Source organism: Adiantum capillus-veneris, chromosome 5 (genome assembly GCF_014529385.1).
Source record: "Adiantum capillus-veneris isolate H3 chromosome 5, ASM1452938v2, whole genome shotgun sequence".
Classification (NCBI taxonomy): domain Eukaryota; kingdom Viridiplantae; phylum Streptophyta; class Polypodiopsida; order Polypodiales; family Pteridaceae; genus Adiantum; species Adiantum capillus-veneris.
In genome coordinates, this window is record NC_140935.1 from 4050111 (window position 1) to 4194289 (window position 144179).

The 144179-nt window shown below is 43.5% G+C and overlaps 1 long non-coding RNA gene across 1 annotated transcript; it reads left to right on the forward strand.

The window, feature by feature from the left end:
• The first annotated feature begins 10434 nt into the window (after positions 1-10434).
• LOC147456803 (uncharacterized) lies at positions 10435-80926 on the forward strand. Its single transcript, XR_015188263.1, has 3 exons — positions 10435-10714; positions 10835-10886; positions 80474-80926. It is a non-coding gene; the product is annotated as an uncharacterized LOC147456803 (long non-coding RNA).
• The last annotated feature ends 63253 nt before the right edge of the window (positions 80927-144179 follow it).

Genomic DNA, 144179 nt, shown 5'->3' on the forward strand with positions numbered 1-144179 from the left:
GTTTCTGACCCAGAAATGCCTTGACTGTGAGCGATGAGGAGGATGCAAGACTGGTGGGAGAGGAGCCGCAAGGGCAAGGGGTGCCGAAGAAAATGAACCTGGCCATGCGAGAAAAGATCATGAAGTTCTGTATACTAAATTCAGCGCCGATGCAAAAATGGCTTGAAAGGTACGAAGAAGAGAAAGAGAGACGCAATCTAGAGCGACAGGATTTCAGGCGAAGTCGAACGACTAGAGGCTTACCCTTGCCAGACTATCTCGCTCCTCTACCTGAATTCCCTACAATGGCATGGTTGGACAAGACAGTGAGAGGAGCTCGACAGATCGGAGAACCCATATCTCTAGAAGAGGAAGAGCTGGCTATTGGATGTGACTGGAAGTATCATACATACATGGCACTGTGGTCGCATGGAAAGCATTTCAGAACACAACAAATTGACAACAGAAGAAACACGTTTGACAGTGGGGTAATGGTTAGTTTCATGCAAAAGAGCAGGGCCAGTGCTAGAGACACGAATGAGAGCACTAGCAACCTGGATTACTGTGGTCTGGTGTTAGATATCCTGAAAGTAAGCTTCAGGCGGTTTGAGATGTTTTTGTTGGATGTGAAGTGGTTCAAGGTGATTACTTCTGGTCGCAACGCAACGGTACGCAGAGATGGAAACAAACTTGTGCAAATAGATTCTACAAAGATTTGGATAGATGCGAGCGACACATTTGCTCTCCCCGAACATTGCGAGCAAGTGGTCTTTGTACCAGACCCTCGAGAGTGACAATGGTGGTTTGTGGTTCAGGTTGCTCCAAGAAATAAACAAGTATTTGAAGGGCAAGATCTCCTGGAGGAAAGTCAGACAGACGACGTCCATACTACTGTGACATTAGATGAGATGGACGAAGGTATGGCAGAGGAAGCTGACAGATATACGAGGGATGATGCAGACGAGCCAGAACTGACACTTGTAGATGAAGATGCAATGGATGAAGACAATCTGCCAGAACGAGTTGGGGCAGAGTTATGTTTGCAATTAGAGATAGACGATGATACGGTGCAAGATCTTATCGATGATGTCTCACTCGTCGAGGCCTAGGCCGGTAAGTGTTTGTGTGAAGACTTTGATTTAAAATTAATCTTAAAGTTAATTTAAACAACTGTGTTCTGACGCTTTATTTTACTTTATTTGAGCAGGACTTTAGTATGGCAGACGAGATTCCAGATCCCGCTTCCATGAGTGAAGATGCATTCATGGGCTTCGTTACACGGATGACGCCTGCTCAGATGGCAGAGGCTTCTCAATACTGGGTAGCCAGAGGCACGGGTACTACGCCTCCAGGCTTCACACCCGAGGGTCCGACGCCTAGGGGAGGGACGCCTACAGGGTTCAGGACGCCTATGGGTACGACGCCTTCTTCTCCCATCACGGCCGCTTCGACACCTAGGGGTGGGGCAGAGGCGGGTACGTCCTCATCTCCACAGCACAGGTGCACTCGCCGATCTCGCCGATCGTTAGGTGGAGGTGGTGGTTGCTGTGGCGGAGGGTCCACAGATGCTTCGATCCCTCCTCGCTCACGACCCCCGTCCTACCCAGGCACACCTCTCGACACACCTCTTGGCACACCTCGGACACCTTGGGGGGCACATGATCCTAGTGCCTCCAAGCTCTATACTGTACGGGGAGATGGTTCTGTTGACATGGATAGAGTCGGGACTGAGATGCGACAGCGGATTCGCCAGCTCGTGGAGCTGCAGTTTTCGACCAGCATTCTAACGTCTTGGGATCAGCAAGAAAAGGAAAAAGTCACTTACATAGTGGAGACCATCCTGAGAGAGTACCAGCCTACTCCGGGTTCTTCCGTTGTTCCGGTGCGGTGGATCAAGGGTGTTGTACGGGACACCTTGAAACGTCGACGAGATGCAACTCGGAAGGCTTTCAGGACCGGCTCGCCGAAGCCTTCGGGCATCCCACACGAGACGTAGCTGCAGATCAGGGAGGATGAGCGAACAGCGACCACGCGGTTCAGACAGCAGCGTGAGGCCGCGCAGGTACGACAGATGACTAGGGGGACATCTCATCTTGGCAGCGGAGGCTTCGACACCTTTCGCTATGAGTTTGTGAGTTTCTAATCCAATCTTAACTATGGCGTTTTTTAAAACGCAATGAATCATGTATTCTTATTACTTTAATTTTTGTATAAACGCAGAATCTTGCGATGCATCGAGATCCGACACGCGAGGAGGAGTCAGATGGATATCGCAGAGGTATCTATGAAGTACTGAATGATCTTGAAGCTTCAGGAGATCCTGTAGACTGGGAGGCCTTACAGTCTCGCTGATCGCTTGAGGTGAGACGTTAATATGTGTAAGTTGATTTAATTAAGTCAGTATATGTGAAGTAATATCAATACTAATTTTGCGAGTTGTCCTATGTGCAGGTTGCGACGCCTAGTCATTAGTGGACCAGATTTCATATATATGCTTTGTGAGACACAGACACGCTTCTGTGTCTCTTTTTTGTACAAACAGTTAGTGTTCAGACAGTTATTGTTTCCCTTATGGTTATGATTATTGTCATTGTCATTGTATAGACAATTATTGTTTCTCTTTCTAGTTATGCTTATGGTTATTGTTAATTTTGTTTATGGTTATGGTTATCTGCATTATGGTTTTGATCAAAGTGGTTATAGCCGGTTATGGTTCTTAAGTTATGCTTTTAAGTTATGGTTATGGTTCGTTATGGTTATGATTTTCAGTTGGTACGATTGTCTTTCATTGGCCTTAAGTCTCATGTGAGATCCTACATGGATAGCATGTAGGAGGCGTATACATGATATGGTTTTTTAATGAAAAGTTTATGTAAAAACAAAGGGAACTCTGCCGAAATTTCTGCGCGCGGGAGCATGGTTGATATTTTGGTGCTGCTCGCTTTCTTGGGCAGAGGGCAGGAAGTCTGGCTGTGGCTGTGTCCATCTTTTAACTGGGCACAGGCCAGGCTACCTGCTCTCTGCCCAAGAAATTTTTTTCTGTTATGGTCGTCACTATGTGCGTGGCAATCTGCATCGCTATATGCATGGCAATCTGCGTCTCTATACACGTCTATACCTGCATCGCAAATAGCGACTGGTTCACAGCGACGCGGATAGCGACGCGCCGCGTCGATATCTGCGTCGATGACACCTTATTTTGTTGTAGTGATTTACACCAACTTTGGATGTGTCAAAGTTGGACGAGTAGCTAGAGTGCAAGCTGATTGCGAACATAGTTTGAAACTCAAAGTAAGACACATTGAGGGTACATCCACCAGTTATCAACATATGTGGCTCCTTAGTACTATGCTACACACTATTTGACTAGCTTTACTCAGTTATATCATGTGGGACCTAAATTTTATATGTAAGATAGGGGTGTGATAGTTTTCTTTATTGATTATCGTATAAGCGTAGAAAGGGGGGTCATCTTCCCTAATATGAGTCGTATATAGGGGTTTTATCAACGTTGTTCGCTCGCAGGTGGCATCCCGTTTTGTATATAGATTGAATCCCCCGGGGGTTTGAGGTCCATGGACACATTGCTTGACGGGTCGAATCGCATGATTAACCAGGTATGCAGTAGCTTTTGTTTTAGGTTTGATGACGTTTTCAAACATGCTATGTAGCCCTTGCATGCAGGCACAAGCACGGCTTGTGACAATTCCATACGCATTGAACTTTCGTTGACTGCTTTTGTTGAGAAATCAACATCAAGTACGGCTTGAGTACACAATACTTCGACATCTCATGTTCATCGGAGGTTGAATGTTGATACAAAGGGAACTCAAGAAAGGCCTGTCACATATGCGATTACGATATTCGGCAAGGCCAATTGGTAAGTATAATTTCAAGTAACTGTTTACCATCAAAACCATTTCAGGAGCAAGGCTCCCTATAGCGACACTCCAATAAACCAATTTGTGTCTTACATTGATTGTTGATTTTTGAACTCTCCTCATTGTACTATCTCGAGGCAAAGGAAAGCAAGATTTTTGGGAGCACGGATCCATGCATTGGATGCATACTTATTTCCAATGCATTGCAGCTTGCTAGGGAGCAGGCAATATAGGTACATGAAGCATCGTGGATAAAACATTTCCATCCACAACTAGGAGCTGATTGCAATATCAACCACCATATGAATTTTCACAATGCCAACTTGTCAAGCAAAGGTTGCTTTGAACAAGCAATATTGGACAACTGCTGACATTTGATAGCTCAGTTGTAGATGATATCTTTCTCACTATCGTGCACTGTTATGATTCTCAATCAGTAGCAAAATTTGGCAAGGCCGTTTCCTTATGACATTTTGACAAGGTCAATCTTTTTCTGCTCGGACATATGTGTGTCACCAAGAGCATTTGTTAGCTATGAGCACTCAGGTTACATTCTTGTCTCATCCATTTGATGAACTTATATGAAGCAAGGCTTCAATTTATACATCTTGCATTGAAGCTGGCCACGTTTGGCATATGCTATGAGCATACAAAATTGGGAAGGAATAGGCAATATGTTTGCAGGTTATTTCCTAATGCAGGTTATTTCATCACGTACCAGACGGGTGTATAGGATATACGAGGGCGTCTGTACAAATATAACCATGAGCCGTTTTGGACGACATCTCCAGGCAACTGTTTACAGCAGGATGACCAGGTTAGACCAAATTCAATTTTTGTTTATTTTTTCATGTTTACACATTTCATTTGGAAAAATATTGTCGATTGTGTAAAGCAAAGTGCTTTGACAATTTCGCATGAAGCAAGGCTTCTCACGCGTGCCACGCTACTGCCTATTGATTTGGTATCAAGGGCATTGGCACGCCAGTTTGGGAAACTGTTACGATTAGGAAATTTTTTCCCGTTTTTTGTGTGGTGACATCACGTTATGATGCATCACTACCAATGCAGACTGTGCAAGGCACTTATGGCTTCGGCTCTCACGCTTGAGGCCATCATAGTAGCCAAGGGCTTACAATTTCTCATGCACGGCATGTTGGTCAAGTGGACTCAACTCCACTGCCTCATAAATTACGCTTCCGCTATAACACCAGACACTCTGTCAAGGACGAGGAAACTTCTAGATTCTTTCAACATGCTTTTTGGTTGTTGTCAACACACAACAACACTACAAAGAATACAAATCTAAGACTTAAGACTTCATTCACAGGCAACAAGCCATTGTTAAGTCATTTTCGTACAGTCACGATCCCCTACACGATAGGTGAGGCAAGATGTGACTTGTGTTACCCCTCTCGATGCGAGCGTTATCCAGTCATATTGTTGCAAGCTTATAGGATACGCTTCATGCTACGCATAAGATGCACACAAGCATGGGCACAGTACATACAAGGCAGTAACTTAAGGAAAGTTCCTCAGCCCATCATGCTCTCTATCTCTCTCTCTTATTTCTCTCGAAGAATAATGCACCCTTTCTAAAAAGCTTTTGCTACATGTTTCGCTGGTGAGTCCTCCTAAGCCAAGGTGCTCTAACTCTCAGCTTGAAATTGGGCAAGATGCCATCCACATTAGTCTTCATCGGTTTGACGATTGAACACTAATTCCCATGAGGGCTATGAGCCACACACACTGGCTAAGAGCCATTGTTTAATCTAGGATAAGACCCAATTGTTGGTATTCCTTGGATGATTGTTCTCAAGATCGAACAGCTCTACCCAATGGAGTGCACATTGACGTTGATTGACAAGCAAGAGTCTTGTCATTATGGATGTTTAGTGTGTCATTTTGTACTACATGTTTTCAATGCGATGCTCGAGTTGAGTTTTTGATAACCTTAAACTCCCATCAGCTGATCTCTACCACGGAGTATAGATGCAGCAATAGGTTCAGACAGCATGGCTCTCCATAAGAGCTAGGCATTTCACTTGTGTGGATCTCTGGCTCCCTCTATAGCACTACGGATGTCTATGGACAAAGACCCGGTGGGTGATTGCGACATCTCCCCATAGGCATTGAGGATCATAGTTTGATCTATCCCAGTTCTACTTTCAAGGAAAGAAGCCAGTAATCTACCATGGGGTAGCGAACAAATTCAACTTTTTAAGTTGATTCCAATCATTCTGTACACGGTTAACTATGTTGGTTACCGTTACCTGCTAGTTGAGAAGTTTCTATAAAGGGTCTTACCAAAGGGTTCACTACGTAGATTCTACCCAATGAGTTTGGATTGCAAAGGCAACACCCAGGGTTTCCAGTACAATTTTGCTTGGTTTTTTCACACATGTGAAAAAACCAGGCATTTGAATACGGGTAACTGAACTTTCGGTTCAAAATCCTCAGGGCCATGCCAAGGGCATGTCGAAACAAGTATTTTGGGCCGTAGTGTCCAATGTACATTATGCTGTTATGAAACCACTTGTCGGATTCGATTTGGCACATGTTGTCACATGGGATACAACATGGTCTAGGAACTCAAGGAGTTCGGTTTAGCCAGTGTGGAGCAATGAATGAGGGTCCCTCTCACTCTTGTCGCAGAGCGTTTAGAGTTACCTCCACACACAAGTACATCTTGTACTTGAAGGATGTTCTTTTTTCGGACATCCTTAGTTGAAACATATTCCACATGTGGTGAATATGAGTCTCTGGGACTGACATTGGCGCCCCCTATTTCAAATATGTGTCACGACAAAGTCCCTAGGTGCTGGTCACATCTGTTTCCTAGACCATTTTCAACACGACGTATCAAGAGCAATTTCAGTGGCCAAAATTTGTCAGATACTTAGAATGACTTGTTCAGCTACAAGTATTGCTAAACAACATTACAGATGGTTGTTTATACGTATATCACGGCTATAAGTTGTTAATGAAAAAGTTTCATTGTCTGTACCTAGAAGTGATCAATGTTTCACCTTCTTTTGCGATTCAGACGTTTCAGCAAGGCTTGCAAAAGATTGCAACTGAAAGTATTTAGTTTCTTTTCAGAACTATTTACATTCCTTTTTAATGTGTGCCAAGCACATCACATTTGCCATAAGTATTGGCAAGGATCACCATGGATATACAGGTTCGGATCTGTTTCTTGCTAAATGCATGCACACTAGGTGTTATGGGCCCTAGTGTTTAGCAAAGGCTAATTTGGAACGGCATGCATATTCCTCAAGTTTTTGTTTATGAAGCATTTTGCACTCTATGTGCAGTAGCTCTATGAGATTACTTTTGGGTCTACTAATCCCCAATAGAGGTCATGGCTTAGTTTGGGTGTTTGTGGATTTCTCAAGTTAACCACGATGGTTATTCCGAACATTGTTGATTCCTTAACAATGTTATACGATCTTGTGATTCCTATTTACCAGTCATTTGGGACGACTGTCTATAAACCGTGAGGGAACACATCTCAGTACTGCCAGTTATCCAAGGGGATAGGCAGATTACAAAGCGAGAGGGAACACACCTCGGTATTGTCAATTATCCAAGGGGATACGCAGATTACAAAGTGTAATCTGGTGGTGAAGGATATGCAAAGTGCGTACGTTAGCACCAAGCGATCCAATTAGTAAGCATTTATTGCTCTACTTAGAGTTTGCTTACTATAAGTTAAAGCATGTTTGTGACTAGGTGTAGTCTCTTCATGTATAACTCAGGTTGTCAGCCTCGAACACTCGTTAGGATGGGGTTGTTTACTGATGATGAAATTTGCGAACAAGTCAAGGACTTAAACTTGGCTGATGAGTTATGACAGCAAGTTACTTTCATGGAAAGTGACAAGAGGTACTCTTTTTGTACATCTTTGTTGTGATAAACTCGTTCACCATGCTCATGAGCGTTCTAAATGGAGTCTACACACTATGTTTGGATAGGAACCGGTACCATCAGATGGTTACAAATGGACAACAATGTACAAAATCAAGATGTTACTTTTGGTTTCATTGAACCTCCTACTGAACTGGGTTCCGCTTAAATAAACCGTTGGATCTATGAGAGATGTTACGGTAGAAAACATTAGTGTTCTTATGAAGATACCATCACTTCTGTTTTCGCGGATGAAAACGCTTCTCCAAGGGGGGAGTAATGTCAGGACAATGGTAGGACCAGTCACGGCCAAGGGCCAGGACGGACATGCAATCAAGGGGGTCCCTATATTTAGAAGCCCAAGGGCCTATATAGGGCATGGCTGCGTGGTGATGAGCATGTTCCAGTCCCCTTGTCCTTTCAGTCCCTCCTTGTGCATGCTTTAAATGGAAGACCGTGGCGTGAGGACACTAAAGGCCCAAAAGAGGACGACGAAGCCCCTACCGTGGAGCACGATATATTTGAGTATCATTGTATAAAACCATCTCCACACTCTATACATGCATGGTAGTTGGGAGAACCTAGACATGACTGTGTGTGTGTGTGTGTGTGTGTGTGTGTGTGTGTGTGTGTGTGTGTGTAGGCCATGGGAGCTCAATAAATACAAGTTTTCACATTCACAAAAAAAAGTATGCCTGGGTTTACCTGTGTGTGTGTGTGTGTAGGCCATGGGAGCTCAAGAGATACAAATTCGCCCATCCACAAAAAAATAGTATGCTTGGGTTTACCTATGAGGCTACTGCTAGTGGAAAACCTCTCTCTCTCTCTTTGTGTGTGTGTGTAAACTGTGAGGTTATGTAGGTAGGATTTAAATTAACAATAGGGGGATATTACATAGAAACAATGGTACGTATGTCAGTGAAGACTAAAAAGTGGTATGTACACAAGAATCTGTGTGCAATTAGCTGTAATTGAGAGGAATATGTGGTTTGATTGATCCACATTTTTAATCACCATACATACTGGCTCCGACATATTCTACTTAACTATGTCCTTAGCACCTACTTGTAATGTATTAGTCATAGTAGAGACATCTATAACGGGGAAATACAAAGTAACAAACCACAATAATGAACTACATAATGACACTACATCATGAATATTTGTAAAGAATTTTTTCCTCCCCCTCCCCATATTAGATGGATTGTCACACAATAGAACATACTTGAACTCTTTTGAGGAACTTGAGAAAAGTCGAGAGAACCATACAATAAATGGAAATCAATGCTCAAAATCCTACCTACATAACCTTCCACTTCCACACAACATGGCCCTCAATGCCATAAAGGATTGCATGCTTTTTCATCGAAAGCCAAATTTATTAACTAGGCTACCCCTATTATCACACTACTTAGTCTAGACAATAGCATCATGAGTGTCATTTTTACACATGTCATACTTTCTTCATATTCTTTTAGTTGCGTGAACCACCCAATAGATCCCCAAACCATGAACAACATCAGGCTCAAAATTTTCCCTTGGTTTTCATCTTAGCTTGTTCGTCATAGTTGTACACAATGCATATAGCTTATGGTAGCTTTGCCTTTGGTGATGCCTATGTCTTATATCACTAGGCAAGGGATTTTTCCTATGCATGTCTTAATTCTAGTTGATCTCATAGGTAAACCAAGACTGCCATGCCTTCCTCTTCTTTATCCATGCTGAGTGTTTTGGCCCTTTTCTTGTTGGCCTATTAAATAACACTAGTAAGTAAACCCGAGCACAAGGAGACATTTCTTACAAAGCAAACACAACACATGCAAAGCCTTCATCATGCCTAGGTCTAGGGCTTTTGAATCTTGCATATTCAACGCAAAACATGACAAAGGGCACATGATCTTACATCACCAAGTAGGGCTTTGTCGTCCTCTTTTGGGCCTTTAGTGTCCTCACGCCACGGTCTTCCTTTGAAGCCTCCACAAGGAGGGACGGGATTGGAAGAGCAGGGAGAACCCATGGAGAGAACAGGGGAGGGAGCCAAGCATGTTGGGGAGGACGAAGCTTGGGAGAGGAGCTGCGAGAAATTTTGGGAAAAGAGGGAAGAGGGCGGAGCCAAGCATGTAGAGGAGAGAGTAGCCATGGAGAGGAGGGAGTAGCCATAGTTATGGTGAGGAGGGGGAGCTTGGGAGTGGAGAGAGGTGTGGCAATAGCCACACACATATTTCAGAATCTGCGCAGAGTGCCTGGGTTTACCTGTGTAGCCATGGCGAGGGGGGAGGTGAGGGAGGACGCACGCGGTGAATACAAATTTGAATTTCTCCCCCCTTAGCTTACCTCGTTAGTGGAGCCATGTGCCCTCTAAGCATTTAAGTTTGGCCACGTGTGTGCCTCGTCATCAACCCATCGCGGTGCCACAATGACAATTGCGAAGGTCCGTCTTTTGCCCGGGTTTATGTCATATGTCAACCCAGGCTCGCCAATGCCCGTGCCACATGGACAATCGAGATCGTCCCGCGACAGTGCCCAAGTTGCGCACCGTGGATCCCACCATCCGAACATTGTACCCCAAAAAAAAATTTATTTCTATGCGCAAACTTCAAAGTTAAACTTGAAGGGCAAAGCACGTGTTTAAATTAGGTGCAATAACTTCACGGGATCATGGCAGTGCATGCATGCTAGCTGCAGTGCAAGCCTCTCTCTCTCTCTCTCTCTCTCTCCCCCTCCCGCCTATGTGAGTTCCTCAGACGGTCAGACCACCCCCGCGTCTGCAGGCCCACTATTCCTTTCTCATTGCTTGCGTTGAGCGTTAGGAAGCTCAATGTCTCACTTGCAGCATAGCCTAAATTGAGATGCAAGTGTTCTCTTGTCGCAATGGTTTTGTTTGCATCCATTTTGACAGAGCTAGCTGCAGCGTAGACCAGCTGAGTCCGGGGCGGCGTGTCATGGTATGTCTCACTTTGCAAAGTTGTAAGCCACGTCTGTATATACAACCATTTATGCGCGTAGAAGTTTGGATTTCCAAATATGGGGTTGTTCTTTGAATGCCTTTCCTTTTGATTCATCAGCTTCCGCTTCAACTCTTGATCTCTCAAATCGGCAATGCTTCGTCATTCAAAGGTGAGGAATCTCTTTCCTCACTCAGGATTGGCCACCGAGGCATGGCTACCTTTTGCATTTATCTCTGTTAGTGAATCCTTGTAAATGATTGGACTTGGTAAAGTAATTGTTGGTCAATGGGGTTGCTCTTTGAACGTCTTTAGCGTGAGCAGTCAAAACAGGCTCTTGAGGGGAGCAAGAGGAGGAAAATATTCAACCTTAATTTCATTGAAACTAGTGTATATATGTAACATTATAGTTTGATTTGCAAAAGTAGAGTGATGGCTGCCACGTGTCTCCAGCATGTACAGCCCTCGGTTTTGGCATTTTCCTGCAATTGAACACCTTGGATGTCTCATTACCCCCATGCCATGTGGGCAACTTCTCTCCAAAAAGATATTCTGAAAAAATTACCAAAAAACCCCTCTAATTTGTGGAAATTCCCAAAATACCCCTCAAATTTCAAAAATTCCCAAAACATCCTTGGTTGTGAGATTAAAAATCTCCAAAAATAAATTTTTTCTGTAGCTCTTCATAAGAAGATTTATTGTCTATCAATACAAAATGCTAAAAACTAGAATTTGAGTTGGTTATGTAGGCTTTGGAGATGAATTGCTTCATTATTGTTAGACATCATTGCCTTTCTTTGCGATGTAATTTGTGAAAAATTACATGTTTAGCACTCAAAAATAGATCTCAATTGTCAAAAAGGAAAAATCTTGAACATTCCAACCAAAATAGATACAAGGGTATTTTGGGAATTTTTGAAATTTGAGGGGTATTTTGGGAGTTTCCACGAATTAGAGGAGAATTTTGGTAATTTTCCCAACATTTTTCCTAACCAAAGAAAATAAGGGTAGACTTATTATTGTGGTTTTTAGGTAAAATGTGAAGCATTTGTCGGTAACTACGCTAAAACTTGTTATATTTTGCCGGCCTTTTTCAAGGCAAGCTCGGATGATGCAACACTACACTCTGGTTTTTGGCGAATATTGCCTGCAACATGCTGTTGGGACTTCAGACATTGATGGCAGCTTTATAATTTTTAAACCTAGCCAATCTCTCTCTCTCTCTCTCTCTCTCTCTCTCTCTCTCTCTCTCTCGCGCGCAGCGCGCACACACACATTGTGCATGTGTTTGGTGTCGATGGCTAGCCGATTGAGGGTGAACGATCACCACCTATCGGGAGTATGCACACATGTTGTACTTTCAACTCTCTTGGAGAGTGTGATCATCTCCATTTGCCATGCTATCATGTGCAACCCAATAAGCCCTCTTTTCTCCATCGAAACGCCTCTCCAGCGAGGGTGATCGTTTAAGCTTTTATCTTGATGCTGCGGTCGCGTGTAGTGGTGTGGTGGGCCTGTGGTGCACTTTGCCACCACTGCATTGCATGTGCAGAGGCTATCTCTCTCTTGGATAGTTTCCTACGACATTAAAATTCTCTTCTTTTCGGGGTTGTGTGTGCTATTAAAAAAGAGAAAAATGGTATGACCTTTCTATCACCTAGTGTGGTAGATTGGTTTTTCCATTTTCCTCTTGGATAATAAATAGGTTTTGAGTTCAACTCTCCTCGTCAGATAGGTCTTTAATGTCTCTTGGGATATCTTCCTACGAGTTAAAATTCTCTTCTTCTCTCTTCCCCTATGGGTGCTAAAAATTCTTTTTTCAATGGAAAGCAACCATTTTTTTTTTCAAGAAAGAGATTCTTCTTATAGTTAATAAAACTGCCGCGTGAGCTGTGTCCCGACAAGAGGAGCCTACATCAGCATGAGGGGAGACTCCCAATGAAAAAAAAGAGATGTACAATGATAAAAAAGCATCGAGATCTTAAAAAATAAAATAAAATAGCAAAACTCACAATTGTGAGTGAATTATATTGAGCAACCAAAAAAACTACAAGGTCTTGTCATGCTCTTGTTAAGCCATGACATCATCCAGGGACCATACTTACATCGGCTATCAGGGCAGCCACACTTACCAACCCGCCCCCTCTTTATACACAAGGTCCATAATCTTGTCATTCTGAGATCTTTTATTTACCGATGACCAAGATTTGTCCCCATCCTAAGCATTCCATCTGCTGACAACAAGGCATAAGTAGTCCTAGACCAATCCTCCAAGTGTTGCTTGCGTCCGAGTGTTCATATTAGCACTTTGCTTTCTTGTATAATTTCTGCGAAGCTTGCCTCACCTCAAAACCTCCTTCAAACACACGGCGGTTTTTTGTCTGCCATACATTATGTAAGAAGAAGTATCTGACGATCCGAGTGCTGACGAGGAGTGTAGGACTATCTGAATTCTTACCTCCAAGGAATAGGTCAGTCTTGAAAAAACTAATTTTCCATGTTCTTTGGACCCACTTGCATATTTTCCGTGCGAGGCCTTTGATAGTTGGTCGGTCCATGAATAGGTTGACTAGATCTTCACTAGCCAACCTGCACCCCAAGCATCGAGCTGACCCAATCCCTCTCTCCCGAATCTTCTCCCCTGTCGGTAGAGCCCCCACAACCTTCCGTAAGAAAACCTTCATGTGCTGCAGGACCTTTGGCTTCCATATATTCTCCATTACATGCTTCCACCTTTCCTCCGGCCATTGCTTTTTCCATAGCTTGTTAAGAGGGCTAGACCAATTCTTCCTTTGCATCATTGTCTAATAAATGCTTTTAGTATGGGGTTTCCATAAGAGATTGCTTCCGGGCCATTTCCAGGCATTCAAGTCCAACTCCGAATCACAGATTGGCATCACTAGATTGTCAAGCTCTTTCATCACTTTGTGGACAAGCAAGACCTCCAAGCTATTAAGTTGGTACTGGGTAACCATAAGGTCAATGGTTTTCCAACTCTTGTTGCCACTGTCCCAGAAGTGTCCAAGTCGCTTCAGACCCTTATTATTCAGCTTCCTGGCTGTCTCAATCCAATAGGGAGTTTGTGGCGGATCTACAACTTTGGAAAGCAAGGGGGATCAATGCAGAATGGAGTTCTTGAAGTATCTGGCTTCTTCTTCCCACTTTAAGACTCCTGTTGCTCTTGCACTTTCTTACCAATTCTCCTGAGTTGCCCCCCAGTCTTAAGGTAGACCACGCCGGGGCTAGCAGTTTGTCATGAACCTCTACCCCTCTCCACTTTCCACCCTTCGAGCCAAGTTTAGCTGCTTATATTATATCTCTGATCATGACAACCCAAACTTGATCTTGTTTAGCCAAGGAAACAACAAATTTGGGACAACAAGCTTCTGCATGGGCCACAGGGTTGAGAATTCCGAGGCCTCCTTGATTCCTCGATCGAGCAACTGATTCCCAACGGGCTCATTGTCATGGCTTGGAAGATTCCGTGTTATTTTTTCATAAAAACCTTTTTATTGGTTTCAAGAACTCTTTCCAATGATACTTAGCCATCTTGAGAAGCGGGCTAGTGAAGGCAATATAAGGAATCATAAAGGCATTCATCACTTTTATCCGACTTGGGAATGGGAGAAGAGCATACTTTCATCTACTTATTTTTGTTTTGATTTTTTCAAGCACCCACTCAAATCTTTGCTTGTGAGTTACGTCCACCCCCAAGGGGGCTCCCAGATGTCTAAAGATATTCCCTTTTGTGACAATCTCCCCCGACCATACAGAAGGGTCAAATGAGTCATTTTCCGATATAGAGACAAGCCTTGACTTCTCTATATTACAATGGGACCCCGAAGCTACTGAGAATATTTGTACAATCTCCAAAGCTTTTCTAAGGACCTTGGGGCACGTCTTCAAGAAGAGAGAAGAAGAGAGAATCGTCTGTAAAAAGTTTCGCTAGGAGTTGACTATTTCTTGGTAAGGCAAGGCCTTGTAACTCCCCTCGTTTCGCACTAGCTTCGAGCGTCGTGATTAGAGGATGTGATCCTATGGCGAAAAGTAGGGGGGCCAGAGGGTATCCCTGCTTAATAGACCTTTTGAACTCAAAAGAGTCCACAATTTTATCGTTGAATAGGAGCTCTGACTGGCTTCCAGTCCCCATTACACGTACCAGCTGACATAGGCGAGGCCTAAAGCCCAGAGCTTCCATGATGGCTTTTATATATGTCCATGTTATTCTTTCATAAGTCTTGTCTAGGTCCAACTGCAGCAGAATGCGCTCCTGCTTTGTGATAGTTGCGTATTCAATGTCCACCATTGCTGCCAAGATGTTATGGTAAATGGACCTTCCTTTGATGAACCCATGTTGATGGGGTGAGATGATCTTGGTTAGTAAGGGGCTAATCTGAGGACTATTGCTTTAGCTATAATTTTGTAGACCACCGACATCATCGTTATAGGGCGCCAATGTTTCAGTTGAGAACACACTACAAGAGGTTGTGTGCTCTTGTGACGCTGTTAGTGACGGAAATACATTGGGTTTTTATAATCATCGGCCTCGCTAAGACCGTCACTAACAGCGTCGATACGGGAACGTCGCTATAAGCGTCGCTATAACGGTCACTATATGCGCCGCTATAACCGTCGCTATATAACGACACCTATAGTGACGATCATAGCGACGTTTACAGGCCATCTATAGCGACGCTTATAGCGATGCTGCAGAGCCTTACATAGCGACGATCATAGCGACGTCCGAGAGAATTTTTTTTTTGGTGGCAGGGCATTCATCCATCAATCATATTGAATGGTTCATTAATTGATTCACCTTTGAAAAAAAGTGCAAGGGTAGATATAGACCCAAAATAGTCACCTACAAGACAATATAACCATTAACTCCATCATCCATAGTATTGTTTGCAGAATAAAGATACAAAACTGACAAGCGTAAATTGATGAAAGTAAATCAATGACAATTGTACACATCATAGGCAAAATCACTTGATTGTTAAACTTTGCAAATGTAATAGTTACAACACCATTGTCATTATTGAAAAAATATACATGGTTTTCAAAAAGACGTATAAAAGTCGTCTCATGATACATATGCTATGGAAAAAAGAAACTAATGCTATCTAGCTACGGCTAGATTGACGTCGTCTAATCTGACGTCTCATCGCGTCCAAGCGGCGTATCCGTCGGATTTTGCAAAAAAAACAATAAGGCAACTTTCTGTAAGTATAAACATATAGCGACGTTTATAAAACAATACAACAAATAGAAAAGAGTAAACCCTAATACTAACCATGCAGTCGCGAGAACTCAGAATGTCCATCAGGGCGTTTAAGCCCTTTCTGTCTACGCACTCGCACTCGTACGGTGTGGGGTCATGTCCTGTCACATCGACCACTGTCAAAACATACAAAGAATCTATTATGTTAGAATTTAAAAACCTCTAAACTCTAAACTATCAAACATAAAGAGCAATGTGAAAACACTTACAAAATCGGCCTCAAATGATGCCCACCCGCCGCTCCCCAAGTGGTGCGAGCTCCCTGCCTCTACTCGCTCTCTGGCTGTCTCCTTTTGTTGCTTCCACTTGTCGGGATTCTCGCGCGCTGCTTTCTTCGTATTCTTCCAATCTTCTTTCGCCAGCCAATCTGGTCTGTTCCACCCATGCTTGATTGCTTTTTGCACTTCGGAACGCTTGTGCTTGTAGTATTCGCGCATTCGAACCTTCATCAGGTCTTCATTGAAGCGGTCATCCCGTGTTGGAACGAGAAACTCGTCATGAAGCATGCTGATGACTCTGTCTTTTAAATCACTCGGTACTGCACTCCAGGTGTTTAGTATGTAGTGTCTAAACACTTGAGAGCAAAGACCGCGCATGCGCGAAATCACCTTCTTACCTTCGTCATCCAAGATGATGCCGCCGCTGAAGTCGACGGAGTAAGGCAAGCCCTCTCGCCGGTGGCGCGTGAACCTGGGTGTCCCGGCAAGGGCCTCTAGCGACGTGTCGACGGAGGTACGGACGTCATGTGTCTCCACTGGAGTCTGGGCCCCGAAGCGAGGAGTGTCCACTGGAGTGACTCCTGGAGGAGTAGCTAGTGGTGTGTAGCCGCTAGGAACGGCCGTCAGCTGCGCAAAACCTGGTGTCGATGGCGATGCCGTGGCTAGTGTTGGGGCGCGCAAAGAAGGGGGGAGGGTAAAGAGCCTCGTTGAACACGAGGCGGTGTCGAAGCATGAACGGCGGCATTCCCACAACAACCGCCACCACCACCACTAGAGCGCCGGTGCTTAGACGAGCGTGAAGATCGTCTCGTCGACACAGAAGCTTCGGAGCGCGTTGAATGCTCCGAAACAGAGAGACGCGGCCGGAGTAAGAACGCGCGATGGTGCGCTAGAGTGATGACGCTCCACGTACCACTGTCTTTGCTCAGGTGACAAAGAAGAAAGAAACTGCTCATCATCTATACTTGCATTAAACACACGAACATTTAAACTTAATATTGAATGAATAGAGAAGAAAACATGGACAAGTAGAGAGAGAGAGAGAGAGAGAGAGAGAGAGAGAGAGAGAGAGAGAGAGAGAGAGAGAGAGAGAGAGAGAGGGAGGGATTCCTGTGTAGAGAGATTTCGTTGAATTTCTGTGAATTTGTAAAAGCACTGCGCTCCGGGTGCGATGGAGACTGAAGCTGCAATCATGAAGGAAGTCCGTCTCTGCTCATAGATGTTGCTTGTCCCACCACTAAATCTAGTTGATCGAGCGAAAGAGACGCTAAGAAGCAGTAGTAGTGTTTCTTAGCGTCTCTTTCACCCGATCAATTAGATCTAGCGGTGGGACGAGCTGCATCTATGAGCAGAGACAGATCACTCCCTTCGCGATTGCAGCTTCAGTCTCCTTCCCACTCGGAGCGTAGTGCTCGTCGTCCCTGCTTGTGAGAACATACCTAGAGCATACGTACCTGGAGTGGACGCAAAGACCATTAAATACAATGACTCAATGACACATATAAACAGAAATGGACAAAAAGCCACGTTTATACAAAGCTCAGCATAACTGATAAAGAAGGGGAGAATCCTACAAGAATCCCAACCATCTCTTTATTTTTTGATGTAGAACTTGAAGGTGCTTGTAGCTTTGGAATGTTCAAAGGCTAGCAGCAACAGAACGCGTTCTTCTTCTATTCAACTTGAGTGATGGAAGAGGCAAGTCGATAACTCAGAATTTTCAATCGAAAGAGAGAGAGAGAGAGAGCACGCACACAATCAAATCTTGCAGTTGAAAAACCAGGTGGTGGAGCTGCATGTGGCCATGGATTGCCCAGGATGTGAGCGCAAAATCAAAAGAGCGTTATACAACATGGAAGGTACCTAGAGAGCCAGAGCGAGCGTGTGTGTGTGTGAGAGAGAGAGAGGGGTCCAGAGTAGTTGATAAGGTAGCTTGCCTTCACGGGAATGGACAAAAAGCCACGTGAATACAATATATATTATAAAACGGAGCAAATACAATATTTATGGCTTTAAGAGGTCTCTCTCTCATCCTCGCATAGCTCAGCATAACTTCCTATATCTATATAGAGCTCTTCGTTTAGACAGATGTTCTCTGTTTCATTTTATAGATCCTCTGCATGCACCCCATAGAGAGTGGCAGCTTGATGCTCGTCTGACACCACCTCCGCGACTTCTGATTGAGCATCTTCTTTGATCTCCTCCATTGATGCCGTTGTGATTGGCACATGGTAGCCTTCATACGTCCATGCACTACGAGGGCCTACCTCTATGACGTACCACCAGTTTGATGCAGACTTTGTAGGATGAAATATCACCTGCCAGAGCCACATAACTTACATGAGAGCTTCCAAGCACATAACTTCTAAAATGGGATGTTAACTATTTACATACTTGTTCACAATGCTCGAGTAGTACGAAAGTGTCTCTTAGGTCAGTCCATTTCTTAGTTGAATCCACCTCAAGAAAACCAGACTCTCCTCTACGCACAGTAGCGTTGCGACCCTCCATGATTATCTTGAACCATTGCACGTCGAACAAGTCGACAAAAAAACCTCTATAATCGATCCTCAAAATCTCTTGTAGCGTGCCGAAGTAAGTGAGTTCCGCCACCACAGGATCTGCATCAGAGGACCGTCGTCGACTAGACTGTTCAAATTTTGCCATGATTCCACAATCTTGAGTAAAACGCTTTTTTGTCGATCCGTTCCACCTTAAAATGTCGACCTTTACACCATGCTGTTGTGTATGACTTATACTACAATGAACAAAGATTATGAGTGGCCTTTCAAACATCTAGAAAGTCACTAGTCGTACATTGCAAACTTACCTTGGTCGCGCAACCCCGAGAGTACTCCCACTCTTCCTTAGTCACTTCTTCACCGCACTGTTGTGCGCTTTTCAATTGGTTGTGCAACCATCTTAAGCTCATGAATGTTGGTAGGCTCTCCAGATCCGTCGAATAGTGCATCGATGGTCGTCTTCCCCGTCTCCACTCGATTCGTGCCCTTTGTCGCTCTTGCTTTGCATCCTCATATTGTGAAATCCACTTTTGCATCACTTGATTGTGAAGCATGCAAAATCGGTTGATTTTAGCCTCTAGATCTTCCGTCATCTTCTTCTCAACACTGAGATTGCACATGACAATCCCAGATATGCGCTCATCATCTATGATTCGCCATAGCGTGTCCCGGGCTTTATCAAATCCGTCTAGCCACTCTCCAATGTACACTAGGGACTCTGATACCAGCCAACCTTCTGCCATGCTACCCTCCGAACATGCCTTCTCATGCACATATCCCTTGAGCGTTTTCATGAAACGTTCTAAAAAGAACATCCATTTGGAATGTACTGTGCCAGTTATTTCCACCTCATCAACTATGTGAACAAGAAGATGCACCTGAATGGTTAGCATGGTAGTAGGAAAATGTTTTTCAAACATGCACACAACCTCCGCAGCGTTTAGTTTGGCGAATGGTATGGAGCCTATGTTGATCTCCTTTTGTGAGATCCATTGCACCAACTTCGCAAGTTTGTAGATTGTGTTATGGACGTCAAGAGACAAACATCTCTCAATGGCCACCGGTAAAATAAACTGCAAAACACGTGTAGCAATGATATTAAAGTCCACACACGAATTTGTTACACAATTCCCACTATGATATATTCCACTATGAACATACCTGACACATTTTATGCCAGTCGTGTGACTTCAAACCGGTAAGCTTTCTTTCTTTAGTAAAATACGTTCGGAGCGAGTGCATTACGCCAATGGGGGTCCGCAAAGATCGGATGGTCTCTTTAACTTTGCGTTCTTGGGCTCCTGTGAAAATCCATGGTGCTTTAGGGAGTTTTATCGATCCATTGGACGTTGTTTGCGGCCAATATTTCTCCATACGACCCATATTTCTAAGGTCAACCTTGGCTCCCAAAGTATCTTTCTTGCCGGTCAGATGGTCCCATAGTAGCTTACCCACATTCTTGAATATGTGCATTGGATCGAGCAAGTGATTGATCACGAGTCGGGTCCAGTATGGTAACTCGTACCATAGAGATAGTCTCTTCATCCCTGGGGGCAAACCGTTATCACACATCTCCTTTTGCTCTAACCATGCTTGTGCAGACATCCTCGGTGACTCTCTTCTCAAAAAGCGATCGCGTAACACATGATTCTCTGGAAGATACGCTTGATGACCTTCGTAGATTTGCTTCTTCAATGAGGGCGCCCTACGTGCATTCAGTTTAGGTCCACATGTGACACATGCTTTGTATCCGCTTGTTTGAAGCCCTGCATGTATACACATGAAAATAGATAAGCTTGAGAAAACCAAGATTTACAGTGTTTGAATGAGGAGTGTAAATCACTGAGCATTATGTTAGTCCAGGATAGTCATGCATGGTCCACATTAGAATGCCTCTGATCAAAGCATTCCGTCGACCTGTGTGTCGGCTCATATCCACCATTTCTATGCCAATCCACAATTGTTGTAGCTCTTCCAATAGTGGACGAAGATACACATCCATATTCTTCACTTTATATCGCTCGACACAATCAAGCTTAGCCATAGGTGCTCCTTCTTCGTAGTCAACCACAGGGGGAATGTTGTAGTTGATGATGACAACGGGCCATACACTATAAGATGTTGATCTTTGACCAAATGGATTTACGCCATCCATAGCTAGGCCTAAGCGCAAATTTCGAGCTTCACTGGCAAAATCCGACCATGTTTCATCTATATGTTTCCAGGTTGCGCAATCTGCAGGAATCCGTAGCACACCATTCGAAGATTTATTCTCCTCATGCCATGATGCTAGGGCGGCCATGGACTTACATTCGAAGAAATGCTTGATGCGAGGAATTAGAGGAAAATATCGCAAAACCTTTTGCGGAATTTTTGTTCCGTGGAGATCTACTCGATATCTCTCGGAATCACATTTCGGACACTTCTCCATGTCTATGTATTCCCCTCTGAAAAGAATGCAGTCGTTAGGACAAGCGTGGATCGAATTGTAATCCATCCTCAAGTTTCGCAAATTCTTTCTTGCTTCCTCTCGGGAATCTGGCATCACATTATCAGCTGGCAGTATGTGCTCTTTGAGCAATCTACACAACGAAAAAAATACGATACAATTGTGTAAAAATCTATCAGATCATTATACATCTAGAGTTTTTTATTAAAGTAAACTAATTGTAATAGATCACCTGAAAAGCGTTGTGACGCTAGTGTCACTCCATCCAAACTTTGCCTGCATGTTGAGAAGAACCAGGAGCCCCTTCAATCTAGACACACGTGCTCCATTATACAATGGCGTATCGACTTCACTTTTCATATCATCATAGATAAGCTTTTCTGAATCCATGATCGTCTCGACCATTCCATCGATCTCGGGCTCAAACATTGCTTCGTTGGGAATGTGGTCTGCATGATCACCTCCCGAGCTGTCAGAGGCTACATCTTGTGGCCTCACATATGTTGCTTGACCAAAGCGCCTACGAACACGTCTATTGGGTTGCAAGATTGCTGCGTGTTGGCCAGCGTCAGAGTCCGACGAGTTATAATTGGCAACAACTCGATCTATAATAGATGGATCGAACTCGCCAAATTCACGAACGTGTTGCAAAGAAACGCGTCTTGTCCATCGCACAGCATGCTTGCATTGATTACACGGACATAAGATCCTCGTTGAGAGATAGGTGTTTCGGTTGGACGGTCCCACATCCTCGTCACTACTCATAATGAGGGTAAAAACCTTATAACCTGGACAACAAATTTAATCTTCTATTGACATTCTTCGTCTTTCCTCTCTCTCTCTCTCTCTCTCTCTCTCTCTCTCTCTCTTTGTTCACACTGTAAACTACCTCACATTCTCTAGTCATGTCCAATCCCCGCACACCTCGGTCTAGAGGTGCACGGAGATCAAAACCACCGGGTTATAATCTCGTCTTTATTAGTCAATGCCTATATTTGTGGGTACAAGAAATCTACACACCCACGTCTACATGATAGTGCATGTAGTGGACAAAACCCCTTTGCCTCTTCTTTAGCTGTAGCATTTCACAGCATCTTAACATCTTTTCACAGTAGATCTTTGTCTCTAGCATGCAGGTACGCCATTCTTGCAATGTAGTTGATGCCTGCTCAAAGCACTTAATTCTTACTCTAGATTTGACGGGTTGTGGTGTGTGTGTATGTGAGAGAGAGAGAGAGAGACCCTTGGAATCGTCATCTTGCATCACTAATTTCTGTGTAGGCTCAATTTGCTCTTCCATTGGCTGATCATGACGGCTTATTGTATGGTAGCAGCAGTCTAACATGCAGGTGGAATTGCTAGTTTGCATGGACTGTCGAGGCTGTGAGCGCAGGAAATTTTCTCATGTAGGAAAACGGAGTCTTTTTCAATGTTTTTCATATGAGCAAGTGTTTTTCATACAATGCTTACCATCATGAGCGCACCTTCATTGACATGCACTAAAATCTAACCTAAATCTAAAAAAAGCTAGTCCATCGAACATAAATCTAGATCTAATTTAATCTTAAACTCAAAATAAACTTAAATCTAATCTAATTTAACGTAAATCTAAATCTAACGTAAATAAACTTAAATCTTACTAAAAGTAAACCTAAATCTAATCTAATCTAACTTAAATAAACTTAAATCTAATCTAACGTAAGTTTACATCTAACCTAATCTTTAACGTCTCTTGGGATAGTTTCCTACGACGTTAAAACTCTCTTCTTCTCGTGTGTGTGTGTGTGGGTGTGTGTGTGCGCCAATAAAAAGAGGAAAATGGTATAACCTTTCTATCACCCAAGTGTGGTAGATTGGTTATGCCATTTCTCTCTTGAATAACAGGTCTTGAGTTCAACTCCTCGTCGGCTAGATCTTTAAGGTCTCTTGAATTAGTTTCCTACGACGCTAAATTCTTCTCGGGTGTGTGTGTGTGGGTGTGTGTGCACGCCAATAAAAGGAGGAAAATGGTATAACCTTTCTATCACCAAAGTGTGATAGATTGGTTATGCCATTTCCCTCTTCAATAACAGGTCTTGAGTTCAACTCCTCGTCGACTAGATCTTTAAGGTCTCTTGGGATAGTTTCCTACGACGTTAAGACTCTTTTCTTCTTCTTCTCTCTCTCTCTCTTTGTTTTATATCTTTCTCTCTCTCTCTCTCTCTTTTCCTCTCTCAATGTGTGTATGCATTCTTTGTTTATGCATGTGTGCGTTTTTTGTTTACTCTCTCTCTCTCTCTCTCTCTCTCAAAAACACAATGTGTGTGTGTGAGAGAGAGAGAGAGAGAGAGAGAGAGAGAGAGAGAGAGAGGGGGAGAGAGAAAGAGGGGAAGGGAACATGAGAGTGAGGAGAGGGAAGGAGCATACCTGGCTCTCCTTTCTCTCCTCGTGTGTGTGTGTGTGTGTGTGTGTGTGGAGAAGAAAGAGAGAGAGAGGGAGAGCCCGGGTTACCTTTGCTTGCTTGAGCGCGCACCGAAAACTCAAATGTGAGATTTGAGTTTTCGGACGCTCTGGTTATTTTTTAACCCCTGTCGGCGTCGCTATGAGCGTCGCTAAGTTATAGTAACTTAGCGACGCCCAGAGCGACGCCGTGGATTTTCACATTTGAGCGTCGCTAGTATTACGTACCTCTTGTAGTGATAGTAACTTAGCGACGCCCAGAGCGACGCCGTGGATTTTCACATTTGAGCGTCGCTAGTATTACGTACCTCTTGTAGTGACAACAGATCTGTTTTGGGATGGGTTTGATAAGCCCTCTCTTTACACTTATCTCCAACGAGTAACGACCCTTCGACCATGGCTTTATTGGCCAATCTTGTGATTGGGGCCTTGAGATCATCCCAAAATTCTCTATAGAATTCCATCGTCGTCCCGTCCCAACCAGGGGACTTTTCCTTGCCAAGGGCTTGCAATGCTAGTGAACATTCGTCTTCGGAGAATGCCCGTTCCAAGCAATTAGCTTTTGAGTAGGGAATTTCCTTCTTGACACTTTGAAGTAAGGTCCCTCTGGCTTCTTCCACTTCTTGGGACTGGGTCTCTGGCCGTCCAATGATTTGACTAAGATAGCTCAACATCAAACCAGCCATTTCATCCTGGTTATGAACTTCTATCTCTTTCTCATCATCGAGTGAGCGGACGTGGCCCCGACTCCTCTTGATTTTTAAAGCCCTAAAAAATTGAGCTTGATTGGAGGCTTTAGGTTGAAGAAAAGTCTCCCTGGAGAGAAGCCTTGCCTTTCTGATATCTACTAACTGCTCATTAGCAAGGTTAGATTTGGCTTCGAGTCATTGTTTGTGCTTCTCCTCAGTAGCATGTCCATTGGCTTTTATGGAGGTAAGCAATTGTACCTCTGCTGTAAGATGCAGAAGGTATACCTCCCTAGCTTTCTTGATTCGGGGGCCCGAGGTTTTTATTGCTTTCTGGATGCTCCGAGCAAAGAGGTCCCACGCATTGTGTTTGTTGAGGTCGATATCTTTTTTGAGCTTACCTAGTGCTTTCTTGGTTAGATTCTTGAAAAGAGGGTCTTTGAATAGGTGTGTCCTTGTTACTAACAATTTTTTCTCACCTCTTGGGGTCTGCTCCTCCTCTTTATTCTTCTTAAAATGTATGTGCAGAGGAATGTGATACGAAAGGCTTTTTGTTGAGACTACCTTCATCTCCATCGACGACGGTATCCAGTCAGCTTGGTGCAAGCAATAGCATTTGTCCAGCCTAGGGGCAGTGCGGGCATATTGGAGGCTTGTGTAGGTGAAACCAGGCGTGCTGTTCCATGGGCCAACTTTCCATAAGTCGATCATTGTCCACTTTTCGCACAAACTTTGCCATTTAGACCTTTCTGAGACAGTCAGCATACTGGAGGATTCGGTTCTATCCTTGCTCTTTTCTACCATATTAAAGTCGCCAACCAACAACCACTCCCCTTCAATAGGGGTATCTCTAAGATGCATCCATAGTTTAGCTCTATCTTTTGCATTGCAAGGGCCCTACACATTCACAATGGTGAAGGTCTAATCCCCAGGATTCTGCCGGATGGGTGGTTAAGAACCAACTTCGACTCCAATTCTCTGTCCGCAATTCTGTCGGATGGGTGGTTAAGAACCAATTTCAACTCCAATTCTCTGTCCGCAATGCTGAGGACGCCACTGAAACGGTTACTTCCTTCTCCATAGAATACCAGTTTCTTTCCTAGCACCTGCTTTCTCTTGCTATGCGCATCTAAGTGGTGTTCTTGGATGGCCCAGCAGTTGACTGTCTTCTCCTTTTTTATTTCCTCCCCGAATAGGGTACTCTTCTTACGGGTTTTCAACCCCTTTACGTTCCAAGATTGGATAGCGAGAGACTCCATCATTAATGAGGGGTTCATTGGGATACAGGAACTAATTCTTCAGCATCCGAATCATCCCCCCCCCCCCCCTCTCCTTGGTCTTAGGAGAATCCGGGGGTTCCAAGTCAGGGGATTCCTTTTCTTGCAGTGCTGCAAATGGATTGTGCAGTGGGACAATGAACCCCCCTCCTTTCGAAGGGGTGGAGGATGAATTAGATCCTTTCACCTCAAGTGTTCTCACGACTTGCAGCACTTTGGAGTCTCTTGCCACTGCCTTCACTCTTTTGGCTCTTTTCAGACCAACTGCTAGAACCTAACATCATCCACAGAACCTATATCCATAGAACTTGGTTTTACATAGTAACCCTCCATAATGTTCCAAACGCCGTTTGCAACAAGGACATGTTGCATCATGTAAACTACTTATCCAATTTTTCCTCATCAAACAGCATGCAAAAAACACCATTGTTGTCAACCATAGCCGATGCCTACACCTCATGTAAGAGCCACTTGTATCAAAGAAAAATTGCATAACCCACTATAGACTACAAAGTGCTTGTTTTGAAAAAATTGACACTATCAAAACATACAAAAAAAGGAAGAAATAGCCTACTCAATAGTGCTAAGAATGAAAACCAAGGTCGAAGTGAGCACGGAGGTTATGTGGCCTTGCCAACACTAGCCAAAAATCACTTCAATCAACGAATGTGAGCCGGAGTACTAGCGACAGTGCCCTAGATGTCAAAGCTTGCCTTGATACCAATGTTTGAAAATAAGACTACATGATTGTACACAAAGATGGAGAAGATGAAGAAGCTCAAGAGCACACAGAAAGTAGTATTACTGAGTATGCCAATACAAAGATAGGACTCGCCCTAGAGTGATATATACAAGCCTAAGAAAAAAAACCTCCTAAAGTGCAAAAAAATTACCCCAAACTCTCCTACGTATGTTCGCACATATCACTATCATAATAAGTGTAATAGTTATTGCTTGATTGAGGCATGTTGAATTGTTACATGAGGAGGTCGTAGGTCCATAGCACAAAAACCATAAAGGAATGACTACAAGACACACTCAATCAAGTCCAACTCAAACAAACAAGGTTTGTTAGTTGAGTTACAAATTTTAAGCAATTATTCTTCAAACTATTATCATGCCCCTATCAAAAACAGCCATCTACTTCCTGCACCATACTTTAAACCAATTGAATATAATAAATTCCATATAATAATGCCACCATGGTTTCATTAATTTATAAGATCTCGATGCTTTGGAACATACTTTGGGGGCATGTTTTAAATGCAACAACTTTTGGGCACTTCGCCAAGGATTGCCCCTTGAAGTCTAATGACACTGCAGCTCCGGCAGCACAGGTCCCCAATAAAATGGAATCCCCGATGGAAGGGTTGGAGAAGCAAGGAGGCAGTAACGAAGGGACAAATGCAGGGAAGGATAAAGGAGATATGGTCTGTGAGAAAATAGATATTAAGATGCAGGAAAAGATTGTGGAGGAATCGATTCCCATACAACGAACTTCCGAAGGTGCAGGCAATAATAATAGGATCATTATTCCCGCTGCTACCCCCAAATTTATGACAGTGAAAACGACGACGGCTTAACAGGAACATTCGGATGCTAAGGATGCATAGGCTCATGCATTGATTGTGCTCTCCGTTAAGCGCTCCATTACTCCACACATTTTCCTACTGCTTAGCAGGAACATTGGGATGCTAAGGATGCATAGGCTCATGCATTGATTGTGCTCTCCGTTAAGCGCTCCATTACTCCACACATTTGCTCTGCAAGGACACAAGACAGGCATGGGATGGGCTAGCTTCCTTGTATACGGGTATTGGTTTTGCAAAATTTCACTTGCATACGGAAATAGAGTCCAAAGTTATGCATGAGGAGGACAATATACATGTATTTCTTATGTCCTATTAAGCATGGTGTGGATGTTGTGAGTGCGTGTGCGGAAGCGTGAGAGGAGAGACGAGAGACAGTAGACCACAAACGCAATATATGATGAAGAGGAGGGGGCGATGAGCCCTCCATGACTACCATGAGCAAAATACCCTCAGTACAATCAGTATGAGCAGTATCACTATGTTGGAGATCTTCATTTGGAGTATGTCCCTACAATGAACAATGCAGTAGACATCTTCATGAAGGCTGTACCTCAGCGGACTTCGGCTTCTCACCTTCGACTCATCTGTGTTTTCTCAACATCCGGTGTTGAGAGAGGGTGTTAAGAGTTACACCACCATTGCTTCACCATTTTGTATGGCTAGTGGTTGTCTCCCTCGGATTGGCCACCCATCACACATCACGTAGATTGCATGGGCGGACACTTTAGCATGTGTCCGGCGGGCCATTTTTGAGCCTGGTTGGGTGCACACACATTTTTAGCCATTTTTGGGCTTTTATGTTTTTTGCACGAGTTACACATTTTGCTCTACCTCAACCTAACATTCTAAAATAGAATGGTTAGGGTCCTGTAGTCATTCGTTGTGTATTGAGAGCATCATTTGCAGTTCTAGCATTTTCTCTCTCTCCCTTCCTCAAGCGTTTCCGACACACGTGGCTCACACCCTCTCCGCTACTCACTCTCACAAATGCTACTAATCATGGAGGTATGTGCAATTAAGCGTGGTGTGTATGGTACTGAATAATATGTACTCGATGGTGCTTAGCATAGCACAAATAGTATATCTATGTCTCATCAAATACATGGATAAGGTGTTTGATGTAGCTTTACCTCCCAAATATTTTTCTTGAAAAATCCTTTTTATTGGGTAAAATACGGGACTCGAATTTTCAAAATGAGTAAATTAGCTTCTTCAGTTTTCAGATATGGTACTGCTGCGTGTTGTTTCCAACATGTAGGCAATGATAATGAGTCAAAACCATGATGTAAAGTGTCTTGGATAGTAGACCTTTCCTTGGTACAAGGACGGTTTTGAAATGTGAAAAATCCTTGCGACCTTAGTCTCATGGACAGGTCTTCAAATAAGCTTATCAGCATTGCCAAATCACTTTTCTTAAGAAACAACTCACCTTTGTTCGTTGGTTGCTTAACTATTGCCAATGCGTAAATATTGACTAGTATAGTTGCTTTGCACTTGTGCTCCTCCCTCGATGTTAAATCCCATAGAACGAGCATAGATGGATGTTGAAAAATTTGATGAAGGATTTTGTACCACAGGTAGTGTCACTAAAGAGCTTTATCTAATCGACAATCAAGTACTTTGAAAGTTTGATGTTTCCTTGACATCCATCAGACTTGCATCATTCTTGTGCTTGCTATGCTCTTCGTATTATCTCTTCTTTATCACCTCGTACTCCTTGATCATAGCACGGAATTCAAGCTGCTTCTCACAATGGGCCTTATGGCTAGAGCTTATCCATTCAGCAAGTGACCTTGTAACTTTGAAAGTTAATTTATGCACGGTGGAATATCATTAAAAACCTGACCTTCTTTCATCAGGTATATAAACACACCCTGGTTATCCTTAATACAGCCGTATAGTGCGCGCGCAAGCGCAGAGAGAGAGAGAGAGAGAGAGAGAGAGAGAGAGAGAGAGAGAGAGAGAGAGAGAGAGAGAGAGAGAGAAATGAAATGGTATATTAACGTCTTCAAAAGGCCAAAGTGACCTATGAGACCAGAAAGTTACAATGTGGTGGATCTGATACAAAGTCGGAGTCAGAGTAACAAGATGACAACAATGACAAAAATGAAATGACAAATGTCACAATAAAATACTATGGAATCCTAAACTACTAGGTGTGAACTAAGCAGCTAGCTGGGATAGCTAGATCACAAGAGATCCAGCATCGGTCGCTGGTGGATCTCATCAATCTCCTCCATGGTTAGTAGTCTGACCGGATGCATGTCGAGCCAAAGTGATCCGAATCCTCTGATGCAGCCTCCGTCGATGCTGTGTAGTCCTTCGCAGTCGTGGGCGTCTGGATCTTCCCAGCTCGGTCGCTCGGTCGATCAGTGTGCCTCTGGGGAGAGAGAGAGAGAGAGAGAGAGAGAGAGAGAGAGAGAGAGAGAGAGAGAGAGCGCTTGTCCTTGGAGTTTTTCTTTGTCTATATTTTTTGTTGCTTTCGTTTGTTTTGTTTTCTTTCTTCTTTTTTTGATGAGCTTGGGTTGGTTGTTTGGGCTTTTGGTTATTGTTGTTGCTTGTTAGTGTTTGGTTTATTCGGGGTTGTTTAGCTGCTCTCATCTTTGCTCTCTCTACCAAGCTTCTTTAGCCTGTTTTCACTTGGATGTTGTGTCAAAGCCTCCTACATTGTCTCCCAGAAGTTCCCTCTCCAGTTATGGTCTTCAGAAGCCACCTTTAGTAAGTTGATTGCTCACCTCTCTGGATGAAAGCTCCTTGTCAGCTCCGGTGCAGTGCTTTGTTATCCACCTTGTGCCATCCTCTTGAAGTATCTTCGTGATTTCAGTTGTCTCTGCACCATTGTCTTTGTCACCAACTGATCTCCCTTCTATTCCTCTAGTATCTCTTGCTGTGCCATCTGTGCGACACTGTAGCAGGGCTACAATGTTACTTGCATTGGAGTGGCAGTTATAGTTGGTCTTGTGTTCACACTGGGTGGACTCTCGTTTGGACCGTGACGTAGGGGTGGCACGGGTGGTAAGTCTAGTGGACACCGTGGTCAATTCACCACCATCACAGCTCGGAGATAGACTTAGCTGGAGTGTCAGGAATATATTTTGCTAGCCGTTGGTGTCTCTTTATGATTGTATATATGTGTGGTTGGTTCTGGTCACCGTATGCTCCATCTATTTTCTACGGTCTAGCGTCTTGAGTTTCGTGTCGTGCGTCCAATACTGCACTTCAATACTCTCCTTGTTCATTGGCGTATCGACACCCCCATTGTACTTGAGAGTCCTTGGCTTGGAGCTAAATGTGCTGCCAGCTAGAGTCTCTATTGGTTTCATGAGTTGGTTGAGTTCCATGGTATTTTGAGTCTATTGGTGTGTCTTTGGATTGCTCGTTCCATTGCTGTGTTGTGTTTTCTTTCTGTTGGAGTGAGGGTTTTTCACATTGCGCTCAGGAGAATTCATAGTTGAGAGCACGATACAGTTTTCTTGTTACAAGTACTTATTTTTGGCATGCCGGTTGGGATCTCAATTGAAGCCTCTCTCTACTCCACTGAGCATATATGGTTGAGGAGCAAGCTCGTTCAGCCCTCTCCTGGTCTAGTCTGATGGTGTGGTCCTTCTTGGTCTAGACCAGCTTCGCCCTTGACCAGCTTGGTCTAGTCCATTGCCTCGTCCATCTCAGTCTATGTGGCCTAGTCTCTCTCATCCTGTCTAGCCGGGTTGTCTACCAAGTCTAGCTTAGTCTAGTTGGTTCTGGTCCAATGGGTATAGACTATCTAGTAAGCTCAAGGATATTCGCGCCTAGAGTTTGGATGGGTTTGTTGCGACTGCATGACACATACAAGGCTGAAACCGGCCCGTACGACGGTATACTTAAGCTTTCACTTGAATCCTTACTTGATAAACTTTACTTGAACTTTACAACACAGAGGGACTTCTCGAATAAACGTGTGATTGGAATTAACACTTCAAACAAAGCATGACTTGGCAGCTAGAGTGCTTAGCACGACTTGGCAGTGCTCCCAAGTAGACACTGACACCCTGTAGGCCCCAATGACTTGCGTCCCTTTGGTATTTCTTTATTCTTATTAAACTTGGGAGATAATTTGCAAATTCCTACAAGCTGTCCCGCTTTTACCGGCCTGAAAATGACATACTCTAGTAGCCCAATTTTGGCAACATAACCGCAGTAGGAGGCTTCACATGCAAAATCCCCGTGCAAAAGGTGCCTTTCCTTGCGCATTCGGGCACTTTCCCAAACCTGGCGAGAATTTGCAGCATGTTGAATTCTATGTTTTCTGCCTCGAAAATGCACTAGAACATTTATGCAGTGATCCCCTAGCTTTCCCAAAGCTCCTGGGTGTATTAGAAATCAATTAGGATCAAAACCCTAAACCTACAAAATACACAGTAGGTTGTACTTTACTGTTTCGGGCTCTGTTTTACGTGGTGTTCGCATCCATAGAAAGCCCTCAAGCTTCCACACGTGGTAGGGCTACTTGCCCTTTGAATTAGACGAGATTTCTTGGGTGAAATCTCCGAGTTCACTTGTACTTGCGAAGGATTAGCAACTAGCTAATCCAGTACCTATGCAAGAGGCTCTTACCTAGGCAACCGCGCATGAACCCACACAATTGTACATATAGATGAAAAGCCCTTGAGTGGGGCATCACGTTTTTGTATTCAAAGGAGGAGAGAGGTGCATGAGAGCGGAATTATCATGTTATATAAGACAAGGGAGAAGACAAGCTTTCCATTAAAGCTGTAAGACCTACATCCACTACTCACACACTGTGTAGTTCACAATGAAGAAGAAACAACCCAAATCAGCCTTATCTATCAAAATTTGGTGCCCCCTCTTCATGCTGAGTCTGGCCATTTAATTTGGAGCTACCAAGTGTTCCCTATGCCCTTTTGAGTTAAATTCCTAGTATCCACCAACTTATAAAGTGTAACACTTGGGCCTAAATGACCTTGAATTGAGTCTAGGCACCCTTTTAGTGCTCAGATTTCAGTGCCGATTGGCCCCACCAACTTGTGGTGACTTGACCTTCACTGTTACTTTTCATCCATAGGTCGATAGTTCTTAAACTTCACCAAATACCGTCGTACAACTTTTCCCTAAACTTTTCTTTATGTGTCAAAATCTTCTCAGGTACCAAGATTTCATCATGTTTCTCAACTTCTTGTTGATCCTCATTTGGCATATCTTCTGGCACATCTCCCACGATGGGTCTTAGAAGACTCACGTGAAACGCATTATGAACTTTCAGCAACATTTGATCTTGTCAAGTACTTAAAAAGGCCCATAGTAATGGATACTAAGCTTCATAAACAACCTTTCCTTGCCCTTTATCTTCTTTAACCTTGCCTTTTCAAACCGTAAAAGTATCCAATCACCAATTGAAAACAACAATTCACGTCGGTGACGATCAACAACCCTTTTCTGCTTTGCGTGAGGCAAGCTTGATCTTCTTATACATTTCATCCATGCTCTCAACATATTGATCTGCTTCAAAAAATCTTGTCCTTTGTGTGAAAAATGGGAGGAACCTTTTTGCCACCCTCAACAATCTCAAAAGGTGCCTTGGATGTTGACGAATGGACCGTATTGTTATTTGCGTAGATATTATTCCCACTTACCCTTATTATCTGACCCATAGCATTTCAACAAATCTAAGACAATAGAATTAGACTCTTCTGATTGTCCATCAGATTGTGGATGAAATGAGGAGGGAAACTTGAGCATGGTGCCTATGTTTTCAAACTAGCCTCTCCAAAATAGACTGGTCATACGAGGATCACGATCACTGACAATAGGCTGTGACATACCATGGTACTTAAATACAAATGGGCTTGCTTGTTGAACCTTCAAATAATGGTCCATATACCATCATTCCCTGTTGGGGTTCTTGAAGGATTAAAGATAAAATCCATAGCAATACTTTCCTATTCCTTATCTGAAATAGACAGTGGACGTAACAACCTTGGTGCCTTTTGCTTGTCAAACTTGACCTTTTGTCAAAGCACGCATGCTCACACAAAGGCATCCACATCTTTCCTTAGAGTAGGCCAATAAAAGAATATCTCGACCGCTTTCACTGTCACATCTATACCACGATGCCCTGCATATGATGGATATGATTTTTATCATAACTTTATGTTGCAATGGCGTAGCGACACATAGTCTACCATACATCATCATAAAACCGTCCTTGAGGAGGTAGTGCTAATGGTGTTGCCCATCTTGCAACTGTTTTCAAAGATCCTTGTAGAATCTTCATCAGTAGCATCATCAAGGTCAGGATGATAAGGAATTGACACAGCTGAAATTTGTGGCTTTCTTGATAACGCATCAGCCACAACATTCTTCTTGCCTTCCACATGCATAATTTGAAAGTGAAACATAGAGAGAATGTTCGTCCATTGCATAGGCTTTTCAGATAACTTTGTCTATGTCAAGAAGTATCGCAATGTCTGATGGTCTGTTTGGACAACAAAATCAGCACCTAATAGGTCACTAGAAAGCGCATGAATCACAACCACTAGCTCTTTCTTATAGATTTGCATAGTCTTTTCTGGCCCTTGCAAGATTCTTCTTTCGTAAGCTACTACCCGACCATCTTGCATTAACATTGTCCCAATAATATTGCCACATGCATCACATTGGACCACAAATGACTTCTTGTGGTCTGGTAAAACAATTACTCGATCCGAAGTCATGTTTTCCTTTAAGAGATCAAAAGCTGAAATCTCTTTTTGTGTCCATTTGAAAGTGACCTCTTTCTTTTGCAAAGTATGTAGGGGTGAAACAATCTTGGCAAAGTTCCTGATAAACCTTCTGTAGTAAGAGCATAAGCCCAAGAAGCTACGAACATCATGCACAATCTTTAAATCTGGCCATGTCTTGATTGCTTCAACCTTGGCAGGATCCATTCGAACACCATACTTTGACACTATGTGGCCAAGAAAGTGGATCTCTTCCAAGAAGAATTCACTTTTATTAGGATTGACAAAGAACCTGTGATTGCATAGCTCTTCGAACACAATGGTCAAGTGACGCCTATGCTCCTCTTCATTCTTCAAATAGACTATCATGTCATCAAAGAATGAACCAACAAACTTTTGATGTGGGCGAAAAATTCGGTCCATCATCCTATTAAACGTAGCAAGAGCATTTGTGAGACCAAATGACATCACTAAGAACTCATACAGACCAAATGTCTTCCTAAACGTAGTTTTGTGCACATCCTTTGGCCTGATAGGAATCTGATGGTACCCACTCTTAAGGTCTATGCTGTTGAAAATTGCAGCATCCTCTAGTCAGTCAAGAATATTATCAATCCTTGGAATAGAAAACCTGTTCTTGATGGTATTCTTATTCAACGCACGGTAATCAATACATATGCGCCAAGAGCCATCCTTCTTCTGCAATAGAAGCACTGGGGAGCAAAAGGGTGAAGAACTAGGTTCAATCAACCCTTGTCTAGCAGCTTCTCTACTTGGCCCATAATCTCTTTCTGTTGAGCCGCACTAACCCTGTAGGGAGGACGCACTAACCCTGTAGGGAGGCCTATTTGGTGGGCTACAACCTGGCACCAAATCTATCGCATGATCCTCAAGCCTCTCCAACAGTAACCGAGATGATAATGAATTAGAAAAACTATCACTAAATTGTCGCAAAAATGTTGACCTTTCTTTATCTACCACATATAAATTTGGTTGACAATTATCTAAAACATCACGTGCAAAAATGAAGTACACAGAAAGATGATTCATAATTATAGAAGTGATAGCCGAAGCAGATACATCAAGGATGTGAGTTTTGCCCCTATATTGAAGGGTGATCTTTTTGTTCCATGGGATTCCCAACAATGCATCTCTTTTCCCATCTATTTTGCAACAGCAAGTTACAAGCGGGCCTGCACTCTCGGTAACTCATCAAAGTCTGTCTTTGCTTGCCTTACAATCATGATCATTTCTAGTATACCTCTGTTTTTGCTTTGTTTAAGTTTTTTGTTGCTTTTTTGCATCCTTTGTAAAGCTGACTTCTCTGACTTAGCACTATCAATATGGTCTAGGGTACTCCTGCGTGATTCAAAATTTTCATCTTTTTCTCTGTGATTTAGGAAGATGAATGCACTCAGTCGTCCCACAACGAAAAGGCTTTTCTTTGAAATACCGCTCTTTGTCTTTTCAAGAGAAGACCGAACATGACAACGATCTTTTACCTGTTGCATCTCCCCGCATCCAAGGTGCCTCAAGGCATCTAACTATGGACCTTTTCTTTTAATCTACACCTTTTTACACCTCGTAGTCATCAACATTGGCAACATCAAGCTCTTGTTTACCTTAGTGGAATCAGGAAGGAAAGTAGCACTTTTTAGGTCATCGCCTTGCTCTTGTTTGCTCTTGTTGTCAAATGACAGGAGGCAAAACTTGCTTTTGATGTCCTACACAACTATATAGCCTGCGAGAAACTTATTTGTCTCATTGTAGGGGCGCTAGCTTGTTAGGAGAACCGATTACAATGTGTTTGTGAGTTATTTCCTTTCGGACCATGTCCAATTACATGGTGTCTTTGAAATGTTTCTAACTACACTTGTTTGTCTAGTTTATGGAGCTAGATTTCTGGAGCTGCACCTGGGCCTGGGCTAGTCATGTTGAATCTCAGAATTACTTAGTTTTGATTAATGCTTACATTGACGGTTTCAATAACTTAAGCTATACATGTATAGTCCGTGTAGTGGATTCTTTAAGATTTTCTACAGCTCTTTCATCTCTAGTGAGAAACACATGCTTGAAGCAAGTAGGCTTTCTCTCAATTGAACACTTGTGCATGTTTTGTGACATGCATCTTAAAGCAGACTGAGGTAGTCATGGAGGAGTTTCTTCCAATGATCAAGTGAGTCGGAGTTCTCTAAAAAGTCATGTATCGTTTAGCTTCTTTTGCAAAGTTTATGCTTCCAATTGCTGAGAAGGGCTAACATTTCACCTTGGGGGCCAATGAGATAGATGGCAGTGATGTGGACATTAAAGACCAGATAAACCAAAAGTGGGACGTGGCTATGGATTATAGAGCAGGCATGGAGCAGACCAATGCTTGGCCTTAGCTCCCATGCTTGTGGTGAGAATTGGAAATTACGATAAGTACAATGAGATCATAGTTGCATAAAAAATTTCAATGCCAATGCAATTCTTCAGTTGTGGATACAACATGCATTGGCTCGTTGTATAAAATCTAACTTCTCTCAAGTCAACAACACGTTCTTACTCTGTATATTTATTGAAGATGCAAAATGAGACAAAGTTGCCTATCTGATAGCTGAGCATTTACATCACCTTGTTTTGTTGGTTTGCAAGAATTTGGTGAAACGGGAAGATAAGCCACTCAATGAAGGTTTTTCACATGTGTATTGAATTTTCTATGGGCCAAAATAGCTATTGATTGGGAAGAAAGGATTTAGATACCTCATGATGGCCTAAGGAAAGGGAAGGAGTTACATGCTCATGACAATTCTATGACCATGTATGATGATTGGTGTATTCCATTGTCCACAAGGACTCGTGTGTTTGTGGACTCTATAGTTCAAATTGTTTGTCCAAAAAGTTGTCTGGCAGGTGCTATAGGAAGTTTAGTACACAGACAATGGCCTGTTTTGAAGGTGGCAACCAAGAAAGACAAGTGAGACTTCAACTTATCTCAAAATGTGACCCTTCATTTGGAAGGTAGGTTTATTACTTGTAGAAGCTTTAATTAACACTAGATTGGTAACATGGCACTTTTTTTGTGTCCTTTTAACTCAACAACTTCCTAGAATTATTGCTCGAGATGCCAAGGAGATTCTAAAGTGCTCTAATGACCTAAAAAAACTTGGATTTTTTTGGGCCAAAATATCGTGTGAAAACCAAAAAAGAAGCCAATATGTTGTTTTTGGTCAAATTGAGCACTCCTTTGGCTTTGAGAACTCCTCATGGCCATATGGTCAAAAGTTGTGAGTATTTCTTATTTTTCCCACATAAAGTGGTGTTAGCCTTGAGCTTCATGAAGTAAGGACTTCTACAAACACATACATATGATAGGAGTATTTGATTTTTTCTCCAAAACCTTGAAAGGACACTTTTATGTCTTGTTAGGTTACCAAAGTAGTGTTAAAAGCAGCTAGCTATATTTTAGCCATTTCATCAAAGGATTTCTAGATAAATTTTGCAAAATCACCATCTCAACTGGGGGTCATGTGAATAGATGCCTTGAGCAGTTTTGTAAGAACAATTGAGGCGAAGCATAGGTTTTGGGATGTGTTAGGTCACAACATGCTAGGATTCATTATGGGTCGGGATACCTTAGCACCTCTAGAGCTGTGAGGGAACTCAATGCATAGACCTTTGTTTTAATAGTGTGCTCTGGTATATGTGCATGCAAGTGTGTGTGTGTGTGTGTGAGAGAGAGAGAGAGAGAGAGAGAGAGAGAGAGAGAGAGAGAGAGAGAGAGAGAGAGAGTAGATACTGATTCATAGTGGGGATGTAGTATTGGTCAATATTATTCATACTAAATGTAGTTTGTTGTCTTATGAATAACTTGAAACTTGCACTTCCTTTTAAAGATGAATCTGGTCTCTAGGTGTGAATTGGGTACTTATTAGAAGCATGGCTCCTCCAGAGGTTCCAAAGGCCTTCAAAATGCCTACAACTTCTTCTCAAGTGAGGAAGCGTGGAGAAGGCGAGTTGAGATATTTTCCGACAGCTCCCTTGATTTTGAGCTCTTCTAATTGTGTGCTAAATGAATCCCAACAACCCCTCCAACTGTATCATATATCGGCATTTAGCACAGGACAAATTTTTGTAGATAGGTTTTATTCTCTCTCTCTCTCTCTCTCACCTTCCTTCCTATCACCCAAGTGTGGTAGATTGGTCATGCCATTTCCCTCTTGAATCACAGGTCTTGAGTTCAACTCTCCTCGTTGGCTAGATCTTTAAGGTCTCCTGGGATAGTTGCATAAGACGTTAAAACTCTCTTCTTCTCGGGTGTATGTGTGGATGTGAGTGTGTGCTAATAAAAAGAGGAAAATGGTATAACCCGTCTATCACCCAAGTGTGGTAGATTGGCATACTTTCTATCACCCAAAGTGGTAGATTGGTTATGCCATTTCCCTCTTGAATAATAGGTCTTGAGTCAACTCTTCTTGTCGGCTAGATCTTTAAGGTCTCTTGGGAGAGTTTCCTATGACGTTAAAACTCTTCTTCTCGGGTGTGTGTGTGTGGGTGTGAGTGTGTGCTAATAAAAAGAGGAAAATGGTATAACCTTTCTATCACCCAATTGTGGTAGATTGGTTATGCCATTTCCCTCTTGAATAACAGGTCTTGAGTTCAAGTCTCCTCGTCGGCTAGATCTTCTCTTGGGATAGTTTCCTACGACGTTAAAACTCTCTTCTTCTCGAGTGTGTGTGTGGGTGTGAGTGTGTGCTAAAAAGAGGAAAATGGTATAACCTTTCTATCACCCAAGTGTGATAGATTGCTTATGCCATTTCCCTCTTGAATAACAGGTCTTGAGTTAAAGTCTCCTCGTCGGCTAGATCTTTAAGGTCTCTTGGGATAGTTTCCTATGACGTTAAAACTCTCTTCTTCTTCTTCTTCTTCGTCCTCTCTTTTTTTGTGCAGATAAGGATGGATTTTAGTAGTAGTATTATTTTTGTTCTAGTCTTTTTGTACCCAGACATGGTATCAGATTCACTATTTTGTAACAGATTGGTCTCATAGGTCATTTTAGCCTTTTGAACATGTTAATAGAACATTACATTTCATTTTATTTCTCTGTGTGTGTGTGTGTGTGTGTGTGTGTGTGTGTGTGTGTGTGTGTGTGTGTGTGTGTGTATGTACCTTTTAGGCTCTTGATACCCACCTTTTACAGCGCTAATAGTGTTTCTGTTTAGTTAGTTTCTTTCCTACTTTTTATCTAGACCTTGTCTTAGATTCACCATGATGTAACTCTCTCGTCTCATAGGTCAATATGGCCTTCAAAGATGGTAATATAACACTTCATTTCATTTCTCTCTAATAGGTCTTCAATTAAGACTTAGCTTATAGATCTATGGGGTTTCTTGGGAATGTTCCTACGACACGAATTCTTCTTCGTCTTCTCTCTCTCTCTCTCTCTCTCTCACACACACACACACACACACACACACACACACACACACACACACACACACACACACACACACACACACACACACACACACACACACACACACACACACACACACACACACACACACATACACACTTTTTTTGTTGTAAATCGATTGATTAATTTACTAGTGGGAAACCTCAAAGCGAGGAAAACCCACTGAAAAGATCATAGACAAGGGGAAGAGCACAGAACTCCTCATCTGTAGAACGTAGCTAAAAACATTCATATGAAAGGTGATGCATCTCTGAGGTCATCACCAACTTCCAAAGCAAACCGTAACGATTGCCGAAGAGAAAGCTTGAAGAGAGGAAATGGATCCGCATGAGTACGATGGAACATGTAAGCATTACGTTGACTCCACACGGTCCAAAAAGCCGAGTATTTGACCCACATGAAGAAGACCGCAAACACTGTAACGTCGGTGAGAAAATGCCAAATGTCCAGAACCTTTTGTGAAAGACAGCCCCAGGAAAACGGAGCCGCATACACGCCGATACATGACAAAGGAAGTCTCTAGTAACGCAACAATCCCACAACATGTGACAAATATCATCTTCTGCAGTCGAGCAACGAACGCAAGAAGGACGAATATGACGCGCCTGAAGAAAAGTGCCAACGGGAAGCACTCCAAGCAAACAGCGTCAAAGAAACAGATGCTCCTTCAAAGGAGAGGAGCCTCCTCCACCAAAGGTCAGATTTGTGCATGCGCCAAATGGCATTACAATAACCATCAAGCCATGCTCGTGGTAGAAGAATAGCATAAATTCGAGTTGCAGAAATATCTCCAAAAGGCGTTTCCCGAAAGGCCCAATCAAACATGCGATCGCCATTAGGCAAAGGTGAAACAGGCAAAAAGTTGAGCAACATGCTTTGAAGCTCTCTCCAAAACTGACGGTAATGCATGCCCAACCCAAAACGACGAGCAGCAAAGGAAAAATCAAAAGTATATCCAGCCTCATCGACCACATCCTCAACCACACGAATGCCACGACCAGAGAGAAAGTAAGCTTGACGAGGTGAGTGGTCGACCAAAGTAAGAGAGAATGCCCGGCTCCAATGGAGACTTTCCAATCGGATTGAATCACCTTCCTGCCGAGGATTCCACGATAAATGCATCGTAACCTCTTTCCAAGCAAATACTAAAGAGGAAGCAAGTGGACATCCAGGAATGTGCCCTTCCATCTTGCCAAAAGCCACCTCCCAGAGAGAGGGTTTCCAATGGCCAAAAGCAGAAGTAACAACGTGTTGACCGAGGAATGCAAACATCAAAGTCCAAGGCTGAATTTGTTGCACAAGAGTGGGCAACAACATAGCTTTCTGCGCAAACACATGCCTGCGTAAATCCACGATATTGAGTCCACCAAAACGTGTAGGAGTGCAAAGCTTCTCCATCGACATCAAGCGTAAGCCTTTTTTCGTAGCATGAGTGCGCCACAAATGGGACATAATATCCGACATAAGAGAATCAAGACATCGCCGAGGCCGATGCCTCAATGGCAAAAAGAACTGAACATATGCCAACAGTAAACTCTGAACAATTCGCAGACGAACATGCAAAGGGCCAAGTAGAAAGCTTCCAGTAATGCAATTTGACATTCAAGCGTTGCATGACCCAATCGACTTTCTGAGAGTGAGTAACATTCCATCCAATTGGATAACCCAAATGCCTAGTGATCACATTTGAAGACACAATCTCACCTGTCCACAACAGACTATGCCAATCACAAGAACGGAGAGGCAAAAGCTTCATTTTACAAAAGTTGACTTCAAGCCCAGCTGCAATGCCAAACAGCTCCAAGGCTTTCATAATCACCTTGACATCTGCCTGCTGATTACGAGGCATAAATAACGAATCATCAGCGTAAGCTTGGCCAACGAATGTACGACTCGAAGGTAACCGCAGACCATGCAGACTCTGAACAGAGGTCAAGTGATCAAAATAAGTCAACAACGGGTGAGTAGCAACAGCATACAACAAAGCACTAAGGGGGCAGCCCTGCCTGACCGAACAACCAAGAGGCCAAGATTCAGTTAATTTACCTTTTAAAATCCCTGAAGACGTGCTACATGCATACAAAAAATAAACCACATTGGCGAATTTAGGACCAAACCCTAAACATGTCATGGTGGCGGCAATGAAGTCCCACTGTACAGTGTCAAAGGCCTTTTTAATGTCAACTTGCATAACCAACGCATCTTGTTGAGTGTACTTAGCGTACTCCATGCCAATCAAAACATTAGCTAGATTATCCATAATTTGGTGACGTGGAATGAAACCATATTGAGCTTGATGGAGTCCTGCAAAAAGATGGTCCTTAATACGGTGCATCAGCATCTTAGCCAATATCTTATAAACCATCGGCATCAAAGTAATCGGACGCCAATGAGAGAACCGCTCACAAAGCGCTTGCTTAGGCAGCAATTTAAGTATACCTTCTTTCCAAGATATCGGCAAATCTTGTTTCTCCCATGCCGCATTAATCATGTAAAGCAGTGGATGCTCAAGATCCTCCGAGAAGGAGAGGAAAAATTCCACAGTAAGCCCATCCCACGGGAGACCGCCAGCGGCCCAAAGCGAGCAACGCACTATGCAATTCTGAAGCAGTGAAGGGGTCTTCAAGATCACATGCATCTTGCGGGGATATGATCGGAGTAACAAAGGAAAGCATCAATTGACGCGCATGGCAAGCAGCCAAAGATGTTTGAGAAGGAGCAGCAAACACCTGTCGATAATGCAAAACCATGGCATCCGCAAGTTCCTGCTTTGAAGAAGTCCAAACACTCGAGGAAAGCATAACGCGCTTGATTGCGCATGAGATTCTAGAATGATGTAAATGCTTAAAAAATTGCTTTGAAGCACAACCTTTGTCCATGAAAGCCTGTTGACGAGCACGCGTCTTCCATTTAGCAAGCTTTCGCTTGTCATTACGTTGAATACACACAGAGGCTTCACATAGCTCCGACATCTCAGAATTAAACAGAGGCCGCAAATCAGCCAACTTTTGCAGTCGTTGACAAGCATGTTTCGCATCTTTGACTTCCCCTCGAGTGCACTGCATGTAATGCTTGCCATAGTCACAAATAACACTTTGTACCCTCATCACAAAGCGATACCAAGCGGCATCAAGATCAAGATGCATATGAACCAGCAGAGGAGGAATAACCTCAGAGATCATTCCTCGAAAACCTCATGTGTGAGATGAGCATTATTGACAAGTAGCAGACGTTTCCTGGGAAGAGCCCGATCACAACGAGTCTGCCCAAAACTCACATCCAGAAAAACAGGGTAATGATCCGATCACACACACACACACACACACACACACACACACACACACACACATCCTTAGTAACTAGACAAGGCATTTGCGGCCAAACTTGCTCTTTGCATGCATCCTGATACTCTGATGTTTGCTAAGCTGAAAGCAACTCACGATAAAAGTTAGTAGCAACTTCATGCATTTCCTCAGACTTTGTAGCAATTGACCATCTCTCCAAAATCAAAGAGACGTTAAAGAGTGTACCTTGGCCCATGACCTTTCTCTTCACAAACCCGGTCATGATTGTGGTTGGAAAAGAACTGTTCAATTCCGAGAATGCTCGTTGCTGCTGTCCACTCCTCCCCTCGCCATTGCTGTCCTCCCTACCCTCGCATATTTTCTTTCAGCCCCATCTTTTGCGCGTAGCCACTTTGCCCGCCCCAGCGTGCTGTGCCCTGCACGTAACCCCCACCCCCCCCCCCCCCCCCCCCCCCCCCCCCCCCCCAGTCCTTAGCGTGCTGCCCCCCGCCTAGCACCTGCACGTTGCTACCGCCTGAAACCTGCCCGTTGCCCCCTGCCCGCACTCTGCTCACTGCGGCCCCTTGCCCCCCATTTTGCTTCATTGCCCGACCGCCCCGCCTCCGTTGTGGTGGGCTGTTTTCAGCCTATCGGCGACGGTCTTGACATACTCGCCAGGCCTCACTCTGCTTCGCCTCAATAGTGGCGTTTCTTGACATTACCCGTCGGAGCTTCTCAGAGGGTTGTCTTCACTCGGCCCCTTTCCATCACAACAACAGACACAGATGGAGGCTCATGTTCCACCCCAGAGGGACTCTGAAGAAGCCCCCTCGCCTGGCCCTGCAGAGCCCACCATCCGACTTGCTCTTTTGTCGATAGAGCAATCGAATCTCGCAATAGAGGTGGAGCGCCTCCAGGAGACCTTCGTCATCTGCAAGATCATCGGCACCCGCCCTAGCAGATGAGAGGTGCGTGATCTCCTCTAGCTCACCTTTTAGCAGAGGTAGGCAAGATCCTCGACATTCAGCTTCTTGGACGTGGCTATTACCAGATAGAGTTTGAGACACCCGAGATGGAGTCCAAGGTAATTGCGATGAGCCCCCTGGCCATTTGAGCAGTTCAAGCTCATTTTTGACAGTGGCGCCATGATTTTGATTCAGCTAACGATGTTCTTGTCGAGGAGGCAGACCTTTCCATCTCAGTCTGCTTCCTCGGCTTGAGGAGGGAGTACCTTCCGCTCCTGTCCAGGATAGTCTCAGAGATTGGGACTACTCTGGAGACACCTCGCACGGCAGTCTTTGTAGTTGCCAAGGCAGCTGGCATTTCCACAATACGTGTTTTGGTTCGGGACACCCACACCCTCCCGAAGGTCATTCTACTACCTTGGGTGAGTGGTGGTTGGCTCTGCCAGAGCGTGGAGTATTTGGGTCTCCCAAATCAGTGTTTCAGTTGTCGTTAGATGGGCCATCTTGCGAAGGCCCCTCCATGGAGGAGGCCTCGATCTTCACCTCAGGCTCAGTCCCAGCCTCCTAGGGCTGGCCAACAGCAGCATAGGATACTAAGACAGACTCACCCTCCAAGCCTGGGGCTCAGGCAAAGGAGGGTTGACAGCAAGTTCATGGTCAACGTCGACAGGGGCCACCACGTCAGCATGGCCCTCCAGGTGGTCGCTAGGCTCCGAGCTAGCAGCAGTGGGTTTCCAGAGGGAACTGTTTCAACCCTCTTTAGTAGGACGAGGTCCCAACTCCACCCTCCACCTCAGCTTCACCTTCGACAACCCCTCCTCCCTGAAAGTTCTCCTCCTCTCCCCTTTCCCTCCCTGCCTCGTCCCTCTTCTTTTGTCGCACCCCGCCCCCCCCTCCTCCATCTCCCACTAGCCCCCTTGCTTCCACATCTCCCCCTGTTCCTACCCCACAGTTGATCCATAGGGTAGGACCTTCCTCCGTTGCTAGGAGATCTCTTGGTAGCGCTTTTGCCACGAGTCGCTTGGCGAGAGAGGGACAACCCTTCCTTCGTACCTTCCTTCTGGTGCAGACCTCTCCCTTTGCAGCAGTTCCTCTTGGACTAATGAGTTTCGACATTTGTCGTAGGTGGGATTTCTTTGCTTACGACTTCATGCGGTTTCTCGGCGACCCTTCACTAGACTTTGAGGCAGCTTGTTTTAGAGTTCATGTATTGTTCCTTGCAGCTAGAGGGATAGAGGCCTTGGACTCGACGGTTGGCTTCTCTTTTCTCTAATGTGGCAAGGACCAGTCTGAGTGGACTCTGGACTCAGTGATGGAGTGGCTGCAGGCACACGCCCTCTAGTTCTCTCACCACATGGGAGACTTGGTACAGACTTAGTGGCCGTTGGCCAAGTTCTCAGTGACACCTCGAGACTCGGTAGGATATAGACACATTGTGGTAAACTTATTTGCTGACACGCAGAGCCCAACATGCTGTGTATACATACATGAGGACTCGTGGACAAAGGAGGTTGCCCTGCGCACGGCACGCTCTTCTTGGGCTCGGGGATGCGAATTACTCCCCATCCAAGCTAGCCTCGAAGATAGCGCGGTTAGTTGCTGCTGCTGCAGTATCAATTCTCTCTCGTTCCCCATGAGGATTGTCTCATGGAAAGTCGAGGGATTAGGTGGACCCCAGTTTCAACGCCAATGGGATCGATTGCGTCAGGAGCTTCAACATTGCCTTGTGGGCGAAGAGATTGACCTTCTTATGCTACAGGAGCATCATCTTTGTGAGAGCCGCATTAGACGATGTGGTCAGCTTTTGTGTGGGTGGTTTGAGACATTTTGGTCAATTGCATTTGGACTTGGTGATATCCAGGGAGGGGTATTTATGACTATTGCGGGACTCTTGGCAGCAGGCCATTATGGGCAGAGGTATTAGTGTGCCTGGCAGGGCTCAGTGGATTACTATGTAGGTTCAGGGCTCCCTCTTGGGCTTCTTGAACATCTATGCGCCCAATGTGGCAAGTGCACGTGGAGAGTTTTGGTCTCGCATTGTAGAGTCTGTGCCGCATGTAGAGCAATGATGCATTGGGGGTTGACTTCAACATGGAGGATCCCTCTGACAGGATTGGAGGTAGCCATGCTTCTGTGCGCGGATTTGAGTTGGTAGCTTGGGAGAGGCTATGTATGACTTTGAGGGTTTCAGATGTTTGGCAGCACTCTGGCTTTGTGAGGTCCCCAGATAGCTTGGCCTCTTTTTCGGACCATGCACCAATGATCCTCATGGTGACAGATAGACAGAGGAGGGGCAATACAATGCTACGCATCCTTGAGAGGATCTTGTTGGACTCTGTGCTCAGAGAGCGAGTGGTGGCTCTTTGGACAAAGGGCTTGGACACGCAGGACTCTCCTGCTGACAGAGTGGCCTTTGGACTTGCTCAGCTAGTCGTTTCTTTCTCCAGGAGTCTATGGCCCGCCTTGGTTGCAACAAGGGAGGAGGAGCAGTGTCTCTGACGGGGCGTTGCTTCCTTGCAGAGGACGGAGGAGCAGCACCCAGGCAGTCCTTGGTTGGAGGAGCAGTTGCAACAGGCTCGCCAGGAGCTTGCCAGCAAAGAGGAGAGGCGTCGTGAGTTTTCTTTCCATCGACAGGTATCTCAGTGGACTCAGGTGGGTGACATGGAGATTGGGTCTTTCTTTTGACACGGGGTTAGCCACACCGCACTCTAACTCACCCGGAGACTGTTGATCATGGCCGGTCTTCGGAGCCAAGTCCGCGGCAACCGACCCATTTAGGGAGCATAAAATAAAACAACAAAAAAAATGTTTTTTTTATTGCCGTCAACCCACCCCTTGCGCGCCTAAAGTGCCCCCCTCCCCCTCGGCACCACTACCTCCCCTTCCTCCATTATTCCCCTCGCCCCCCTCCATTATCGCCACCCCACCTCACTCACGTTCCCTCTCTATCTCTCACTATCACTCGCCCTCTCTCATTCTCCTGTGTCGGACCAGCCCGTAGGGCGCATCATAGCTGAACTCTCTCTCTCTCTCTCTCTCTCTCTCTTACATTATTCACACACACACACACACACACACACACACACACACACACACACACATATGCTCCCTCTCTCACCTATAAGGTGCAGCGGAATGAATGTTGAACTTTGCTCAAGATGAGTGCTCCGAATTGTGCTCAAGGTTCCTTTTACTTATGGAAGGGAGAGCCTTCCGTCCTTCAATGAGAGAGTGCAATGGACACAAACAAAGTGGATGAACACTATGAATGAAGATGCTGAGATTGAGAGATAGAGAGAGAAGAGAATATGACACCAGAATGTTGTTAAACCCTCCTCTGAAGGCCCCAGTCTCTATAGCGAGAGCGGTCTACTTATGATTGCACAAATCTCTACAATGCTTTGACTTACCGACGATGCAAGAACGATGAGGACGACGACAAGACGGGCTGAAATTTGCAAATGCTAAGGGCTGAAATGTGCAAATCTTTATCTGCTGAGTTCTGACTCTATATCGTTATCTGCTGAGTTCTGACTCTATATCGATGACGATGTCGATGGCGACGATGTGACGACGACGCGCTGAAAATGTGACGACGACGTGCTGAAAACGCAGATACTGAAATCTGCGTTTTCCGGGCTGAATCTGCAAACTTCATAGGATCTGACCATGCGGCGAGGAATTGTTGCGGGAAGGTGAGACCTGTGAGGTTCGGGGTTCTATTGTGGAGTCTGACTGCTGAAAACTGAAAACGCTGATGCTTCTTGGTGTTCCGTTGCGGTGAGTATGCAAAACGCCGGGGCTGATCTGCAAACCAAAAACGCTAGGGCTGAAAATTGTCTCCTTGCAAAAACTCTAGGGCTTTTGCTGGTTCTGCTGTCGCCGGTTGTCTTGCAAATGCAAAACGCTAGGCTGACCTATTGTTCTATTGTCGTCGGGAATCTGCAAGTGCAAAAACGCTGGCTGATCTTGTTGATCCAAAAACGCTAGGTGTTTGATGCAGAAAACGCTAGGTTGGCTGCTCCAAAAACGCTAGGTGTGGGGGTCTTGTTGAGAAGGTGCTTGTTGAATGCGAAGTTCATGTTGCCTCTTCTGCCAGAAAGTGCTAGCTTTGGTTTGCTTATATATTATCTTAGCAAAATTGCCCTACCTACTTTTCAACAAAAGTCACCTAGAAATAATAAGTGAAAAATATCAAAAATAGGGAAAATAGGTCTATGCACTGTAAAAATGCCACTGATGGGTTCTGATTGGAATCTGATGGTCATGCTCTGTGCAACTAGAGGATATGCATCTTATCTAAGTGTCTGGATATGCACGGTTTGCGAACAGACTGACAAAAGTGCCATATCACTTCCTATTCTAGACTGGCTCGACTGAACTGAACCTTGGTCATGCTGTAGCTTGTCCACGGACACATAGGGTTGGATGTGTCACGTGACATCTCCTCCTTTTCAAAGTGAGGTACTGGTACCGAATTGTATGGCGTCCAGGGAGATCGCCAATAGCATCTGGAATCCTGGAAAGGACTCTTCGTTGGTCCAATCTGATGTGTGGGTCGTGCGGTACTTGAACTTCATAAAGGTCTGCAAAGTCTTCCTCTTTGTGCCGCACCGAAAGCGACACAAAGTCTTCTATGGCTCCTTGGATGCTTCAACTTCTTCTAGAGTCATGCTTCTTCCTTCTTCAAGAATCTCCATGGCTGAAAATTTCTGAAACCACTTCCAACACAAAAACATGAACATACCTATTCTATGTAAGGTGACTGGAAAAAATCTCGTCTTTCTTAAAGACTGTGCATGCAATGTAGATGAACAAATAGACGGGGTGCCAAACCGTTCACCACACACGCGCAAACAATGGGGTCGACTCTTGACTTTTTGATCTAAATCAATGAACTGTGGCAAATCACAATGAAAATGCCCATGCTTGGTGCTCATACTTTCTTGTGCTCTTTCTACAACTGTGTCGTGCCAAAAAAGAGACATGGAATGTGACTTCCTTGAATGCATACTTTTGAGCTTTTCATGAATAATCCGCATACATCCGTGTTCATTCATGAGTGAAACGAGCTCAACGTACAATATGTCATGCCTAGAAAAAGGGATCACATAAAGACGCTGACTAAAATACAGGAAACGATCACGAATGAAACACTCGTACAATGCGTGCTGACTAATCATTTGAACACATAGTACTTCTTGTGAGGGTTCTTTGGACCTAGGCTTGAGAGCCAAGATCGGTTCTTCGTGAGGGGGTTCTTGGGACCTAGGCTCGAGAGCCAAGATCGGTTCTCCTTGAGGGAAATCTTTGGACCTCGACTCGAGAGCCAAGATCGGTTCTTTGTGATTGATTAAATCTTCCCTTGGGGGTTCTTTGGACCTCGACTCAAGAGCCAAAATCGGTTCGTCGTGACTGATCGAATCTGCAATGAGGTTAGCTTCACTAGAAAAAGTATCAACTAAACCATCATCCTTGTGAACAATCACATCTTCTTTCTGCAAAGCATCATGCTCGTGAAGAATCACATCGTGGTCATTATGCAAATCATCATGCTTGTCATTGTCATTCAAATCATCATGCAAATCCTGCGTGTCATGCTTTGGAGAAGAAGAGACTGAGAGAGTCTCCTTTTCCCGAATCTCTTGCATCTGTGCCTGTACTTGAGAAAAGAGTCGCAACATCCCTTTCATGTGCCGATCGTTCATGGCTTTTCTTGCTGTGCGCTCGTAATCCATTTCTGCTTTTCTTTCTGCGAATTCACAATCAAATTCTGCCATTCTTTTTGCTCTTCTTGCTTCGCGTTCAAACTTTCTGTCCATCATCATCTTGTCGAAAGCCTCCATAGGAGTTAGTGCAATCCTTTGCATAGATGGGGAAGGGAGAGGGTCGCAAAAACCTCTTGGTGGGGAAAATTCTTCTTCGCCTCTCTCATGCTCATCATTTCCAAGTGAAGTATCCATTCCTCTTTGAGTGATGACCATCCATTGAAGTCATGGGTTCTTGTGGTCTTGGGTTCTTAAGTTCACGAGGAACTTGGGTTCTTGGAGGTCTTGGTCCTTGAGGGTCTTGAGGGTCTTGGGGGTCTTGAGGTTCTTGAGTTCTTGAGGGTCTTGAGTTCTTTCGGTTCTTCTTTCGCTTGCAATCTGTGTTAGAGAAGGATCTTCTCTTCACCCGATTTCTGCTCTTTTCCGCGGGCGCATCCCTCGGCGGCCTTGCGCTCACACCATGGTTTCTTTTTCCCACCTCACGTCCATTGGCCGGCCGCTAAGTGCACGATTTGCTCTCAATGAGTGAAAAGAGGCACAAGGGGAGGCTGGACAAGCCCTTCTTTCTTGGGTTTCCTGGCACTCTTCAAAAACACAATCACAAATCAACACGCCCAAGAGGACTTGGGTTACGAGCGACCGCAAGAAGCAAAAAAAAATTTATGTGGTTCTTTCCTTGAGTGATACAGAACACTGCCAAGGCTCTAATACCAATATAAGGTGCAGCGGAATGAATGTTGAACTTTGCTCAAGATGAGTGCTCCGAACTGTGCTCAAGGTTCCTTTTACTTATGGAAGGGAGAGCCTTCGTTCGTTAATGAAAGAGTGCAATGGACACAAACAAAGTGGATGAACACTATGAATGAAGGTGCTGAGACTGAGAGATAGAGAGAGAAGAGAATACGACACTAGAATGTTGTCAAACCCTCCTCCAAAGGCCCCATTCTCTATGGCGAGAGTGGTCTACTTATGATTGCACAAATCTCTACAATGCTTTGACTTGCCGACGATGCCGACGACGAGACGGGCCGAAATCTGCAAATGCTAAGGTTGAAATCTGCAAATCTTTATCTGTTGAATTCTGACTCTATGTCGATGACGATGTCGATGGCGACGATGTGACGACGACGCGCTGACAATGGAGATGCTGAAATCTGCGTTTTCTGGGCTGAATCTGCAAACTTCTTGGGATTTGACCATGCGGCGAGGAATTGTTGCGGGAAGGTGAGACTGCGAGGTTCGGGGTTCTATTGTGGAGTCTGACTGCTGAAAACTGAAAACGCTGATGCTTCTTGGTGTTCCGGTGCAGTGAGTCTGCAAAACGCCGGGGCTGATTTGCAAACCAAAAACGCTGGGGCTGAAAATCATCTCCTTGCAAAAACGCTAGGGCTTTTGCTGGTTCTGCTGTTGCCGGTTGTCTTGCAAATGCAAAACGCTAGGCTGACCTGTTGTTCTACTGTCGCCGGGAATTTGCAAGTGCAAAAACGCTGGCTGATCTTGCTGATCCAAAAACGCTAGGTGTTTGATGCAGAAAACGCTAGGTTGGTTGCTTCAAAAACGCTAGGTGTGGGGGTCTTGTTGAGAAGGTGCTTGTTGAACGTGAAGTTCTTGCTGCCTCTTGTGCCAGAAAGTGCGAGCTTTGGTTTTCTTATATATTATCTTAGCAAAATTGCCCTACCTACTTTCCAACAAAAGTCACCTAAAAATAATAAGTGAAAAATGTCAAAAATAGGGAAAATAGGTCTATGCACTGTAAAAATGCTACTGATGGGATCTGACTAGAATTTGATGGTCATGCTGTGTGCAACCAGAAGATATGCATCTAATCTAAGTGTCTGGACATGCACGGTGTGCGAACAGACTGACAAAAGTGCCAGATCACTTCCTATTCTAGAGTGACTTGACTGAAGGGAACCCTGGTCATGCTGTAGCTTGTCCACGGACACATAGGGTTGGATGTGTCACGTGACACACCCTCTCTCACCCCCTCTCTCCCATCACCCGCTCACTCACGCTCTCTCTCCCACTCTCCTTCTTTGTGGAGAAGGCATACCCTGAGCCAGCTATGTAAAAGAACAAAAAATTATATTTTTTCTCTTATACTCCCGTTCCCACACACACTTGTCGACACACACAAATACATACCCACCCACACTCCTCGTATACTATCAACACACACACCGACACGCTTCGCACACACAATAGCACTTACACGCATCAAAAACGCACTACTTACACACACACATGAAACACGTACACGCACACACACATGCACAAGCACTTAGAGCGAAGAAGAAAACGAGCGCCACGTCATCGATAGAAGAAAGACGACCAAAAGCACGCGAAAGCGACACCAAATCGAAGATTGACATCGAAGGCATGCCTCGGTTGGTCCCAAAAGTGACGAACGTATAGCATCGACATCGGCAAAACACCGTGACGGCAGAAGAATACTCCATCCCCCTCTTCTACGACTTTCTCCCATCGGCAACACCCTTGTAAACAGCCCTAAACCAAGTTACCCTAAGTCTAGCCATGGCTAGCGTTTGTAAATTCACCTCTCTCTACCCCACTCATTCCCTCTCTCTCTACTCTCTTCACCTTCTCTCTCCTACTAAATAAAATAAGAAGAGGATCCACTGGAGCAGGTCCCGCAATCACATGACACACTCACACTCTCACTAGTAAGAGAGGTCACCACTCCCAAAATCCTATATAAGGAGGGTAGATCTCCACTTAAGGGGGAGATAGAGAGGAGAACGTCAATGCTGAGAAGCACAACATCACCATAGCCATGACATTATGCACACACTACACAAGCATTATAGACAAGTGGTAGTTTTAGGAAGGTTGACACTCTAAGCACATGGAACTAGGAGCACTTGATGCTAGCACCATGGAATATGGGTTTAGACACACACCTAGCTCATAAGAAATCTTTTGGTTAGCCAAAAACCCCCTCCATCTTGGAGCCCGAGTAGCTGTAATCTTGCTGCAGAACTACATCAACAGAAGGACCTCTTCACCCTCAAGACCTGTGTACTTTGGTTGTAGCATGTGAAAGAAGTCGAGTGTAAGCATCCATCCTCTGGATGGCAACTTCTTCTCTACGGAAGCTATTGGGCCTTGTTCTGTGTCCATTTGGGATTTCATAGTATGGAATAATGAGAAAGGGGTAGTCTTATCTCTCTCTCGCTCTCTCTCTCTCTCTCTCTCTCTCTCTCACCACACACACGCTCTCTCTCAATCAGGATTCAGAAGAATGTGGTTTGGGTGTGTTGTGCTAGAGTGATAAGTCCGAGGCCACGATATGTGTCCTAGCCGCACTTATGCTAGGTGGTGCCCCCCCCCCCTCCCTTATAGTGATAGGATAGTCCCTATCTTGAGATGATTGTTGGGGAGTTCAGGCTATGTGTGTGGTAGAGGCCACCCCACCTGGCACGCCATTTCCGACTATCACTTTGAGATAGTGGGACCTCGTCATGCGCACACCGGTGCCAGAGATTTTACCGGTTTATTTGAGTTAGTCGATCTTCATGTTGTTCAGGTTGCACTGTCGATTCGTGGTGTTGTTGCTCTGTTATTCACTGTCTTTTGTATTTTCATTTTGTCGGAGTGAGCTCTCACGCACATTGCATTGAGGAGCACCCACTGTAGAGAGCACAACACATTATCCTTGCTACACTCTCCCCTAAAATCAAGAGTGTAGACAAGGAGAAACATAATGGTAATCATTGATTCAGGCTTCCTTGGTTTCTATCCTTCATGAAAGAGGGAGAATCAAAGATTTGCAGAAGGAGCTTGAGCATGAGGCTAAGTTGAAAGAAGAGGAACAACACAGAAGCAATGATGATGGTAGACATGATAGCAAAAGTGAAAGCAAGAGTCGACACGAGATTAGAAGTCGATGCAGAAGAAGTAATGATAGAGATCGAAATAGACATCATCGACATGATGATGGAGATTGGGGTAGATATGATTAGTACGAGAGAATTATGAAAAAAAAGAGACAACGACAAAGAGGATGAAATTTGAATGTTGAAGGGATCATAACCATAGGGATGTAGTGGTCGAAGGACCCACCACACATAGCATCATGATCGCAAGGATAGATACAATGCAGTAACTACAACAATGAACGTAGAAACCGGAGCAGGAGGGATTGAGATTATAGAAACCCTTTCTCTTTCAAAGGGCATCAACCACACGAACTTGAGCTGTTGAATGTTTACCAAGGTAGGGTTTAAGTGGCCTTCACATGTCATGGATCTTAGTTGCTTTGAGACGTTTGTGAGCTTTCTTGATGGAAAGGAAGGGATTGTGCATGTGTCGCAAATTGCCACACGTATGAATTCTAACACAAAACATGTTGTTAAGAGAGATCAAGAGGTATGGGTTACGATTGTTTCCATGACGACAAAAATTAGCCTTTCCAGGATAGATGAGGACCAAAGGACATGGCAAGATCTTCTATCGATGAAAACAAGTTGATCTTTGGATGAGGAATCTAATCTTGTTAGTAACAATCAGCCTTTAACAAGTTGCAAAGGGCTATCTCGGGTTATCCTCCGAGAGGAGGATGAAAATGACTCTTCTAGGTGATCACCAAAGAGAGCGAGTTCATCGAAGAGAGGGAAAGCTAAGCTAAAATAGCGTCAATTACCCCTAATTATGATACTAATAGATCTTGAATCTTGTATCAAGAAGAAGGGGTTGAAGAGGAGCTTGAAATTGAATCAACCTTCTTAAATGGGCAAACAAGGTACTTCATTGATTTGTCGCGTGTGAAAATCGTAAGAAATCTTGACGATTCACTTTAGGGAGCTTCAATGACACAATGTGCTTTGTCCGAAGAAAGGAGAAAGTTAGGAGAGCATCAAAAAAGGACCATGCTTGATTCTATCCTAAAAGATTTGAATTGTCCTTGGGAAGATCCAAAGAGAGCATCTTGCTCAAGAACTTCGTGGTGTAGGGCTCTCTGCATATGAGAAAAGGGATGCATTTGGAAAGGTACCCACTTTTGACCAACGGTCAAAGCTATGAAATAAAGAAGAAAAGAAAAAGTCTTCCCATTACAAGCTGAAAACAAGCTTAATTGAAGACAGTCCTCATAAGTCTAGTGCTCTATCTTGATGAAGAGATTGCATGCGTGCTTTACAAAAAAATGAGGTTCTGATTTCACAGTCATGTTTCACAAAATCTTCTATGTTTAAACTTTATTCTGATTTATCATCTTTGTTTATAAAAACCTATCAAGCAATTTACCCATAGTATCCTATTTACACATTAACTACTGTGACAACGCCAACCAAGCAAGACTAGTTCATATAAGACACGATATCGGCAAAGATTAGCGTTGGAGTTTCTTAACGGCACGAGCTTCGTATAGACTTGGCCCCAACAATTATGACCATACACACGATCATGGTTGTGTACTTAGCGCAGGGTGTGTAAAAGAGCGTAGGCCTTTTCATCACAATGCAGTGTTCGGGAAAAATGTGTCTCAGCTTAATATCGTGCCATTTTCAATTCCAAAAATGCCGGTTGAGGGCAAGGAGAAAAGGAGAAATTCTGCCCCAAAATAGAGAAAAATAGTGTAAAAACCCGAAAAAATAACCTAATTTTTAAAAGTTCCCTCTCGACAAAATCAGGGAAAGGAATTTTGTATGCTTGGAGAATGATTTTTGTGAACACTAATGTCACAATGATAGTTTCAAAATTGTTTTTTTCATTCTCAAAATCATAGTTCATGTCGGAAAATTTTATCGGTGTCCTTGTGCAACTCAATTCCATGGACAACGACAACAATTGCAAACAGAGCACTTGCATGTTATCTAAGGTGCCAGCCATCTCTCTCTCTCTCTCTCTCTCTCTCTCTCTCTCTCCCCCCTTCTCAGTATTGGAAGAGAAGCATGGTGGAGAGTGCTTTAGTATGGCCTTATGTAGGCCAAAAGTAACATTCAAACTCAATCCAGCCCTACTTTAAGAGTTGTAATAACTTTTTTTCGCTCTTTATTTTTGAAGACAAAGTTGCATTACTCAATAAAAACCATTTTGTGACTAGATTGCAACCGACAAGACAATAATATCCCAGCAACACACGAACATACAAAAACTTTAACACCTACTCAAAGTAGTCGAGACACAAAGCGGCAGATTTCCGCTTCGAGATGTAGTAGCTTCAAAGTTTGTTGCCCCTTTGTTACTTTTTTTTATATATTGATTATGGGGAGTTGCTCTGCAATGTGACCACACGTTGATATGAAATAGTCTAAGGCACCATACAAAGGCACCTAGCCCAAAAGCAACTGCCAAACTGCCACGTAAGAAGAGGAAATTCCATCGTGATTTTCGGGCTGCCACGTTATCACATGTAGGAATACCACGCCATCTCTCTCTCTCTCTCTCATTGTCTTTGCTCGCAAGTTGCAATGCCATGTCATCACTTTTGTGACATCCTTTTTTCCATAGATTCTTCCACTTCCTTGCGTTGTTGTTGGAGTAAAGCTCTGAATGCCCGTAGGTTTTGAACTCTCGTAGACCACATGAGAGATTTAAATACACTACTCCAGCCAACTTGCACTCGAGTTGTTTGTGCTTGCACGGCGTACTTCAACCCCTTAAAAAAATCTCTTATTTTCCCCAACACCATGCGGCATTGCCGCTTCTTCTCAGGCATCGTGTTTTGCCCTGGCCCACTAGCTCCCGCGCATCGTGTTCCACCTTGGCCAAGTGCTTGCCCCGCTACGTGCCACCTTCCTCTTCCTACTCGTCAACTCGTCACTCACCACTTGTGAGATTCTCTTCCTCTCCCTACTCATCATCTTGTCGCCCACCACCTGCAAGATTCCTTAGGCCACTTAAGTTATAACGAGAGAATTTAACTTTCCTCGTCGGATAGATCTTGAAGGTCTCTTGGGATAGTTTCCTACGACATTCAAATACTCTTCTTCTTCTTCTTTTGGATTCGCTTCAATGAATTGTTTTAAAGAATTGTAGACGCATGCTCGAATGTATAACATTTATGCTTAAAACTCGGATATGTGAGCATTAAGGCAACTAATGTAATCGGTTTGTGTACTGTATTTACTTGAAAGTTGATAAGCCTAATGCAGTTTTTTCCTTTCTTGAGCTTATAGGTGGCCGCTTGGCATGATCTAGGCCATTTCCCAAGACACAAATTGCACGGCCAAAAGCCTCAACTTGCTCTAAACTGATCACTTTGTGCAATCTTTTTATAGGTAAAATTACCGAAATACCCTTGTAATTTGTGGAAATTTCCAAAATACTCCTCAAATTTAAAAAACTCACAATATACCCCCCATATTTAACCAAAAATTCCCAAAATTCCCTTCGATTTCTTCAAAATTTCCAAAATACCTCTCATTAATCTCTCAAACATCTAACCGAATTTTTTGCACCTCTTCGTAGGAAGATTGGTTCTTCCTCAATAAAAGATGATAGCACTAGGATTTCAAATGGTATTGTGGGCACATAACATGAAAGGGTTCATCATTTTTGACAGATATGTCTCTATTTGTGAGCTCATTCCATTGTCCAAAAGATTACACTATGCAAAAATTGAGGCAAATTCATTCCAAAATGATAGGAGGATTTATTGGGAATTTTTGAAATGTGAAGGGTATTTTGGAAATTTCCACAAATTACATGGGTATTTTGGTAATTTTTGCCTTTTTATAATATCGTGAAAGCAGCTTGTGCTCGCATAGAGGGGGACCATGGGTTGAAAGCTTTAGAGTATTGGTCCCTCCTTTCAAAGGTCTGCACACTGTTGGAAGCTAACATCGGCTGTTCTGACAAAGTTTTAGCAGACTACATCATTGATCTCGCCCAGAAGAGTGAGCAGCAGGAAATATTTGTCGACTCATAGTGAATGCACGTTGAGCTTATTGAGTACTTCGTCTAAAGTTTGCACACTAGCATTCATGTTGTTCTCCCCCTAAAAGCAAGAGTGCAGACAAGGAGAACACAAAAGGTAAGCATTAATTCAGCCTTCTCTGGGCTTTCTATCCTTGATGATAGAGGAAGAATCAAAGATTTGCGAAAGGAGCTTGAGCGTGAGGCTAAGTCAAAAGAAGAGGAACAACACAAAAAAAGTGGTGATAATAGACATGATAATAGAAGTAAACGCGACAGCCGACACGAGCCGTGGATACCTTGTAAACTTCATCCACCTCTTTCCATAAGTGCTCACTTGCAATTGCTGATGAAGATTTGCAGAATTTTTATCCTTGCTGAGAGAGTCGAGTAATCATTAGACTCCTCTTCAATCGATTTGTTGTTGTTGGAATTTCCATTCCCATTGGAGTCTTCTGTCCACAAAAGTGTAGGCAGGACACGTTCCCATTCCTAGCAGAGATTGAGTCACGACACTGGCAGCTTTGGGCTTGGGAGAGCCCGCTTATAAAAATCTTATCTTTTGTCTTGACCAGATCTATTGGTCTAGGGCTAAGGCCCTAAATTGGTTAAGGAACTCTACCAAATGTTTTGGTTATCCAAAGACACCCAACGTAAATGGTAGGGTAGGTAGGCTTTTGTTGTCTTTGCCTACAGCTTGCTTTTTTTGCTAGAAAACCGCTTTACTTAGGCATGAGCTGTTTTGCGTGCTAAGATAACTATGCTATAGAAACACCCTTATAAAATGCGCTAAAAAAAAGTAAAAACTTCATTTGTAAAAGACAAGACGTGTCATCTCGTGGGTAGGTAAGATAATAGCCTTTTTAGTTAGGTGCTGCGTTAGCTCTTGCCTAAAATATCTTAAAAAGGTGCTTATTCTACCATATCTTAAAAAAAGAATAAAAATGAGAAAGTGAAGGTGACTATATAGGAAACGAACATATTCATGACACAACATTAGAAGAGCCTTTGACAATCTGTGTCTGCTCTAGGGTGGCCCCTCTTTGAATGTCGGTGGGTGGGATTGATACGGAGCTATGATTGTCGCCCACCACTGAGGTGTGCATGTGACTGGAGGAGACTCCCTACATCTCGGAATCTCTAGCAAGAAGTGACCCAGCTACATCTTCGAATCTTTAGTAAGAAGCAACTTGACTGTCTAAGGTGTCTGTGTTCTTTTAACTACAATGACACTCTTAGTTTGGATTGTCTTATGAAAAGGGTTGCATATTTGGCCCTGTATGCTCTCATATGCTTGGCGAGGCATTGTACTCATAGTTCTCCCCCCAACCTCATATCTTGCAAGTCCTCGGTGTGTGTTGCTCTATGTTGCCTCCCAGCCTCAATCTCTTTTCTATACTTTGAAATGTCCAAGTGCTATACTAGCACTGTGTGGCATATTTGTTTCCTTATATCTTGGTCACTCAATGGCGTGCTGGATGAATTCCATCCTTTAGAATAGTTATGAAGTGCTCTTGAAAAAATCTTTGATGGAAGAGGTTTCTTGGGTGTAATCCATGTCTCTCGGATGTATAATTGTAAAAGATTCTGTCTAAGGATCTGCTTCCTCTTGCTATGTGAGGCATATAACTGGCAAGTATCGGTTGTAAGAGAATGGTAGGAGTTGCCATGTATCAAGACCATGTTTCATGAATGAACTTTTGTATGAGTGTGCATACCATCATTTTACTGCCTACCTTTGCCAGGTGCACAAATGCTTGAAAAGCTTTGTATACGAGTCTGTCTTGCGGTAGCTGCCTCAAAGCTACCGCCTCAATCTTTGGATGAAAGATGCTTCCATAGAGAAGCACAAGGACAGACTTGTGGCTAAGGGCTTTGCACAACACCTTGGCGTGGACTTGGACGAGACTTTTTCTCCTAGCGCTCACATGACTACCGTTTGGATGGTGACCTAATTAGCAACCTATCATGGCCTATCTGCCAGATAGATGTGGAGTGCATTTCTCAATGGCACTCTCACTACATAGGTTTATGTGGAGCAGGTACCTGCCTTTAGAGTTGCAATTAAAGTGGATCATGTATATCGGACTACACAAGACATTGTAGGACCTCAAGCAGCCTGGTACCAAAGGATTGACAATTTCTTCACACATATTGGGCTTCGACATATTGTTGGGGATTTGAACTGCTACATTGCTTCCCACAGCGCACAATTTTCCATCATTATCATTTATGTTGATGACCTCATCTTCACAGGGTCATAGTGTGGCAACTTTCGGAGCATCATGCAGTCATTAGAGTCAACTTTTGAAATCACTGATCTTGGGGTCTGTCACAAAGTGATGATGTGGCTACGGACAGCAGAAACCCTAATTTCTGCCAGAAACCCTAATTTCCGAAAATCGCGGAGGTGAGGTAAATTTTTTTTGGAAATTTTGAGCGACGCAAATCTCAGCTTTTTGCTATGATTTGGGAGAAAGAGAGAGAAAAAGAGAACTTGCTTTTACTGACTCTCATTGAGTGAGAGAGAATCTGTTTTTGCTTTCAAGCTTTTGGGGCTTTGCTTTTGGGCATTCCTTGTAATCTTTAAATTAGTGGTGAGGGCCTCACTTCTCAGAGCATCTGGACGCAGAGTCTGAGAGTGAAACCCTAACCGCTCTCTTGTACTTTGATGATTGATTAATACAAAAAGAAATACCGAAAGGGGCGCCAGTCTTTGGGGCCAATATCTCTAGGCACGGAACTCCGCCGTGCCAATGCAAATCTATTGTGATCTGTGAATTTTTTGAAGTGGTTATTTGGTCCTATCGTGATTGATTCTTGACTTGGAGTGTCCAAGTTTGTTACAGTGGTATCAGAGCACGGCCGATTTCTCTTCTACGGGAAATCCGATCCCCAATTTTTTTTTTCCGCGGCACCTATGGCTTCACGCAAGGATCAGTCGACTCCCTCTGCATCTGGAGATGCGGGTTGGGATCACAACGAAGATTCAGACAGAGAGTATGGCCCGCCTCAGGCGCAGCAAAGAGAGATGAAGCGTCGTCAATTGATCGGCGATGCAACAAAGATGATGCTCAGTTTTGCAAAGGATCCGAAATTGGCAAAATATATGAGCGAGACTTCTTTTCAGGAAGTGCATGCACAGTGGCAGAAAACCACTACACCACCCCCGAAATCTGCTTTCAAGAAACCTTCTGATCTCAAACAATATTCAGAGAAGGAACTAGAAGAGGTGGTTGATGCACGGATTGCTCAGCTTTTTGACGCACAGAAGAAAGCCAAAAAGCATGGCAAAAAGCAAAAGAAAAGCATTGACTTTCCAGGTTATTTGGTTCGTCAGTCGATTTTTGACAAGGCAAAGGAACAGAAGAAGCGTGTTCGATTTGAAGGAGTACCCAGTTCTTCTTCTTCTTCTTCTTCTTCTTCTTCTGATAGTTCTTCTAGCTCCTCGGATTTGAGCGAAGAAGACAGAAAAGGTAAAAAGCGAAGCAAGAAGCAACGCTTCGGAAAGGGCAAGAGAAAGGCAAAGAAGGCTAAATCTCGCCCAGAGATTTACAGTTCTACTGAGGACTCGTCTACAAACACCTCAGATTCCGATGACGGAAGCTTTTATGCGAACAAGAAGAATTTTTACAAAGCCAACCAATATGACTTTCTCGAAGATAAAAGCAAGAAAGTCCGAGAGTTTAAGGAAGGTGGCCACTCGATCAAGTTTGATACTTTCTCAGTTAGATGCTTCGAAGGCTTTGTCTTTTATACAGCAGTTTGACATCGCTTTCGCGAGAGGACGCTATTCAGAGCACTCCAAGATTCGGAGAGCTACCTCTTACTTTAAGGGGAATGCCCGTACTTGGTGGTCCACTCTTCTTTTAAACAAGACTGCGCCAGTTAAATGGCTGAAATTTAAGAAGCTTTTTATTTCTTCTTGGTTGACGCAAGAATATGAACGAGATGTACGAGCTGCTTGGAACCATCTTTGGATGACCAAGAAAGATACAATCAATGCTTATTGTGAAACATTCTGGAGCTCTTTTCTACCCGCCTCTTCATTCAAGAAGATCTCGTTCAGAGAACAGATTGAGCGGTTTACCTTGGGTCTACCTACAGAGATCCGAGATCACTGCTTGGAATAGAAGTCAGCTTCTATTCAGGAGTTGATGAGTCATGCGAAGCGGGGCTTTGCCATTCACTCTGGCAGTTTGACCTACCCCACAGATGAAGCCATGACACAACGAGCCGAACAGACTTCTGGGAATGAAAGTAGAAGGAAAAAGAGCAACCCAGAGAAGAAGGATGCACGACCCAAGCTTACTTCTCAGGAGAAAGCTCGCTTCATTAGAGAGGGGAAGTGCTTTGGATGCGGGGAACATGTACATATCTTCGCGAAGTGCCTTAAAAAGGCACAGAAAGAACAGAATGATAAGAACGATGACAGGCCTGAGAGTTCGAGAGCAGTTGAGGAACGTGGCAGAAAAGGAAGATAGAAAAGCAGAACTGGTACCACATGGCGTGGGACTTGCACCGAATCAAATGAATGAAAGTACAAACTTTGCCGCTTTTTTGGGGGCAAAGTGAAGGATCAGGAAGTTCTTTTGAAGGAGCCAAGGCCAACTTCTTTCACTTGGAATTGGCGGCTCGATTTGGAATTACGCTCGACAGACTGACGCCACAGGCGTAGGTAGTTCGACTGGCACCCGGATTGGGATGTTGCCATTACACCGAGCATTGGCAAACTTCGTTTGCAATGACAGGGGTGTTCAGGGCACGCGAGTGACGTTCTACTCGGAATCCCTTGGAACCACCAGAACTACGCCGTGGTTGACTACCGGGCCGAGAAAGCGATGTTGACAAATGAAGGGCTCAGAGATTGTACTTGATGAACTTCAGTTTCTTTACTCATTCTTTTGGGAGAGAACTGAACGATGTATAAAGGTTGAATATGTTTTGACCTGAACAAAAGAACGCCAAGATTTTTCTCCACACTCATGCCGATTTTTTTTTTTAGAGGGCCTGAAGATCAGACCATTGACTTGATACCTGGAAGCACGTCACCGAACCGGCCACCTTACCGTGTGAGTCGAGTACAGATTGAAAAGATTATGAACCAAGTGAAAGACCTCTTGGAAAAGGGTCTTGTCCAGCCTGGTACTTCATCGTACTGCTCTCCACTGATGTTGGATTTGAAGAAAGACGAATCTTGGAGAATGTGCATTGATTATAGAGCTCTCAACAAAATCACCTTCAAGAACAGATTTCCGATTCCTAGGATCGATGATACACTCGACAGGTTAGAGGGATTCTCATGCTTTAGCAGGATTGACTTAAAGAGTGGATATTATTAGATCTGAATCGCGCTGGAAGACGTCTACAAGACAGCTTTTCGGACGACTTTTGGGTTATTTGAGTTTTTTGGTGATGCCTTTTGGTTTAACCAATGCTCGTGCGACATTTAACCGGATGATGGACAGGATTTTTCGAGAGCATAGGCGATTTGTTGGCACTTTCTTTCATGATATCATTGTTTTCTCCAAGAATGAGGCAGAACACAGAGATCATCTGCTTTAGAGATACACTTTTGGGACACTTTGTCTCAGGAGCAGGAGTGCAAGTGGATTCGGCCAAGATAGAGACTATACGTGATTGGCCCGATTGGAAGAATGTCCATGAAGTTGGAAGCTTCTTGGGACTGTGTTCGTACTACAGGCGGTTCACACGAAAGTTTGCAGAGGTTGCTTCCCCTTTGCATATCTTGACACAGAAAGGAGTCCCTTTCTCGTGGGGATCCACAAAAGTGACTGCCTTTCAGACATTGAAAGAGAAATTGACTACGGGACCAGTTTTGACTTCGCGGGACTTGCAAAAGTCATTTGAAGTATATTGTGATGCTTGTGGTCGTAGTCTTGGTGCGGTCTTGATGCAAGAAGGCCATGTCATTGCTTACGAGAGCCGATTGTTCTCTAGGCCGGAGATGACAGCACAGATATATGAGAAAGAGCTTTTGGCAGTGATCCATGCTCTTACTCAGTGGCGGCACTACCTACTCGGAGCGGATTTTACTGTCTTTACAGACCATCAAAGTTTGCGCTACTTCTTGTCACACAGAAGCAACTTTCGGAAAAGCAGATGCGATGGGCGAACATCTTGTCACAGTTTCACTTCCAGATTGTCCATGAGCAGGGACAGAAGAATGTGGTGGCAGATGCTTTGTCTCGGAAGCCGTTGGTTCTGGCTATTTTTGCGATACATCATAGGAGCTTCGAGGATATGGTCGATCAGTATGCCACAGATACAGATTGTGCAGATAAGGGATACGGGATGGGGAGATAGTAGTTGGATACTCCCTTCGGGAAGGCTACTTGATGAGAAAGGAAGTGGAAGAGTTTGTGCGCAGTATGCCAAAAGGTCAAGTTTGACAGGCATAAGGCACAGGAATTGTTACAGCCTTTACCCATATCCACCCGCCCCTGGGAAAATATTGAAATGGATTTCATTTTTTTGATCTCCCGAGAACACAGAATGATCACGATGATTTTCCGATTACATGGCACGTCTGAGACGATTGTCTCCGACAGAGACCCCACATTTATGAGTTTGTTTGGAAGGCAATTTGGGAGAACATTGGCACGTGGTTGCAGTTCTCGTCATCGTTCCACTTGCAGACTGACGGGCAATCTGAGATTGCTAATTCAATGATTTTAGATTTATTGAAGTCTTGTATCTCGGATCAGAAGACTCAATGGAAAAAGAACTTACCTTTGGTGGAATTTGCCTATAATAACACGATACACTCTTCGACGGGGAAGACGCCATGTGAGATTGTTGAAAGTGTTGCGAAGGTTCCATCCTTCCTGAGCACGAAAGATTAGATATTTGAAGCGGATGAATATTCGTGAGATTTGGATACGGCTTTTGCCAAGGTTTGCGAGACTTTGCAGAGTCTCAAGAACAACAGAAAAAGGTAGCGGATTGCCATCGTCGCGACTTGAAATTGAAGGAGGATGATTGGGTGCTCTTACGTTTTGAGAAGGCACGCCTACGAAAGAAAAAGGGAAAGGAGTGGCTTTTTCCAAAGCTTAGTATGCGATACTACGGACCTTTCCATATCACTGACAAAATAAATGATGTCTCCTTCCGATTGAAATTGCCAGATACTTGGAGGATTCAAAATGCATTGCATGTGAGTCTCTTGAAACTTGTTAAGGGTGATGTGCCTGATGATGGGGAGCCTGATGAGCAACCCGAAGTGGAAGAAAACGAGGAGATCCTTGTTCCTGAACAGATTTTGGCACATAACGATACGAAGAAAGGTAAAGTCCGAAGGCGGTTCTTGGTTAAGTTCAAGAACTTTCCTGCATTTGATGCGAAGTGGATGGAGGAGGAGGACCTAGCAGATACTCCTCGGATTGTGAAACTTTACCTCGATGTTTTGGTTTAGCATAGTCTACTCCAAATGGAACCTAGAATTCAGCTTGGCTGGAGATCTGGTGCAGTGGGGTGCACAAGAGGGGAGTCACTCCACTCCCTTGTCAACAGATGCCTCGATTTTGATACTAAAGTCATTGATGTCTCTTTGAGCTTCAGGGATACTGATAGTTGACAGTATTCTGTTGGATGACTTTATGAAATGGAATTCCTGATAATGATATTGATTTGTTTCTTCACTTCTTTTGAGTGAAGGAACTGATAGACGAAATGACTGCAGCATTTTGGTCTACTTGATCTCGAATGGACATGGTTGCAATAGGGGTTAGTCAATCTGACATCGATGAGGTCGCGATTGGACCTAGATGTGATTGCTAGCTACATTGCCGATAAATGATGCTTTAAGATCCGAATGAATGTTGAATGTCATGTGATGTCCTGTGATGTCCTTTGATGTCATGTGATGTGACTTTCGATTTTGTACATGTGCTAGATGTGTGTTCCTAGTACGTAGGTACTAACAGTCAGTGTCTGCTAAGACGGTTTATGGCTTTTGTCGGTTTTGCAGGCGTAATCGCGGTCGATTACAATGCTTTCAAGAGGGGGGTATGTCACAAAGTGATGACGTGGCTATGGACAACAGAAACCCTAATTTTTGCCAAAAACCCTAATTTTTGAAAATTGCGGAGGTGATTTAAAAAAAAAAATAAAATATTTTTGGGAAATTTTGAGCGACGCAAATCTCAGCTTTTTGCTATGATTTGAGAGAAAGAGAGAGAAAAAGAGAACTTGCTTTTTATTGACTCTCATTGAGAGAGAGAGAGAGAGAGAGAGAGAATTTGCTTTTGCTTTCAAGCTTTTGGGGCTCTGCTTTTGGGCATTCCTTGTAATCTTTAAATTAGTGGTGAGGGCCTCACTTCTCAGAGCATCTGGACGCAGAGTCTGAGAGTGAAACCCTAACCGCTCTCTTGTACTTTGATGATTGATTAATACAAAAAGAAATACCGAAAGGGGGCCAATATCTGTAGGCACGGAACTCCGCCGGGCTAGTGCAAATCTATTGTGATCTGTGAACTGTTTGAAGTGGTTATTTGGTCCTATCGTGATTGATTCTTGACTTGGAGTTTCCAAGTTTGTTATAGGGTCCTACACTTCTTCCTCAGTTTTGAGATCTAGCAGGCCACACACGGGATCTTCTTCTCTCAGCGGAAGTATTCCAGAGACATCCTCCACCAATGGGATAAAGACCTCCAGATCTATCGGCACTTCTCTTGAGTGCAAGGAGAATGCATCTTTCATTACCCCTCCCCCTTGGTTGATCAATCATTGTATGAGTATGTTGTTGGCTGCCTTATATGGTTGGCGTACTCTTGCTAAGACATTGCCTTCTCAGTTTCAGTGTTGGGCTCTTTTTTGACCAAGCCTCAATAGTGTGTTCTATATACTTTGCGGTACATATTTGATGCCTTGGAGTACGCATAATCCATTGGTCGCTCTAGAGGTTGCACGTCTCAAAGCTAGTATGATGCAAACTCGGTTGGTAGCCCAAGTTCATGGCACTCTACTACAGTAATAGTTTTCACACACGGCTCATGACTTGTTTCATGGAGCAACAATCGACAACTGATGGTGGCACTTTTATCAGCAAAAGTGGAGTACAGAGCAGTTGCTTGTGAAGGAATATGGTTTCAGAGACTACTTGGGGACTTGGGATTTCCTCAATTGTTGCCTCACTTCTTTTGTGCAATAACCAAAGTTGCATTGTTAGCACCAAGAATCCAATTTTTATACTTGAACGAAGCATATAGAGGGTCAATACCACTATGCTCGGAAGTGGTTTAGGCAGGGGGGTCTTTCATTGGAGTGTCCCTTACAGTGGACAATGCAGACATCTTCATGAAGACTTTGCCTCAAACACATTTTGTTATCACACCTTCAGGTTCTATCCTTTGTTGCTTCATGATTTCTGGTGTTTTAATTTGTCTAGTGGTCATCCTTGACCGGCCACCCATTGCATGCATGTCAAATGCATGGCCGTAACACTTTGCGGTTGGGCTTGCCCGTCTCTTTTGGTCCATATTTGGGATTCTCATTTTATCCATGTTTTTATGAGATTGGCCCACCCATACCTACTTCACTATATATGTGTCTAGGATGGGTAGGTAGTTATTCATGGTTTTGATCAGTTGCGAGGTTTGGCTCACATTCTCTCTCTCTCTCTCTCTCTCTTTCTCTCTCAGAGTTGCGTAGACACAGGGAGAGTCTCTTGAGGAGATCAGGCAGTGGGAGACATTCACAGAGGGAGAACATTGACTTATTTAGAGCAGGGACTCGGCGGTCAAATGAGCAAGCTTCACAGAAAACTTCAAAGCCCACCTTTACCCAAGGTATATTAGTTGATAGAGAGATTGAGCTCGGGAGAGCTAGACACCCACGTCTACGAGGGCGACCACGGCATCGACGGAGGCTCTATCAGAGAATCGGGACTATTGTAGTATGACATGGGAGACGTTCAGTACGACTATTGATAGAGGCAGACATTGATGATGCTCTTTAGCGACCGATGCAATGCTTTCTCGGAAATTGTCTGATACCGGGCATCCTCGGGTATTGATGATGATGATGATGGTGAGGATGATTCTAGTTTTTTCATTTTACTTCAATTCTATTTTATTTTGTACCTAGGCATTGTATTAGACTCACCAAGATTGTATCAGCTTGGTCTCATAGGTCATTTTTGCCTTTTGAAAACGTTTCATATATCATTTCAGTTCATTTCATTTCTCTTTTTTTCAGCACAGATCAAGAGACCCAAGCATATTCTTCAAGGAGCTATTGATACTCCTATCTTGGATGTATACCATACGACATCCGCAATACAGTACACGATGGAGCAAACTAGAGTGCATATCTTACTTGTATTTTGTATGTATATAGTCTTGCATTCTGAGCCCCTAGCATTAGAGTCCTTCCCTCCATCTACCATCATGGCCACCACTCGTATACCCCACTTTCCCAATTTATCACTTAGCGTTAAGTATTGTCTTTACTTTCAGTTTAGCCTTTCCTCTTTTAGGATGGCAGAGGATATTTCACATATGCACATTGATTTGTCTCATGGGCTTCTTCTTCTCCTCCTCCTCCTCCTCCTCCTCCTCCTCTCATCCTTCTTCTCCCTTTTCTTCTCCTCCTCCTCCTCCTCTTTGTCCTTCTTCTCCTTCTCCTTCTTCTCCTCCTCCTCCTCCTCCCTCTCCCTCTCCTCTCCTTCTCCTTCTTCTTCTTCTTCATCCTCGTCTCTCTCTCTCTCTCTCTCTCTCTCTCTCTCTCTCTCTCTCTCTCTCTCTTTGTTGTTGTATGCAGATGATATTGTATTGATAGCAGAATCACCAGATGGAATGCAGAGGCAGTTAGATGCATTACATGAATTCGCAGAGGACAGCGGATTGTCGGTAAATTTGGGTAAAACCAAAGTTATGGTGTTTAACACCACACCACAGTGGGTTAGGAGATCGGCACCTACATTTGCATATGGCCAAGATACAGTAGAGTACACAGATGCATACACATACCTTGGTGTGGTATTTACAGGACCGAAGTTTACTCTTAAGAAGGCAACGGATGCTAGATTGTCCAGAGCCTCTGCGGCCTTGGGAGGGTTGGAGAGGATGTGTTCACAAGTGCAGTTTAAGGAACCACGAACAAAACTTTGGCTCTTTGATACTGTGGTGGCTTCGGCTATGCTGTATGGGGTCCAGATTTGGGGACCATCTGTGGATCAGGATAATTGGAAGTCAATGGAGAGACCTTTGGTATCTATGATTTCTCGAATGATTAGAGCCAAGGCCTCCGTACCACACGCGATTAGCGGAGCGGAACTAGTTGCCCCTCCAATAGAAATTGAAGCTCTTACCAGATCAGTGTCCTTTATACATGGTTTGTGGGATACAAATAATTGCCGATATACTAGATTGGCCCTTGAATCCTCTCGACAATTAGCAATGAAAGGAGATACATCATGCTGGTATGCGCAACTGTCCTCGTGGTTTCACAGACATGGGTTCAGTATGGAAAGATTACCCCCCTTCCAATACTCTCTTGAGGCTCCATCACTGGCTATCACACGAACGAAGATTAATAAAATCATCCGCCAGGATCTTATACAGTTGGACACTAAGAGGACATGGGTAGACCCTACACAAGAATTGGGCACGAAGATGGCCGACTACAAAGAAAACTTCCTACAGCTATCTGAAGATGGCTTTGTGATTCGCCCGAGCTACATGGATACCCACCTGTCTCATGGTTTGAGATGTGCTATTGGTCAGATTCGTACATCCTCACACGAGTTGGAAATTGAATTTGGCTGGTATGCGCAACTGTCCTCGTGGTTTCACAGACATGGGTTCAATATGGAAAGATTACCCCCCTTCCAATACTCTCTTGAGGCTCCATCACTGGCAATCACACGAACGGAGATTAATAAAATCATCCGCCAGGATCTTATACAGTTGGACACTAAGAGGACATGGGTAGACCCTACACAAGAATTGGGCACGAAGATGGCCGACTACAAAGAAAACTTCCTACAGCTATCTGAAGATGGCTTTGTGATTCGCCCGAGCTACATGGATACCCACCTGTCTCATGGTTTGAGATGTGCTATTGGTCAGATTCGTACATCCTCACACGAGTTGGAAATTGAATTTGGCAGATTTAGGGGAATCCCACCTGAGAGCAGAATTTGCGAGTTATGCGGAATGGAGCCGGAGACAGAATTACACTACATATGCCACTGCATCGTATACTATGAGATACGTGGGCGTTTCCATTGCCTGTTTAAAGAAGGCTTTGGACCTCTAGATAGAGTCATGCAATACCAAGATCAAAGGTGCTTAGGCCTGTACCTACTGGAACTACATCGGCACAGGGATAATCTAATGAGAAGACAAAGAGCACTACAGCCTCAGAGGCAGATCACAGATTTCTTCGGATCGAGAGAAGTAGGAATGGAAGGAGAAGCGAGAGGCCAGCAGCGAGCACAAAGGAGTACCCACATTCATACCAAAGGCACCCTCATTGACAGGGCGATTGAGCTTAGGAAATCGAGACGACCACGACCGAGATGCAGAAGCACACTTCACCGGAGGAGACTACAACAAAGGATTAGAAGCATTCTAGCCAGACACCCAGAAGGCTCCTAAGAAGTTTATCTAATACTTTGTATTTAGTTTTTCTCATTTATTTTCACATTTTCACACTTTTCAGACATTGTAACAGACTCACCACTTTTGTATCAGTTTGGTCTAATAGGTCACTCTGGCCTTTTGAAGACGTTAATATAACATTTCATTTCATTTCATTTCTCTCTCTCTCGTTATCGTAGTTTATATTTTGTTATCTTAGTTTAATTTATTTTGTTAATCTGACTTTGTATTAGATACACCGCATTGTAACTTCTGGTCTTATAGGTCACTTTGGCCTTTTGAAGACGTTAATATAACATTTCATTTCATTTCATCTCTCTCTCTCTTTCTCTCCTGAAGAAGAGACCAGCACTTAAGAAAACTGGAATATTTATGGGGGATGACCTTACCTTAGCACAAATAGCACATAGAGTTGATGCCAGAGATCAAGGCAGCAAGGGAGAAGGGAAAAATTGCCTTTTATAGAGGAGTGAAAGTAGTGGTTTTGGAAAAACGCACAGCATGACGGTGCGAGACATATGGGACCACACTCCGGATGGCGGCATGGAATTGTAATGGATCATATAGGCTGGATGTGGGTGCCTTTGAAGATAGCTTCAGAGATAGAGACATTGTCTTTTACTCGGAGACACATCAAAAATCTGGACAGTTGATGCCAAGTGTGATTGGCTATTTATGGGAGACAGCTTGTCGGCCAGACACTAGATCCCAGCATGGAAGTCGAGGTTCAGGAGGGGTAGCAGTCTTATTCAAGGAAGAGTTGCAGCCGCTATTACAGATTGTCCGGAGAGATGACCAGGCGAGATACATGTGGGTGAGACTGAGAGTTGAGACAGGCAGATTTCTTATACATTGCTATATGTTACTTTCCCCCTAGCACATCAGTCTATACCTCACCTAGAGGGCAATCCCCTTTCTCTATACTTGATGATGACATATGGGAGTTCTCTAGAGATGGAGATATCATTCTCTTGGGAGACTTTAATGCCAGGACGGCCAACTCCCAAACGGTATTTTATGATACCTCGGAGGAGATGCTTAGAGAGATGGATATATCGGAGATGGGACTTGACAGACACTCACGAGATAAAGAGCACACAGAGTATGGGAGATATCTCATGGAGATGACAACTACGCATGGTTTGGCCATACTTAATGGTCTAGAGATTTTTCCTTCGTCTGGGGGATTCACATGCTTTCCACACAGACATGGGGCCAGTACAGTTGTAGCGCGGATAATGTGTCGTGCTCTCTACAGTGTGGATGCCCCTCAGTGCAATGTGCGTGACAATCTCACTCAAACAAATGGAAACTCTCTCAACAGAATGAAACACAGAAACAATGGATAACAACAGAGACACAACAGTGGACCGGAACATGTGGACTCGACTAGCTCAAAGAACTATGTACAAGACTCTGGCGTGGCAACACACTCAGCTCCAGCCCAGGACTCACAGTTACAAATGGGGGTGTTGAGGCTCAGATGTGCAGGGATGGTGAAGCAGTGCTCTGTGTAAGACTCGCTCTAGACGACTACGTACAAGATAATCCTGTGAAGCAGATGATGATAATGACCCAACGGCCCATAAATGTCAGCCACCTAAGCCAATCTCCAAAGTGAGTGGTGGTGGTGACCTGGCCACGATGTCCACTAGACCACCGTCCGTATCCTGCCACGTGTCACTGCCCAGCCCAGCCCAAGAGAGTCCGTCCAGTGTGAACCAGACCCGACGGTTCACACCAGACCAACTGTACTAACTGAGTGTCTTGTGAAGGTGACACTGTAGCTTGCTATACAGGTTGCCCGCCACAAGACCTCTCACCGTCCCGGTGAGAGGAATACTGAAAAAACTGTGAAAGAAAACCATTAGGTACTGCATCTATACATCCTTCATGAAGCAGGTTCTAGGCCCAAAAGTGGAGTTTAAACACACTGCACTGCTAAAAAATGATGTTCTACAGCAAAGAGATAAGCTCAGTTTGATTCTAGTGCATCATTATCTGCCCTAACCATAGTGATAGTAAAATGACTTGGTCCATGCTTGCAGTTGCAGACGAACTTGCCACATTTTTTGCAACAATACTCTTCTCGCAGGGAGGGATGACCATAAGCCCGAGTAACACCGCAAATAGGGTTAAGCTATAGGTAGCTCCATCATGATGGCAGAACAGAAATGCCTTCACAGCAACAGGATGGCAACCAAGTGAATGCATCGAGCCATCTTATCATGCAAGTGTTGGGGGAAAAATTTTTTGAGTCTGAGAAGGGTGGGGAAGGCTAGATAGGGGCAAGGGGTAGGTAGGGGCGAGGCAAGGGAGGTAGTGGGTAGGGGCGAGGTGGGGAGGGGAGGGGAGGGTAGGGTAGGGGCGAGGGGAAGGGAGGGGGTGTGTAGGGGCGAGAGAGTGTGAGGGGGAGGGTAGGGGCGAGTAGGGGGTAGGGTAGGGGCGAGTAGGGGGAGGGTAGGGGCGAGAGAGTGTGAGGGGGAGGGTAGGGGCGAGTAGGGGAGGGTAGAGGCGAGAGTGTGAGGGAAGGGTAGGGGCGAGAGCAAGAAGGGGTGGGTAGGGGCGAGATTGTGTCAGACCATTTTGAAAGTGCAGGTTGAGGACAGAGCCAACTATTCTCAACAAGACGACTATCAGGAGCAGGGAATTCATCAAGCAGGACCTGTTTAGTGAAGGGATTTGGCTAGACACAGAGGTTAGCTTCGTTCTGGTTGGAGAAGCAGACACCAATGGGGCTGATGTTTGATGGGGGCTGAACTCTTTTTTAGGGGATTTCTTCCCATTTCTATGATTCTTCATAGGCTCACCAAATTCAAAGGCTTCCACCAAGGGCACATCAGGAGTAGCTTCTGTGACCTTCGACCTTTGAGCTGGCTCAGGTGGCTCATTGGAAGAGGGTGTACCTTCAGTCAAAGAGTGAATCGAAACTCCAAAACAGGGCATAGATTTGGTAGCATCCAACCACTCCAACAGATCCTCATCTGACCCGTCAGGTGGAGTAGGCTGTTCCAATTCGAGGCTGGTTGCTAAGGACAAAGAACTATGTTGCACCACAGGATCCATACCACCTTCTAAGAGAATGGGTTGCATCGAGGAGCCATAATTATGTGTCCACATTGCATCATTTCCCCAATTGTGGAGTGCTTTAGTGTGTCGCAGCCATGGTCTTCCAATAAGCAAGGGAAATCCGCCCTCAACCTGGGGAAGACGAACCACCACAAAATCCAAGTTAAAAGTAAAGTCTTGTACCTGCAGAGGCACATTATCCACTATGCCCACTGGGTAGACTGTCCGTTGGTCGGCCAATGTAATTGTGAAGGGAGCAGGGCAAGTTGCAGCTGGTTCAGGATCTATGTGAGGAGAGTTGTTGCCCTGAGGCTCAGGATCACTACACTAAGGATTGTCCAAAACAATGCGCCTCTACCTCTACGAGCCCAAGTCAAAGCCAACCTGAATTCACCTTTCCCAAGATCAATTTGATAGCAGTTAGTACCAACCCCAAGCCACCACTTTCTGCCCATATGATTTTTGAACAGCTTCCTAGCCCCCTCTATCCTAGTAGCAGCTGCGATGAACTCCTCGAGAGTGGCGTCGGGTCGAAGACTCTCTCGGAGTTTTTGTTGAGAAGTTTTGGGAAGCGTCTTCTCCACCCACTTTTTAACCATGAATTCACCGGGTTGTTGGGGGAGCTTGGCCACCAGCGACTTAGTTTTAGTCATAAGCTCTGCAAAAGTCTCCTCAGGCTTGAGCACCATGTTGGCCAACTCATCCAACACCTTCTCCTGGTAGTCACCCGGCCTGAAAGCTGCACAGAACTGCTGTCTTAAGGCTGCCCAAGTTGCAAAATGGTTCTCTGCAAATTGACTGTACCATTTATCTGCTAGGCCATCCAGGGTGAATGGAAATAGTACCAAATAAGCATCTTCTCTGTTCAGACCACGTCCCCTACAGAGAGATACAAATCTTCTTGCATGGTCGTCAGCATCTTCTGAAGAAAGCCCTTTGAAGGTAGGGAACTTGATGTTTACCTTGGCCAAAACACTAGCTAGTGGCTCCATGATTCCTTGCTGAGCCTGTTGCTCTATAGCTTGCTGTATCAGAATAGGAGAGAGCTTTACTGGAGAAGGTGATCGGGAAGATGGGGAACCTGATGAAGGAATGGGTGATGTGGTATGTGGAGGTATAGGTGACGAGGTTGAAGGATTTCTACAAGGTGTCAAAGGTCGTCTTTTGTGATAGTACTTCAGAGGGCTCAGTAGTGCGCTTTGACGCTCGATTGACCTCCTTGTATGTGTCATGCAGTGACCACCAGTCCAACCAAGCTTGGGGCAAGAAAACTTGTGACAGGTCTAGACTCCACCAGACCAGACCAGGTCTAGACTCCACCAGACCAGACCAGACCAGGTAAGTGACTAGACCCGACTGGACCAGGGACGAGACCAAGGACGAGGAGGACTAGACCAGGGTCGAGGAGGTCTAGACCAGGGACGAGGACAGGTTGAACCAGGGCGAGAGAGGACTAGACCAGTTGGACTAGGCGAGAGGGGACTAGACCAGTTGGACTAGACGAGAGGAGAACAGTGCAAGGCAAGGTTGGCGAAGGTAGGCGAAGGTAGATAAACCTAACTAGCTTCAAGATTTGCACCTCACAGAGTGAGATTTCAGTTGAGGTCCCACCGTGATCGCCAAAATGAGAGCACCTGTAGCGCGGATAATGTGTCGTGCTCTCTACTGTGTGGGTGCCCCTCAGTGCAATGTGAATGACAATCTCACTCAAACAAATGGAAACTCTCTCAACAGAATGAAACACAGAAACAATGGATAACAACAAAGACACAACAGTGGACCAGAACATGTGGACTCGACTAGCTCAAAGAACCATGTACAAGACTCTGGCGTGGCAGCACACTCAGCTCCAGCCCAGGACTCACAGGTACAAATGGGGGTGTCGAGGCTCAGATGTGCAGGGATGGTGAAGCAGTGCTCTGTGTAAGACTCGCTCTAGACGACTACGTATAAGATAATCCTGTGAAGCAGATGATGATAATGACCCAACGGCTCATAAATGTCAGCCACCTAAGCCAATCTCCAAAGTGAGTGGTGGTGGTGACCTGGCCACGATGTCCACTAGACCACCGTCCGTATCCTGCCACGTGTCACTGCCCAGCCCAGCCCAAGAGAGTCCGTCCAGTGTGAACCAGACCTGACGGTTTACACCAGACCAACTGTACTAACTGAGTGTCTTGTGAAAGTGACACTGTAGCCTGCTACAACAGTGGACTATGTCATGACTTCACCGAGCTTCATCTCTCATATTCAAGATCTCAGTGTGGGCCCTAGGCCTGTTGGAGTAGCAGTGGACCATGCTCTCCTGACTTTTTCAGTCTCTTTCCAGTATAGTGTCTCTCAGACACCACGGAGGATTGCACACACACGGTATACTTTTACACCAAAGACGGATTCAGTTTATGTGGAAGAGATTTACAGACGGATGGGGGCAGCCGAGCACTGTATATACAGTGCAGGAGATCACCACTTTATTGACGGAGATCTTGCATGGGGCAGCAGCAGAGGCATACCCACACACTTAACCAGATCAGAGAAGACGTTCTGGGAACATGCCTCAGAATAGTTGGTATGATGAGGAGTGCAGAGAGATGAGAGTTCAGATTCAGAGCGAGCTTATACTTGGAGTCATTACATATAGAAAGTCTCGGATTGCCCTTCGGCGTTTAGTGCGACGGAAGAAGCGGGCCTTTTTAGCCTAGATGGAACGTGATTTGTATCAACTCTTTTTGAGCCGAGATTCAGGTGAGGCCTGGCGTCTCTTCCATGAGCACTTACCTCCTCCAGTGATTACCTCTCCCGAGATTTGGGGTCAATATGCAGTATCATTATATATAGTACCTGGGCAACCACCATTACCAGACCCTCTAGAGCCATGTCCAGCCACTAGTACCTTCTTTACCACTGAGATGGTGAAGAATGCCATTGACAGGATGAGGACTAGGAGAGCATATGATCATGATGGTTTGGTGGCAGAGCACTTGATACATACTAGAGATTTACTGTCAGAGGTTCTTGCGCGGTTGTTTAACCGTGTCATGTGTGAGGGACTACCCGAGTCCTGGAGATTATCTACTATTGTACCTCTTTTCAAGGTAGGGGACCCCACGGTACCAAGGAACTACCGTACTATTATGATAGGGCACACATTGGCACGGTTGTATGCATCCATTCAACAGCAACTGAGTAAATGGGCAGAAAATGAGGGCATACGAGCAGCAGGACAGGCTGGGTTCAGGAGGGGTTTCTCCACTTTGGACCATATTCTTACACTCAAAGCCATTATTGAGGAGGGTCGGGCACATGGGAGACGGATGTATTGTTGCTTTGTGGACTTCCGCAAGGCATTTGACACAGTGCCGAGGGCCAGATTGATGCACAGGCTACTGAAGTTGGGAGTACCCACAGAGATCATATGGGGGATCATGGCTTTATACGGCTCAATGACTGGCTAGGTACGCACTCCTGAGGGGATTTCTGACATTGTTCATTGGAGTGAAACAAGGGTGTCCTTTGTCCCCTACACTTTTTGGTATGTATGTAGATGAGGTCTCTAACTACATTGACAGAGAGGGTGACAGAGGTGCTCAGCTGGCAGGGACATGGATCCCTTTATTATTATATGCTGATGATATTGTGTTAATGTCAGAGTCGCCAGAGGGCATGCAAAGACATTTGGATGCATTGCACAACTTTGCAGAGGATAGTGGACTGTCTGTGAACCTTGGTAAAACCAAGGTTATGGTGTTTAGCACCACACCACAGTGGGTCAAGAGATTGGCACCTACACTCGTATATGGCCATGACACTGTGGAGTACACAGATGAATATACATATCTGGGGGTGGTATTCACGGGACCGAGGTTTACCCTGAGGAGAGCAGCAGAGACTAGACTATCCAGAGCCTATGCGCCATTAGGAGGGCTAGAGAGGATGTGTTCGCAGGTTCAGTTTCAAGAACCACGAACAAAACTATGGCTCTTTGATACTTTGGTTGCTTCAGCTATGCTTTATGGGGTCCAAGTTTGGGGACCATTTGTGAATCATGAAAGTTGGAGAAACATGGAGAGACCCTTGGTATTTATGATATCCCGGATGATTAGAGCCAAGGCTTCTGTACCACATGCGATTATTCGAGCGGAGGTAGCTGCCCCTCCTATAGAGATTGAGGCTCTTACCAGATCAGTGTCCTTTATGCACAGTCTATGGGATACACATAGAGGCAGATATACTAGACTGGCTCTCGAGTCCTCTAGACAGTTAGCGATGCAGGGAGATGCATCATGTTGGTATGCATAGATGACCTCATGGTTTCAGAGACATGGTTTCAGCATGGAGAGATTGCCTCCCTTTCAGTATTCCCTGGACACACCCTCCTTGCCCGTCACACGGACGGAGATCACTAGACTCATTCGTCAGGATCTTATACAGTTGGCCACCATGAGGACATGGGTAGAGCCGATACAGGAGTTGGGCACGAAGATGGCTTTCTACAAAGAGCACCTTCTCCAACTTTCAGGGGATGGGTTTGTGACTCGTCCGAACTACATGGACACTCTTTTATCTCATGGTCTGCGATGTGCTATTGGTCAGATTCGCACATCCTCACACCAGCTGGAGATTGAGACGGGTAGATTCAGAGGGATACCACCAGAGTCTAGGATATGTCAACTATGCGGTAGAGAGCCAGAGACAGAGCTACACTACATATGCCACTGTATTGTGTATTATGAGATACGAGGGTGCTTCCATTGCTTATTCAGGGAGGGTTTTGGACCCCTAGATAGAGTCATGAGATATCAGGACCAGAGATGCCTTGGCTTATATCTACTTGAGCTACACCGACATAGAGACAGTCTGTTGGGGAGACATGGAGTACGACAGTCGCAGAGACAGATCACAGATTTCTTTGGATCGAGGGAGCCAAGAGACCAACCACCAGCACAGGGTTGTACCCGCATTCATACCAGAGGCACCCTCATTGATAGGGCGATTGAGCTCGGGAGATCGAGACGACCACGACCGAGACACAGGAGCACACTACATCGACGAAGACTCCAACAAGTATGCACTCTAGAGGGATATCTCATTTAGTTCACTCCACTATTGGAGTGAAACTAGGTTGTCCATTGTCTCCTACTCTATTTGGTATATATACAGATTAGGTTTCTGATTACATTGACAGAGAGGGTGACAGAGTATGTACGCACTATAGGCTTGATATCTGATTTAAATCAATCCACTATTGGAGTGAAACAAAGCTTTCCCTTGTCTACTAATCTATTTGCTATGTATATAGATGAGGTTTTTGATCACATTGACATAGAGTGTGACAGAGGTGCCCAATTGACAAGGACAGGGATTCCATTGTCGTTATATGTTGATGATATTGTTTTGATCTCTGGCTCACCGGAGGGTACATTTGGATGCATTACATAGCTTTGCGGAGGATAGTGGATTGTCTGTAAACCTTTGTAAAACCAAGGTTATGGTGTTTAACACCACACCGCAGTGGATGAGGAGATCAGCACCTACATCCACACATTTTCATACACTTATCCCTCGGTTAGTCTTCACTGGGACAAGGTTTTCTTTGAAGAGAGCAGCAGGGACTAGATTGACCAGATCGTATGCGGCCTTGGGAGGATTGGAGAGGATGTGTTAGCAAGTTCAGTTCCAAGAACCCCGAACATAGCAAAGACTAGACTGACCAGAGCGTATGCAGCCTTGATGCATCATCGCTCTCTTACACGGGTGGAGATTACTAGACCCATTCGCGAGGACCTAACCGAGTTGGATACCAAGAGGACATAGATAGAGCCGACACAAGAGTTGGACAGGAAGATGGATTTCTATAGAGAGCATCTTCTCCAGCTCACAAGAGATGGCTTTGTGAGTCGACCCGGCTATATGGATACACACCTATCTCATGACTTGAGTTACACAGACATAGAGATAGTTTACTGAGGATATTTGGAGAGAGACAATCCGAGAGACATTACGGATTTCTTCACACCAGACACTGTACTGCAAAGCTCATCTCATACTCACACATGCTGTACTCACATTTGACCGAGCATTGGAGCTAGAGAGATCAAGACCCCCACGACTGAGGAGAGATCGAGACCCTCACAACTAAGGCAAGGAGCTTCATAGCATCGACGGAGACTAAAGCAGAGGATTCCAACCATACTATCTCGACATCTAGAGTACAGATGAGGATGGATTCATCACCCATTATATCACCCTCTTTTATTAGGCACCCATTGTATTTGTGGCATACTAACAGGGAATGGCCATTTTTTAGTTTGCCGTACACATTGCCCGTTCCCATTTCCGTTCTGGTTCTCATTCTATGTGACTATATAGTCATAGGGAATGGCGATCAATGCCGTCCCCCATTCCCGTTCCCCGTTCCCATTTCCTGTTCACTGCTACTATGATCAATATTCATTCATACCCCACATAGTCCCCCAGCTAGTAGCACTTCCAGATTCATTTATGTATGTCTTGTTTGTACCTAGACATGGTATCAGATTCACCAACGGATCGGTCTCATAGATCATTTTGGCCTTTTGAAGACGTTAATATATCACTTCATTTCTCTCTTATCCTTCTGCACTCATACATTCGCAATAAGCAGCCCAAGAGAGAGAATTTCTTTGAGAGGTATCAGTTCATGTGCTTTAGCAAATAAAGCATACAACTCTACCAAATTTTTATCAAGTGTGACGACTTTTGCTCAAATCCCTCAAGTAAACACCTCATAATAAATTGGTTTGTACTGCCCCATGCATAATTCTGCATGTCTTTTAGATGCAAGGAAGCATTGGTGATAGCATTTGGAGAGAGGCCCTCACTTTGAATTGCATGAAAAAATCTAGATCTTTGTCGCTCTACCCATGTTGATTGACATGCCCTGTAAGAGTGCACCATGAATACCACGAACAAGGAAGCTTATTAATGAGGTGCTCTGAAAAGCGTACAATAATTGGCATACATATTGACTAGTGTGCTCCGTATGTATTTTCCCTTCTCAAGCAACAAACTAGAGTGATTATCAGTATATATTCTTCTTCTTAGCCCAAGCTTTTACAGAGGTTATTTAAGTAGGTCTCCTCACTACTGGGTTTTGAGCATCATCTGTCTGTCCATATTTAAGTTGTCTGGTTGATATTGCTTTCTTTGAAATTGCTAAGAGAGCTTGAAGATTTTCTGTGAGCTCAAAACAATTGATGCTTACAACTACAAGAATGAAAAAAACATGTGAATTGACGCTGAGGTAGGTAGGTAGGTATGCATATATGTGCGTGTGTAGATATTTGTAGATATAGATGTAGACATAGATATAAGTACAAAGTATCATTGTCATCTGATGTAATAACATACAACAGGTCAAATACCAACACTTGTCAATAAAGATTGTTAAAGTTATGGCTTTGAAGCTGTTGAATTATAGGAATGAGAACCTTGAATTTCGATTGTTGCTGACATCATGCATTGTCAATCCTGAGAAGGTTTTGTGTCTTTGCAGGTATCTTTGTATTTTGTCAATAGCAGGACAAACCGCATCAAATATTTAGAATTAGGGCAAACCGCTTTTGTCGAGTTGAATGATGCTAGCGGTGGTGTTAATGTTTGCAAATTATGAACACTTACGATGCCAATGTTTCTTAATCATCTTCTCAAGCATGAGAGTGAGTACACAATCCTGGACAAGAAAATTATTTTCTTTTCTTGTTGCTTTGAGATTCCCAAATGCAGGTCTGTCTCTCATGTTCACTCAAAGAACAACGATGGTTTGCTCGGGGTTTCAATGCAAGACACAGCATTGTGTGAAATTTGCGTGTCTTTTTTGGTTAAGAAAATTCTCTTTTATCACAAATCAGCAAGAAACTGTGGTTATTTTTGTGATTAGTCATCCTTTGATGTGCAATATTCCAGGGTTTTGGGGGATGATAATCATCTGTTTGAGTCAACGATCTCATTCTTCTTTCTGGACTATGTCATTCTTTAGTGCCTTTATGATCAGTATTCCATTTTTTGGGGGAATGCAACACAAGAGGATGTTTATGCAACCACCACAAAATGATATTTTTCTTGTCACAACTTACATTCGTAGAGAGGTATACTATGCATCCTTGCATCAAAGCAACATGATGGTTAGCTTGAGAGTCCAAACCAAGTATTTGCAAGAACAAAATAATAAAGCTTCTTATAAAGCACATATGTAAACTGTTTACTTTGTAAATGTTTGCACGTGAACATGTAACAATGTGGTAGAGAAAGTCACACCTTTGGCACTAGATCCCTCACGCACTAGATCCCTCACTATTGATATAGAAAAGATATGTTCCATTACACACTACAATCTTTTGAAAAGACATGGTTTTATCTAAATTGACCTTATCTAATCTCTTATATGATTCACATGATCAAAATCTCACTAACAATAAAATATAAATTTAAATCCAGTTTATTTATTGCCTTCAAATATTAAAAAGGAGATATAGAATGCTCGTTGAGTGATAAAATAAAGGGAGTGAATGATATAGTTATGCATGAGTCAGACGTGTTTTCCATGTGCAAGTTCCAAAGCAATCAAGATGCGGCATTGAATTTTCGGCATTGACCTGGTTATAAGTCCAAGTTGCCATTCAAAATGCATGGCATAAAAGTTAGAGTCACGTAGCTAAGCCAATAATTGAGCAAGGCATTAATCCAAAGCTTCAAGTGGTATAAGAGTGAGCACAAGCTTGGACAAGCAAATTATTTTCTTGTTTCTTTGAGATTCTTAAATGCCCCTTCATGATTTTTTCTTGGTGTGTCTCTCATGTTCACTCAAAGAACAATGATGGTTTGCTTGGAGTTTCAATGGTGGCAAGTTACTTGTGTTTCTTTCTTGGGTAAGAAAATTCTCTTTTATAAAAAATCAGCATGAAAGTGTGGTTATTTTTGTGATTAGTCATCCATTATGATGTGCAATATTCTAGATAGAAAGGACGTGTTTCATTAAACATTGCAATAATATCTCACCAATTGTGCAATCATGGTTCTACCCAAATTGACCGTATTTTCAACGTCTTTTCTTAGTTGTGACCTCTATGTCACCATCTTGCCATGTATGTATTTTGGATAGAAAGCACTTCGCACTCTTTTTTGTGTTTGTATCTGTGAATATATCTCTGCACTCCTCCCTTCCTTTTGTAACACAAATCCATTGTCTTGCAATTGATCTTGTGTTACACTTGGTGCAATACGTGAGGACCCAACAATCATCTCATGGATCTCCAAGTGTGCATGTCATTGGTGTTTCTGAACCAGATGTACCCCTCCATCATTCCCTCGGGTTGCACACAATATGGGAGGATAATTTTGATGGCCCCAAAAGCATGGTGCCACCACTTCTAGCTTAACATTTCTTGGATCCTTCATTGATAAAATGCCTACATCTATCATTTGTACTTGCAATGATGCAAAAGCATGCCATCTTTCCTCCAAGTTCTGCTTTTCAATTGTGCATACCATCTTGGAGATGTTACTTTTGGCAATGATTCATTGATACTAATAGCTGCAGCTTGTTGGGTCCTGCCCTCAGTTATAGGATTTTGGATTGTAACAAACTCTGGCGGATGTCTATCCTTCTCAAGAACGACATCTACATCAACAAAATTGGCCTTTATTTCTAACACTTTCTCTCAAACATTTTTTTTGTTCAGTTTAGGGTTGTTGATCCACATATCTTGCATACTTAAGTAAGGTCCACCAATTTCCTTTCAGCACCAATAGATGATGGTTCATTGATGAATCTCTTAGTCAAGTCTTAAATATTAGGATTGTTAGATCTTTGCATTCCTTTCAAGTATGCATTACATTTTACACTTTGGAGCATGGCCATTGTCGTGTCTGCACATATAGCCTCATACAAATTAATGTGCTCTTTGTAACTAAATGAAGCATGTATACTTGCATGTTTAGTTTCTGACCAATTTGTTATGGGAACAAAGGTGTTTGACGCATCTTGTGAACAGAAATTATGGCCTCCCAATGAGGTACTCTTACATCCCACCTTGCAAGCCATGTCTTTGACGATGCAATCTCTCCTTGAATACCATGCCTCGCCTTTCAAAATACCTGTATTTTTCCTTTTCACACCTCAAAAACATTCTTTGTAAATGCATTCTACCATTTACGACACAAAATCTTGTGCTTCTCTTGAAATTTTGCTCGAATAAAGTTCAAAGTGTGTCGTTGTACCATTCTCCCAATGCAACATACTAGGGATTTAATATTCACGTGATCGCATGAAATTTCTTGTGATCACAATGTTTATAATCACATCCCACAATTAACGTGATCACAAAAAAGCCAATAAGTGGTGATGTGCAATCCACCAAAATCCACTAAGGTATGTGTTTTTCTTGATGAGCTTACTAGGAAACTATGTGAACCCTAAACCAAGCTCGTTAAGAAATGAAAAAATCCCACCGAGCTTAGCAAACTGGATGATTTCTATAGGTTAAGGGGAAGTCATGTGAATGTTTAACGTGATCACTCAACATTATTAATGTTTCACATGTTTTTGATCACATTAATGAAATCCCTGAAACATCCAAGATCTTTCCCAACTAGGTGTAATATTATATGCACCTTCAAAATAAAGAGTGTATTGTTATCTACACCTCCAAAATAAAGAGTTCAAACAACTATCTAGTTAGTATTAGCATCATCTTCCCTAAATCCTTTGAATTTAGGCTATTCAAATCCTTCGTCCATCACCATCTTGTCCAACATTCTCCAAAAAAAATTTTGAGCACTCACCGGTAGTAATGGTTAAAGGTCATGCACAAAAGGATTGCACACCTGTAGACATGGTTAGCCAACCTCTTACATGATGCACATGATTAAAATGCACCCACATGAGGGCCAAGAATATGCATCCTGTATATTGAGTACTTCAATTATAGAGATTCTTATTGTTATTGATCTGAAACAAAACTTCATTGTTTATTTAATTTGGTATGCAATCAAAACCCTCAAAAGGCCATAGATTGGGAAAAACCATCCGAACTGCCTTATCTAGGATCCAATAGGAGCTCGGAAACATACGACATGACTGTTTTGACGAATCGCACCCACATGAAAAATTTTGGACTACCTTTTCAACCTATATTTGGAAAGCATTCCATACCACACTGCATCACATTGACTTAGTAAAATACATTCCATTAGCTACAAATTTGGCCCAACCTTCATGTAAAACTTCATTTGGCATACACGTCGGCAAATTCATGTCATTATGGAACCCCAACATAGACCATAGAGTAAAAAAACCCAAAAACACATTTTGATCTTAGTTTTCCACAGAAAAATGGTACGACATTCTTCCCTTATGATCTTGCATATGCTTGAAAAATGGTTCAACATTCATCCCCTGTTGTCCTGCATATCCTTCGGCATGTGCAAAATTTAGAAGTCATTTAAATTAGCATTTTTATCCAAAAAATTCATCTTCATAATCCAAATCTTGGTCTTCAAGCATGTCAAAGCTTTCCTCTTCAATATGAATCTACTTCTTGTACAATTTTACATGCTTCTCTACAATCAAAATCTTCAGTTCCATACCATCTATATCGAAGCGAGCGTTTTTCTTTTGGGAGAGGGAGGTAGCTGGTGCACCACTATTTCTGCCCTTCTTGGCCACCAAATCCACCCACTCTTCTCCTCTACCGTCTCCTCCCTCTTTTCTCCTCCTCCACCTATCGCCTCTCATCCTCCCTATCCTTTGTCCTCCACTCTCTTGATCTCTCTCCTTCTCCCTGCCTCCACATATCTTTCTCACTAACTTCTTCCCTTGGTCTCTCTCTCTCTCTCTCTCTCTCTCTCTCTCACACACACACACACACACACACACACACACACACACACACACATTCTATGTGTGGATGTATGTGTACCAACCCTTGATCTCACTCACTCTCTCAATTTTACTGCCATATCCTTTTTTCATTACGTACATCTCCTTCTCTTTCCCTCCCTTGGCCTCCAATGCCTTTTCAAATTACTTATTTCCTCTCTCTCCCTCCCTCCCTCCCTCCCTCCTGTAATCATCGATCTTTCTCTCCCTCTCCCTCCCCTCTCTCTCTCTCTCTCTCTCTCTCTCTCACACACACACACACACACACACACACACACACACAAATTCGTGGAATTTTTGTTCTCTATCTCTTTGTTTCTATATCTCTCTTACACTCCAAACACATCTCTCTCTCTCTCTCTCTCTCTCTCTCTCTCTCTCTCTCACCCACTTCCTAGTAGAATAGGGACTATAATAGTACCTATAAGTGTGCATCAATCATATATACCCATTCCCTCTCATACTCATGTAGCTCCTACACTTCTAATTGTTACCATGGCTTATGCTCCACGATCACATTATCCGAGCTCTTATTCAAGTGGAGCCATGCAAATTAATAATAACATGTCATACCCTATATCTATTTTGCCTAGGGCCATGCATGTGAACTTTGGACCACTTCTTGGCACAATGTCATACCAAGCATGGGACCTAACAACCATAGGTATGCCAAGTCCAATGCCAACATCCATTCCTTCATGATGGTTGTGAGGCCTGGCAAGAAGCATGTCATGGCTGATCATTGGTCTCACATATCCAATGGAGAAGCCCCACTGGAGTTGATGATTATTTGTCCAATACTTCCCTCTTTATGGTTGAGACCATGTTGAATAGAGTGAGAGGATTGTTAACTTTTTACATAATGGTTTTTCACCCAAAGATGTTTGAAAGAATTTAGTTTAGAAGTTAATCAAGGATTGTGACCCTTATTTTTTTAATATAGAAACCTCTATAAGCAAAGAAAAGATGACATACTTAGGTGTTGTGCTCGTGAGGATGAGTATTTGTACATCTTGCAAGAAGCATATATGGACGTAGCTGAATGTTACTTTTCAAGAGATTTGATTGCTAGAAAAGTGTTACAATCAGGCTATTGGTGAACCCCCAACTTATTTTAGGATGCATCAGTTTTTGCAAAAGGGTGTGATGAATACCAAGGTTACAAAGCAACATAGTAGAAGGATAAAATTCCCTTACATCCCATAGTAAGGTTAGCCAACCGTTTGAAAAGTGGGGCTTAAGCTTTGTAGGTCCCATTAGTTCTGCAACCGATAACACTTGATCTCAATATATCATCATTGCCACTAATTATGCGACAATGTGACTAAAACTAAGGGTATATGCAAGTACAACAGCTAAGTTTCTCTGTGAGAACATTATCACACGATTTGGATGTCCCTTTCAAATTGTGAGTCAATGGTACCCATTTTATAAATGAGGTGATAAGAGAACTCACATTGAGCTTCATGATATCCTGCCACAGGTCTACACCTTATTATCCACGAGCAAATGGCCAAGCCAAGAGAACCAACAAGCCTCTAATTTCTATTTTGACTAAGATGGTAGAGGCTCATCATAAGATTTGGATTTGAAGCTTATATAAACTTTATGGGTCTATTGTAATGCTCTTAAAGTGGTTATCAATTGACTAAGACGATAGAGGTTCATCGTGAATATTGGGATTTGAAGTGTATATCAACTCTATGGACCTATCATACCGCTTATAAAGTGGCTACTAATTGCATACTGCTCAAGATGTTATATGGCCAAGAAGCAGTTATGCAATGGGAATTCTTCTTTGTGATTATTGATTGTTTCATTGTGATGATTCTCGTTTGGGAACACATACTTGTCCCTGCTTGGTTTGTGTTTGAAAAGACTTGTTTGGGATCCACCTTGTCTTTGTGTGAGTCAGTAGCAGTCTTTGCTTCAGCCCTTGTACGCATGGTTGAGGACAAGATTCAGATTTATGGAGTTGATACTTTAACTGTTTCAGTATCCAAATAAACTCCTGAACTCTTTGTGCTTGAATCAACTTCCTTGGAACCCATATCTGAGTCGCAAAAGATTTTGACTTTGTGATTTTATTAGCTGTTCTTGCATGCTTTGACTGTATTCCTTTTGGTGGATCTTGTGATTTTTCATCATAGATCTTCATCTTCTTGATCCATACCTACTTTTGGCCGAATTGGCTCTTTTCTATCCAAATTTTTCAAACTTTTTGACTCTGACTTGTTGTTCTTTGATTTTGGCCTTCCATGCTTGTTACGGAAGCTACTAGTGATAGTGATGACTTGAGTTCTTGGTAAGGGATTTCATAAGAATCATCAGTGTCACTACTATCCTCAGCAAGGTTGATATCTGGCACTTTCCCTTGGTGGCTTGGTTGGTTATGGAAAGTAATGTTTTTTTGCCCTTGGATTGCGGTTTCTGGAAGGACTTTTCTAGCCAATTGATTAGCGCATTGTTAGCTCGTTGCCATGGTCGTCTTCTTCTTGGACGAGTATTTTCTTCCTATATAGAAGCCACGTATGAGGATGCTTGTTGCGGTTGCGTCACCATTGGAGATTTTGGAATCCACTTTTGATGCACTGTATTCTTGCAACGTTGACATTGGTTCTAGGATCTTTGATTTGAATAATCATAAAACAGGGCATTAGTTAAAGTTTCACTGATGTCACCTATTGGGCTGTCCAAATTTTCATTATCGGTATCTTCTTGAAGCTCCAAGTGTTCTACAGAGTCATAGAACTCGTTTTCTTCTTCGTCTTTTGATTTTCCACATTCCTTTGTTTGCTCTTCATCTCGGAACTTGTTGATGACTGGTTCTCTTTGTTTTCCTAGATCACACTCATTGCAAAATAAGAAGCGACATCAAAGCCATAATTATCACAAAGCTTCGTTGTTGGATCGTCTTGAATAACGCACACATCTAGAGTAGCCAATATGTGTTCCCATTCTAGTGGCTCTAATGCTTCTTCAGGAAATGGTTTTGGGATATAATCCTTATCTTCTATCGCCCTTTCTAAGATACATTCCTCTCTCTTTAAGCTTCTGCATTGCGTGTTGGGGTATAAAGTCCAATGTGGTCGCCCAGGTAAGTGGGCGGGCCGCATGTATGTACACATATTCTTTTGTTAAAACCTAATAAGAACTCACTATGCTCTACACATTACAGTAGAGCAAGTTCACCATATCCTCGTGCTCTTCTTCTCGCACTCTCTCTCTCGCGTCGTACTTCCGCTCGTACTCCTTCAACTGGTATCAGAGCTCAGATCGAAGCTCTGGGCAGCATTTGCAGGTAGCCAGAGTCACCTGCTCAGATTGGAGTGAGATTCGACAGGCGAAGACACGGCCCCAATTCTTGTGGGAGAACCCAAAGGGCTTGGTGTTCTCAGAATTTCATTCTGAGGTCATCTCGGCCACCGTTCGGCTTCGACAAAGATCTGCGCAGGCCATTTTCGACTACGTGGTCTAAGCGGGTGCAGATCCGACTCTGCAAATTTGGGGTTTCGGCCTACGACTGCAAGTGCTGAGGATATCTGCACTTCCACAGTGTTGTTTTGTGGCTATCTACACAACGAAGGACGGCTTACAGTTCTTGGAGGCGTGTCACATACGACACGGGCGCACCTACACACAGACTGTAGGCGACATCCACTAGTTCATCAGGTAGCTTGTGTTTGCTGCTTGATATTCCAGATTTCATCCTAACATTGCAGGTACTTCCACATGGGATGTATTGTCCGAGATGATGTATGTCTGTTGAGGGTTTGCTGGCTGTGAGTCACGCAGCAAACAACTGCCGCAGCGGTTACAACATATAGTGGGAAATTTGTGGATGTATGACTTTGTGGGAAGTCTATGTAGTGTCAGATTTACTGCAGCCTTTGTTGAGGGTCGAGTGAGGTTTTATTGAGCTGGGGGATTCTCGAATGTTGAGATTCTTTCGGTGATACAGGTCTTGGAGCGATCCCTCGAGCACCCTTAGATAAGCAGCTAGGATGTATTGACTGTGAGTTAGACAGTTGGGATTGCATCTTTGCTTTACTGTCGTTGAGGCATTGTCGCAGTCTATGCTTACAGGACAGTGACAAGACAGTGAGAGACAATACAGGTGGAGGACAGGTTTACCCACAGCTTACAGTGTTAGAGAGACAGTGGTTTTTTGAGCTGTTTTTGGTATGTTTTTGAGTACACCAGAGCCATTTTACAAAGGAGACTCTGCCGAAATTTATGCAGAATCTGAAGCTTTCTTGGTTCATTTGACAGGTTGATATTGGTTCAGAGGTCAATTTACAGGGGAAACTCTGCCGAATTTTTCCCAGGAAAGTAAACTACTGTGAAGCGTAGCTATGGCTGGATCACAGGACACTGCTCTTTACAATATCAAGAAGCTGGATGGAACCAATTTCCCATTGTGGAAGAAGCAAATTTGGCACGTGTTGGTACAAAAGAAGCAGATAAAACCTATAAAGCTCAAGGGGATAAAACCAGCAGATATGGATGAAGATGAATGGAGCGAAATGGATGAATTGGCACTTTCTACCATTATGCTGACTTTGGCAGAAAGCGTTTACTTCAATGTAGCAGACGAGATGTTGGCTTATCAAGCATGGACAAAGCTGAGTGATCTTTATGAGAAGCAGAGTGCAGCTTCACAGGTATACTGGCTTAAGAAGCTTGTTGACTTGAAGATGAAAGAAGGGACCCCTATGTCCAATCATCTGAATGAATTCAACACCATCTACAGTCAGCTGTCAGCTCAAGGTGTCAAGTTTGATGAACCTGTTAGAGCTATGTTCCTGTTGATCACATTGCCGGAAAGTTGGGACACTTTTCGCACAGCTTTGAGTAATTCTGCACCTCCATATGGTTTTTTGACCATAGCAGGTGTAGAAGGCAGTCTGCTTACTGAAGAAACCAGCAGAAAGACAATGGACAAAGGCAAAGGAACAGCCTTAGTTGTCAGGGGAAGGACAAAAGAAAAGTACAAAGGTGGAAAGAGGAATCAGTCTCGTAGCAAGTCCCGCGGTGCTAAAGGCAAGAGTGACATAGAATGCTACCATTGTGGCAAGAAGGGTCACATGAAAAGAGACTGCAGAGAATGGAAAGCAAAAAAAGGCTAAGAGAAATCTGAAGACCATGGTGAGAAGAACAAGTCCTCAGTGAAGATTCAAGAAATAAAAACATTGTTGTAGAGGATGACAGTCTAGTGTCAGGAGACATCTACTTCTTGAAGAATACAATGGACTCAGCTCTTCTTACAGCATCTGATGGAAATGCACTGAGTGACTCGATTATAGACTCAGGGGCATCACTTCATGTGTCTCCAAACAAGGAGTGGTTTACCTCTTATGTGACCACTAAAGATCATGTTCGGCTAGGCAATGGGCAGACATGTGAGATCTTAGGTGTTGGAGATGTTCAATTGAAGTTTCAGAATGGCTCTTCTTTCACGCTGAAGAATGTGAGACATGTTCCCACAATTACAAAGAGCTTGATCAGCACAGGTTTACTTGATGATGCTGGCTACGTCACCACTTTTGGACAAAACATGTGGAAGATATCCAAGGGTTCAATGATAGTAGCACATGGAGTAAAGTCTGGAGGACTTTACATGATTTATGTATCAAATGTCTATAAAAATGTAATCAATGTAACCGAGGAGCCGAACATTTCTTTGTGGCATAGCCGGTTAGGACATATGTCAAAGACGGGATTGGAAATCTTATCTCGTTCTGGTTATTTGCCTGGCTTTTCATTTAATGATTTTGAATTCTGTGAACATTGTCTGTATGGTAAGCAAACACAGCAGCCATGTGCGCTCCTTGCCGCACTGTCGAAGCAAGGGACTTGCCAATACACCGTATGCGAGCCACAAACGGCTCCAAGCACACAACAAGCCTAAACTAGCAAGCTCAAGAAAACAAAGGGTGTGTCACTCACCGCTCTACGCTCGCCTTCGTGGTGGATTCCTCGCCGCGATGAAGAAGAAGCTGCAGTCGTGCCGCGCTCAACCGCTTCGCCGCCGTCGTGCCTTCGTAATGCTCGATCGCACACACACTCTCCCTCTCTCTCTCTCACACACACACACACACAAGGAGGTGAAGAAGAAGAAGATGGAGATGGAGCAAGAGCACTCTTCAATTGCACAAATGAGAGAATGAGTAAAAATTAGGTTTAGTTGGCTGTTATAGGAGCTCACCCCATTCACACTTGGGCGCCCATGCTTAACCAACTAATCCCTTGAATGTCCAAGTTAAAGTGCGCCTCTCATCGGCGATCACTCTACCTTTCCCTATTGGTCCGACAAGCCCGGTACCTGACTCTATCGAATACATAATACGCGTCCATCGTAGGTGATGGGGTGTCCGTGAGCCGTGAGGGTTAACATGCCCCCCTTCCTGATGTAGATTCCGTCCTCGGAAGCTATTGAGTTGAAGCTGGTTCGTCGAGGTGGAAGAGCATTTGAGATGAATGTCCTTAGCCTTCTTCAGTCACTGCAAAATCAAACAACATTGGCACAGTAATGGCATTCTCTTAAAAAGCATATGCAGTTTTAGGTAGACAAATTGATTGGTAAAAGAATTTCAAACAATTTGTTAGCAATGAACATTAAATTGCAATGTAATCAAATGCATAAACAGATGTAAAGGTAGAAAATTAAACAAGTCTGGGGTCGCTAATTTGACGGTCAAAAAGCACTAGAGATCGAATATTAATACCATGGGTAAGCTTCTTAACTTTCTGTGGTCAATTAAGTTGTTTAATCGCGAGAGCCAAGTATTCATGTTCAAGGGCTGACTAGAGGCTATATCTAGAAAACTTTGTAGTTAAGCTACCATAAAAGGAATTTCTCATGAAATCATCGCCTGACTGATTACTTTTTCTTTGACCCCCCAAAGTCTTTTCACACTGATTCAATTTTGATGTGTGTGCTTATTTTGTATGCCTTGGGTTTTTTGCTTTTCAAGGAAAAGCGCCCACGCTGGGAACCTCTAGGGCTCTAGTACCATAGGCAATACATGTGAGTGAAGTACCAAATCAAGCTGAGATTTCTCTTCCAGCTTAAAATTTTACATTGTGGCACTTTGATTTTTTGTTTGTTCATTTTCATCATTTAAATTTTGTAACTTTGGGGGGTCATATAACATTGTTACACTCCCCAGGCTCATCACATTAGTAAACTCCCTTTATAATACTTAAGCTAAAGGTCACTAGGGTTAAGCCCACTAGAAAGCCCTAGTACATTTCATACAATGCTGCCTAAATCGGATTAAGAACCTAAGTAACCATTGTTTATTAGGAAGGCATTCCCCATGGTATTAAGAGAAGATTTCTAATACCTAGCTTGGTCAAACTAGCTTAGTCAGACTGCTTGATTTTTACACCTAAACAAGTGATTATGACAAAACATTACATTGAATTAAATGTTTGATACTAAGCCAATGCGCTGAATATTATGCTACCAATCACAATCAAAGCAGACAATCATAGATGCAAAAAAGATAAGGGCAATGCTAATGGATAAGAAACACCTGTTTGTGTTGATGGTCGCGCTTGATTTGAAGGTTCCATGAAGGTCCAAATCCTATCAATAGCAACACGCTCCTGTACACACTATGAAACACAAACAATACCTCTAGGAGGAACATCAGTGGGAAAAGAGAACTTTGCTAATCTCTCAACTCTAAAACAGAAACGCTCCTATCGTACTAATCTTACTTACCCTCCATCACTCAAGTGATGAGGATCAAAGGTGTTTCATGGCATAGGTTTCTGTTTCACTGTACCAGATGTGACATGTGTAGGTCTGAGTCAATGTTTTGACTTTAATGTGCATACTCGTTTGCTAATTGCTCTTGCTCTTTATTTTTTTGTTTTTTGTGAGTATAAAGCTTTATATGTACATTCCCTAAGATTGGAATTGAGAGGTCAGGGAAAAAGGTTGAGAGGGAAACAAATGAATGATGACTGTGAGCAAACACTCCCCCCTTCCTTGGGTAGATCATACCATTTGAAATGAGCTTGTCACCCTTTGAAACCAATTGTTCCAGTTGGTAATAGGTGAGGATTTTTGCCAGTAGTTTTCTATTACCCTAGGTGCCTCGTCAAGCTGCAAGGGTGGTAATGTACTCTCCCAGGATCGAACTTGAAGTGGTTCATTAGGTGATTCTTGAACACTGGGAGGTGTGGATTCTTTTGTAGCTTCATGGAGGTCCACTACTATAGATAGAGGCTGTGTAGAAGCTTTTACCTCTATGGATGTATTACATGATGAGCTAGAATCTTCATGGGACTCCCCCCTTCCTGAGCTAGGTGGAACAAATCGTTCTTTCTTTGGTACCCAAACTAGCTCGGGAGCGGGTGTGTAGCATTCTGTGATTTTTTCCTTTCCACGATCATTGATTCGTTTTGGAGCTACGGGATTGGGTTTACATGGGCCAGGTGATAGGTAAGAGCACAATCTACATTTTGGCACCCAGATTTGATCATTTCCTTGATAGTAGCCTTGGGCTTCCAATAGTCGTTTAGGGATCCATCGCAACATTTTCTTACTTTTCTTGGAGCGAGTGGTACGTTTCTTACAAGGCTTCTGTTTTTTAGCACTAGTTATGGTCACTAAAGAAGCTTTAGGGACCCACTTGTATGTTTTCTTCGTTACATTAGGATGAGTCTTGTCAGAAGCAATATGCATTGCTTGTAGCATATTTAAGGGTATATGCATTTCATCCCCCTCAGGTGTTACCCAGGTCGTCCCCCTATTTCCCCAAGTGTCTATGGTTGATGCTAGGTGGACCCAATCCACATTGTCCGACTCAGTCATCCCAGGTAGGATATCCATATAAGGAGAATCTTGGCCAATGTCTGTATCCTTCTTACAAGTGTAACAATATTGTAGTGGGGCCGAGTGAACTATGGTGTCAGAGCGATGATCAATAATGGTTTTACTCCCTAAGGGGTGTACCTTACCAGTCACCAAATCCACTCTAAGGACAGAGTCTTGGAATTGCAAATAGACATGATTTTTAGACCAATCATGAACCATTTGTGCTTCCCTCATGAATGGTCGTCCTAAAATCATTTCATATGACATAAGGTGTTTAGAGAAATCCATTACAATGAACGTATGTCGTACCTTGTGTCCTAGAACTTTGATCTTAAGATCCTTGAGCATCCCCATAGGTTTGGCTATGGTACCATTTTCCATCTTTACCACAATGTTAGTAACACTGAGGCGGGGTTTTCCCATGGATTCCCAACAATCTTTTGTAACGATGCTAACTCCCGCACCACCATCAAGAATTCCCTTTATAGTTAATCCCTTGGTAGTGATGGGTAGGGTCGCATTAGACTCGTCGCCTTCAAAATACTGCCCTAATTCGTTAATGGGTACCTCGATCACAGACTCGTGTCCATCTAAGTCAAGTGATTGCACATGATTTTCCTCATCAATCATAATCGAGTCAGGCCTATTTGGTTGCGCAAACTGCGGTAATCCCGTTCGTAGCTCTCCGTTAAGGAATGCTCGAAGTGCAAGGAATAACTCAGGATCTCCATACAGCTTTGCTATGATCGTGGTTCGGACCTCAGAAGACATGAAGTCCACTAGTTTGGCAACATTCATTGGTGTTTTACAGGGTGTAGGTCCTTGACTAGGAACTGGTGAGGATGGAATCTCATATTCCTCAATGGGATCAGGTATACCTTCGTTAAACATCCTTTCCAACAAGAAGGGTGTATGCTCACTTTCTGATGTCCTGTCCTCACTCCCTTCTTGGATGATACTAGATATGGCTAACGGTCTATGGTTCATGTGGGGTGGATGAACTTGCGTGGGAAACACTGTGTCATGAATTTTGACCTGCATGGGTTCTGGTTCTAGTTTCCTTTGAGTCTCCTCCACTAAACCTCTTAGATGTTTCACCTGCTTAAGCTCGTCTACTGGGTTTGGGTACGTCCCAATCTTCTTTTTACGATTCTTCCCTTTTTGCCCCTGCGGTTTATCTTGGGGGTCTTGGATTGGATTTGGAAACACTTGTGGTGTTTTCAGAGGCTCTTTATGGTTTTCTCTTATTCGGTTTTCATTTGGTTCCATGTTACGGTTTTCTGTGTCGGTCTTTTCCCTTGTGGTATTGGTTCTAGTCTCCATTGTCTCGATTGAATCTGAATCATCCTCGAGGTCATTCATATACACGGGGTCATCTCCTGTTCCTATGTTTGTTTTGGAACTTGGCTTTCAATTTTCCGTATTCTGCGACTTCTTCCTTCGTGTCTTCTTTTTCTTTGCTTGGATAACTGACGCGGTATCTCTCTCTTCGAGGATATGTCCTGGCCCTTGAAGCATGGACCGTGTAATCGCATAAGCAGGTGCGACGGGTGGTATTGGCGATGTCACACTAGCAATTTCGACCAAATTTAGGGGTGTGATTTTAGGCGCATTTGGGTTATAGGGGCATTGGGCAATCAAGTGATCTATGCCACAACGATTACATGTGAGTATTGGCATTGCAAACGTGCTCCCTTGATTCATTTGCATCTGTGCAGCATTCTTTTGCAGCCTAATAGGGCACTCCGCTACTCGATGTGGTCCCCCACACTCGTAGCATTGAAGAGGTGGCCTCCTAGCCTGGGTGTTGATATTTTGACCTCTGGATGCGACAGCAGCAGCTTGATAAACCGGCTTGACTTGCCCCCAACAATCTTCCATGTAGTATATAGGACATTCTTCCAATGTATCAAGTCCGTAGGCAATACTAGTGTCTATTTCCTCCTCATAGCCATCTGCATAAGCATTTGATGGCTCGCAACCCACTTGGTTCATAGGGGCGACTCTTGGATGCGGGGGCTGCGGTCCTAGCACAGGAGGTGGTAACGGTGTAGCTTGTACAACATTTTGAGATCTAGGGACCATGTGTTGCGGTAGTTGCTCAACAGGTGGAGTAGGCATCAATACAGGAGCTTGAGGCGCATCCGTCCAGGCTACAGGTGGTCTATTTGCCATCATACGTTTGATCATTAAACAATCCTTAGCTTGGTGACCATACCTACCACATGCGTTGCAAGTTCCATTAAATTTTACTCTAAACGTAGGGCACTCACCAGTGCTATGTGGACCTAAGAAAATGGAACACCATTGTTGCTCCCTTCTTGGATACATGTGACTATTTTGAGGGGGTCGATTATCCTTAAGAGACTCTTGGATTGCCTTGGTGAGGTCTGTCAAGAATGTCTCAAATACCTTTGGCTCATTGGCAATGGGCTTTGCAGTCATGGGTTCATACTCAATGGCTTGTGAGCTAGTGGATCTCGTGTCAGTAGACACCCTCATGCCTGCTATCATCAAGTTGTCCTCTAATTGGATTGCATTGGCAGTGACATCTTCCCAGGTTGTGATACCTCTAATCACTAGTCCATTATAGATTCCTTCATTCCTCAACCCTCGAATGAATCGATCAAGCAGTTGGTTATTGTTGAAGCGCTCATTTACAGAGCAGCGAGAGTTTAAGTGCTTTAGACGACTAATGAAGTCCCTTACTGACTCTCCTTCCTTACGTTCGGCCTTCTGTAGCTGAGATGCTACACCCCAAAGCACACCTTCTCGTATGTACTCCTTTAGAAACAACCTTCGAAGGGTAGGGTAGATTGTTTTCTCGTCCACCCTTAGGGTCCTATACCAATCTCCAGCCTTCCCACTTAATGTCAAGCTTAAGGCATTGCACTTATGTAGTTCGTTGTGTTCCCCTAAGGAATCACATACTTGTTCAAACACTTCAATGTGTTTCCTAGCATCTTCGTCCCCATTGAATTTTTGCGTGAGTTTGGCAATTTGTACTGCCTTACTTCTAGGCTCTCAGATGCATGACGCATATTTTCCGCGATAGATCGACCTATGGTTTGAGCAAACGCTGCCAAGTCACCTATGTGAGGAGGTAGGGCCGGTGGAGGTACTCTTGGAATCATATGTGGGAGAGGAACGGGTACCGGTCTTGGCATATGTGTAGATGATGCAGGATATGGAACATAACCGGGCATAGGTCCACTCGGATAAGGGCTAGGGAGCGGCACTCGAGGAGCGTAAGCAAGTGGTACTATTGGAGGTGTGGGGGCCATGTGTGCATAAGGAGCTAGAGGCACATATGGTCGAGGCCCCATATTAGGTACTACGACACTAGGTAGTGGCACTGCGCTAACCGTAGATGTCATCGGTACATTCTCTGTCAGGCTTATCCCTGGAGTGAGCACTGTGTTTTCCTTGATAGAGGGTTGAGCCAAGTTAGGGAAGCTAAAGTTGTTGCTCGGAGGCTCAGATTGCATAGAGACCCCAGGTGAAATGACGTAAGATGGGTCCATGGGGCTCATTAGAGGAGTCTCCATTTGTGATAGAGTAGGCTGTTGAGCCTTGCTCGTATCCAGAAATCTCATGGGGCTAGTTGAGAGTATATTTACCCCTCGGTTTTGCCTTTCTAATTGAATAATGCCATGGATAACATTACAGATCATTTTCTGTTGATCTTCGATGCTCGTGGCACTAGAAGTGGATTGTACAATCTCTATCCATCCTACATAGTAGGCGTGGCCAGAGTGTAGATCCGTCAACACCTCAGTGTGGAGGTCGTATGTCCAATGATCATTAATGAACAATCCTTCTAGAGTCGACGTGTTAACGGTTTCTTGTGAGGTAGAAGCAATGTTGCTCCCCGTGGTTTTACTTGTCACCAACGGTACTCTAGAGGGAACTTCTGAAGGAGGCAGCTCAACAGGGCCTTCTTGGTAAGAAGTTGGCAGGATATCCACATGGACACTCTTTGGGGGTGTGGGGTCCACTTGCTATGTGAAAGGAGAGTCCACTTCCCCACCCCCTTCGTGTGCTTCATTTGCATCAGGTTCCGAGCGAGTAGCTCTACCTAATGTTTCCATGAAACGGCTAAACATACTAGTACTAGGCTGTGGAGCTTCGGAGGTGCATGGCCTTCTCTCTCAGTGTTTTGGGTAGGGTATGCTTCCATGATTTCTGAGTCGGAGGAGGAGTCACTAGCGGCTATTTTAGGGTCTTGGGTGGTGCTACCTTGTGTCCCCGCTGAGGGTCTAGAGCTTATCGTGGATGGGTAATGGGTGTCCGTATGACCAGAGGCACTACCAATGTGCTCGTGTTCTAGCACCCGCCCAGAGCGTAAGTGCATGTGCTTCTGATACCCTAAGGTGTCAAAAAGCTGCTCTAGGAGGCCTTGTGACTAGTTTTTAGCGTGTTTTTTGTTTGTTTTTTTGCTAGATTTTTTAGAGCGTGTCGTGGAATGGGCCGTGTGATAGCTCGAAACGAGCATATCGGTCAGAGGGTCGTGCCGTGCTTTACAGCCCTCCGTTTGGTCACTCTATGCCCTCGGAATCCCTAAAACTGTCAATTTCCAGTAGGGAACTAGGCCCAAACTAGAAAGTCTAAGGGTGCAAGTGGGAAGAGAAAGGAGGAGAGTGGAGGACTTGTCCCACATGCTCTCATTCTCTCTTGAGGGAGTAGGGTATATATATAAGAGTGAGTCTAGTCTATATCATAAGATTGAGGACTGAGGCTTGGGCTTGGGCTTGGGCTTGGGAAAATGATCCCAATCCCGATCTATCTTTTATACAAACCAACCCGTCCGTTTTAAAAAATTTCGCCGCCCACTCGCTCGCGTTTTTAATTTTCGAATTTTTTTCCTTTTTTTTTTCAAAAAAACTTTTTTTTTCTCAAAAAACTTTTTTTTTCCAATTTTTTTTTTTTTTGTTGATGCAGAAAATACAGAAATTGAAAAAATGCAGAAAAACGCAGAAATTGCAAAAAATGCAGAAAAAACGCAGAAATTGCAGAAAATTGAAAAAACGCAGAAATGTAGAAAATTGCATAAATTGAAAAAAATGCAGAAAAACGCAGAAATGCAGAAAATGCAGAAATTGCAGAAAATTAAAAAAACGCAGAAATTGCAGAAAATGCAGAAATGCAGAAAATGCAGAAATGCAGAAAATGCAGAAAAAACGCAGAAATTGCAGAAAATTGAAAAAACGCAGAAATGCAGAAAATTGCAGAAATTGAAAACGCCGAACTTGAAAATGCAGAAATTGCAGAAATTGAAAAAACGCAGACAATAGCAGAAATTGAAACTTGACAACAATTGCAGAAAACGCAAAAAACAGAAACCTCCACACACTCCTTCCCTGCCTTTCCTATGATAGAAATTGCACCACAAGGAAGCGTAAAGTGCTAACCGAGCTTAGTGTAAGGCATATATATCCCCGGCAGCGGCGCCAAAAATGTGCGCTCCTTGCCGCACTGTCGAAGCAAGGGACTTGCCAATACACCGTATGCGAGCCACAAACGGCTCCAAGCACACAACAAGCCTAAACTAGCAAGCTCAAGAAAACAAAGGGTGTGTCACTCACCGCTCTACGCTCGCCTTCGTGGTGGATTCCTCGCCGCGATGAAGAAGAAGCTGCAGTCGTGCCGCGCTCAACCGTTTCGCCGCCGTCGTGCCTTCGTAATGCTCGATCGCACACACACTCTCCCTCTCTCTCTCTCTCTCACACACACACACAAGGAGGTGAAGAAGAAGAAGATGGAGATGGAGCAAGAGCACTCTTCAATTGCACAAATGAGAGAATGAGTAAAAATTAGGTTTAGTTGGCTTTTATAGGAGCTCACCCCATTCACACTTGGGCGCCCATGCTTAACCAACTAATCCCTTGAATGTACAAGTTAAAGTGCGCCTCTCATCGGCGATCACTCTACCTTTCCCTATTGGTCCGACAAGCCCGGTACCTGACTCTATCGAATACATAATACGCGTCCATCGTAGGTGATGGGGTGTCCGTGAGCCGTGAGGGTTAACAAGCCACATAAGCATAGAAGCAGTAGAAGAGATACACAGTTGGCACTTGTTCATAGTGATTTGTGTGGACCTATGCCTAATCTATCTCTAGGGGGAGCTTCTTACTTTATGACATTTATAGATGATTACTCCAGGAAAGTATGGGTTTACTTTCTCAAGCACAAGGATGAAGCGTTTAGTGTTTTCAAAACGTTTGTGACACTTGTGGAGAATCAGAGTGGCAAGAAGATTAAATGCTTATGCACTGACAATGGTGGAGAGTATGTTTCAAAGGCCTTTCAGGACTTTTGGTGAGTCAAAAGGTATAAAACGTGAACTTACTGCTCCTTAAAATCCTCCTCAAAATGGTGTTGCTAAGAGGATGAATAGGACCATACAAGAGAAGGTCAGAAGTATGTTGTCTAATGCACAGCTGCCAAATGGGTTTTGGGCTGAAGCTGTATCAACAGCTGTTCATCTTATAAATAGATCTCCTAGCAAGGTTTTGCAGAAGGATTCAGTGCCAGAGATGGTATGGTCAGGCAAAATGCCCTCATACAAGCATCTCAGAGTCTTCGGCTGTGAGGCATATACTCACGTTCCAAAGGAATTTAGGAACAAACTTGAGCCAAAGAGTAGAAAGTGCATCTTTCTAGGCTATGGTAATTCTGGTGAGATGGGGTACAGACTTTGGGATCCCGAATCTAGAAAAGTTATCCGCAGCAATGATGTTCACTTTAATGAATCCAAATATCATTCTAAACCAGAGAGGGTTGAGGAGATTAGAAGAGTTGTCTTCCAAGAAGATGGACCTGCACGTGCAAGACAAAATGTCAGGGCTCAAGAGGAGTAAGGACAGGATAGATTGGAACCACAGGTTGTGGCTGAGCCTGAGCCACCTATTTTGCGTAGATCTGGACGTATCACGCAACCTCCTGATCGGTTTGTTCCATCTATGAACTATGTCATGCCGACTGATTGCAATGAGCCTTCATGTTACAAGGAATCGGTGCAAATGAAGGACTCCGGGAATTGGAAATTGGCCATGCAGTCAGAGATGACAGCTCTGCATAAAAACCAGACATGGAAGCTAGTTAAATTACCACAGGGAAAAAAGGCTCTACCTTGTAAATGGGTTTACAGGTATAAGATCACCGCTCATGATAGTCGGCCAAAGTACAAAGCAAGGCTTGTTGCCAAGGGCTTTAAGCAAGAACAAGGCATTGACTTTGATGAAGTCTTCTCCCCGGTGGCCAAGATGACTACATTGAGATGCTTTCTTGCATTGGTTGCCATATTAGATTTGGTGTTGCACCAAATGGATGTCAAGACAACGTTCTTGCATGGTGATTTAGATGTGGAAATTTACATGCAGCAGCCAGAAGGGTTTGTTGAGAAAGGCAAGGAAGATTTGGTATGCCAGTTGTTAAAGAGTCTTTATGGCTTAAAACAATCACCGAGGGCATGGTACCATAAGTTCCACAAGTTTATGCTTTCTCAAGGCTACAAACGTAGTGAGTTCAATCACTGTCTATATACAAATAAGGCTAAAGATGGCAGTTGGCTGATCCTTATTTTGTATGTGGATGACATGTTGATTGCTGGCAAGCACTTGGAAGAAATTTCAGCTTTGAAGTCAAAGATGGCAAAATCGCTTGACATGAAAGACATGGGTGAGGCAAGTCATATACTTGGTATGTGCATTGAGAGAGACAGATCAAAGAAGTTGATTTGGTTATCTCAAACAGAGTATATTGACAAGGTTTTGCAACGTTTCAATATGGAGAAGGGAAAGGCATTGAGTGTTCCATTGCCACCATATGTGAAACTTAGCAAACAAGATTGTCCTGTGTCTGAGGAAGAACATGCTGAAATAGATAAGATTCCATATGCGTCTGCAGTGGGTAGTTTGATGTATGCAATGATTGCTACTCGCCTAGACATTGCATTTGCAGTGGGAGTAGTAAGTCGATACATGTCAAACCCAAGCAAGAAACATTGGGACGCAGTGAAAGGAATATTGAGATACGTGAAAGCTACAAAGAGTATGCGTATATGCTATGGGAGTCAGGAGCTAAGTGTAAAGGGTTTTACAGACTCAGATTATGCAGGTGACTTAGAAAACCGAAGGTCTACGTCAGGGTATGTCTTTACATTGGCTGGTGGAGCAGTATCATGGCGTTCTAGATTACAAGATTGTGTTACTCAGTCTACTACAGAGGCTGAATATGTTGCAGCATCAGAGGCATCCAAAGAATCAATTTGGCTTAATCGACTAGTAACAGATTTGGGAATCAAAGAAGAGATGCCTGTGCTATATTGTGATAGTCAGAGTGCTATACAATTGGCTCGCAATCCAGTTTATCACTCAAAGACAAAGCATGTGGATGTGAAGTATCATTTCATCAAGGAAATGCTCGAGGATAGCAAATTCAGCTTGTCAAATTTCACACCACAGAAAATCGTGCTGATCTACTTACAAAAGGACTTCCCTCAGAGAGCTTTGCGCATTTTCGCAAGCAGTTAGGTGTAGGGTAGTACATCACTTCTCTACATCTCTTGTATATTAGCTTGTATAGTAGCTTCTCTCACACTTAAAGTAGCTTGTATAGTACATCACTTCTCTACATCTCTTGTATAGTAGCTTCTCTCACACTTAAAGTACCACATTGGACTTTAAGTGGGAGGTTGTTGGGGTATAAAGTCCAATGTGGTCGCCCAGGTAAGTGGGCGGGTCGCCCGGTATGTACACATATTCTTTTGTTAAAACCTAATAAGAACTCACTATGCTCTACACATTACAGTAGAGCGAGTTCACCATATCCTCGTGCTCTTCTTCTCGCACTCTCTCTCGCGTCGTACTTCCGCTCGTACTCCATTGCGAATCTCCACACATCCACAATTCTTTAGGCTTACCCAACCATGCTGGAAGTTTTGATCCTGCTATCGTAGCAAAATCAAACTCTTCTACAGGGGTTCGGTTCACGTCCTTTTAACTATGATCCTGAAGATTTATTCTCATCGTGGTTTCCATGTTTCTAAGGTATATATGGTCGTAGCCCTAGTCCTAGACCATTTTCAATTGTCACATGAATGGTCTTCCTAGAATGATGTCATAGTTGTTCTTCTTGCCAAAGTCAACAATAGCAATAGTGTGTTCATAATAATCAATGCCACAAGAAGTAACAAATACTTTTACTAACAGTCCTAGGGGCTTTTCCATGTGTCCGTCTGCAAGTTGTAGTTTCATAGCCCTCAATGCTAGTTTTCCCCATTGTTTCCAGATCTCTTTTGTTGCAATGGCAACACCAGCTCCACTGTCAAGGATTGCCATGGTTTTTACACCTTGGAATTCCACAGGAAGAGTTGTGTTCCCATCTTTTCCCACATAATATTCCCCTACTTTGTTCAGAGGTACTGGTATTGCATTCAAATTAAGTCTTTCAAGATCCTGGATCTCATCTCTTATCCTCGTTGTTGGGTCTCTTACCCCAAATTTTTATAGACATTATCCTACTTTTGACCACATGTTTGGTCAGATTTTCAACAATTTTGCTAATGTGATTGTATAGGTCATCGGTGCTGACAAAATATCCACTAGTCCCTTGGAATCTATGACCTTTGGTGCTAAATGTCTATGGGATGACACGACCTTGGAATCTATGACCTTTGGTGCTAAATGTCTATGGGATGACACGACCTTGATGTTGGACTTTGCTTCATACTCTTCCCATGTAAGATGGTAGAGTCCTTAATGCTTGTGGTCGGCTCTCTATGCACATCTCTACACCTATGTCTCCATAATATGATCGCAAATCTAGGTTCAATTGTGATCCTGCCTCAAATTCCTCTATGGGAACAAAAGATAATGTGTCACTTACGTCTTTTGCCTCTCTCACTACTCTCCATAACTCCTATGGCCAAAGGTCCTCCACTATTGGTACATATGGAAAAAAGTTCCTAAAAGATTGATCTGTTGTATTTGGAACAATCCTCGGTCCTCTGGCTCTAATTCTGGTCTTTCATCATTTGTCTTTTCTCATGTCGGCTCACTCTTACTCACTCTTTCCATTGCTTGAGCTACCCTTTCTTGATGCGTAGGCTCTTGCACAGATGGAATGACTACGTGTGGACTCAGCTTTTCCGTAGGAAGTTCTTGTAGTACTTGTGCTGCGTGAACTAAGATTTGGCACATTTCTAGTCTCTGTTTCTCTAATTCAACATAGGGATATTTCATACATATTTGCTATTGGGTTTGATTGTTTCTGAGCTGCACTTCATAGGCTTTCAAGAGGGTGTCTAAGGGTTTGTTGACTTTTTCTACCAAGATTGATCCTCCTGAACTAGCACTTCTAAGCTCACTTTTTGTGGATGGTTCTTCTGGAGGTTAAGACGTCTGCGTAAGAGAAGGTGCAACTCTTTCCTCATGTTGTCTTATCTTCTCTTTAGCTTGGGTAAGCTCCTCAACTACGGATTTATGTTCTCGTTCCCTACATGCTTTCATCCTAGCCTTTCTAGTTTTTCAACTATTCCGTTTGCTCTTGGTTTTTTGACCAGGTGTGTCGCTCTTTGGTTCATTTCCATCTTTGGTCTCGTGTTAGTTTTTGTTTTCTTTATCTCTGGGTTCTCATTAGCTTCCTTTTGAGCTTGCGCTCTCGTAACTACTTGAACTGGTACGACATTATGTTTTCCGAGCTATTGGGTAGCTGAACGATCCTTGAGATAATTGTTGTTATCTTTATGACTTGGTTTGGGTTTTTGGGATAGTCGGGGATCAAGTGAATGACACCACAGTCAAGAAAATAGGCATTTACTTGAGTGATTTCCGTATGAGGACATTGTTTGACCAAGTGGTTGTCACAACTTTTGTGACAATCTGTCTCTGGTTGAGGAGCTTCTTCTTGCATTTCCTCTTGGCTATAAATAGGCTCTGACCTAGCTAAGTCGGTATTCACAATGAACTGCAATGTCCTTTCGTCCATCTTATCTTCTTTCTTCAGGTTGAAACGCACGACGTGGAGGTTGTATCGACCTCACCACTCCATGCGTTTCTCTCATCTTCTGCTGCTTCGAAGGGTAGTACCCACTTTGGTTGTTATAGTACATTGTAGCTAGTACTAGCGATTGTTTATTAGATGCTTCCATCATCGGTGCGTATCTCATGTCTACATGCATTCTAGCACCTAGAAATGGAGGTTGGTGTCCTAAGACAGGCTGTGGTCTTGAAACTCATACTGGTCCTAAAAGGTTCCCTAGCATGTATCTCGACATTGATGGGACTTGTGCTGGCACTATTTGGGCTTGTGGAGCATACTGACATTCTTTCACATACCCCTTATTGTAATAGCACTCCTTAGTACTATGGCTTGTCCACTTCTGCTCTATTGTACACCACTTTAATTGCTTTACTTGAGGCTCAACAATTGGAGTGATCCTTTTTAGTAGCTCTTCTATGAGTTTCTCTTGGTTCAATGGTGATTCAATCTTTTGAACTGACCTTGCAGATCTTGAACCACTATTTTGAGAAGAGGAATCATCATCTTGATCCTTGAAATCCCCTTCCTTGTAATTTGCACAATTTTCTACGATATATAGAGCTTTTTTTGTCAATTCGTTTACCGTAGTGCTCTTTTTCATATGCAAGTCTCTTTGAAGGTCAACGTTTTTTAGTCCTTGAATAAATATGAGCATGAGTCTTGACTGAGTTGGTAGTTCCTTGGTAGGACAAAATTTCACATATCTCTTCAACCTCAGTGCTGCCTTTCGCACAAATTCTCCTTCTTTTTTTTTGAATTTGTGGATTTGCAAGACAATGTTGTGAGCTATTCCTCTCTAGAAGAATTTCTCAACAAACTCTTCAAACAACTCTTATATTGTCTCAAAATCCCGTTTTTCTATTGATTTGAGCCATGTAGCAGCATCTTTTTCTAGCGTCAAACCAAATCCATAAAATCGTGTATCAAAATCCTTGACCTCTTCTACACGGATTACTCTCACAAATGCTTCTACGTGGTCTTTAGGGTCCTTGTCCCCTGAATATTTCTTTTCCACCCATTTTTGGATCTGGGATGGTCTAGCCCGCTGATTGTCTACAAGTCTAACCATAGACTATTTGATCCTTCTCACTTGAGGCCTTTTACTATGCCTAGGTTCTTCTTTGATTTCATCTTCTAGTTCATATCCCCATCACTATCTCACAATAGGTGGGTCTTCCTGACACTCTCTCTTGATTCTTGCTCTTTTCGCATAAGGTAACCCTGTTATAGTTGGTCTAATGATTGTTCCTCAACCTTCACACAAATACGGATATGATGGGAATAGTGGTGGTGCACTTGGTCCTAAGATGATCGGATAACCACCTCTATTGATATCTGGTCTTGATATGGCATCTTGATGCAGCTCCAACTGCAATGACTACAGTGTATTTGGTCCCACTTTGTTCATTGGTGGATAGATCGGCATTTCCACTCACCTTTTATATTGGTCTCCTTCAAAGGGATTAGTGTAGTGAGGATAGTGTGTCGTGCTCTCTACAGTGGGTGCTCCTCAGTGCAATGTGCGTGACAATCTCACTCAAACAGACTGAAAACAAAGGAACAAATAGACAACAACTGAGCTCACAGAGACACAACAACAGACCACAACATATGACTCGACTATCTCAAAGAACTGATACAGACTCTGGCGTGGCAGCACACTCAGCTCCAGCCCAGGACTCACAGGTATAGTGGGGTGTCCAGACTCAAATGTGCAGGGATGGTGAAGACGTGCTGTGTGTATAGACTCTCTACTCTAGACGACGACGCTGGACCATATATCCAGAAGATAATCCGATGACCCAACAACTACTACTCATGTCCCACCATGAAGAGCCACCAACGGCTCATAAATTTTAGCCATCTAAGTCTATCTCCGAACTGAGTGGTGATGGTGACCTGGCCACGATGTCCACTAGAACCACCGTCGTATCCTTGTCACGTGTCGTTGCCCAACCCAGAGAGTCTGTCCAGTGTGAACCAGATTAGACCAACTGTACTAACTGTGTGTCCTGTGAAAGTGACACTGTAGCCTGCTACTACAGGTTGCCCGCCACAAAACCGCTCACCGTCTTGGTGAGAGGAAATACTGAAAAAATTGTGAAAGAAATTCTTGAATAAGGTGCTAGGCCCAACCATGAGCTTACATGCCTCAAAAGTGGAGTTAAAAAGACTGCACTGCTTGCAAACACCTTAAGCCTTTGAATAGGCAGGAACCCAGTATGATTGCATAGTCCAAGAATCCCAATTGGCAAAACAGAATGAGGCTCCACAACAAAGAGATATACTTAGTTGGATCCAACGCATCTTTATCCTCCATAACCATAGTGAGAGAAAAATGACATGGTCCTTGCAGATGAAGTTGCTCGAAAATAGTGATGGCCAGAAGCTCGAGTAATACTGCAACTAAGGTTACCGCAACTGAGGTTAAGCGCCATCGTGATGGCAGAACAAAAAGCATTTACAGCAATGGAATGGCAACCAGGTGAATGCTTGAAACCCACAAGGACACAGCTAAAAGGCTCTTCATCTCGCTTGTTTGTTGTGAAACACCAAAAGACGTGCCTCAAAAACTACAAAGCTAGCAGCCCTAGCAGAGCAGAGTGGAAAGGGTGGGTAGGGGGGTTGAGGGCTAGATAGGGGCGAGGGGGGGGCTAGATAGGGGGTGGGTAGGGGCGAGGCCTAGGTAGGGGGTGGGTAGGGAGAGAGGGGTAGATAGGGGGTCTAGGGGTGGGTAGGGGGCGAGGGGTGGGTAGATAGTGGGTCCAGGGGTGGGTAGGGGGAAGAGGGGTGGGTAGGGGGTCTAGGGGTAGATAGGGGGTCTAGGGGTGGGTAGGGGCGAGGGGTAGATAGGGGGTTTAGGTGTGGGTAGGGGCGAGGGGGAAGCGGGTAGGGGGCGAGGGGTGGGTAGGGGGTCTAGGGGTGGGTAGGGGCGAGGGGGAAGTGGGTAGGGGGTCTAGGTGAACTCGGGCATTAGGTTGATGCCAGATCCACCATCCACTATCACTCCTGAGAATTGCCAACCCAAAACGGACACTGTCAGGCGAGGGCTTCTATAATCAGTGAGTGGAGCAATGGGATTGGATATCATATAGGACTCTAATGATCGCACTGGGAGGTGCCCGCCATTAGGACCTGTTCCAGGGTAAAGTGACTGAATAACTGCAAGGGTGTCACTTCTGAAACTCGCATCTAGCCGCAACATGTCATAGAGGGACACTTGTTGGAAAGTGTTCTTCAAGACTGTCTCTGCTGTAAGCTTTTCTTGTTCTACCAGTGGTTTCTCTGGTACCTTGATCTTCTGTAGATATGAAACTGCTTCCAAGAAAGCTTCATCAATATTGGAGAGCAAAGATTTGGATTCATTCATGGCACTAGGGGATGGCTTGTTAACAGCTGAAGGCGAGGTATCCACTGGTGTGAGAATGTGTGGGGGAGTTGAACTTGATGGAATGCTAAGACCGAGAGCGGCTCTTTGGGCCCGGGTGAGGACGCCTGATGGATCCTCTACCAACTGCGGCATATTATTTTGAGGGGTAACCACGTGGGTAGAAGGGGACGGCTGAGAAGCGGTGCTAACTGCTATCAAATTGAGCTTGGGAAAGGCAAACTCATTCTGGCTTTGACTTGGGTTCGAAGCTGTGGATGGACCAATTTTAGGGCAATCTTTACTGTAGTGATCCTTCGTTTCAGGGCAATGATGGCAGGGAGGGGACCCTTTGGGTAGAGGGCATTTGCTTTGGTAATGACCATATTCCCCGCATCTGTGGGTGAGTCGAAGGGCGAGGTGGTCCTTGCTCTTGGTGCATGGAATTGGAGGTGGAGGCATAGAAGTTTTGAGGTGATGAGGGAGCATGGGTATGATAAAAGCTCTGAGACGAAAAAGTATTTTGCATACCTTGCATAGGAGGGGCTGTCAGCAAAGATGACATATGGTGTGGATGGCCACAGGGAGAAACCATGTTGGATGCAGGTGCTGGCCCTTGTTGAAGAGTTGGACCAAGACTTTGCTGTATTTGTCGCAATCCCTTGAGGTAGTACCAATCCTTGTCCTCATGTCCAAAATTTTTACAGAAGTGGCAGTAAACCCGAAGGGGGCATTCTTGTGGAGGGTGCCCTGGAGAGCGGCATGAGCTACACCAAACCGTAGCCATAGTCTCTTGTTGACACTTGAGCTCTTCTAGCTCGCGCTTGATCTGTTCAAATGCCTCATGATGTGGAGGCTTCTCCTGTCTAAGAGAGAAGGACCTCTCCTCTTGAAGAGCTCGCTGTAACTTTAGGGCTTCCAGTTCCCTGCGTAAAGAAGTTAAAGGATCAGAAGGACTTTCTAAAGACACTGAGGGGGTCTCTACCCGAGGAGAGTTGTGAACAACTTCCTAGCTCCCTCTATCCTAGTAGCAGCCGTGACAAACTTCTCCAGAGTGGCGTCGGGTCGGAGACTCTCTCAGAGTTTTTGCTGGGAAGTTTTTGGAAGATCCTTCTCCACCCACTTCTTAGCCATAAATTCCCCTCGTTGTTGAGGAAGCTTGGCAACCAGAGACTTGGTTTTAGTCATGAGTTTGGCAAAAGTCTCCTCTGGTTGGAGCACCATGTTGGCCAACTCATCCAAAACCTTCTTCTGATAGTCACCTGGCTTGAATGCTGCACAAAACTGTTTTCTTAAGGCTGCCCAAGTTGCAAAATGGTTCTCTGCAAACTGGATGTACCATTTGTCTGCTAAGCCATCCAAGGTAGATGGAAAGAGTACCAAATAAGCATCCTCTCTATTAAGACCACGACCCCTACAGAGAGATACAAACCTCCTTGCATGGTCGTCAGCATCTTCTGAAGAGAGTCCTTTGAAGGTAGGGAACTTGATGTTTACCTTGGCCAAAACACTTGCCAAGGCCTCCATGGCCCCTTTCTCAGGAGCCCGTTGCTCAATAGCCTGTTGTAGCAGAATAGGAGAGAGCTTTACTGGAGAAGGTGATCTAGAAGATGTGGAACCGGATGGAGGAATGGGCGATGTTGTATGTGGAGGTATGGGTGATGAGGTGGATGGACTTCTACTAGGAACCAAGGGTCGTCTTCTGTTGTAGTACTTCAGAGGACTTAGTAGTACACTTTGACGCTTGACTGACCGCCTTGTATGTGTCATGCAGTGACCACCAATCCAACCAAGCTTTGGGCAAGAAAACCTTGAACTGCTGGCTAAAGACTGGTCTAGACTCTACTAGACCAGGAAAGTGACTAGACCGAGACTAGACCAGGGACGAGAAGGACTAGACCAGGGTCGAGGGCTGGTTGGACCAAGGCGAGAGATGACTAGGGCGAGAGAGGACTAGACCAGTTGGACCAGGGCAAGAGAAGAACAGTGCAAGGCAAGGTAGGCGAAGCTAGATAGACCCAACTAGCTTCAAGATTTGTATCTCACAGAGAGTGAGACTTCAGTTGAGGTCCCACCGTTGTAGCAGGCTACAGTGTAACTTTCACAGGACATAGTTAGTACAATTGGTCTAGGCTGGTTCACACTGGACACTGGACGGACCCTCTAGACCCTCTGGCCTAGGGAGTGACACGTGGCAGGGTACCGATGGTGGTCTAGTGGACCTCGTGGCCAGGTCACCACATGGTTGACATTTATGAACCGTTGGTGGCTCTTTATGGTGGTACATATGAGTAGTAGCGGTTGGTGATCATTATCATCCTCTTCACCTTTGGTCCAACATCGTCGTCGAGAGCAGTGAGTCTATACATAGAGCACGTACTCACCATCCCTGCACATCTGAGCCTCGACACCTCCATTGTACCTGTGAGTCCTGGGTTGGAGCTGAGTGTGTTGCCATGCCAGAGTCTGTATCAGTCTTTGAGATAGTCGAGTCATATGTTCTGGTCTGCCGTTGTGTCTTTGTGAGCTCTGTTGATGTATGTGGTTTCCTTTTCTGTTCAGTTTGTTTGAGTGAGATTGTCACGCACATTGCACTGAGCACTGAGGACCACCCACTTTAGAGAGCACGACACATTATCCGCGCTACAGGTGCTCTCATTTTGGCGATCACGGTGGGACCTCAACTGAAATCTCACTCTGTGAGGTGCAAATCTTGAAGCTAGTTGGGTCTATCTAGCTTCGTCGACCTTGCCTTGCACTGTTCTCCTCTCGCTTGGTCCAATTGTTCTCTCGCTCTGGTCCAACTTGTCCTCGTCCTTGGTCTAGTTCTCCTCGACCCTGGTCTAGACCTCGTCCCTGGTCCAACCTGGTCTCGTCCCTGGTCCAGCCTAGTCTAGTCACTTGCCTGGTCTAGTAGAGTCTAGACCAGTCTTCAGCCAGTTCAAGGTCTTCTTGCCCAAAGCTTGGTTGGGTTGGTAGTCACTGCATGACACATACAAGGCGGTCAATCGAGCGTCAAAGCGCACTACTGAGCCCTTTGAAGCACTACGACAGAAGCTCTCTCCTACTCTGCTACAGCAGGCTACTGAGCAACAGGCTCAGCAAGGGGCCATGGAGCCGTTGGCTAGCGTTTTGGCTAAGGTAAACATCAAGTTTCCTACATTCAAAGGACTCTCTTTAGAAGATGCTGACAACCATGCGAGGAGGTTTGTATCTCATTGTAGGGGTCGTGGTCTTAACAGGGAACATGCTTATTTGGTACTCTTTCCAGCCACCTTGGATGGCTTAGCAGACAAATGGTACAGCCAGTTTGCAGAGAACCATTTTGCAACTTGGGCAAACTTAAGACAACAGTTTTGTGCAGTTTTCAGGCCAGGTGACTACCAGGAGAAGGTGTTGGATGAGTTGGCCAAGAGGGTGCTCCAGCCAGAGGAGACTTTTGCAGAACTTATGACCAAAACCAAGTCTCTGGTTTCCAAGCTTCCCCAGCAACCAGGTGAATTTATGGTTAAGAAGTGGGTAGAGAAGGTGCTTCCCAAAAGTTCTCAGCAAAAACTACGAGAGAGTCTCTGACCCGACGCCACTCTGGAGGAGTTCATCGCAGCTGCTACGCGGATAGAGGGGGCTAGGAAGCTGTTTACCAACCCCCGTCACATAGAGACCCCCTCTCTGTTTTTGGAAAGTCCTTCTGATCCTTTATCTTCTTTACGCAGGGAGCTCTTCAAGAGGAGAGGTCCTTCTCTCTTAGACAAGAGAAGCCTCCACATCACGAGGCATTGGAACAGATTAAGCGCGAGCTAGAAGAGCTCAAGTGTCAGCAAGAGACTAAGGCTATAGTTTGGTGTAGCTCATGCCGCTCTCCAGGGCACCCTCTACAGGAATGCCCCCTTCGGGTTTACTGCCACTTCTGTGAAAAATCTGGATATGAGGACAAGGATTGTTACTACCTCAAGGGATTGCGACAAATACAACAAAGTCTTGGTCCTTCTCTTCAACAAGGGCCAGCACGTGCATCCAACATGGTTTCTACCTGTGGCCATCCACACCATATGCCACCTTTGCTGACAGCCCCTCCTATGCAAGGTATGCAGAGCACTTTTCCCTCTCAGAGCTTTTATAATACCCATGCTCCCTCATCTCCTCAAAGCTTCTATGCCTCCACCTCCAACTCAATGCACCAGGAGCAAGGACCACCTCGCACTTCGATTCGCCCTTTGAATTGGCCCATTTTGTGCTACAGATGCGGGGAATATGGGCATTACCAAAGCAAATGCCCCTTGCCAGAAGGGTCCCCTCCCCTGATGTCATTGCCCCGAAATGAAGGATCACTACAGTAAGGATTGCCATAAAATTCATGCATCCACGGCTTCGAACCCAAGTCAAAGCCAAAATGAGTTCGTCTTTCCCAAGCTCAGTTTGATAGTAGTTAGCACTGTTTCTCAGCCACCCCCTTCTACCCACGTGGTTACCCCTCAAAATAAGCCGCCGCAGTTGGCAGAGGAGCCATCGAGCTTCCTCACCCGGGCCCAGAGAGCCGCTCTCGGTCTTAGCATTCCATCAAGTTCAACTCCCCCACACATTCTCACACCAGTGAATACCCTGCCTTTAGCTGTTAACAAGCAATCCCCCAGTGCCATGAAATAATCCAAATCTTTGCTCTCTGATATTGATGAAGCTTTCTTGGAAGCAGTTTCCGATCTGCAGAAGATCAAGATACCAGAGGAACAACAGGTAGAAAAAGAGAAGCTCACAGCAGAGACATGTTGCGGCTAGATGCAAATTTTAGAAGTGACACCCTTGCTGTTATTCAGTCACTTTATCTTGGAGCAGGTCCTAGTGGCGGACACCTCCCAGTGCGACCATCAGAGTCCTATATGATATCTAATCCCGCTGCTCCACTCATTGATTATAGAATCCCTCGCTTGACAGTGTCTGTTTTAGGTCGGAAATTCTCAGGAGTGATAATGGATGGTGGATCTGGCATCAACGTGATGCCCGAGTTCACTATGTTAGCTCTAGGTCTATAGCCTACTCGCTCTGCTCCCTTCATAGTTACATTGGCCGATCAACAAATAGTATACCCAGTGGGCAACATGGACAATGTGCCTCTGTAGGTACAAAACTTTACTTTTAACTTGGATTTTGTGGTGGTTCGTCTTCCCCAGGTTGAGGGCGGATTTCCCTTGCTTATTGGAAGACCATGGCCGCGACACACTAAAGCACTCCACGATTGGGGAAACGATGCAATGTGGATACATACTTCTGGCTCCCCGATGCAACCGATTCTCTTAGAAGGAGGTATGGATCCAGTGGTGCAGCAAGTTTCTTTGTCAATGGAAACCAACCAACCCTAAACATGAACAGCCTACTCCACCTGACGGGTCGCATGAGGATCTGTTGGAATGGTTGGATGCTACCAAGTCTATGCCTTGTTATGGAGTCTCTATTCACTGTTTGGCTGAAGGTACACCCTTTTCAAATGTTTCCATAGTTACGAAACTCAATGAGCCACGTGAGCCTTTGAAGAAGCAGAGAAGCAGAAAGAAATCTCCTCTATAGGAGTTCAGTCCCCCTCAAACATCAACCCCTTTGGTGTCTCTTTCTTCTTCGACCAGAAGAAAGCTCTCCTCTGTGTCTAGCAAACTCCTTTCTCAGAGCCCGTCCTGCAAGATGAATTCCAAGATCTTGATAGCTGTCTTGCTCATGATAGAGGTCTGCTCCTTACTTGTACCTATCAATCCTTACCCCCTCGACCTTACCCACAATTAGAATGCCCACATCCTTTGGGTTCACAGTTCTGGCAAAGAGATCATCAAGAGCGCCGAACATTGTTGTTCCCATCATCTACATGAGAGTCGCCAAAACAATAGAGAGCATGCACTAATGTTCTCCTCTGCTGCTATAGGCTCCTGGCGGTAGGCCCTCCATTGGTGCTGGCTCCTACAAAATCCTCCCTTGGTGCCGGTTCCTACATTCTGTTGTTCAACAGATGAAATTGTCGCTTTCCACAGGGACAAGCATGATGATCGCTTGTCTATCCCTCTCGCCCCCTACCCACTCGCCCTCGCCCCCTCACCTACCCACTCGCCCTAGTCTCTCCCCCTCGCCCCTAGTCCCTCCACCTCACCCCCTACCCTCCCCCTCACCCCCTCCCCCTCGCCCTCGCCCTCGCCCTCGCCCTACCCTCCCCTCCCCCTCGCCCCCCGCACTACCCCTAGAGCCCAAGCCCTCAGCTTCCCCTCGCCCCTACCCACCCCCTCACTCCCTCTCGTCCCTACCCTCCCCCTCCCCCCTCGCCCCTACCCACACTTTCCTTTCCCCTCGCCCCTATCCACCCTTTCTCGCCCCTACCTACCCTCTCCCTTCCCCTCGCCCCTACCCTCCCCCTACTCGCCCCTACCCACCCCCTCACTCCCTCTCGCCCCTACCCTCCCCCTCTCGCCCCTACCCACCCTCTCCCTTCCCCTCGCCCCTTCCCTCCCCCTACTCGCCCTACCCACCCCCTCACACACTCTTGCCCCTACCAACCCCCTCTCTGCCCTCGCCCCTATATAGCCCCCCAACCATCCCTTTCCCCCTCGCCCCTACCTAATCTCTCCTCTCCCTCCCTCACCCCTACCAAGCTACCTCGTGAGCATATCACTTTGCTATGGTGGAGCTTCATCTTGTTCCAGTTGGGATTCTTGGAGTATGCAATCATATTGGGTTCTTGCCTATTCAAAGGCTTAAGGCATTGCAATCAGGATAGTGTTTTACTCCACTTTTGAGGCATGTAAGGTCATGGTTGGTGGGCCTAGCACCTGCTTCAAGAAATGGACGGATGCAGCACCTAGTGGTTTTCTTTCACAGTTTTTTCAGTATTCCTCTCACCGAGACGGTGAGCGGTCTTGTGGTGGGCAACCTGTAGCACGCTACAATGTCACTTTCACAGGACACGGTTTGTACAATTGGTCTAGGCTGGTTCACACTGGACACTGGACGGACCCTCTGGACCCTCTGGCCTAGGGAGTGACACGTGGCAAGGTACCGATGGTGGTCTAGTGGACCTTGTGGCCAGGTCACCACATGGATGACATTTATGAGCCGTTGGTGGCTCTTTATGGTGGTACATATGAGTAGTAGCAGTTGGTGATCATTATCATCCTCTTCACCTTTGGTCAAGCATCGTCGTCGAGAGCAGTGAGTCTATACACAAAGCACGTCTTCACCATCCCTGCACATCTGAGCCTCGACACCCCCATTGTGCCTGTGAGTCCTGAGCTAGAGCCGAGTGTGCTTCCACGCCAAAGTCTGTATCAGTCTTTGAGATAGTTGAGTCATATGTTCTGGTCTGCTGTTGTGTCTTTGTGAGCCATGTTGATGTCTATGGTTTCCTTTTCTGTTCAGTTTGTTTGAGTGAGATTGTCACGCACATTGCACTGAGCACTGAGGACCACCCACTGTAGAGAGCATGACACATTATCCGCGCTACAACCGTGATCGCGAAAATGAGAGCACCTGTAGCGCGGATAGTGTGTCGTGCTCTCTATAGTGGGTGCTCCTCAGTGCAATGTGCGTGACAATGTCACTCAAACAGACTGAAAACAAAGGAACAAATAGGCAACAACCGAGCTCACAGAGACACAAAAACATACCACAACATATGGCTCGACTATCTCAAAGAACTGATACAGACTATGGCGTGGCAGCACACTCAGCTCCAGCCCAGGATTCATAGGTACAGTGGGGTGCCGAGACTCAAATGTGCAGGGATGGTGAAGACGTGCTGTGTGTATAGACTCTCTATTCTAGATGACGACGCTAGACCATATATCCAGAAGATAATCCGATGACCCAACAAGTACTACTCATGTCCCACCATAAAGAGCCACCAACGGCTCATAAATGTCAGCCATCTAAGTCTATCTCCAGACTGAGTGGTGATGATGACTGGCCACGATGTCCAGTAGAACCACTGTCGTATCCTTGCCACGTGTCGTTGCCCGGCCCAGAGATTCCCTCCAGTGTGAATCAGACCAGACCAACTGTACTAACTGTGTGTCCTGTGAAAGTGACAATGTAGCCTGCTACAATTAGTTGTTCTATTGGAGATTGGTCCATTAGGGAGATTCACTTGAGGAGGCATGTCTGCCATCTCTGTGGTCATTTCATCTCTCATTATCGCTCTAGGAGGGAATCCAGGTGGCTCCCTTTTTGTAATTCTCGTAGGAATTTTCGTGTTTGGTGGAGGTTTTTGTGGTCCTTCGTTGACCAAATATCCACCTATTTCTAATGCACTCTGTGGATTTGTGCTCTCTACAACTCTCTATTCTTGTCCATACTTGTCAATAACTATAGATTTCCATTGACAGTTGACTCTGTATGTAAAGATAAGTAAGAGCTTGTAATCCGTCAGCTCTTCTGGGTATGGCTTTGAGCACCTATAAAGGTTGATCTCATTGCCGTCAATGTATCTATATAGTTCTTCACTCTCATGATCTGTCATCCAAACTCTCTCAACAAATTTTATCTTTATCAACTACAAGTTTGGAAGATCCATTATGGGCGGATACTCCTCTATTGCTAGGATCTTGGAGCTTGTATAAGCCGATTTTGAATCTACAGTAGACATGATTTCTGGGCTTCACAACTCTAGCTTAATTAATGTAAGCAGTCTTATTCCAATGTGCTCAAGTGATTTGGTTAGGAATAAGTCAAAATTATGTCCAAAATTGCGATTCTTTCGTTACAATTCTCTGAAATTCTCACTTTCAGACACTCCTAACTTCCGGATGCATTTTGAAGGCTTAAACGACGTTTTTTAGAATACCGACCAACAATGAATGACCCAAAGGGGTCTTTGATTGCTGTTCATGGGCTACATTAAATGTTGTAAAGCTACTCTTGAGCTTTGTTTTGATAAAAAAAAGTTTCTTTATTCGATATTGGGAGCTCAAGTTATGGCCAAAACAGACTTCTATTGCATTCAGTCTTCCTATAGGTCAATTTTGGTGATTTCAGAGTGTCAACATTGGATACATGCTTTGGTCCACTTATAGGTGTCCAAATTTTGTTTTGGAATGATATGGGTAGCATTCTAGGGTCAAAAGGAAGTCCTTTGACTAGTCAATGTTCTTGTTTGGCCTCAACCTGTGCATGGAGTCCTCATACGTGTATGATGTCTCCTGACTCAGAATTGCTCCAAACTTTAATTGTAACTTTTTTTGTTTTCTTTGCTTGCAACTTCCATGGAGGTTAGCTAAGCCACAAGTGATCCAAATTGAATGAAACTTGGTCTGTAAGTCTTATTTTGTCATGGGAAACACTTCTGTAAGCTCAGATGTAAGTTTTGGCATCTAATTTGGGACTTGAGAAATCATACGTGTATGATGTCCTTTGTGGCAAAATGAAGTGAATTTTATCCCAAAGACTCTTTATCACTCAAGCACCTCTCAACACCTTTCAGAATTCAATTTCAACACTTTTTGTTAAAGTTATGGTCAATACAAGCATGAACCTTGCCCAATTTCCGTCTTTTGGTACTTTTTGGCCCAAAGTGCTCCAAATGCAATGAAATTTTAGCTAGGGATTTCTTTTATGCTTTAGGACACTAGGGTATACTCAGATGTCTAATTTGACCTAGATCTAGCCTAAAAGTCTTCATACACATATGATGTCTTTTGGTTCTAATTTCGCTTATGTTTCTACCTAGGTGCTCCTTGATAAATACAACAAGAATATGTGCTCACAAAAAAAATTGGATGTCAAAAATGCACAAAATCACTATTTTCCACTTTTACCTTCTTGGAATTGCAAAGATCTTCTTAAATTCAAAGATATGTGTCAAATGATATGAAATTTTGTAAACAAGCTTAAATCATCATTTTCAAACCTCTTGTGTGGCCATAAGTGCAATTGGACTTTCACATCTTGTCTTGAGACATCATACACGTATGATGTCTATTTGCTCCTTAGAATTAGCCCAAACTTGAGTTTAGACTCTCCTTAATATGCTCTATTGAATCCAAGTTCTTTTTTGTGATTCATACACCTGTAGGTATTTCAATTTCCCCTGATTCTGTCTTAGTTGGTATCAATATCTCTGGGAGGTCTTCGGAGTAAAAAATGCTCCAAATTGGATGAACTTTGTCTCTAAGCTTGTTTTGTGGTTTCACACACCGTGGTCTGCTTTGATGTCATCTTTAGTCAACACCATATTAGAAAGTTTAAGACTTTAGAGAAAACTTGAGAATCACCAATGTCCTAAAGATTTAGCCATTTGGACAAATTTGAACTAGTTTTTAGGGTCAAATCCTTCCACAAGGTACTATTTGAAAGCTCTTTCGAGCATGCTATCTCAAAACCTTGTCTAAGATTTGGCCATGTGGTCAAATCTTAAGCTCATTTTGAGAGTGGAAATTGGGAAATTTCCAAATTCATTAATATGCGGTTGGTTCCTAAAATTGCCCTTTAGACATCATACACATATGATGTCTAGCTGATGAAAAGAAGTGAAACTCACTCCAAAGGTCTCCCACCTCACAAGCAACTCACAACAACTTTCAAAAACTCAGTTCCAATACTTTTTGTGCTAGACATGATCAATTCAAGCATTCAATTTGCCTAGATCCATTGTGCAGACTTCAAAGCCCAAACAAGCTTCAAAATCAATGGAATTTTCTTATTTGCTTCCTAAATGCTCTAGATCATAAGGGTGCACTCAGATGTATCTTTTGATCTCAAATCTGGTCTCTAGGACATCATACACGTATGATGTCTTTCTAGTCAAATTGAAGTTACGTTCCTACCCAAGGTGCTTCTTGATATATACAGCATGCACATGTGCTCAAAACAAATTTTGAAAGTCAAACTTGCAAAAATTCACCACTTTTTTACAAGGAATTTCCCAGAAAGAGTGAAATCCTATCAATATTCAATCTATTTGCCCAAATGAAATGAAATTTGGTGTATGTGCTCAACACAATATACAAAATAGGGGTGTAGAGACCAAAAGTCAATTTTGCTTCCAAAATTACCCTTAAGACATCATACGTGTATGATGTCTGCTAATGGATTTTTATCCAAAATTTGCCCAGAGTCATCCACAAGTCTTTAGCATTGGTTTTCAAGAACTTTTACCAATTTCCATGCAAAAATATGCTCAAAATCACAAGTTCCCTATTTTTCTGTTTTCCACACTCCGACTTTTGTCTTTTGGTAAGGGTTGGTCAAAACCCTAGTCTCAAGGTGTACTTAGCATAAAACACCCCTTTTGAACACTTTGGTGTAGTCTATCTTGTCAATTTGGTTTCCGGGTGCCTCGTGAGACATCATACATGTCTGATGTCCAAGTTTGCAGAATTTCAATTTTGCTTCACAAAATTCTTACAAATGCCTATGAACTTTGAGAATAGCGGAATTAAGAAAATTAGAGTGAGCATTTTTGTGAGATCACTTTGAGAACATAGAAGGTTAACTTAATTGATGGTAGCAACATAAACATAGTGCCTAATTAACTTGGCATGAACAACACTTTCCAAGAGAGAGAGAGAGAGTATTAGAGAACATGACAATAGTTGAGGACCGGATTTACTTGGAGCCGGTGCCCCCTCCAAAAGGCGTTTGTATTATAGATTCTCCCATCAAGAGAGAGACTTGGTACAATACAATCTTTGTGTTCCTTGTGACCTTGGTGATGCTATGAAGATGGAAAGCTTCATGCATCATGAGCTTGACATAAACTTTGCAAAAAGCATTAACTATCCCAAGCCTCAATCCCAAAGCCTCAAACACCTTTGAAGATGGAGAGAGCTAGCGGGGGGAATGAGGGTAGGGAAGAGGAAGAAGAATCATTCATAGGAGAAAGAAATAATTCCTCACTTATCATCACTCTTCTTGCTTAGCATAGCATAATAGCATAGCAATGAAGATGAAGAAGATGACAAGCTTAAGCATTGAAGCATGGCCAAGAGTGTTGGTGTAGGCTCTCCACTTCTCAACAAGCTTGGAGAAGGAGATTGAGCTCTTGAACTTTGCACTTCACACAATGAGAGAATGTGTGTATGTGTGTGGGAGAGTATACCCCCCTCTCATGCTTGGTCTCTCTCTCTCTCTCTCTCTCTCTCTCTCTCTCTCTCTCTCTCGTATTATTTAATTATTTCATTTAGACATGTGTTCTCTTTTTCCTCTTTGAGAGAAAGAACTTAATTATTTATTTTTATGCATGTGAATTCTCATTGGCCCCTTTAAAGCCTATCCAATAGGATTCAAGCACATCATAAGGGCCCAAATGGGGGAGATCTTAACATGTGTCTTTTATGCTTCTTAAGTGAATTGAACACTTCAAGCACCTAGTCTTTTAAGCATGGAAACCGTTTATGCCTCTTGAGAGTTTATCTTTGAATTGAACACTTCAAGAACCTTAGTCATTTAAGCAACAAAAATCACCTCAAGCTTTGGGCAAATTTTCCACAAACACTTTAAGCACTTTAGTTAGCAAGCTGACAAGCACCTCATACTTGGGTAGGATTCTCACCTCAAGGTCAACCCTAACTTGCCTAAGGTCAAAGGACTTTTTAGCACTAACTTTTGGAGGTCTTTAATGAAGCTAACTCTAAGGTCTTTTAAGCTCCATTAGATGCACGTTGCTCTTTGATAGACTACCTCCTTTTGGACCCCTATTGAGATGTAACCATCTCTCCTCTTGGTCCATTGCTGAGGTAAATGTAGAAGCACTTATTGCACATTTCTCTTTGGTAGACCGTCTCCTATTGGACCCCTATTGAGATGCAACCATTTCTTTTTTTGGTCCCCTGTTGAGATAGGTCTAAAAGCACATATCTATATCCTAACTCTCGTTCCCCTTTTATCTTCCCGTATTAAATGATCAGTTTAATATGAGAAAATTATTTGGTAAAGTTAGATATTATATTTTATGACATTACCTCTCTCTTGAAATCATAGTCGTCCTCGACCATGAGGTAGAGAAGATAAAGCCTAGTCATTAGTCCATATTTCTTAGCGGGTAAAGGATCCCTTTTTACGCTATGATATCATTCCGGAATGGATGACTAATCCATTTGGTGCTAGAGAGACTTAGCTGCCACAAGCATGTCTGGTCTTTAGTCCATATCATACTTCCAAAGTAGAGTGACAAGTTCTACTTAGTGTTTGGTAGATGTCGTCATCACAAACAAGATCCTAAGCATGCATACTTCTTAAATTTTGCGCACAATAAAAGAAAGAGAATGAGTCTTATAAGACAAAAACATTGTTCATTTAAAATGCATTTTCATTTGCTTACTTTAGTGTTAGCATTGTCAGCATTGGCAAGGTTCATATTATTCTTAAGCTAGGTTCCTTGCATCCATCTAGCATCTTTAAAAGGATAATTATTAAACTTAACAAGATATCATTGGATATCGTTACCATTTCTTAGTACCTTGTCTTCGTGACGAAGAATCAATTCAGGTTGCAACACCTCTTCTTGATCTTTGACCTCTGGCAGGTCCTCCATTATTGGTTCTTTTGGTGGCTCTTCTTTGTAAGGCTTGAGTAGGCTCACATGGTTAGCATTGTGAATGAGTCAATGGTTGGGAAACTTTAACTAATACGCCATCTCATTGATTGGCTTAAGAATTTTAAAAGAAAGGACCATAGTATCTTTTTGCTAGTTTAGCATAATACTCTTGGTGGCTCGTAGGATTCTTTCCCGTAGTATGCCTTAGATGAGCCTTGAGAAACTTTAGCAAGACCCAATCATTTTTCTTAAAGGCTAAGGCTCTTCTGTGCTTATTAGCAGTAGCACTTTTTGCCTTTGCTTTGAGACGGATATAACCTCTTTAATCTTTGGAAAATATTCTTGTGAGTCTCGGCTATATTCATCAACAACGAGGATCTTGCCATATACTTTAAGTAGTAAGAGACTTTTGGATCTTCCCTCTTTAACCTCGAAATGTGCTTTCCCCAGAGAAGTATGTACAATGTCATTATTCACATAATCTATAAGAATTAGGTACTTTTCTCACTGAGAAATTGTAATATTTTAAAAATCTCAAACAGTTAAGCTCAGTCATTACATTGAGGTAGTGGTGTAGCCATGATGCATGGAGGGAAGCACGGCGTAGGGACCACAAGTCAGAGAGAGGGAGGAAAGTGATTGCGAGCTGCAAGCTGTTCTGTAGTCAGAGGTCAGCAGTCAGCCCAAGTGGATAATAGCTCACGACTGGAGCCAACCACCTCCAATAGCTCTCTTGACAGTACTCCACCGAGAAGGAAGTCGAGGGGCAAAGGTTCTGTTGCTTCTCCTCTGCCTTGCGAAAGATTGAAGGCTTCTAATTCCCAGGGATCCCCAATGTCAAAGTACATGCATGTAGGGGAAAGCAGGACTCAGGTACTCTCTCTCTCTTTGTCTCTCATATTATTTAAATATTTCATTTGGACATGTGTCCTCTTTTTCCTCATTGAGAGAAAGAACTTAATTATTTATTTTTATGCATGTAAATTCTCATTGGCCCCTTTAACGCCTATCCAACAAGATTCAAGCACATCATGAGGGCCCAAATGGGGGAAATCTTAACATGTGTCTTTTATGCTTTTTCAGTCCTTTTGTTTGAATTGAATACTTCAAGCACCTAGTATTTTAAGCATGGAAACTGTTTATGCCTCTTGAGAGTTTATCTTTGAATTGAACACTTCAAGAACCTTAGTCATTTAAGCAATAAAATTCACCTCAATCTTTGGGCAAAATTTCCACAAACACTTTAAGCACTTTAGTTAGCAAGCCGACAAGCACCACATACTTGGGTAGGATTCTCACCTCAAGGTCAACCCTAACTTGCCTAAGGTCAAAGGACTTTTTAGCACTAGCTTTTGGAAGTCTTTAATGAAGCTAACTCTAACGTCTTTTAAGCTCCATTAGATGCACGTTTCTCTTTGATATACTACATCGTTTTGGACCCCTATTGAGATGTAACCATCTCTCTGCTTGGTCCATTGCTGAGGTAAATGTAGAAGCACTTATTGCACATTTCTCTTTGGTAGAACGTCTCCTTTTGGACCCCTATTGAGATGCAACCATTTCTCCTTTTGGTCCCCTATTGAGATAGGTCTAGAAGCACATATCTATATCCTAACTCTTGTTCCCCTTTTATCTTTCCATATTAAATGATCAACTTAATATGAGAAAATCATTTGTAAAGTTAGATATTATATTTTATGACATTACCTCTCTCTTGAAATCATAGTCGTTCTTGACTATGAGGTAGAGAAGATAAAGCCTAGTCATTAGTCCATGTTTCTTAGCAGGTAGAGTATCCCTTTTTACCCTATGATATCGTTCCGGAATGGATGACTAATCCATTTGGTGCTCGAGAGACTTAGCTGCCACAAGAATGTTTGGTTTTTAGTCCATATCATACTTCCAAAGTAGAGTGACAAGTTCTACTTAGTGTTTGGGGGACGTTGTCAGCACAAACAAGATCCTAAGCATGCATACTTCTTAAATTTTGTACACAATAAAAGAAAGAGAATGAGTCGTCTAAGACAAAAACATTTTTCATTTAAAATGCATTTTCATTTGCTTACTTTAGTGTTAGCATTGTCAGCATTGGCAAGGTTCATATTATTCTTAAGCTAGGTTCCTTGCATCCATCTAGCATCTTTAAAAGGATAATTCTTAAACTTAACAAGATAACAATTGGATATCATTACCGTTTCTTAGTACCTTGTCTTTGATTTGGGCTACAACACCTCTTCTTGATCTTCGATCTCTGGCGGGTCCTCCATTATTGGTTCTTTTGGTGGCTCTCCTTTGTAAGGCTTGAGTAGGCTCACATGGTTAGCATTGTGAATGAGCCAATGGTTTGGCAACTTTAACTAATACGCCATCTTATTGATTGGCTTAAGAATTTTAAAAGAAAGGACCATAGTATCTTTTTGCTAGTTTAACATAATACTCTTGGTAGCTCGTAGGATTCTTGCCCGTAGTATGCCTTAGGTGAGCCGTGAGAAACTTTAGCAAGACCCAATCATTTTTCTTAAAGGCTAAGGCACTTCTGTTCTTATTAGCAGCAACACTTTTTGCCTTTGCTTTGAGACGGATATAACCTCTTTAATCTTTGGAAAAGATTCTTGTGAGTCTCGGCTATATTCATCAACAACGAGGATCTTGCCATATACTTTAAGTATTAAGGGACTTTTGGATCTTCCCTCTTTAACCTCGAAAGGTGCTTTCCCCAGAGAAGTATGTACAATGTCATTGTACATACTCTATAAGAGGTGTACAATGTCATTGTACACATACTCTATAAGAGGTAGGTACTTTTCTCATTGGAAACGTTGATTTACTTTCATGACATAGGCTTTTATTAGATTCAAGAATCATTAGATTAGTTATTTCACTTTTGTCATCCGTTTGTGGATAGGCCTAAAGAGAAATTTAATCTAATTCCTAGATTCTCAAAGAGACTCTTCCAAAAATTACTGGTCATTCTAGGATCTTTGTCTGACACTGTGGATGTTGGCAAGCCATGATACTTGAAAATTTGAGATGTGCCTTAATATTCTTTTTGACGGGCATAGAGTGTGCTTTCTTGCTAAGCATGTCGATTGAAACAATCCAAGTTGCATAGAGTGTGCTTTCTTGCTAAGCATGTCGATTGAAACAATCCAAGTTGCTTTCCTTAATCAAATTTCAATTTTTGGTATACCACGTATTTTGAAACATACTCTTGTATGTTTAGTTGTCATGGTAGACCAACATAAATACATCTCTACTCCTTGAAGAGTAGATTATGGAATCCCTCTTTTCCCCGTATAAGAAGAAGCATGGGATTCATACATGAATTTCTTATTGTATGGGTGAGTAACACATAGCCTATTACTGTTTGGAAGATAGCCATCCTTCAAGTAGGACATATTTAGGAATTTTGGGAATTATTCAAGTCCCATTTTTTATAATGCTACTCGCAACTTAACATTGTTGTGTAGTTTGATCTATCATTTCTTTGCGGGCACTCAATTCAGTTCCTATTTTATTTAGATGGCACCTTCATTTTGTCATACTTTAGATATTTGAAAAGCCCTTTACTTAATAATATTCTCTAAATAATGTGATGAGTTCTCCTCTAGTCATAACATAACAAGAACTTTAGGGCACTTGGAGGTCAACTCGAAGGAGTTTGATGCTTGTTAATGAGTTTAATTTGGGGCACTTGGAGGTCTATTAGAGCAAGTTAGATTCTTGTTGTTCCATAAAAATAACTCCTCTTAAAACAAGTTTTCGAGATACAAAGTTAACAATTTGTTAAAATTAGTGGCCTTTTTGGAGGGGAAAAACATACATTTGGTTCTAGTTAGAGGTGAAAAAATGAATTTATACATGGAAGCCAAGCTACCTAGCATAGAGATTTTTTATATGACAAGCACTTTAAAAAATATTGAACCTCTATCATGGCATGTACAAAAAAGGTGTGCATTCTCGAACTTAAGTGCGAGCCTCCACATCAAGCTCAAAATGAAGTGGGAAACTCTAACACAGCTAGGTACAAAAAAGGTAGAGCTACCAGATAGAAGAAGGCGTGGAGGCTCAAAATTAAGTTCGAGCCTCTACCCTTGCTACATACAAAAATGGTAGAGGCTAACCCTTACCAAATAAATGAAGATGTGAAGGCTCGAACTTAAGTTTGAACCTCCACCCTTGCTAGATACAAAAAGGGTAGAGACTAAAACCCTACTGAATAGAAGAAGGCGTGGAGGCTCGAACTTAAGTTCGAGCCTCTACCCTCGCTAGATACAAAAAGGACGAGAGAGAGAGAGAGAGAGAGAGAGAGAGAGAGAGAGAGAGAGAGAGAGAGAGAGAGAGAGAGAGAGAGAGAGAGAGAGAGAGAGAGAGAGAGAGAGTTCGCCAAGCTTTCCTATACTAGAAATATCTTGCTAGCATTGTGCCTTCCAGGTGCTTTGATTGCCTATAGTGTTTGCTCATAGAATCTTGCCATAGAGGTGTAAATTTTTTCATGTCACTCAAGTAATTCAACATTATCCATTCACAAAGAGGATTCTCTCAATGTGATAGACTTCTCACGTATGATTCACGCTTGGCGTGATCCATTCACAAAGAGGCCTTAAAGTGGCCTTCAATTTGTGATTGTCCTCAATCTGGTGTGTCTTAAGCTCTTACGTGCTATATCGTGAATGGACTGTATGGAAATGGAAGACTTAAAATATAAAAAGTGTGATTGGGTCATAGTATAGTATAGAGTATAGTGTAATAGAAATGGAAGTAGAGTAGCTAGCGCAGCAGGTTGGCTTTCCAGTGGAGGTGGAAGACAGGCTTGTTACATCCAACTCCAGCTCGATGAGTGGCTACAGACCCTATCCCCTTGTGATGCCCTCATGCGCCATGTCAACTACACCCGTAGGCTCCAATGTGCTGGATGGATTTGTAGTCCAGGTATGTTGGTGGAAGACGAGCTCGTTAGGACCAGCTCCAGCTTGCGTGAGGAGTAGATGCCTGCGCTCTCTCCTTGTTATGCTTGCATGCGCCATGTTGGCTACACACTCAGGAATTTATGACTGCCCTAAATCTGGTGCTCCTTGTATGAACAACCTTTAGATCCAAGATCTCGTATGCTGTTACCAAGCAAACAGAGGCTATGCACAAGTCTTCTCAGCGTGATGCTCTCGTATGCTCTTACCTAGCAATCAGAGTATATGCACAAGGCTTCTCAATGTGATAAATTTGTCTCAGCATGCGGCACAAGTGCGAATACTAACCAATAAGGAGTGCAAATTGGCAATGTACACAAACTGGTATAGCTTGTGGAATCAAACAAAATTAAGAAGAGCTTGCAACATGCAGTCCCACACCCTCTATGAACAGGAAGCGAGAATTCTAGATATACAACCCGAAGAGAAGCTTGAGTCACCTCGGTGAGGCATGGGAAGCTAAGGCACCTTGATGAGGAGTATCAAACGGCTGGAAATGTGGAGAAGTGACGGCATGCCCCGCTCCCAGCCGCCGTCATATTTGACGACCGTCATGTTTGAAATTCAAATTAAAGCAAACTTCCATCGTGATTGGCCATCACGTTTGCATATCATTTACCTTTATGCCTTTCTAATATTTTGTTTATGTTTTGAAAGGGCTCAACCTCAAGTTCAAATGAGCAAGCCTCACGGTAGGTTCAAAGTTCCCTTGTATTGCATGCCAGCTCAAGCGTGTTCGTGTCACTGTAGTTCACACAAGGTGTCCAAGGCTCATTTTTTTGAATACACACAGTTCAATCGAAACTAAGAATTTGTCTAGATCACCACTCTTAAAAGCTAAAAATTGCAAGATCAACAACCACACATGTTTTCAACTGATAAAGGCCCTTGGCAAAGTTCTATTCTGGGGGTTCAGGCCGTTCGAGCTCGTGGTAGGTCTGAGAAAGAAACCAATGGTGCTCCTTGAATCACTTATTGCCTTGTTAGAAGAATGACCTTGCACAGACCCTAGTTTCACACAATCTGAACCCAGTCTTAGAAGCATGCTTTAGTGTTTCACAAGAGTATCATGTGGACTCTGGACTCTAGAATTTGGGAGCATGCTCTAGACTTTGGACACTTCACTCCAGAGTACTTATAAAGGGCCCTTAAATTTTAAGTTTGCGACAAAGGCTCAATATCTACGTGTCACAACAATTTGGTTCTAAACACCATGAGCATTGAAATGTGGAATTTTTGTCATCAATAAAAATGTCTACATTCTGTAGAATCTAATCTCCAAGACTCTATATTGTAACACTTCTTCTTTTGTCTTTGTCAGCAGGACAAGGATAGCTACATGGTTGAATACCATGTACATTTAACAAGGCTCAACCTAGAGTTTGGGCCTAAAGTTGTGTTTTGACACAGAGTCTGCTCCTAGAGAATCATACTTCAGTAGCATTTCTGAACAAGTTTGTAGTTTTGAGACTCAAAAGCTTAACGTCATATGTGATTTTTCTAGTCCATGCAAACTACTAAAAGCTACATATACAAACACAATGAGCATCCTAAAACATTGTTACCTCTCCTCAAGAAATAGAGAACAAAAAGAATTGTCCTGTTTTTGTGCATTTTTACCATAATTCCTAAATATGTCTTAAGTTGAATAATTCTTTTTTCTTCCCTAATGCAAAGGCTATAATTACCTAGTTAAAGTCTCGGCTAGTAGCATACTCATCTATTATAAAAGATACATCATTGTGAGTTGCTATAGACACCACATTTACCCTTGACCGTTGTGAAAGTGCATTGATCACTTGATTGTGCTTGCCAGCAATGTGAGCAATATGAAATTTAAATTGTGAAAGAAAATTTTCCCACCGCATTTGTTTGTTGGAGAGCTTGGTTTGTGTCATGAAGTTCTTGAGGCTTTGTGATCCATTTGTAGGATAAATGGAGCCCCCAAGAGATAGTGCTTCCATGTGTCTAGGGCATGTAAAAAATTAAAAGCCCTTTTTTGTATATGCCCAAGACCCGTTCATCGGCATTGAGCCTTCGGCTCTCATATGCTATGGCATGTCCTTCTTGAAGCAAAACTGCTCTAAGGCAATCACGACAAGCATCATATTGGACCTCAAATGGCTTTGAGAGATCTAGAAATATAAGGACTGGTTGGGAGGTAAGCTTCTTTTTGAGCTTGTCAAAATCACTTTGTTCTTTAGCAGTCCATGAGTACTTAACGTTCTTCTTTGTTAAGTCAGGCAATGGTCCTGCTATTTGAGAAAATTTTGCTATGAAGAGTCTATAGTATGCACACATACCAATAAAGCTTCTTAGCTTTATTGGTAGATTCCTTGGATTATGCCATGATTTTATTACCTCCAACTTTTGATGGATCCATACGGATACCATCTTGAGAGATAATGTGACCTAAATATTGAATCTCTTGTAGCAAAAATTCACTTTTCTTTTGATTAATGAAAAGCTTATTCTCTCTCACAATGGGAAAGATTACTTGGAGGTGTCACTTGTGCTTTGCAAGAGAATTTGAGTGGCCTGAAGATTTTGTCCATCGTGAGTTTGAATGCGGCTGGAGCATTTGCAAGGCGAGAACTTGTAACTTATCAAATAGATCTTCTACCCGCGGCACGTGATTTTTCTTTTTTTTAATAGTGATCCTATTTAGTGCTCTATAGTTGACACACATGTGATATGTGCCATATTTCTTCTGCACTAAAAGTACTGGTGAACATAATGGAGAGGGGTGAAACCATGTTAACATGTTGCACCTTTTGTGCTAGTTAACATATGCCAACAAGCACATCTTGTAAGCATACCACATGGATAGGACAATCATGTTTTTTCAGGTGTGTCAGCCACCATCATGAACTACTTGGACTTCAAAACAAGAAATTGTAATATTTTTAAAGTCTCCAACAATTAAGCTCAGTCATTACATTGAGGTAGTGGTGTAGCCATGATGCATGGAGGGAAGCACGACGCAGGGACCATAGGTCAGAGAGAGGGAGGAAAGCGATTGTGAGCTGCAAGCTATTCTGTAGTCAGAGGCCAGCAGTCAGCCCAAGTGGAGGATAGCTCACCACTGGAGCCAACCACCTCTGACGGCTCTCTTGACAGTACTCCATCAAGAAGGAAGTCGAGGACAAAGGTTCTGTTTCTTCTCCTCCGCCCTGCAAAAGATTGAAGTCTTCAATTCCCAAGGATCCCCAATGTCAAAGTACATGCATGCAGGGAAGGGGAAGCAGGACTCAGGTACTCTCTCGCTCTCTCTCTCTCTCTCTCTCTCTCTCTCTCTCTCTCTCTCTCTCTCTCTCTCTCTCTCTCTCTCTCTCTCTCTCTCTCTCTCTCTCTCTCTCTCTCGTCAATGAGGGGGCCACATTTGGAAGTTGTAAATCAAGAAAATCATGACACATTTCTCCAGCAATCCCCGACTACTAATCTGTTAGTGAATCCTCTCACCCATGAGAAAATTGTGTTGCTAAGCATATGTTGCAATCAACAAAGAGGACTATGCATTCAGCTTATATGCTTCCTTTTGCTGTAGCCCTTGGCTACAATCTTGTTGTGGATTCTCTCACACTGATCAGGTGCTTGTGCATTGCCTTAGGCATTCAAGGTGCATGCTTAGATGATTGCATCTAAGGAGAGCCCGCGCAATTGCCTGCATGCATGCATCACAGAAGCATGCCAAGGCTCCTGTTGCAAGGGCTGTTGGATCTCCAGGGTTGTGACCACGAAAAGCATGCAGAGAGCGAGTTTTTCCCACAATGGCACAATTCCAATTCACCTCCCTATTCACTTCCCCCTCTTTAACCTCCCAGAACACACGGGCACATTCCCTTTCTTTTGAAGGATAGTGTGAAGGTGCTCCTTGCGACATGTTGGCTTGGCAATAAGAAACCACATTAGTTGCACTCTGCAAAATAGCTCCATTAGGTTTTAGCTATTCATGGGTCACGGTTCTTTTCACAACTGCTCCTGCACCATCATGATCTCCCTTGCTATGCCCTGATCCAAAGAAGAACCAGCTCATCCCCATCTCTGTGAGTCCACCATATCTTGCAACGAAGTAAAAAGGCCAGGATCTCTTGAACTGCGAGGCCGCATCATCAGACCGCACCCAATGTTGCTTAGGAGTGGCACTCTCTTGTTGTAACCAGTCACGGTGTAGCATGAAGCAGTGTTGCATGAACAGCATGTCATGCACCTTGTCATCTGATATGAAGAAGTGGATGGTTTTGACTACCTCCCCTGCCCTGCGGTAGTACGTTATGTGTACAAAAATGGTTACTTGACTAGAGTGCCAATGCATTGACTAAATCTCATTTTGTTCCTTGAAGTCATCATTCTCTGCAAAATCAACAACTGACACAACGACATCGTCCGGAAACTAAAGAAGGCAATCCTTGAATTGTTGTCCTTGCCATCGAGCCACATAGTTATGAGTGATAAAGAGCTCCAACTTGGTCTTCAAGAGTTAAAGAAACTCCCAACACTGCATTTCTTTGTGCAAAATATCTTTTCCTTTGTTACTATTTCCCTACTTGTCTTGAGCTTGTACATATGCAAATGCTTTCACATTAATACTATTACCTGTCTTTTCTTTCTCCAAGATGCATAATTCCAACCTATTCACTCCAAACACTCTCCCATTAGGCATTCCCTTCTATGGAAAACTGCATCTGCGGGCTTTGGATAGAGAACAGACTCCCATATATGTGTGACACCTTTGAATGTGTGATGTGAAGCCAAGCAACCCTTGCTAATGTTCTCACCTAGGACACATATACTGCATATACAGTCACAACCTGCTCTATGTAGCCCAAAAGCACGAGAGTGCATGTGGTTCAATGTGTCTTTCAAAAAGGACATTTGCACATGGTATTCGCAACAACATTGTATCCATCCTTCAGCCGCCTACAAAAGAATGGCTTCAACATCTCAAACATTCTCATGCCAATCTTGCAATCTGGATGTTTTTCCTTGATTCTACGAAAAAACTCAACCTGCAACATCCAAATGATGATCAGTATTTAGATTGCTAACTAGGACATCCAACATTTTCATGAAAACAACTCATAGTGTTAAATAGCACAATCAACATCCTAATGTGCATGCAATAGCGTATGTTAACTAGCATAAGAGTGTTAATTAGCACATATCTTGTGTTTACCATGTAACTTTGTATGCTAGGTAGAGCACAAGGCATGCTAACTAGCATAGACCATATGCTAACTAGCATTCTCATTAGGACACCCATCATGCTGTTGAGCATACTAGGTGTTAACTAGTAGAAATTATGTTGTATGCTATTTAAAACTCAAGGCCTGCTAACTAGCATACTCCATATGCTACCTAGCAAACTCCATATGCCAACTAGCATAATCACTTTCTGTTAGACAACGTACTTATCATGCAATTGAGCATATTAGGTATGTAACTAGCATACTAGGTATGTTAACTAGCATACCAGGTATGCTAATTAGCATACATATTGTGTTAACCAACTAGCTCTATATGCTATTTAGAACCCAAGGCATGCTAACTAGCATACTCCATATGCTAAGTAGCACAGTCAATATGCTAACTAGCACAGTCCATATGCTAACTAGCAAAACTCTACAGATCAGTATGCTATTGATCAACATATACAATTTACTATGCACTAGAGATGCAATGCATAAAATGCATAAGTTATGGTACAAGTATTTGATTGATCACTTGAGGCTCGTCTAGGAGGTGCACAAGGTGTTCTATATAGCTTTTCCTTCCCATCCTCTTTTGACAAACATCCTTCTTGTTTGGTGAAATGCGAGTCTCCACTCTCCAAAATGTGTAGACCAATTCCTTAATTTCATCTATGATAGGGCTATGACGGTGTTTCTTGTGACATGCAACCAATGAAAACAATCGACCATCAACATCAGGCTTCGCCTGTCGTGATCTCGCCTTATGCAAGGTGCGACGATTGACATTTAGGACCCTGGCAATTTTTGCAATAGGCATGTTTTCCTTTGAATTCAACATCATTTGCAATGGTGCATTCTTCAAAAACAACTCCTCATTGGAACCTGGCTACTTGATGGTAGCCAGTGTGCTGCTAACATTGGAGACAATTGCGGTTTGTGCAGTAGCCTCCTCCTCGAAAGACTCATCATGGATCGCCCGAACATGCGTATGTTGAGTAACAAGATTCTAGATTTCCCAATTTGCTTCTGTACTAAAACCTTCAATCCTACTCTTGAAGTCTCTCACAATCTCGGAGGAGATTTTCTTTTTCTCCTCATTGAGGGCATGATGTTTTCGCTCAAATTTCATTTGTTTCTGCTCCCGTTGTTTCCTCTTTCTTACTCTCTCATAATCCCTGATTACAGAAAGAGCTGGATCTTGGGAGTTGTAATGTAGTGGCTCTCTTGTGCTTTTTCTTGAGAACTGTAGACATGCATAATATGTTACCTACTTAAAATCACTTAAATGTATAGCTGCCAACACTTGATATTGTGATACACACATACTATGAGCAAATGCCCTCACAAAACTATAGATGTGAACAAAAAAACCAGTGACTTCATTTGGAGTGGGTGGGCTACACAAAAGATTTTCTTACCATCACATTACAACATGGCTCCATTTCCAGCATTGGAGCTAGTGGCAATAATATTAGCTGATGGTTCTCCATATCTGTAGGTCTGTGTTGGAATGAGAGAAAGATCTCAGCTTTGACAACTCATCTCTGAGGTAGGATGCCTGATGCAAGGAACGAGAGAGAGAGAGAGAGAGAGAGAGAGAGAGAGAGAGAGAGAGAGAGAGAGAGAGAGAGAGAGAGAGAGAGAGAGACTCAGCAAACGGCCTGCTAGTCTGACACACACACACACACACACACACACACACACACACACACACACACACTCCCCATGTCGTCTTTAGTAACTGAAAACAGAAGCACATGAGGAGGAAAATTAATTTTTTAATGTAACATTTGAAATTCAAAGGACTTGCCCATCCGTTTTCAGTATATGCTAACAAGCACAAGTAACTAGCACTGTCTGGGACAACATATTCAGTGACACGTTAACATGCTTCTACCCAGAGGAGCTAGGCCTCACCATCCCTTTTTCCACCAATTCATGCACTTGCCTTATGATCTCCTCTGCTTGAGCTTGTGAAACTCAATAAGGAGATTTATTAGGTGGTGAGCTTCCTAGTAGAAGCTCTATTGCATGGTCATCATCCCCTCATTTTGGAGGTAGCTCACTAGGGATGTCATCAATGAAAACATCTTGGAATCCATTTAGGAAATTAGACAACTCTAGTTCCTCTTGATTCCCTTTATTGCTACTTGTGAAAATATTAGAATCATTTACAGATTCTCTAACAAAAATCATATACACAAAAAAAATAAATCTTTTCATTGACTTATCAAAAGCAAGCATATTTATTAGGGATATGGTGTTCCCCGAATCATTATCATCTATGTACATGCTCCTTTCCTTGTAGGTGAAGTAGATTCTCCTTTCAGGGAACTTCATGTTGGCAACCATGCGGTTGAACCATGGTGCCCCTAGGATAGCATCTTCATGTTGGTGCCTCAACATCCCAATCAAGGGAGTAATGGAGGCTTGCTATCCCTTGAAAGCTCCATCGGCAGTTACAATATCTCCCATCTCAAAATCTTGAATGCCTAACACTTAGTGGCCAACTCCGTTGATATGAAGTTGTGAGTAGAGCCAAAGTCAAAGAGAATAAGGGCATCATGCTCCCTTACTTTTCCCCAAGCATAGGAGAGGTATGAGCCTTTGCAAACGAGTATCCTCTTTTGGAGCTTCAACCATGGAATCTTTAGGACTGTCGTTGAGTACACTTCTTTTGGGGCAAGAACGATAACCATGTCCTTGCTCCCCACACTTAAAGCATCTATGGTCTTTATGAAAGGCCTCTAATTCTTTGGGAGAGAGATTATTTTTACCTTTGTAATTAGTTCATTTCTTCTTGGCCTTGTTGTTGTTGGTGTTGGTGTTGGTGTTACCTTGGGAAGAGTTTTGAGAATTGATTTTCCCTTTAGCTTCATTTCGATCCTTGTTTTCCATGGGCTTGAAATTTCTTCTTGCCCCTTGTTGGAAATTGATCCTTGAAGCAACCATAGTCTGGTGGATGACTTCAGTGATAGTGCTATTCCGTTGTGAGTTGACATACTTGGCTATTTCTTCAGGTAATCTCGCACAAAATTTTTGCTTTTGTTCGAAAAAGTCTATCCTTTGAAAGACTGTAGCTTTGAGATGTAAATCCCAAAACTTGTCTATATATTTGTGGATAGACTCGTTGAAGAGTAGCTTCAAACTTTGCCATTCGGTGAGCACTTTGTCCTTTGCATTGCTTGCAAGGAATTGCTTCATGATGGAAACTAGTAGAGTTTTCCATCTCTTTGGGGCCTCGTTTTTGCCATGAAGGCTAGCCCACCATTGACGAGCAGATTTCTAAAAGTGCATAGCTACATGGTGTAGCTTAGAGGACTCGGTGAAGCCCTCATCTCCAAAGGCCGCATCAAATTGTTGGATGAAGGCCAACACTTTGTCGATGGCACCAAAGGTGCCATCATAGGTGAGAAAAGAGATACTCTTTCCTCCCTTGTTGAATTTGTTGAGCTTTTGGGACCTTTGCCATGCAGGATAAGTTTTGCGATGTCCTCTCCTCTTGTATTCTCTAGGAGAATAACTATTTCTTTTGTCAAAAGAGGAGGAAGGCAAAGAAGAAGGAGAAGAGGGTGACCTCTTTCTTGCCTTTTTCTTCCTTTTTTTCCTCTCTTCCCTTTTGGAATGATGAGGAGAAGGACTATGGGTTGCCCGTTTTCTCTTGGGAGGAGTTGGTGATAGTCTAGACCGTCGTCTTCGTGGAGCCACATCTTCTTGGGAACTTATGTATTTACTTCTTTCGCGTTCTTTGGATTCCTCCTCTCTTATGGGAGAGAGTCTTCTTTTGGGAGTCTCATCAAGAGGCCTCCTAAAATCTCTCTCCTCTTGGAGAGAAAGGGAAATCCCATAAGCACTAAGTTGTTGGTGGCTAACTTCGGCTTGCAAATTAGGGTTGCCTATAGCTTGATGCAACCTAGTAACAAGATAATTGATATGTTGGAATTAGGGTTGCAGAGAAACGCACATAGCTTGGAGAAGACGAAGGAAGCTCAAGGCCCACAATAGAGAGTGTATTACTTAGTGTGCAATGGAAAGATAGATAGCCCTAGAGTGATGGGCGTATATACAATGCACGGGGGAAAAAAACCTCCTAAAGAGGGAAAAAATGCCCCGGGTGTCCTAGTGTGTTCACACACATCATTACCACATGTATATGGTAACAAACCCCCCCTGGAGTGATGCGGTGAACGAGAGCTGGCACATGAGTAAAGGGAAGTGCCATGCCCTGAGGACATGATCAATCCACAAAGGGGAGCAAGCCTAAAGCTTTGTGGAAAGCTTCGAGCTTCTCACAAGAAAAAGCCTTTGTGAAAAGGTCTGCAAGGTTGTTCTGTGTTGGCACATAAGCCACGCTGATCTCTCCTGCTGAGAGCCTCTCCCTGACATAGTGGTAATGCACCTCAATGTGCTTTGTGCGAGCATGAAAAACTGGGTTCCTTGCAACTGCCAATGCGCTCTGACTGTCACTGTAGATAGTGTTGGCAGTTTCCTGTCCAACACCCAAATCAGCCATAAGGCGTCTGAGCCATATACACTCAACCGTAGCTGTAAGGACTGCCCTGTACTCAACCTCACAACTCGAAGTGGCCACAGTAGGTTGCTTCTTGCTCAACCATGATATACATGAACTGCCAAGCATGAAACAAAAACCATTTGTGGACACTCGCGTGTCAAAACAACCAGCCCAATCTGAGTCCGAAAAAGCATGTAAGTCTTGCGGCAATGATCCCCCCTTGGGATAAAACAAGCCAAGATGTAAAGTGCCACTAAGGTAGCAGAAAATCCTCTTGACAGCCTGCCAATGCTTAGACCCTGGGCTATGCATAAATCTGTTGACCTGTGAGACAACAAACTGAATATCTGGCCTCGTGTTGGATACATAAATGAGGCAACCAACAACAGTTTGGTAAAGAGTGACATCAGCAGGATCGCCAGCATCATGTAGACTCAACTTCAAACCTGTTTCCATGGGAGTGGCAATAGGTTTGCAATCCTCAAGTCCAAACTTACATAGCAATGTCTCTACGTAACTTTTCTGACATAAGGCAATACCACCATCACACTGCTTAAACTGTATACCCAAGTAATGATGGAACAACCCCAAATCTATCATCGAACCACAATGAGAAGTACATCAGCCTCACGATTTACATATAATTTGCTTTCTGTTGGACTATTATGAAATCCTCATTTAACCAAATGAGTGTCAGCTTTCTCATACCAAGCACGAGGAGATTGCTTCAACCCATACAAAGCCTTCTTACATTTGCACATTTGTCCTCTTGTCCTTTTATGTTCCTAATGCTTCTGCTAGCAGCACTTCGTCGGGCAATTCTCGTGACAAGGGCAAAAAGAAGATGCGTTTAATGATCACTTGATCAAGTCGTGTCCTAAGTTGAAGGCCAAAGAGGCTAAGAAAAAAGAGGGTGGTTCCACTGCAAATGCTGGTTCCACTACAAATGCAGCCATTGTTGACTCTTCTGTGAAAGGAGACTGTAATGCTGATGTTGATGCAGAATGGGCTTTTAGCGCAGAGTGCACTTACAATCCTACTATCCATGATGCATGCTTGTCAGTTGCTGCAGATTCACATGTGTGGTATTTCGACAGTGGTGCTACAAAGCACATTACCTCACATCATGAATTGTTCACCTCTCTCGAGTCTGTCCCTCATGGGAATTCAGTCACTTGTGCCAAGAATGCCTCTTATCCGGTTCATGGAGTTGGAAAGATTGTGATTACTACTGCAAATGGAAGTTCCTTCACACTTGTTGATGCACTTTATGTACCTGGGATCAAGAAGAATCTCTTGTCTATATCCGCACTTGCTAGACTTGGACTTGTTATCAAATTTGTGGATGATAGATGTATAGCTCATGATCTCAGTTTTGGTGATGAAACTGTTGCATTTGGCCTTTTGTGCCGTGGGCTGTGTAAGCCCACTTTGTATGACAAGTGTGGACAACATTTTGCAAATGCTGTTGCAGATTCAAGGGCTATTTCAGATGCAAAACTTTGGCATGCACGTTTTGGTCATCTGAATTTTGTCAGTTTGCTGCATTTGCAAAAATCTGATATGATTGCTTCTTTGCCGCCTCTTGAAGCACCTGTCAAACATGTTTCTAAAGGCTGTATTTTGGGTAAGATGCAACGTTCTAAGTTTCCAAAGGATGGTTCAGTTCGGGCCACATGCAGGTTGCAGCTTGTGAATAGGGATGTTTGTGGGGCCATGTAAACTCCGTCCTTGGGCAATTACCTTTACTTCGTGAATTTCATTGACGATTACTCCAGGAATGCATGGGTATTTCCGCTTAAAGCGAAGTCCGAAGTTTTTATGTGCTTCAAACAATTTCTGGCTATGGTTGAAAATGTCTCAAAATGTACTATGGGCACCCTCCATTCCGATCGAGGGGGGGAGTATATGTCTCATGAATTTAATGCATTTTTGGCTAGTCGTGGGATAAAACACCACTGTACAGTGCCTTATACACCTCAGCAAAATGGTGTTGCTGAGAGGAAAAACAGGTCACTGACGTAAATGGCACGATGTATGGTCAAAAGTCAAGCTTTGCCGCATTCCTTTTGGCTTGAGGCCATCATGTGTGCCACTTATGTACTTAACAGGTGTCCTACGAAAGCTTTGCAGTCTATTACTCCATATGAAGCATGGCATGATAGAAAGCCTTCTATTGAGCACATGCGTGTTTTTGGCTGTTTGGCATATGCTTTGGTGCCACAAATACAACAGAGAAAATTGGATGAGAAGGCTGTCAAATGTATTTTTGTTGGTTATAGTGCTGAAATCAAAGGTTACAGGTTATATCATCCACAAACAAAGCATATTTTTGTTTCACAGGATGTAGTGTTTGTGGAAGATTCTGTTCGGCCCTTGCTGTCATGTACTAGAGACAGTAATGTAAGCTCACAGGACATTTATGACACTTTGTTGCCTCTTTTCAGTGGTGGAAATACGAATGTAATTTCCAATGAGGCAAATGTACAGCCTATGGGTTTCTGAAAATGTTACAGATCAGCCTATTACTGATGCAGATGTACATGATGTACTTGATGAGGAAAGGACTGAAAATGAGCATGATAGAGGTATGCCAAAATGGCTAGTGCACACTTTGCATGACGATAAATTGGACGCACCTTTGTCTAGTCGTACTCGTTCAGGCTCTTGCCATGAATCTTATGCATCAGATTGTTATGCTTTGGCTGTGTCTAGCTTACATGATGTTGAGGAGCCTCTATCTTTTGATGAAGCACAAAATTTAGAAAATTGGATGGCTGCCATGCAATCAGAATATGATGCACTTATAGAAAATGACACATGGACTTTATGTGATTTGCCTCCTGGCAAAAAGGCCATTGGTACGAAGTGGGTTTACAAGTTGAAATGCAAGCTGGATGGTGAGATCGATTGCCATAAGGCTTGACTTGTTGCAAAGGGTTATGCACAGTAAAAAGGCATAGATTATAGAGAGACTTTTGCTCCCACTTCTCGTATGACTATTGTGCGTTTTCTATATGCATTGGCAGCTCATTTTGGTTGGGATGTACATCAATCAGACATTGTTACTACTTTCTTGAATGGTGACATATTTGAGGAAGTTTATGTAACGCAGACTCGCGGTTTTTTCATAAAAGGACAAGAGGACAAAGTGTGCAGATGTAAGAAGGCTTTGTATGGGTTGAAGCAATCTCCTCGTGCTTGGTATGAAAAATCTGACACTCATTTGGTCAAACGAGGCTTTCGTAACAGTCCAACAAAAGCACATTGTATGTAAAGCGTGAGGATGATGTACTTCTCATTGTGGTTCTTATGTCGATGATTTGCTGATCACTGGACCAAATGAGAGACATATTGCTGAATTTAAGGCTGATTTGAATGCTACTTTTGAGATGAAAGATTTGGGGCTGTTGCATCATTACTTGGGTATACAGTTTAAGCAGTGTGATGGTGGTATTGCCTTGTGTCAGAAAAGTTACATAGAGACATTGCTATGTAAGTTTGGACTTGAGGATTGCAAACTTGTTGCCACTCCCATGGAAACAGGTTTGAAGTTGAGTCTACATGATGTTGGAGATCCTGTTGATGTCACTCTTTATCAAGCTTCTGTTGGCTGCCTCATTTATGTATGCAACACGAGGCCGGATATTAAGTTTGCAGTCTCACAGGTCAACAGATTTATGCATAGCCCAGGGTCTAAGCATTGGCAGGCTGTCAAGAGGATTTCCCGCTACCTTAGTGGCACTTTATATCTTGGATTGTTTTATTGCAAGGGGGGATCATTGCCGCCAGACTTACATGCTTTTTCGGACTCAGATTGGGCTGGTTGTTTTGACACGCGAGTGTCCACAAGTGGGTTTTGTTTCATGCTTGGCAGTTTATGTATATCACGGTTGAGCAAGAAGCAACCTACTATGGCCACTTCGAGTTGTGAGGATGAGTACATGGCAGTCTTCATAGCTACGGTTGAGTGTATATGGCTCAGATGCCTTATGGCTGATTTGGGTGTTGGATAGGACACTGCCAACACTATCTACACTGACAGTCGGAGCGCATTGGCAGTTGCGAGGAACCCAGTTTTTCATGATCGCACAAAGCACATTGAGATGCTTTACCACTATGTCAGGGAGAGGCTCTCAGCAGGAGAGATCAGCTTGGCTTATGTGCCAACACAGGACAACCTTGCAGATCTTTTCACAAAGGCATTGTCTCCTCTTTGTGGACTGATCATGTCCTCAGGGCATGGCACTTCCCTTTACTCATGTGCCAGCTCTCGTTCACCGCATCACTCCAGGGGGGATTTGTTACCATATACATGTGGTAGTGATGTGTGTTAACACACTAGGAACCCCATGACATTTTTCCCTCTTTAGGAGGTTTTTTCCCCCATGCATTGTATATACGCCCATCACTCTAGGGCTATGTATCTTTCCATTGCACACTAAGTAACACACTCTCTATTGTGTGCCTTGAGCTTCCTTCGTCTTCTCCAAGCTGTGTGCGTTTCTCTACAACCCTAATTCCAACACTTCTTATGGCTCAATAATGGTAAAGTCGTAGGCAAGTCTAAAAATACCCCATTATTGAAACCAAAGCTCCCCAGGTGTGCCCCATATCCCACATAGTGGGCTCAACAAAACCAATAATAGATCCTAGTTCCACTTACCCTAATATAATTAAAAAATCAACATTAATAGGCTACTTAAGGACCTCTCTTCTTAAGCAAGAAAAGAGAAACCAAATGCTCTGATACCAATGTAATGGAAATGGCCTATGAACTTTGAGGACAACGGAATTAAGAGAATTAGAGTTAGCAATATTTTGTGAGATCACTTTGAGAACATAGAGGGTGAACTTAATTTATGGTAGCAACATAAACATAGTACTTAATTAACCTCGCATGAACAATAATTTTTCAACAGAGAGAGAGAACATGACAATAGTTGAGGATCGGATTTACTTGGAGCCGGCCCCCCCTCCAGGCCCCCCCTCCAAAATGCGTTTGTATTATAGATTCTCCCATCAAGAGAGAGACTTGGTACAATACAATCTTTGTGTTCCTTTGTGACCTTGGTGATGCTATGAAGATGGAAATCTTCATGCATCACAAGTTTAACATAAACTTTGCAAAAAGCATTAACTATCCCAAGCCTCAGTCCCAAGGCCTCAAACACCTTCGAAGGTGGAGAGAGCTAGACGGGAATGAGGGTACGGAAGAGGAAGAAGAATCATTCATAGGAGAAATAAATAATTCCTCACTTATCATCACTATTCTTGCTTAGCATAGCATAATAGCATAGTAATGAAGATGAAGAAGATGCCAAGCTTAAGCATTGAAGCATGGCTCTTGGTTGGATTTTCATTCCATAGCCAAGAGTGTTGGTGTAGGCTCTTCACTTCTCAACAAGCTTGGAGAAGGAGATGGAGCTCTTGCACTTTACACTTCACACAACAATTGCACTTTGTACTTCACCCAATGAGAGAATGTGTGTGTGTGTGTGTGTGTGTGTGGGGGAGAGTATACCCCCCTCTCATGCTTGGTCCCTCTCTCTCCCTCTCTCTCTATCTCTCTCTCTCTCGCGCACGTATTATTTAATTATTGCATTTGAACATGTGTCCACTTTCTCCTCTTTGAGAGAAAGAACTTAATTATTTATTTTTATGCATGTAAATTATCAATTTCTCATTGGACCCCTTAAAAGCCTATCCAATAGGATTCAAGCACATCATGAGGGTCCAAATGGGGGAAATCTTAACATGTGTCTTTTATGCTTCTTAAGTCATTTTGTTTGAATTGAACACTGCAAGCACACAGAATCTTTTAAGCATGGAAATTGTTTATTCCTCTTGAGAGTCTATCTTTGAATTGAACACTTCAAGAACCTTAGTCATTTAAGCAATAAAAATCACCTCAAGCTTTGGGCAAGGTTCCCACAAACACTTTAAGCACTTTAGTTAGCAAGCCGACAAGCACCTCATACTTGGGTAGGATTCCCTCTTCAAGGTCAACCCTAACTTGCCTAAGGTCAAAGGACTTTTTAGTGCTTAGCACTAACTTTGGGAGGTCTTTAATGAAGCGAACTCTAAGGTCTTTTAAGCTCCATTAGATGCACGTTGCTCTTTAATAGACTACCTACTTTTGGACCCCTATTGAGATGTAACCATCTCTCCACTGGTCCATTTGCTGAGGTAAACCTAGAAGCACTTATTGCACATTGTTCGTTGGTAGACCGTCTCCTTTTGGACCCCTATTGAGATGCAACCATTTCTCCTTTTGGTCGCCTGTTGAGATAGATCTAGAAGCACATATCTATATCCTATAACTCTTGTTCCCCTTTTATCTTTCCATATTAAATGATCAGTTTAACATGAGAAAATCATTTGGTAAAGTTAGATATTATATTTTATGACACTTATATGTACAACATCAATCAATTATGAAAAAATGTCAACAAAATATATATTTTTTGCATTTTTACCCTCAAAATCAAAATTTTTTGTGATTTTAAATGCAAATAAGCACTTCAGCGAAAGAATTAGCAATGAATAGCTCTAGATCACAATCAACATGTACTACCTATAACTACTCCTACATATCATATGGGATTTTGCATTTATGAGTTGAAAGATGCTTCAATTCTACACACGGACTAGAAAATGCTTTTATCACCTCACAAACCACTCGACTACCAACAAATACTTTAATCTACAACTTATTCTACAAATCCTAACCAAATCTATTTAGTTATAGACTCTCGACAAGGCACACACTTCTTAGCTGTCCATTTGATCTCACAATATCCTCTTCCAGGTCCACTTAAGAAAAACGATCTCTTTAGTTGAAACTAAAGCAAGCAACCATTACACGAGTGTTAGTAGGATTACCTACTTAAGTCCTTGTGTCCTCGGCAATGGCGCTAATGTTGCAAGAGCGAATCACACCACCTATATAGTGCATGCAACACTACCTAGATCAACTTAATTTCAATCGAGGACACATATGACATGATAGGCGCACGGAGGCTATCTCTATAGCTTGTCAGGCTGAGACCATCCCACACATACAACACTCTGGAAGGACAACTAAACCAAAATCCAAAAATCTCATTGCTGTCAACTACACCACCCAACCTGCATACACACAAACAAAAGAAAACTAACCAAATCATATTAGAATTGTATGAAACTAAAGGAACACCATCCTCTCACTAGGATACACCTTCCCCAAAGCCTCTACACTCAAAATCATCACTCCAAACCCATCTGTGGAAAAGGCGTATGAAAATAGAGTAGAATTTTGAAAGTGCTCGACATTGAAATCTATGAGTACTTATGTGTAGCTTATATCACCACAATTATAACGACTACTTGCACGCAAAAAATAGACATTTTCCGATACACTTATGACCACAAATAGCTTCAAGATGCATTAACGTGTGTGCTCCGTTTTGCGTGGAATGCTTGGCGTTGTTGCGTAACTCTCTCCGAGCCTATCGCAATGGTGCAGTTGAATCTCCAATGTGGTGAGCGAACCGGGAGTAGCGTCAGGATGAAGTTCACACTCTCTCTCTCTTTCTCACACACACTGAGTCAACAGCACCACAAAACCTTGATTAACATGAAAGTTTAAAATGACCTAGGTACCTTATATGCTAAGGCTACCATATGTTAAAGCAAAATAGAGTTCAAGGGGTCAAATGGCTTGTATTTACAATCTGGAAGTGCCATCGCACCGCGGCTTCTGCAACTAGAATAGCTACTCATTACAAATGTGTAGCGCGGATTATGTGTCGTGCTCTCTACAATGGGTGGTCCTCAGTGCTCAGTGCAATGTGCGTGACAATCTCACTCAAACAAACTGAACAGAAAAGGAAACCATAGACATCAACAGAGCTCACAAAGACACA